We start from the raw sequence: 144179 nt of genomic DNA on the forward strand, positions 1-144179 counted from the left end.
TAACTGTGTGCAGATCTGAGATACCAGCACCCAATCACACACACGAATGCGGTGGAGCCTTGTAGGCCCAAGTAAAGAATTTGGATTTTATTCTAAGCGTGATTAGAGAATTTTAGGCAGAGGAATGATAAGCTTTGCCACGCCTTTTAAAAACGTAACTCTTGGGGCGCCTGGGTGGTGCAGTCGGTTAAGCGTCCGACTTCAGCCAGGTCACGATCTCGCGGTCCGTGAGTTTCAGCCCCGCGTCGGGCTCTGGGCTGATGGCTCAGAGCCTGGAGCCTGTTTCCGATTCTGTGTCTCCCTCTCTCTCGGCCCCTCCCCCGTTCATGCTCTGTCTCTCTCTGTCCCCAAAATAAATAAAAACGTTGAAAAAAAAAAAAACAAAAAAAAAAACGTAACTCTGGCGGGGCGCTTGGGTGGCTCCCTCGGCTGAGCGTCCGGCTCTTGCTCTCATTCAGCTCAGGTCACGATCTCACAGTTCACGGGTTCGAGTCCCGCATCAGGCTCTGCGCTGACGGTGCGGAGACCGATTGGAATTCTCCCTCTCTCCCTGTTCCTCCCCCTTCTCTCTCTCTCTCTCTCTCTCAGAATAAATAAATACACTTAAAAAAAAAAGTAACTCTGGCTCCCATGTGAAGAATGGATCTTGAAGCGGTAAGAGAAGATGCGAGATAATAAGTGAGAGGTCCAGCTAGCCCTCTAGTACTTAACTAGTATTCACACGGTGGCCCAGGTGGGAAAGAGTGGTGAGTGGGAGTGTGGTAGTAGTGGAAACAGAAACGAAAAGGTTAGAGATGTGTTTTCAAGGCAGCTGATTAACATTCTTAAAATTTTTTTTAACGTACTTATTTTTGAGAGAGAGACAGAGAGCGAGCGCAAGAAGGGCCAGGGCAGAGAGAAGAGACACAGAATCCGAAGCAGGCTCCAGGCTCTGAGTTGTCAGCACAGAGCCCGACGCGGGGCTCGAACTCACGAGCCGTGAGATCTTGACCTGAGCTGACGTCGGGCACTTAACCTACTGAGCCACCCAGGCACCCTGATTCACATTCTTTTTTTTTTTTTAATTTAATTTTTTATTTTTTAAAATTTACATCCAAATTAGTTAGCATATAGTGAAACGATTTCAGGAGTAGATTCCTTAATGCCCCTGACCCATTTAGCCCATCCCCCCTCCCACACCCCCTCCAGCAACCCTCAGTTTGTTCTCCATATTTATGAGTCTCTTCTGTTCTGTCGCCCTCCCTGGTTTTATATGATTTTTGTTTCCCTTCCCTTATGTTCATCTGTTTTGTCTCTTAAAGTCCTCGTATGAGTGAAGTCATATGATTTTTGTCTTTCTCTGACTGACTAATTTCACTTGGCATAATACCCTCCAGTTCCATCCACGTAGTTGCAAATGGCAAGATTTCATTCTTTTGGATTGCTGAGTAATACTCCATTGTATATATGTATACCACACTTTCCTTATCCATTCATCCATCGATGATTCACACTTTTATACAGATAAAAATGATGGCTGCTACCTTTGTCCATGTCAGGGGCACATGGGTTTAAACTGTAACACAACGAGGAACTCAGTAAGACGTAAGTAAACCTCATGTTCATTCAGGACTAATTAGCACCAACATATTTATCCATACGTAGACGTTGGAATTTTCTAGGGCGACTCCTCCGGAATAAAACAATTATCTAAAGTAACCTCACAGATGCAAACTTTAACAATCCTTTCTTCCTGGGACCTAATGATGTTCTGCTCTAGAAAGTACTCCTTCCCTAAAGAAAACTTTCCCAGCGTTAAGTGCAACAATAGAAAACTAACACACAGGGGCGCCTGGGTGGCGCAGTCGGGTAAGCGTCCGGCTTCAGCCAGGTCACGATCTCGCAGTCTGTGAGTTCCAGCCCCGCGTCAGGCTCTGGGCTGATGGCTCGGAGCCTGGAGCCTGTTTCCGATTCTGTGTCTCCCTCTCTCTCTGCCCCTCCCCCGTTCATGCTCTGTCTCTCTCTGTCCCAAAAATAAATAAAAACGTTGAAAAAAAAAACAACTAACACACAAACCAATGCCGTGCAATGGAAGTAAAAGCATCGCAAAACATTTTGAGAGAGTCTGCCGGAGTGTGTTTCAAAAATGTATCTTGAGCGCCTACCATGAGCATATTCAAGAAGTTCCACAAAACAATATGCGTCACTGACAAAGATTCCTCCATCCATTCCCATGAAGAAACAACCTTTGGGATAATAGGCCATATAGCCCGGAATATGTTACACTCATCGACAATATTTCCAACGTCATCATCAATTATACGTCAACACACAAGGCAACTATTAATGCTCTCATTTGAATTCATTCAACTGCATGCAAATGGCTCAGCCAATGGAAGGATGGTTTGCCTTCTAAAATAACAGTGCAGTTTCTACACCGCGGGCAGAAAAATCATTCTCCTTGCTGAGGAGTTCTTCACAGAATTGTTCATTTGCCTACCCCCTTTTTCAGGGTCAATCAATCTGATATCCTTTAAAATATGGAAATATGTCATACAATTTTATCAACTGGAAGAGGTGAGTCAGGAATGGTCTAGTGGTGGCAAGCCTCATCATAGGCCCAAAGTATGTAGTTTATGGATTACATACACGAAACGCACCAAAACCTAGAGCGGCACCCAAGACTCAGGGCCCTGGTCTTAGAGTGCTCCCAGATGTGTAGGGAAGTGTGTGGCCACATGTACCAATTAAAGTCTTCAAATGCAAAGTTGATTTTATACATGCGATGAAAACCCATCGTTGAATGAAACTCCCAAAGAAGACTGTAAAGCAATACAAATGTGTAGCCATTGCTGTCACAGCATACGTGGAATTTCTTCAGTCCTATAATAATAGCAAAGATCCCTTCTCGATTTGGATTGTGATTCTGTATTTATAGAGGCATTTATACAAAGTATTCTTCAGGAGGAAACAGTCAGGACCCCGGCGCTATCTGCTATCTCGTGGTCCTGTCCCATTCCAACATTTTATCATTCTATCACCTTATACCATGTGTTTTGAAGATTTCGCCAAGAAATGCCACCCTTTCCCCACAACAAAATCTAAAAGAAATTCCCAAATTTGCAGTTTGAGACAGATGGCTTAGTTATGCAGTATAAGCAGCAACATCCTAACGAGATTGTTGATTTCACTTATGAAATTTGCCTCCGAACAAAGACTGATGGTTCTTGGAATTAAAAAAACAACACAACAGTGCTTCAGTAATCCCACCCGTGTATCAAATTATCAAAGGTCTTAGAAGAACAATGACAGGTACAATTGTTACATGTGTTCTTATCCCAGAGACCATCAGAAGCGAAGCCACCCTTGTGGCCTCGGATCTTTTATTTTATTTGCTTCAAGATAAAATGAAAGTAGTCTATCACCACATGGATTCCAGAAATGGGGCTTTAAAAAAAAATGTCGGGGCGCCTGGGTGGTGCAGTCGGTTAGGCGTCCGACTTCAGCCAGGTCACGATCTCGCGGTCCATGAGTTCGAGCCCCGCGTCAGGCTCTGGGCTGATGGCTCAGAGCCTGGAGCCTGTTTCCGATTCTGTGTCTACCTCTCTCTCTGCCCCTCCCCCGTTCATGCTCTGTCTCTCTCTGTCCCGAAAATAAATAAACATTGAAAAAAAAATTTTTTTTAATAAATAAATAAATAAATATAATGTCCAGCAGGCTCCCGGGGTAGTTTCCAACACAGGAGCTACTCAGATTCCAGGTTGGAAGCAGCATTTGTTTACTCTTGTGGTACCTGAGAGAGGATTTATACTACCAGACACTGCCAGCTGTCTCCTAAAAAGGTTTTCTTCTGGTCGCCGGATGATCCCCTGCTAAAAAGTAGGGAAGGGCAACGAGGTGTTCTGCCAGCATCACTTACTGGAGCCAGATACTCCAAACTAAAACTCTAATAGGTAACAGCATCAACTCCACGATCTCAAAATAAACAGAATCTCTACAGCGACCCAGAATATACGTGACGTGTATAATGCCTGCAGTCTATGGAGAGGCAGCAAGCACCTGGTCCCTTTAGGTTCTCTCTACCTGGTCCAATAGATGTTTGGTACTTTTGAGGCTGATATCTAGCAAACTGATTTCTTTCTATACGTTTTTCGTTCAATAGTCCTTTCAGAGATAATGTATGCAAAATCACTGTTCTTGAAATGCCTTTATACATGCTTACTTTAGCAAGTTTTAAAATTATGCGATATGAAATTTATTTTTTTTAACTTTTTAATGTTTATCTATTCTTGAGACAGAGAGCGAGAGACAAAGTGTGAGCGGGGAAGGGGCACAGAGAGAGGGAAACAGAATCTGAAACAGGCTCCAGGCTCTGAGCTGTCAGCACAGAGCCCGACGCGGGGCTCGAACTCACGACCGTGAGATCGTGACCTGAGCCAAAGTGGAATGCTTAACTGACTGAGCCACGCAGGCACCCATGATGGGATATAAAATTTAAAAGGATATGGCAAACATCAGGGAGGAAGACTTTGGTTTCATCAAAGCCAGTCACCCATCTGGGATGGGAAGAGAGGAGTTCTGGTGTCACAAGTCCTAAGTGTATTAACGGTATCTCCACCCACTAACTGCAAAACCCTGGAAAATTCCTCCAACATTTCCATGCCTCAGTCGCCTCAGCTAGAAAATGGGAATAACCCTATTTCCTCAGCCTACTTCACAAGATTAGTGAAATACTATATTCCTTTTGCAAATTTTAATTTCAATTCCTGTAGCTGAATGTATGATCAATCAATTATAAAATTGGGATAATTTAAACAAGCAGAATAGAAAAAAAAAATCTCTCCCTTGTGAACCTGGAAGTCAAATATATCTCCTCAATCTCCAGAGTCAAGAAATTTCTTTTTTTAATTCTGAGAGATATGTTTGGTAACAAAGCCAATAATAGCTGAGCCCTTACTATGTGAACATTTAATTCATTCTTGCCTCATCTCATTTAATTCTCACAGGAAGCTTACAAGGGAGATACTCTCTCTTTTTTAACAAAAGTTGTATGTGTTTTATATGAAGCAAAGGAAGACTTATTTTTTCCTGAGCCTTTTCCATATTTTTAACCAACTGTGTTTTTTAAACAGTCTGATAGGGGATAAGTCAAGCCCTTTCTCAGTTTTTTATATGACTTTTTTGTGTGTGTGTGGTTGTTATTTTGGGGCTTTAGGCTTATCTTTTTTTTTTTTTTTAATAAATCTGATGGACACACTGTAGTCCTGGTTCTAGCCTTTTTTTCTTTTAACTGAAGTATAGTTGATGTACAATGTGATGTTACTTTCAGAGGTACAACATATGGGTGAAATACTCTTACTCCTGATTTAGGAAATATGAGTGAAGCTTAGCACATTAAGTGTTTCTGCCCCCTGTCACCTCCCTAGTAGGTAGTTGATCCAGCATTTGAGCCTTGGATAATCTGACTATAAAACCCATACTTGAAATAAATGAAACAGAGAACAGAAAAAAACAATAGAAAAAAATACTAACCAAACTAAGAGTTAAACAAAAGATAAACAAAATTGGCAAACCCTTAGCTAAGGAAAAAAAGAGAAAAAACTCAAAGCAACAAAATGACAAATGAAAAAGGAGGCATTACAATAGATACCACAGTAATTCAAAGGATCATAAGAAGTATAAACAATTATACTTTGTTTCAACAAACTGGACAACCCAGAAGAAATGAAAAAATTCTTAGAAACATCTAACTTATCAAGACAGAATAAAAAATAAATAGAAACTCTGAAGAGACCAATTACTAGTGATAAGGTTGAATCAGTAACTTAAAATCTCCCAATGCAGAAAATTCCAGGATTAGATGGATTCACTGGTGAATTTTCCTAGACATATGGAGAAGAATTAGCACCATTCCTTTTCAAACTCTTCCCAAAAAAATTAAAGAAGAGGGGACATTCCCAAACTCATTTAGAAGGCCAGCATTATCTGGATACTAAAATCAGAAAAGGACACTACTAGAAAAGAAAAATAAAGGCCAATATCCCTGATGAATACAGATGCAAAAATTTTAAATAAAATACCAGCAAACTGAACTCAGCAGCACATCAAAAGGATCATTCACCACGATCAAGTGGGATTTGTCCCTGGGATGCAAGCATGGTTCAACATACATAAATCACTCGATATGCTATATTGCGTTAATATAATGAATTAAAAAAAACATACAGTCCTCTCAATATATGCAGAAAAGCATTCAACACAATTTGACATCCATTCATGATTTTAAAAAAGACTCGACAAATTAGGCATAGAAGAAACATATCTCAACATAATAAAGGTCATATATGACAAGCTTACAGCTAACATCATACTCAATGGTGAAAGGTTAAAAGCTTTTCCTTTCATTTCAGAAACAAGACAAGAGTGCCCATTCTCGCCACTCTTTTTTTTAACGTTTATTTATTTTTGAGAGATAGAGAGACAGAGTACAAGCAGGGGAGGGGCAGAGAGAGAGAGAGAGAGAGGGAGACACAGAATCTGAAGCAGGCTCCAGGTTCTGAGCTGTCAGCACAGAGCCCAACATGGGGCTTGAACCCATGAACTGTGAGATCATGACCTGAGCTGAAGTCAGATGTTTAACCGACTGAGCCACCCAGGCACCCCTCATTCTTACCACTCTTATTCAGGATAGTACTAGCTAAAGCAATCAGGCAAGAAAAATAAAAAGTACCAGAATTACAAAGGAAGAAGTAAAATTATCTCTATTTGCAGATGACATAATTTTATATATAGAAAATTCTAAAGACTTACCCAAAATCTGTTAGAGCTAACCAATGAATTCAGTAAAGTTTCAGCATACAAAATTAACTCAACAAAAATTAGTAGCATTCCTCTGCAATAACAATGAAATTTCTGAAAAAGAAATGGGTTCCATTTACAGTAGCATAAAAAACAATAAAATATTGATGGCTTCCTGTCTTACATTGAGGTCTTTCACCCATTTTGAGTTTATTTTTGTGTATGGTGGAGAACAAACTGAGGGTTGCTGGAGGGGTTGCGGGAGGGGGGATGGGCTAAATGGGTAAGAGGCATTAAGGAATCTACTCCTGAAAGCATTGTTTCAGTATAGGCTAGCTAATTTGGATGTAAATTTTTAAAAAATAAAATTTAAAAAAACAATAAAATATTTAGTAATAAACTTAACTAAGGAGGTAAAAGATCTCTATGCTAAAAACTATAAGACATTTATGAAAGAAGTTGAAGAAGACTCATATAAATGGAAAAACAACCCGTGTTCATGGATTGAAAGAATTAATATTATTAAGATGTCAATAAAACCAAAAGTCATCTATAGATTCAATGCAAACCCCATCAAGATCCCAATGGCATTTTTTTCATAAGTAGAAAAAACACTTGTAAAATCTATATGGATATACAATGGCCCGAAATAGCCAAAGAAATCCTGAAAAAGAAGGGCAAAGCAGGAGGTATCGCACCTCCTGATTTCAAGCTATGCTATAACGCTATAGTCATCAAAACAGTATGGTACCGGCATAAAAACAAACACATAGACCAACAGAACAAAATCGAGAGCCCAGAAATAAACCCAAGCATATGTGGTCAACTAATATTTGACAAAGGATCCAAGAATACTCAGTGGAGAAAAGATAATCTCCTCGATAAATGGTACTTGGATAATTGGATGTAAAAGAATGAAACTGGACCCATATCTTACATCACTCACAAAAATTAACTTGTAATGCATTAAAGACTTAAGTGTTATGTCCTGAAACCATGAAACTCCTAGAAGAAAACAGGAATAAAATTCCTTGTCATTGGTCTAGGTAGTGACTTTTTAAATAGTGACACCCAAAGCACAAGCAACAAAATAAAAAATAAACAGGCGGGGCTACATCCAACTGAAAAGCTTCTACGCAGCAAAAGAAGCCATCAACAAAGTGAAAAGACAACCGATAGAATGAGAAATGCTATTTGCAAACCACATACCTGGTAACAGGTTAATATCCAAAACATATAAAGAACCCATACAACTCAACAGCATAGTAACTCAATTACAAATTGGGCAAAGGACCTAAATGGACGTTTCTCCAAAGAATATACATGAAAGGCCAACAGGTACATGAAAAGCCGCTCAACATCACTAGCCCTTAGGGAAACGCAAAACCACAATGAGAATTCACCTCACACGCGTTGGAATGGCCATCGTCAAAAAGACAAGAGATAAGACATTACGGCAAAGATGTGGAAAAAAGGAAACCCTTGTACCCCACTGGTGGGAATGTAGATTGGTACAGGTACTATGGAAAACAGTATGGAGAATCTTCATCAGATTAATATCATCCAGCAACTCCACTTCGGGGAATATATCCAAAGGAAATGAGAACACTAATTTGAAAAGATATCTACCCCCTCACGTTTACATAACATTATTTACAAAGCCAGGATGTGGAAACAACCTAAGTGTCCATCAATGGTTGAACAGATACAGAAGCTGTGGTATACATATACAATGGGATATTATTCAGCTATAAAAAAAAAAGGAAAGTAATCCTACCATTTGCAACCACATGGATGGACCTTGAAGGCGTTATGCTAAGTGAAACAAGTCAGACAAAGACGAATCCTCTATGATCTCATACGTGGACTTTTCAAAACAAAACCAAACTCATAGAAAGAGAGATCAGGTTTATAGTGACCGGAGGGGGAGGGGGGGTGGGAAGAGAGAGGAATGGAGGAAGGGGGTCAGAAGATGCAAGCTTCTAGTTTTCAGATGAGTAAGTCCTGGGGATGTGATGTATGATGCCTATAGCTACTGCTGCTGTATTGTAACAGGGAAGTTGATAAACAGTAAAGAGGTCACCTGACAAGGAGGGTTTTCCCCCCTTTTTCTTTTTCTTTTCTTTTTATCGTATCTATACAGAAAGGTGAATGTTAGCTGAACCTACTGTAGTAATCGTTCCATAATATATGGACATCAAACCATCACGCTGTATGCCTTCAACTGATACAGTGACGTGTGCCAATTGTTTCTTGGTAAAACTCGGGGGAGAATCCATGCTTGTGACGACTGTTTAGATGATCTCCTACAGAGCTGTGAATTCTTAACCCAGCACCTTCCAGGGCAGCCTCCGCACCCTCCTCCCCATTCCACATCCGCTCACCGGTTGTCTGCAGCTCTGGGCTGTTACTCCTGTTCTCTCTTCCTGAATTCGTCTCCTCTCACTTGCTGAATCCTCTGCAGCCTGTCAGACTCACCAAGAGCCTTGGCCTGAGCATATGTGTCTCTAACAAAATCCCATTTCATACTGATCACTGTCTATTGTTGCGTTAATTTGTCAGTCACGTCTTAGATGTGTCCTCCAGCTTGGCTCTTCTGTGAAGGCATCAGATGTGTCTCCCGTCTCCCCCCACCAGTGCCTAAGCCTATACTTGGTTGATAGAACATTCCTTTCTTTTTTTTTTTTTTTAAGTTTATTTATTTAGTTTGAGAGAGACAGAAAAAACGAGAGCACAGGTGGGGTAGGGCCAGAGAGAGGGGAAGACGGAATCCCAAGCAAGCGCCGCACCAGAGCCCGATGTGGGGCTTGAACTCATGACCCGCGAGATCATGACCCGAGCCAAGAGCGAGAGTCCGCCCCTTGACCGACCGCACCACCCAGGCGCCCCTAACAGACCACTTCTTAAACAACTGCTTGCAGACGTGAACAAAGCTTTTATTGGCCTTACTCAAGTCCAGCCTGGCTTTCCCATTCCTGACGCCACTCCAGGCAAATACGCCCAAACGACACGCTGTGCACGAGTGAACAAGACCAGCCTCTTCACGTGATTGGGAACACAGACAAACGGGCAAAACGTGTGAGGCGAAAGACGTGGTAGGCACCCAGGGGCACGGCCACCCCAACCTCTGGGGCCACAAGAAGGTTATTTGGCAAGTCTGATGCCGACACTGAACTTTTAAGGATTGTGTGGTGGTAACGACAACAAATGCTTACGGAATGTGTCCCCCCCCCTTCCTGGCACTTCAAACGTGCCACCTCGCGTAACCCTCTCGATAATTCCGTGAGGGAGAGGCTATGGTTATCCCATTTTGCTGACATGAAAACTGGGGGCTGAGGTAGAATAATTAAGCCCAGGGTTATCGGTAAGCGGGACGAGGAAGACTGAAGCCCAGGCAGGCTGGCTCCCAGAGCCCACCGCTTTAACCAGTATTCCCGCCCTCCTCTCAGGGAGGTTAGTCACTGAGGAGGGAGAGAAAGGACGGTCCGGGCCGAAGGCCCTGCACACGTAAAGGACACGTGAGAAGCTCAAGCAGCCTGCATAGCGAAGCTGAAGGAGCTTTCTACAAGCCTCTGACAGTTCCAGGGGAGGCTCTGGTTCCTCTGAGATGGACATTTCGTCATTTTCCAGTGAAGGAACAGTGTAGCCACTCAGCCCTGGGCCGTGCCGTACAGAGGCCTTTTGTGAGCTGTGTCCGCCCTGCCCGCCTGTCCTTGCGGCCCAGTGTGGTCCCTGCTGTGCATCAGGAAGCAGATCTCTGACCTTGCCTCAGCCCCGTGGAATGAAGGGATCCGGAAAGATCCCAAGAGCTACCCTAGCTCATCTCTCCGCTTCCAGAAAGGACTTTTCTGTACTGTCAGACTCCTAGGGAAGATACCACAACTCCCTTGACCTCCCACTGCCGTGTCAAATCACCCTTTCTATGAAGACACACTTCCTTGGGTCTAATATAATTCCTTCCTTCTCAAAAAGCCTGGCTTCTCAACTCTGTCTTCTTGTGTGGCAGAACAGTAGGTGACCTCTGAAAAGACTGCCTCCAACACCTGTGACACAGCCACCGGTGGACCCTGGGATCTGGATTTTCCTCCTGGCCCGGCCCCTTGCGAGCCGTGTGACATCTGACAAATCACTCAACCTTTCAGTGATTCAGGTTCTCATCTGTAAAATGGGCACAGGCATACTTGTCTCTGAGGACGAAACATAGACAAAAGGCTTCACACAGTGCCTAACTCATCAGAAACGCTCATCAAATTGGAGCCTAAAAAGTGAAAAAGCTAATCTCTTGGGCACCTGCAAGTCCGTACACAATTTGGGGACTAACAAAGCTCTGGTCAGCTTTTCCAGAAAGAACAACAACAACAAACAACAACAAATCAAATGCCTGAAAATAGTGAGTACACCTGTAGCCTTCTTTTCTACCAGTATGCAGAAATATTTGTAAGGAGCAGTTACCTATCAGTTACGCGTCAGTTATAAAAGTGTTAAATAAATCCAGGAAGGCAAAGAAAAAAAGAGAAAGACACAAACACCATCCTGCCGTTGCCATGGCAACGAGGCAGGTTACCTGGACAAAGATTTTGGAAGTCTCTTAAAAGAATAGCCAGAGATGTTTCCATCTCTTTGGGGAGGGACAGAGTCTTTCTTTATCTTCCACTAAAATGCACTTGTATGCTGAATGTGTCCCAATTAACACAGGGCAACATCTGAGAGGAGCGAGGACAGGACGTTGTGAGCAAGCAGGTGGTGGGATGGAAAGAGAGTTGGCAGGGGGCTGCGAGGTAGAGGCAATGTCAGTGGAAAACGCCAAGATCAAACTGCCAGGATCTGCATTGTTTCATTTAAAATGCCCCAAGAGCATTCACTCAAAAGCATCATCCTCACCCACAAAGACCCCCAACCGCCGCAGATTAACTTTATAAGAAATTGAATCTTCACCGAGAACACTCTCGTTTCTATTAACAGTAGCGAGGCGAAGAAAGTGATTAAAAACTGTGGTGGGCAAGATTTTTCCCTGAAAGTCATTTTTTTCATACATAAAGGAATAAAGAGCTTGGGACTCATGACGCGCGTTCCCCCCCCCCCCCATCTCCTCGGGTGTTGCATACAGGTCGTGTGTCTGTGTATGTATGTGTTTCCCTCCTACGATCCGCAGTTTACACGTAACATAATAATCTTGCACACCTCTCTCTCATTTTTGAGTTAATCGATAGCATTTTTAAAGCAGCAAATAGGGGCTATTTGTAATAGTATTTCCTTTAATTGCATATTTTTCAAACACAAGACTATTAAAGTAGCTGTCCATGAAAGCACCCATTCAACTCTCCTCTGAGGTGCCCCTTCATTCTGAAAGGGCTCACTCGTCAAGCTCAATAGCATCTCTTGGCTGCCTGAGAAAAAGCACTGGAGGGAAAAAAAAAAAAAAAAAAGCAACCTATTTTCCAGATCAAAGTAATCCCTACTCCATTGCCATGGCTGCAGACGTCTCTTTCTTCTTTTCATTGACCAGACAAGGTCCTTCTCAGCGCCCTGCTTCTGCTTCTTTTTTTTTTTTTTTCTTTCTTTTTTTTTTTTTTTTTTTTTTTGCCTGAATTTGTTTTCTCGTTGGGAAAAGTGGTCATTAAGGTATTAGTTTAGGTTGATTGGTTCTTCAGCAACAGAAGAGGCTTCTGATGCTTTGTTATCTCTGACACGATCTCAAAACAGTGGCCTGATTATTATACAATATAGAAATCATAACTCAAGGCAGCAGGCCTCCCGTTGAAACCCATGCAGTGAATGTGGGTTTGTGATTACACGCCTAACCTACTGGACTTTTCGCGGCTGCCTTTTGGGCCTGAGTGTCTGGCCACATCCCCGGACATCGCGTGGGACTTCACCTCCCTGCCCGGGCCGTTGAGCCCCCCTCCCGTGGACCCGAATCCCACCCCCCCTCCAGTCGTTGAGGCCACCGAGCACTTGCCTCCATTTACTCCAACCAGTGGCGCATTCAGTAGAAAGAATGGGGAGACGGAGAGGGATGGCTTTGATGTGTCCCGGGGCAGGAAATCACTTGGATGATTCTTCCAGGGCCACTTGGCAGCAGGTAGAGGGTGGGACAGCTGGTGGGAAGGTCGGCGGCTGGGATGTGACTGCTCAACCGTAGCGGGTTGACTGTGCTGCCCCTGCAAACTTAGAAGTTTATTCCTATCGTCTGGTAGGCGGTAGGGATAAGGGAGAAAGATCAGAGGGCTTGGCACATACACCTGGGAAAAGGAGAATTCCAAACTATCAAATAACCTGCCGGAAGCTTTCATTGACTTTTCAAGACCAACTGACCCAAGTCTTCAAGCCCAATCTGATAAGGACGTATGACTGCCAACACCCAAGAGGTGGGACGCATGGTAGTTAGCCCCATGGAGCCTGAATCCAGACTTCAAGCCTCTCTTTCTCATCTGCCAAAATACAGTTGGTAACAGGTTCGCTGTGGGGATTAATAATAATAATAATAATAATAATAATAATAATAATATGTGCCATACTCACTATGTGCCAAACACTGGGCTTGGCACTTGATACACGGTGTCTCATCTCCTGCTTACCACAAGCCTATGGAATATCTCCCATCCAACGCCCCCTCTTTCTTACAGGGAAACAGGCGTAGGAACCTGAAGTAAGTTATCCAGAGTCCTGCAGCTAGAAAGTGAAGCGGGATTCAAACCCAGCCGACCCAAACTCCAGGGAACTATCAGCCAGTGAAATCCTGTACAAAGTATTGATTCCGGTACAAGACACTCAGCAATATTACTGAGCGTTCATTTTGCATCGCCAACATTAATTGTCAACCTCCCTCTGTGGCTTCGTCCAAATGAAGAAAAGTACGCGACGGGGCTTCGGTCAGTGAAGGCTTTATGAAAGCAAACGCGGCAAAGTTAATTACGGTGACTGGAACTGGCACACGGGATAACGGACAACATTTCTTGACTCGAAAGTTCCGTGGAGATACATAGCGCTTGAGGCCTCCCTGGGGGAGGTGGGGGGGAGCAGGGGGGGTGGGTCGGGAATGGGAGCTCATTTCTAAAGGCGGCGCGGCCAAGAGGTATGGCCAAAAGGTCTACGGACACTGGCTCACGGCCGCCTCAGCTGGGTGCAGGTGGTGATGTGGACGGTGCTTCTGCATTAGCCGCAGGGAGAGGGCGAGCAGAGCCGAGGGACACAACCCAGTTAGCCATACCAGAGAACGCCTGACCACACACTCCCTGCCACCCATACTCAGAAAATACGTTCACAGAGGCTCTAAATCTTTCCCTGTTCCTATGTGAAGACGCCCCCAAGGAATCCGGTGCTCCTGCAATCTACAAACTCTTAGGGAAACCCAGAAAGCTTATTGAGAAGCCTCCTTCGTTTCCTTATTGGATTAGTATTTACTGAGACCCCTCTAAGTGCCAGGCACAAAGAATATAAAAAGGATCGACTAGGTCCCTGACCTGTGGCAGGAGGAGGAGTTAAGTGGTCAACACTGAAGCGGACCGTATTATGTCATTTGAGGGACCGGTGTCCGGAGAGCCCTGGGAAAGACGGCGAAGGCCAGGGGTGGCTAATTCCGATGTGAAGGTAGAAGAAAGTGGGGTGGTGGCAGGGGGTGGGATCCTGGAAGGCTTCTCAGAGGAGGTGCCGGGTGGAGACGAGGGTGAGGCCGTATGTGACTGAGGTCCTGACAACTAAATCCGGCTCCGTCCAACGTTCTTGCCTGGTGTGCGTATCAGTAAGAATCATGGGAACCCAGAGCTCCCTCAGAGGCTGTGGAGGACACACAAAATAAGTAAGAGATAGGTCCCCCCTCCCCCCGGACACTTAAGATGTGATAGCGATACAGTCCCAACTTTGGCTTTACCACTCTGCAAAGCCTTCTAACGTTTCACACGCTACAGAGTAAGAGGAAGCTAAGCGTTAGCGGGAGGCCGGGAACACTCCTGAACGTGACCGCCAGCTGGCACCATGGGAACGCCTACAAAGAGCCCAGTCGCGAACATGGTTCTTAACCATCGCCTTGGAGTCAGGTCAGCTCCCCCACACGCTGTTTGAACTTGGGCAAGCCACCTAACCTCTCAGAGACTGTGTCACCTCATCTTCAAAATGGAGATCCTAACGGTTCCCATTTCTAAGACAGTTGAGAGGGAAGTTGAGATAAAGCAAGAAAAGTGCCTGGGTCAAGGTCTACCAAGAGTAAGCTCTCAATAATAACAATAAAGTTACGGATGCTTATGATTTATAGTTATTTACTTTTTAAATACATGCGTTTAAGTAATATTATTCTTGAGCTGGGTGACACAGTGGCTACAATACAGCTAATGGCCACGTTTAGACTCTTAGCACGTGCCAGCCACTGTTCCGGACACTTCACGTGTTTTATTTCAATTCACTGGATTCTCACGACACTAGGAAAGGTGTTATCATCCCCAGTTTACAGGTAAGAAACCTTGGCCATGGAGAAGTTAGGTCACTTGCCCAAGGCCACACAGCAAAGCCAGGATTCCAACAGACGGGAGGGTGGCTCAAGCAAGCTGTACTCCCAACCACTCTGGGGTGCTGCTTCTCGGCACAACGAATCAGACACAACCCTCGAAAAGAATGCTGGAAGGCAACCTGACGTAGGATAAGTCTCCGGCGAAAGGAAAATCATAAAAGTACCCGAAGAAGAGCTGGTGAGATTGACCCAACCCAAATGGGGACGTCAAGGAAAGGGACCCGTGAAGAAAAGCAGGGGCGGGCTGCGTCGTGGACGCAGGAAAGAAGTGGGTAGGCGGTGGCCGGCCACGCCAGGTACTACAGTGATGGAAAGGTGGAGGAACCTTCAGAACAACTAGGATATAGCACAGCGAGGAGCGCAGTTAAGGGAGAGAGCAGATACCACGGAGGGCGGAGGGTAAAGCCAAACGACAAGGGATGGTAGGGAAGCGACACCAGTCGCTGTAGACTTCCCTTTTGAAAAGGTTAGTAACAAAAGGGAGGCGAGAGAGGAATGCCAGTTCAAAGGATTTTTTCCCCTCCCAGACGAAGAGTCCTTTGTTTGTTATCAGAATGGAACTTACGCGTAGAGAAAGAGCGAAGGTGCGGGAGACAGTTGTGGACAATTTATGAATGAGCGGAGAACGTGCACAGCTTCTGCGGGGTGGCTCCAGCGGGGGCTGTGGCCTCGGCCAAGAGGGACGCGCTCCTGCCTCTGATTCAAGAGGGAAGACGGGACGGAAGGAGACAGAGAGACATTTTGATATGGAGGGGCGGTGAGACAGCTCCCAGGAGCTGGTTCTAACCTTCTCGGCACGGACGGTTCTGGGAAAAGAAGCAAGGATGTTGCTGGACGCTGTCTGGGCAGCTCACGATGGAGATGCCATTTCCCCTTTTGGGCCGGCTGGCAAACTCTTACTAACCCTTCAGAACCCTGACCACCTCCTCTGACCCCCTAGGTGCCAAGGCAGAGCCGGGGCTCGGTCACCTGCACTCGTTCACTTAGCCCTCCCTTACTACATTAGTCGCGCCGTCTTGTAATCAGTTTCGTTTACGTCTCTCTCTTCTTTCAGTCTTTAGTCCTGGATGGTGGAGACCACATTACACTTACCTTAATTTCTCTCCCACCTAACCAGTATTAAAAGATATGCAGTAAATGGCACGTCGAACGAATAAAGACATCAGTCCGTAAGCCATACATAAAAGGACTCCAGTTCGGACCCAGAAAGGGAGTAACGTTTTTGAACTAGCATCCTAAACGTCTAGGTTCGTTTCAGATAGAAAACGGTCTGCTCTTGGGCAATTACCCTAACCTCTCTGCATCTAATAACCCAAGCTCTGAAAAATGGGAGCACGATCCATGGAACTGTGGGCTTCATTAGTGAATGCCAGGAAAGGGCTTTTTAAGTGGCAAAGCAGATAATTACAGAAAATGCCTCTGAGGGAGAAAGATGACAAAAATGCGTCTGAGGGACAATGGAGGAGCTTTCTTCCAGGATTTCCCCCACATTTCGCTCTGACATAAGCAGCTACAGAGGACTCAGGGCCCTCTCAAAGGCCCTGCGCCCCTAGGTCCCAAGGTTATGTGTTCACCAAGTTCACGAACGGCTGTGAAAGACTATCTGTTACAAAGCACAAGGGTCCTGCTACTCAGCACCTCCCGGCTCAGGGCCGATCTGCTCCCTACTTAACTTCCAGCTTTTTCTATTGTTCTGTCTTGTGGCTCCCGATTTCTGCCTTTCTAGAGCAGCAACAGAAGCCACTCAATGTGCTTGACCCTTGGAAACACACTCGTGCTCCCAGGAAGTACACGATCATTTATCACTGCCGTTTTCCAAGTGTTAGCTAGATAAAGAGATACCTAGGTAAGCCCTCAAAACAGCCACCAGCTTATTTGCCCAAGATGTGATACAGCCTACTCCAGGGAAGCTGCAAAAACAAGGCGACGCTGAGTAGGAAGACACGTTTGCATTCTGGGCTTTTTAAAAACAGCAAATTTATGATGGACATATTTTACACTTATTTCTAAGGCCAGAGAAATAGAAGGCATAATGTATTCTGGATGGCTGGTCCTAAATGTAGAGGAACATTGCAATGGAAAAGTTTAGAGATGATAATTCTAAAACGTCTGTGTTTGAGTAATATTATAATTCCTCTCTACACACACAAAGAGGCACGTGGGCACACGCACACTCCTCTAAGATTGATTTTGCCGAAGATAAATTCATAATTAGTTTGCCCCCCAGATACCCACATTCCATATTCGTAATATGTGTGATAATAATGGGTAAAGATAGTCTAGAATTTTTAATTGTCACAGTTAATCAAAAGGTGACTATAGATAGAACAGATCGGAGCTGGAAAGAATAGTAGAAGAAAAAAAAAAGAATGGGGGTTAGAAGTGAAGAAAAGGATGTGACACAAAAAAGAAAGATAAGAATAAGAATTTATTACGAGATTTCTGTGTCAGTCAGGGGTCCCGATTCTTTTCCACACTGATTCTCAATCCACGTTCAGACATCTTCAGAATGGGGGCACTTCAGGTTTGAGAAAGGCCTCAAATTGGCTATGTATGTGACACCGAAGAAGGTTTTATTTCCTAACGCTGCAGGTTGCTTGCTTAGTACCAAAGCAGTGCACTGTCTGTAGTTCTGCAAAAACAAATGTAGAAAATTTGCTACGGCTCTAATGAAAAGTCTGCTTGGTATCAACATTAGCTAGTTGATCTTAACGTTAGCCACTCAGAGCTCCTTTGGAAACTTATAATTAGCTGGGAGAGAGAAAATGATGGGCGTGTTCTTACTACCGACAGGACTTCAAGGTCCACACAGAAGCGGAAAGGCCCTTAGTCAAGGATACCGTATGAGGAAGCCTTTCAGTTGTTGGGAAGTCAGGCTAAATGACTTCTAATATCACTTCACAGCTGTGAACTTGCATGATTCAATGACCTCACAGGCAAATCGCGAGATTATTCTGTGATGTGGACATCACCGGGACATCGCATCCCTCCCGGAGAGACCTCCTGTGGAATACATGGAGAAACTCCTGAAACAAGAGTCGACTGTACTCTGCGTGACCCACACACCTTGCAGTGATCCTCTGTGCTGCCTGAGCCGTGAGGGCCTGCTCCGTGCACCCTGATGACTTGATGATAAATTCGCTCGGCCCCCATTCATCCAATGAAATATCTGTCCTTAGCAGAACCTCAGCTGGTGTCCTTCTCTGGGCAAAGTCGAGGTAAGTAATTTTAGAGCGCGCCATACCTTAGAAATTTGGGCTCACCTGTTCCATCAACCGTCAAAACAGAAACTAAAGCCTCACTCAGTAAAAAGGTTATATTGTCCAACCAGTACGTCATTAGTGTTGAACGGACATAAATTAAAAGAGTGGAGGAGATCTTTGGTCTTCTTTTTGAGGTCTAGGACCTCAAATCTCCCTCCTTGATGTCTCCACACAGGTTTTACTCCAAGTACTGAATGTGGAAAGATTAAAGTCTAGGGAGGAAAAAGTAGGGTGGAAGGAAGTCGGGAGGGGGAGGGGCCAGAGGGACCACATCATGATTCAAATTCTACCGTGCAAGTCATCAACTGTGAGGTATATCAAAAGCAATCATAATAAAAAGCATAAATCCTCAGTGCATACCCTTAGAATCCAAGACTTCCAGAAAACTGTGGGATACAGGACATCATTTCAGCTATGCACTTATAGGTTTATACAAAGGCTTCGGCTTTCAAGTGACTGTTTTGGAGTAAAGAAGAAGCGAAGCCACAGCCAGAATCTAAGGGCCAAGATCTGAAAACCAAGCAAATATATAAAAATGTACAGTAATTCATAGGTAAGGGGCTTTGATCCAGTTGTCTGAATATCTGCCTCAATTTCTATTGTCTGTTTATTTGCATTCATATCTCTTGCCATACTCACTATGGTCGACTAGCATCCCATAGAATCATTAAAAATGCTTTACACGAATCCAAATTCTGCTTGTCCTTAGGTAAGAGAGATTGGTTGAAGCACTTCATATAAATGTCACTAACGGGGCGCCTGGGTGGCGCAGTCGGTTAAGCGTCCGACTTCAGCCAGGTCACGATCTCGCGGTCCGTGAGTTCGAGCCCCGCGTCAGGCTCTGGGCTGATGGCTCAGAGCCTGGAGCCTGTTTCCGATTCTGTGTCTCCCTCTCTCTCTCTGCCCCTCCCCCGTTCATGCTCTGTCCCTCTCTGTCCCAAAAATAAATAAACGTTGAAAAAAAAAAAAATGTCACTAAGGAAAGTCTCCATTTAAAGTGTGGGTAACAGGGGCGCTTGGGTAAGTCAGTCGGTTACGCGTCCTACTCTTGATCTCAGCTCAGGTCAGGATCTCACGGTTCGTGGGTCCACGTCCCACATCGGGCTCCGCGCTGATGGTACGGAGCCTGCTCGGGATTCTGTCTCTCCCGCTCTCTCTGCCCCTCCCCCACGCGTGCTCATGCTCTCTCTCTCTCTCTCTCTCAAAATAAATAAATAAACTTAATAAAAAATAAAGTGTGAGTAATAATTACTCCGTATCTTCTTTCCTGTGTATCGAAGTCCCTGCAACTTTTCAAAGCGTTTTCACGGAGAGCATTTCATTTTGGTGTCTGCTCCATGAACAGACTTCAAAGAACATTACAACCACAAACCTGCCAACCGCCCCGCTGAAAGTTATGCCTGGAGCCTGGTGCCTTTTGGCAAACTGTTGACTGTAGGTCATTCCTACTCCAGGCAAGTAAACATCCAGTGCAATTCACCTGGCTAGAGTACAACAGAAATCAGCGTTAGAGAAAGACAGTGCTCAAGTGACAAGTCGTATCAACTCAGGCTGTAGAAAGATCCAGGAGGTCAAAATACAGGTCTTCTTAGTCCTTGCAATGTCGAAGGAAGAGATCTGTGTCCTTCAATCACCCCCATAAGTAATGTGTCCACGGTGTTTATAGCTTCCTCCCATCCTGACATTTCCTCATAATTTAGCATTCCTGGTAAGGCTGCAATGAAAGCTGAATTTTTCACTGGAGCTAGGTCATGCTGACAGTGATAGCAACTGACAGGAGATTAAAAGGAACCAAAGATACTGTGCTGAAAATGTCTCATCAAGGTCACCCACTCGTGATAAGGCAAGTGGAGAGTGAGGGAGAAATACAGGCTTATCGCTTAAGAACCAACGGGGACAACGACATTATCTAATTATTCTTCTTCAGTCCCATCTCCTCCAGCCTCCCATTGGTACACACATGCTTTTAAGCAAGTCTATTATTTAAAAATTACCATAAGACGGTTCTCTTTATCCGTCCAAGGTGCAGCTACTATAAAGGCGGTGATGCCAACTTTCCCAATCCTGCTGAGCAGAAGTCACCCCCGTGTCACTCAGCTCATGCCTTTACCACAGCACATCCATGTTATGTGACATTCTCCCCCCAAACTGTGACCCCTTCATGTGTTTGAAGCACGTCTCCCTTCTTTCTTTCTTTTTTTTTTTTTTAGTGTTTATTAATTTTTGAGAGAGAGAGAGAGAGAGTGAACAGGGGAGGAGCAGAGAGAGAGGGAGACACAGAATCTGAAGCAGGCTCCAGGCTCTGAGCTATCAGCACAGAGCCCCACGCGGGGCTCGAACTCACAAGCTTCGAGATCACGACCTGAGCCGAAGTCGGACACTGAACCAGCTGAGCCACCCAGGCGCCCCCCCCCCCGGTTCTTTCTATTTAACTACACGAGGTCAGAGCTACCTAGCTATCTATTAAACCTCGTGATTCTCCCTCTCTAACACAGAGTTGCTGCTGAGAAGTTCCTGCCAAGCTAGGGACTACTTTTTCCGGCTTCATTTACATCCAGATTGGCCACAGGACGAGTTTCACTCAGTAGAATGTGCGCGGAAGGGACGTACTTGACCTTGAGGTGTTTGTAACACACCAGGCAGCCACACTCTCTTTTGCCCGCTACCAGCGAGGTGTAAAAGTTGATGAGGCGAGATGCTGCCCGCCTGATGAGGGCTCAGGAATCACTGCATGGAAGAAAGCTACTACGGACTAGAAGCAATGTATTGGACCAGGACAAGAGGAAGAAATGGACTTCTATTAAAAAAAAAAAAAAATCTTTACATACTGTAGGGTCTATTTGTTATCTGAGCACACCCTAATACATTGAGCCTAATACAGTGGCATATATATCCATTCAAGAGCTAACGAAGAACTAAATGGGGCAGTCCGCCATTTTCCTATGAAAGAGCCCGATTATTTTGTACTTTGCAGGGGAAAGGTTAAGCAGGGATGGCGTCTCACGAAATTACACCCAGTTCACCGTTATTACGGAAATCATCTCCGAACGCTATATGGAACGGACTGACGCTAGCAGGGTTTTTATGTTCCTTCAGATTCATAGAGACATGTTTAAATTTTGCTACTGTGGGAGAATGTTGAGGTTGTCATGGCGACAAGTTAAAGCAACAGAGTGCATGTGATGTACTGGGATGCTTGGTGCTAGCCATGCCAGCAAAAACATAAAATGATTCTCTCGTACGGAGAAAACTCTACTAAGGGTTACGGTGTGACAGCCAACTCTTTGTCTTTCGCCTTCTAGGAACGATAATGTAACGCACCGATTTGCTAACAATCTTGACGATACTGCTAGTTCCACAACGAAATGGATTTTAGAGTAGCGATGAGACAATTGGTAGAGGATCATCACTGTATCTCCACCCTTCTGGAAAAATACATACATGCATACACACACACACACACACACACATGCGTTGGGCCTACACAAGTAAAATCCGACTGAGTTGATGAATTGAATGGACAATAAATTGGAAGTAAGCAATCAAATTAAGCTCCTCGTGAGCAGAGGTTTTAGAGCAAATTTCTTAAGTAATTACCCCAACTCTTTGATTTACTTCACCATGCTCAGAGAGTCTTTATTGATCCCTTCTCTGTGGACCAGGAGCCTAATTCTCTGCAATATACTTGCTCCTTATTCAAGTTATCATCACTCTCTTATGAAAATTAAATGTTTCAAGCAGGGCTGGTCTACCTTCCCCCGGGATATTACTCTCCTCTCTGAGTGACCTTAGGGCTTCAAAATGTCTGGAAGCAATAACCGTGAGACAGCACAAAGGGCAGGTGGCTCGGATCCAAATTAAAAGAGAAAAGAAACAGGTTTGGGCTCATGAAATGTGGCAAGCTGGAGTAGAGATGTTTGATGGGCAAGCACACTTTGGGGAGACCAATATTGCTAGCTGTTCTTTGAATGGTAAAGGTAAAGAAAAAACTCTCCTGACATCTTTTCTCATTAATGCCCTAGAAAGTAATTCAGGAAAACTTTCAACTCTAAGAAGAAACACGGAAGGGGCGCCTGGGTGGCTCAGTCGGTTGAGCGTCTGACTTCAGCTCAGGTCACGATCTCGCGGTCCGTGAGTTCGAGCCCCGCATCGGGCTCTGGGCTGATGGCTCAGAGCCTGGAGCCTGCTTCAGATTCTGTGTCTCCCCCTCTCTCTGCCCCTCCCCCGTTCATGCTCTGTCTCTCTCTGTCTCAAAAATAAATAAATGTTAAAAAAAATTTTTTTTAAATAAAAAAGAAGAAACACGGAAAACAATATGGCATCCCTACTTTTGGTCTAGACTCCCGTTTTCCTCTTTCTCTCACCCTATCATTTCGTTTTCTATGTGCTGATTAACGAATGTCTTCTCCAGCCCCTCCTAGTTTCATTCCGAAAGCATACTGGCAACTTCCTGGAGAAGAAATGCAAGCTTTGAGAGCCCTTCCCTCCCTGGGACAGTAGAAGCCATGCAGGAAAGCGATTCCAACCCAGAGAAGCCATTACTATAGTGAAAAGCATGACACAAAGTCATGTGCACTTTGGACCCCACCTGCAATGGCATAAACCATTTCAAGGCAGAACAAAACGGCATAGGCAAACATAAAGAGGAACTGAATTCAATCACAATGCCAGATGGTCTCAGGCGGCCCTTTGACTGCTCCTGGTGCAAACCAGGGTCAAAGACATCTGACGTGGCTCAGTAGACACAGGAGATCAATAATGCTAAATAGCAGTGTCTGCAGTGAGAAACAAATCATTGCAAATTTAGATAAAACGCTCTCCGTGCTCAGGGCTCCTGATGGAAGCCCTACATCTACCATACTGGCATTGCCCCTATGACACCCTCTCCCTGGGAGGGGAGAATGAGGAAGAGAGGCAGAGAGAGAAAGAGCAGGAGCCAGGGGTGGTACTCTAGTTGTTGTGTTGTCTCCCACTGAGAAGCCCCAAATAGTTTAGCGCCCATCTGGCCAATTCAAGGAGAAAACACGGAGAGTGTGAGCTATTTTGAGAACGATGAGGACAAACCATACCTCCGTCTCAGAAGAGACTGGGAGGTAGCTAAATGAAGTCAGGAACAGTAGGATCAACAGAAAGCAAATTCTATTTAATGACTTAAACTTACTGAGGACTTATCACACGAGCCAGGTCCATTTTACTACCAAGGAAACTAAGACTTGATGAAGTTAAGCCACGTTCCCTACATCCCAGGATTGTAAGCAGTAAACCCAGGACTCACGCCAGCGCTGACTCACTACGAAGTCAGAGAGTGGTCTTAACTCAATGCCACACAGCTCTACATATGGCTCGCCTGTAAATGCCACTAAATGGGTTTCTCAAAGCCTCTCTCTTCCTCACGGTCTTCATCATATCGGGGTCAGTGGTTGTGCCCTTGACCTATCTTGATGCACAGAAACAAGGACAAAATGTCTCCAAAGGCCACCGAGCTGTCTGGGCAGAGGGTGGAGGCAGAGAACAATGGCTTACGGGGAAATGCACGGGGCATGGAGGTTGAAGCGTGGCACTACGCCATTTGCTTCCCTCGGCCAAGTCTCCTCAGAGAAGCTTGGGTGGTTGAACTAAGGGGATAAACTGGCAAATTCTATTGTGGCTTGCTCAAACCGCCACATTTTCATTGTTATCGTATGACACATCGTTGTAAGAACCCACGCTAACAGAAATACAAAGGATGCAGGAGGCAGTGTGGATTTCCAAGACTTCAACTCCACGTTGGGAGCACACTTCTCAGGACCCTTCTGCTGAGGCCAGTGGTCTGTGTCTCCCCAACCCTCCTGACCCATTTCACAGATGCTGCACTCAGAAAAAAAAAAAGAAACCAAGGAAAAAAAAATCAAATGGCCAATATCGACTTTGTTTTACTTGTGATTAAAAAATTACTCTTCGGCCTTCGGAAGGAAACTAGGATTTACTCAGCAGGTCCGATGCATAAGCCTCTATGCAAGGTGATTTAGCCACATGCTAGCTTATCAATTTCTCACAACCACCTTTTGAGGTACCCCACACCCACCTTCCATGGAGGCTGATGGAACTGAAGTTTTCAGTGATCAGTCTGCCCGGAGCCAGGACCTACGTGGCTGCTCGGGGACTCAAGCCTATATTCTTAAGACATTCAAAATCAGTACTCTTCCTTCTTTTAAAAAAAAATTTTTTTTACATTTATTCATTTCTGAGACAGAGAGAGAGGCCAATCGTGAGTGAGGGAGAGGCAGAGAGAGGGGGAGACAGAACCTGAAGAAGGCTCCAGGCTCTGAGCTGTCAGCACAGAGCCTGACGCAGGGCTTGAACTCATGAACCGGGAGATCATGACCTGAGCGCAAGTCGGACGCTTAACTAACTGACTGAGCCACCCAGGCGCCCCAGTACTCTTCCTTCTATGCGCTTCTCTGGTCCTCTTTAATGATTTAGGTCCTTGCCACCCCTCTGGGTCATCATTCTCAACTTTAGCCATCGTAAGTCACTTAAGCAGAAGGTAGAGCATATTGAACTGAAAAACTGTACTGAGATAAATGTAAAGTCAAGAAGTTAAGGCTCTGTCTACAATCCTACATTCAGTGGTTTGCCTCTCCTCTGTCTCTCTCCCCTAAAACCGAAATACAGAAGGATCATTCCAATTACTTGAAAGTTGATTAGTTGGTTGGTTGGTTGACTCCAGATTCCCAGAGACTTAAAGAGACGCATTTCCCGTCCACAGAAACTTTCATGGATAATGTCTATTCGGAAAAGGATCTCCGATGAGCAGACGTAACTCACTTACGGACTGTTCCACCTCTGAGAAACAGGGATGGTAGCAGAAAGAGTGGGGACCTGAGAGTCATCCAGACCCAAATGAGCATCCTGGCTCCCCCCACCCAGGTCAAGACGAACAAGTCATTTTCCTTCTCTGAGGCTCAGTGTCTTCCTGTCTCATCTCGGAACGATGCCACCAACCTCAAAGTGGTGCTCTGCGGACCAAATGGGATCATCTACACAAAATGCCAGCCATCACGCCTGGCACATACACGCGTTCATTCAGTACAGTGGAGTTTCCTTCTCCATCCCTCTGAACTACCTGTTTATTGTCCCTGAAGGAGATGGCCTGAGAGCATGTGCTGTGCCCACTGCTGGTCGAGCCCAGAGTCCATCTGGCGAAGGGAGGAGGCATCGATTTTTTTGGCTTCTCGCTTTCTGCAATTTTAATTGGCCGAAGGAGGCGGCAATTTACAACCTCGCCATTTATCCGCGGCTGCCCCGGTGTTGGTGGCCAGGAAGGTGGCGTTTCAAAGAGTGCCCGACAATTGTTAAGGCCAGATGATTACTTTACTACTATTTTGTGTGTTGTGTAACAGATCTCCATATTGTGTCATTCAGAGTCTCTCACAACTGCTTGGATCCCACAGATGGCGTCTCCGCTTTTATACCGCCCTACTTTCCCGGAATTTCTACATCTCCAGGGCCATTACCGCCTCCTGACTCTCTCACACTTATCCTATTATGCTATTATCCTGCACCCAGCACTGGCTGTTTTATTTTCTACTTTCTGCCACAATATTATGGGCCCTGAGTTGCAGCCTAATCTTAGATAGTGTCTGTCTGCTTGTTGTTTGTGCACTCCACTGGGGAAAAGGGAGGTGTGGAACATTCATTTGTGTACATATCAGGCGAGAGACAATGCCAAAGCATCTCAGTGAGCAGGAAGCAGCATCCTAACGGAATGCTGCAGGCACAGGAAAAGGTAGCGTGCTCCAGCTAAAATCACTAAAACCCACAGTTGAAAGTCACCACACACCCTGATATGCATACAATCCAAACTGAAAGGGAAGATTAGCAATTAGCTGGTAAATTATCTTTACATGCGTTCCCCTTTAAAAGTCATTTTGGAGCCTTAACTCTTTAAAGGGACTCCCTACGCAGCATTCTCTGTCTCCATCGCAGCTGGCTTTCTGTGTAGATGGAAGAGGCTAGAACCCGAGGGTCGTTCAGATCTAGGGCCGGGTTCAAATCACACCTGGATTTCCGAGTACTGGTTGCATCAGCCAGGCTATAGTCTTAGCTCTGTAACCAACTTAGCAAGTTACTCAATGCCTTTGGGCTTCTATGTCCTCATCAATAATATGGGGTTGACACTGTTTATCTGGCATGGTTTGGGGAAGGTAACTGAAATATGTGTAAGCTTGTGATATTGTGCCCATGACCAGAAGAACTGCTATTTATTTATCCCGCCCCCTTCTTTAATACTCAAATAAGCCACCAACCCACACATGGCTCTAGCATGTTAATTCCAATGGCCTAGCTTCCTAGGTAAACTGGTTTCCATGGGGCTGGGTTCATCCCCCTCTTACTCAGCCCAGGGACTTAGAATAAGGGCTTAACAAATATTAGTGGAATTAGGGACAAGTGGAATTACAAACCTGCAGAACAATTGGTGAGTTCAAAGGAAGAGAGGATCACAGCTTTTTAAATTAGATTCTTTTCAGCCATACCCTTACAGATTACCATTCATAGCACCCTCGTCGAAAATGGTCTATGCCTCCATTTTATAAACAAAAAATAGAGAGGGGGGAAGAGGGAGGGAGGGATGGGGATAAGGAAGGGAGGGGGAAGGGAGGAGAGAGGGAAGGAAAGAAGGAAGGAAGGAAGGAAGGAAGGAAGGAAGGAAGGAAGGAAGGAAGGAAGGAAGGAAGGGAGGAAAGAAGGAAGGAAGGAAGGAAGGAAAGAAGGAAGGAAGGGAGGGAGGAAGGAAGGAAGGAAGGAAGGAAGGAAGGAAGGAAGGAAGGGAGGGAGGGAGGGAGGGAGGAAGGAAGGAAGGAAGGAAGGAAGGAAGGAAGGAAGGAAGGAAGGAGGAAGGAAAGAAAGCAAGAAGGCAAACACCTGAGAGCTTCCTATGTCAAACAACAGTCCCTGACTGCCCATCTTAAGCAGAATGCTCATAGAATACAAATCAACTTCACTACTAGCTACTTCTAAAGGGTAATTAAGAAGGACAATGTGATTTGGGAAAGGGGGGAGGAAAGAATCCCTAACTCCCAAGGCTGACCAGAAATGACTCGAATTCTCTGACGTGTTATATTATCAGCGTTACCATCGCATCCGGGCGATGTAGCAGATGCAAAGCTCACAGCGTTTCGTGGAGTCCCAGGCAGATCATAACCAGACGTCATCTTTATTTACTGAGCACCTACTATGCGTTCACAGCTCAGCAGCCCAGAAACTAATTCAGATCAGCTTAGCCCCGGTGGGATAAAGTTTGAGCCATGCATGATAAAGCTTGAATTAAATGCTTATTTAGAAGGAAGGAACAAGCAAGCTGCCTCTAAAAGAAGGGAAAAGGGCACTGGCCCCCATTCTGGGAGGGGCAACGTCTAGACCTCCCCTCAAAGAAAGTCTTATGTGTGGACCCAGGTGCTGCTGAGGGGGGCCTGGTGGGGCGGTGGGGGATAAAAGGCTTTCTGGAGGCCCTCTGACCCCAGCCGTCCCACGGGAAATGAGCGAGGAGGCTGCTGGCTCGCAGACAAGCAGGTGTGCCCTTAAGAAGCCACGGAGATTAGCTGAGGCTTATCCAAACCTCTGCAGGAGGCAAATCTCTCCTGGCTCTCTCAGGGGACCTCAGCACTCTTCTGGAATCAAATAAGCCAGATGCAGAATGGACGTCAACTTGGCCTTTGTGAATCCAGGGCCCCAGAGCAGGAATCTGGACCCCATAACCCTCACCAGGGCCCCCGGTGAAAACGCATTTGCGAAGACTATGTTCAGAAAAAGGAAGACAGAGCAAAAGAAATGACTGTGAGTTGGAGTCACAGATAAATGAAGCCTTGCTTACACTTGGATCTTTGTCTTTGGGGCAATTTCGACACAGCCCCCCTCAACACTCCGCATTTGGCAATTTGACCAAAAGTTTCTTCTTCCTCTGGAAAATGTGGCTTTGGGGGAACGTAGGCGGCATCTGCTCTTCAGCAAAGGTAAAAGCCAGAAGGCTCAGGAGGTTGCGATCCTCCTTCTGAGGGGCCCTAAGAGGAGAAAATGTGCACTAGGTGTGCACAAGAATCCTGATTCTGCTGCATACAAGCTGTGTGACTCTGAACAAGTCCCCTAACCTCTCTGAGCATCAATTCTCCCATCCTAAGACGGGTCTAACAAGGGCTCCTTCATGGAACTGTTTTGAGTATTGAACAGAATAACAGCTTGTACATGCAGTTGGCAGAGGACCTTGTATACAGAAGGCGCTCGATAAAGGTAGTTCCTTCTACTCTTCCCTCTTTCGACAACCCAATTCCCTGCTTAAAACAGTAGATAAAATCCCTTCTATTTGACACTTGTCAACACCCATTCCCAGTGAGGGGTAATTCACTTGCCCAGAGCTCACGCAGAGGGAAGAGTGGAGATCAGAATCCAGATTTCCCCAATGCCCTCGGTAGTCCTTGCTGTTTGATTGGCACCATCAAGAAGCCCGAGTGCCCAGTCTCAGAAAGGTCCAGGAATGGCTATGGCAGAAGGGAGACCTCAGAATCAGATGCTAGTATACACAGGGTACCTCACAGAGGAGCCCACGAGGGGGCCAGCGTCGAAACCGTCTCTGAAACGTGGCTGAAACTCACCGGAAGACACGTGGGATGTGTGGGGTTAGAGGTGGGGTGACCTTCACAGCTGTAACTAACATTGTGACCCAGAGGCCCCTTATCTTTTAAATTGGTCGCGCCGCACGCGTGCCCACGTACAAGACCAATTGGCTCCGGAGTCTCTGAGACGTGGAGACGTCCCCGGTGCAAGGACAACAATGGTAGGACTGTTTTCACAAACCGTCCTCTTCCCTGGAGCACATGTGGCGTGAGCAGGAACGTAACGCCAGTGATAGGGTCCAGCCTTCTCTCTACCTGGCTCTCAGGTCCTCTCTGCCAGCCAGACGGTGGTGAAGCTTATCTTTGTTTCTTCCCAGAGGAGGCTGAGTTTCTACTTCGGTTTGAAATACTGGATGATTTTCGAAGTAGAAGGACTCTCCTATGTGTTTCTTGCTCATTTCAGAAATGAAGGAACTGAAGGAGGCTCTGAGATGGGGAAATAACTTGCCCAAGGTCATGAAGCTAACTTATCACCTCCTCCACCGACCCACCCGGGGTGTTGGGGACCCACGTGGACGGGAGAAACAATCTCTTTGCACGGTTTCATCATAGTAGAGCTAACTACTCACAGAGCGCATGAAAAAGGCGGTCAAGGTCAAGTGTGATAAGAACACAACCAGCATGACAAATGTGCGGATATTCCGTTATACATCTTCAGGAGAAAGTAAATACGTAAAATGCCAAAAAGCCCTCGCAAGTAGTATTACTTTCTTAATTCAGAGATTCCTTTACGGGTCCCCAGGGCAGTCTGCCATAATTACTATGGAGATGGAAAGTCACTATAAATACATTCTTTGGTTTAGTCTCATCATGTCTGATAGAGTTGTTTCATTCAGCTGTGATTTACTGATCACCTACCATGAGTCTAGGTATGTCCTATGTGCCAAGAATATGTAGATGGACAGCCGCGGCCTCTATGCTCAAGAAACTCGCTGTCTAAGGAAGGGCAAAAACAGGTGCTACATAAAATAAATCAAAGACCCACATGTAAGGCCTCCAACTATAAAACATTTTAGAGAAAATATAGGGGGAACGTTTTATGACATGGGGTTTGGCGATGATTTCTTGAATATAACATCAAAAGCCAAGCAGGAAAAGAAAAAAAAAATAGATAAATCACCCTACATATAAATTTAAAACTTCTGGGCATTACATGACATGATCGGCAGCGTGGAAAAACAACCTACTGAATGGAAGGAAATATTTGCAAATCATCTATCCGACAAGGGATCCCAAATATACAAAAAATTCCTATAACTCAGCAATGAAAACAAGCAACTCGATTCCAAAACAGGCAGAGGACTTGAACAGACATTTTTGGCAAAGGAGGCCTACGAATGGCCAAAAAGTACACGAAAACATCACCACTCCTCAGGGAAATGCAAACTACAAGTACAGTGAAATACTACCTCGTGCTCCTTAAGATGGTTTGCTACCCCCCAAAAACAGAAAATAAGCATTGGAGAAGGTATGGAGAAATCAGAAGCCTCGTGCGCTGTTGGTCGAACGGAAAACGGTGCAGCCAGTGTGGAAAACAGCGTGGTGGTATCTCCAACACTTAAAAATAGAACTACCCATGATTCCGCAATCTCACTTCTGGGTACACATCCAAAAGAACTGAAAGCAGGGTACCGAAGAGATATTTGTACATCCATGTTTATAGCAGAATTAGTCAAGGGCCAAAAGGTAGAAGTGACCCACGTGTCCATCAACGGATGAATGGATGAATGAAATGGAATATTACTCAGCCTTAAAAAAGAAGGAATTCCTAACACATGTTACACTGTGGATGAACCTTGAGGACCTTATGTTAAGTGACAGCAGCCAGCCACAGACAACAAGCTGTGAGGACAAATGGTATGTGAATCTAAAAAACAAAATAAACAAACAAGCAAGACAGAAACAGATCCAGAAGCACGGAGAACAAACTGGTAGTTTTCAAAGGGAAGGAAAGTCACGAGGGGGAGGGGGTGATATCAGGGAAGGTGGATTAGGAGATACAAACTTCCAATTCTAAGTCACAGGGATTAAAAGGACAGCCCAGGAAACAGAGTCAGTGATATTGTAATAGCGTCATTAAAAATGGTTAAGGTAGTAATTTTTATGTTGTGTATATTTTACCAAAAATTAAATAGGGGGCCCCTGGGTGGCTCAGTTGGTTAAGCATCTGACGACGGCTCGGGTCATGATCTCACGGTTCGTGAGTTCAAGCCCCGCGTCGGGCTCTGGGCTGACAGCTCAGAGCCTGGAACCTGCTTCGGATTCTGTGTCTCCCTCTCTCTCTGCCCCTGCCCAGCTTGCTGTCTGTCTCTCTCTCTCAAAAATAAATAAACATTACAAATTTTTTTTTTAATTTTTTTTAACGTTTTATTTACTTTTGAGACAGAGAGAGACAGAGCATGAACAGGGGAGGGGCAGAGAGAGAGGGAGACACAGAATCGGAAACAGGCTCCAGGCTCTGAGCCATCAGCCCAAAGCCCGACGCGGGGCTCGAACTCACGGACCGCGAGATCGTGACCTGAGCCGAAGTCGGACGCTTAACCGACCGAGCCACCCAGGCGCCCCACAAATTTTTTTTAAAAATTTAAAAAAATAGAAATACAGGCACTGCCATTAGTGAACTTACCAGGGGCCAACGTGAGTCTCTAGGGCCCCAGCAAAGCCCATGCTAGAGGTGAAGCCCCTATAAAACCACTCACAGGGAAACATCAAGATTCTCTGTGAAAGCATGTTATCCTGAGAGAAGAGGGAAAGCCTTGCTGAAGAAAGCTGGTACACGGCAGAGCCCTCCCTACTCTCTCGCAAACCATAAGCCTCACCTGATGATCATACAACCGATAACGTTAAACTTCTGCTTCAACAGTGAGAAACCCCTTGAAGGCGCCATCTTGCTAGAAGAGACCGCCCAGGACGGCCTAAAAGTTCTAAACCGTTAACTTCTGCTTTTGACCGTTACAAGGTTTTGCTTCTTGTCTTTGGGCCGGGGCGCTGGGGATGAGGAAATCTTTGTAGGTATCTGGCACGGCTTTTGAAACGAAACATTCAACTTGCAGAGAAGGACTTACCAGTTTCTTTCATCTGACGGTATTCCAGATCTTGTAGGGCAGATCTCCTGGAGCACCACAGTCGTGGAAAGACGGGAATGGCCGAATGCAGAACGCCAGCATCTTTATGGAGAGGGAATTCAAGAAAGACAAATTAACTGAGGGAAAAGGTAAATAATTTCCCCATGGTCCCAACATTCCTATATCTCACCCAGCTTATGGATGCCTTGAAAACATCACGCCTCTCTCTTCAGCATTTAAGTTTGTTTTTTTTTTTTAATGTTTACTTTTGAGAGAGAGAGAGAGAGAGAGCGCGCTCGAGCAGGGGAGGGGCAGAGAGAGAGGGAGACAGGATCCGAAGCAGGCTCCAGGCTCTGAGCTGTCAGCACAGGGCCCAACACAGGGCTTGAACTCACAAACTGCGAGATCACGACCTGAGCCGAAGTCAGCCGCTCACCCTCCTGGGCCACCCAGGCACCCCTTAAATTTTTTTAACGTTTATTTATTTTTGAGGGGGGGGGGCGCAAGCCCATGGGGGAGGGGCAGAGAGAAGGGGACAGAGGATCCAAAGTGGGCTCCACACTGACAGCAGCAAGCCTGATGCGGGCCTTGAACTCAAGAACCATGAGATCATGACCTGAGCCGAAGTCAGCCGCTCAACCTACTGGGCCACCCAGGTGCCCCTCTCCTCAGCATTTAGTAAGGTCCCTTTTCATGTGTTGGGTGGGCTCAATGCTGTGCTAAGGCTGGGGGTACGCGGAGAAGAGACGCAGCCCCTTGCACTCAAGTTTACATCCGAGGGAGCGAAAAAGCATGAATTACCCTGTCATCTTGGACGACATATTGTGGCTCTATCTACGGAAACTAAAGGAAGCCAACGTGCCCCCCACCCCTTCTGCCGCCGTCAGACAAGAAAACGAAAGCCCAGAGGAACAAGAGGTTAGACAGGGAGCGTCTCTTCACGAGCTTGGCCAGATGAGGTGGCGGTCTCAAAGTCATGCTCCCCGGTGCACAGCGTCCCTCTCCCTACATGCCCAGTCTCTGCCGGGACTTGGTCAGAACCCGTGGCTGAGGCTGAGAGTGCAGGACTCCATCCCTATCCAAGCCCGGTAGCCTCCCAGCAAGGAGACGCTCCCCGTCCCTTGGCCACAGAACATGCAGTCATAATACCTCGGGTCAAAAGGCGAGCAGCCAGCCAGTGCGCAAGGCGAGCCCATCAGCACCACTGTCCCAAATGCAAGGCTGTCTTCGCGAATTAAATATGACACATCCCCATGATCCCACGGCTCTGATAGACCTCGCCGCCTGACATGCTGGGTCAGCCTAATTCCCACCCGTTTCAGACACCCAAACAAATTAACACATGCTCCCCGATGACGCAAAACTCTGTGTGTGTGTGTGTGCGTGTGTGCGTGCGTGTGTGTGTGTGTGTGTGTGTGGAAGCCTCTGTGCAACTACATGATCATCAGTGAAATATTCATTAGACTGGCACTGACCTATAAGAGGGAGGCGACATCAGCTGGCCCTCGAGCCTCAGCTATTTCGAAAGTCAGCTTCTCGCCTCGGTCAGGGGAACGTATTTAAACCTCAGTGCGGGGCCCTCACTCTCTTTTGCACGGGCTCCATCCACCAGGCTGAATGAAGCTTTTAGAACCAGCAAGGACCAGATGGCCCTCCAAGATCATTTCTGAATGTTTGCATCTGAGTCATTTGTATGCGGAAGTCTTCACAAAATCGCAATCTGGGTAGCAGGCTCCAGGCTGAGTCCAGCTTTCCAGACAGCCCATCTTTGCCTACAATGGAGAAGACAAGCACAATATTGTAGAGCTCCACAAAAATATTACAGCGTTTATCTATATGTGTAGCATCAAATACATGAAGTGTCCCTGTCAGGCTGTCACTACAACGGTAGCGTGCCACAGCCTCCCTCCCCACCCCCGCACCCCACCCCCACTCCCACCCCCGGTGATCTTCCTTTTTTTTCCACTGCACCTACCATTTCTCCCCCCCGGCACAGGCTGAAAGCCAGCTTTGTGGATCCGCCAGCAGAGGGAACTAAGGTACCGGTGCAATAAGACGAATCCCAGCAAAGAAGTCAGAGCCCAGAGAGATTTAGACTAATGGCAATGGGCTCCAGTCTCAGCACATGCTGGGAGCTCTCTCGCCAGAAAGTGGCGTGGGATGTTGCCAGAAGCGCTTTGGCGGACGGGGCTGCTCAACGGAGGGAGAGGGAAGGCAGCGAGGCGAGCAGGGCGTCAGAAGCCCCGGGGAGGGCAAACAGGCTCGTTAGTGGGAGGCAATCAATATAAAGGGGATCCACCCAGCACTCCCCATCCTGGGTATTCATCCTGGAGAAGAGAAAGCTTACGCTCATGCAAACGCTCGTGCATAGATGTTTATGGCAGCTCTATTCATCATCACCCCAAACTGGGAACGAGCCAAATGTCCTGCGAGCAGTGAACGAATAAACCAAATGTGGTATATCCATACAACGGAAAACCACCCGGCGTTCAAAAAAAAAAAAAAAGAAAAAGAAAAAAAAGAAACAGGGGCGCCTGGGTGGCTCAGTCGGTTGAACATCCGACTTCAGCTCAGGTCATGATCTCACGGTTCGTGAGTTCGAGCCCCGCGTCGGGCTCTGTGCTGACAGCTCAGAGCCTGGAGCCTGCTTGGGATTCTGTGTCTCCCTCTCTCTCTCTCTGCCCCTCCCCCACTCACGCTCTGTCTCTCTCTCTCTCAAAAATGAACAAACGTTAGAAAAATTGTTTCAAAAATCAAAGGTGTAGCACATGAGGGGAAGGACGGGACAAGCAGACAGCGAGATCAATGAATCACGGGCATCACGGATGTAGAGCTGAGGTAAAGCACAGAAGACCAGAAGCAGAGTCAAGCCAGGAGGACGGGCTGATGGGGACAGGCCCAGAAGATCAGGCTGAAGGGACCAGATCGGCCGTCTGGACCCTCGCGGGGTGGGTTGAGCAAGGAGCACGCCAATCAGTGTTCACGTGGCCCCAAGGGACTCTGTTCACCCTTAGGAGCCATTCATGGTAGCGGAGAGCAGTCAAGCTCTTTCTTCCCCTCACTGGCTGGGAAGGAGGAGCTCATCCGCTTTGGGCAGGGGTTTAGCTGAGAAGGCAAGTGACAAACAAAAGCTAGACAAATCTAATCTAATCCTCTGATTTCCAGATGAGGACCCTAAGAGAGCCCCCACATCTCACAACCTGCTGGTGCCCCCAGAGGTCCTAAATCCCAGCTCTGGACCTTTTCCACCATGGCTCACGTTACTCTCTCATCAGTTCTCTACCCTGGGATGGTATTTCTTCTCATCTGACTTGAGCAGGTGGGACTATGCTTTTCCATTTAAAAAACAGCAACACAAAGGTGACTCCTCCTACGTCCTATCCATGTTTCTCCTTTCCAACTAACTCCGTAGAGCTCAGAGGACGGAGGACGGCCTCACACTTTGCACCCATGACTCTCTTGGACTGGATGGTATGCAAGACAAGCCCTAGCTGAAGGAACAACGGAGATCAAGGTACTGATTCACTCTGATGATAGGAGATGTGAGATTTCGCAATAGGAGCTGCGATACGCAGGTGAAATCCCAGTCAGGTTACTTCCTCTCCTGAGACGTAACTTGCTGCCCTGTGAGGTGAGCTGATTGGGTTTGAAAAGCATCACGGTACTTTCCAGTCCTACAATGTTATGTTCCATGTTTGGTCTCAAGTATAGACGGCAAACGATTAGACCACTGCACACACAAAAATGAGAAGTTTAATTCAACGGTTATTGACAGCTGCCTCTATTTTCAGGCAATACTAGTGAAGAGGTATTTAAGGATATGTAAGAGATGAATCCTACCTTTAAGCACACACAACCTAATGGATCAGAATAAGACTCTAGATTAAAGGCTCTAGAGTGAAGGCACACCGTTTCCCTTGGAACTTTTCGGGTCATTTGTTTAACCTCTCTGAACCTACTTCGTAATGTGTAAATTGCGAATGGTAATGGCTCCAGCTAGGAGTGAGACATAAATGAGGGTATATGAAGTTTTGTTACTAAGCCATTTATATTACCATTCTGCCCTCCTGAAACAGCATTTTTCTTTCCCGGCCCGGACCGTTTTGCAAACCGTCTCCATTTTTAATCGCCTCATTTCTTGAAGTTGAATTTTCTATTAATGCTTTGAGATGCATCTCAAGTTCCACTTCTCCATGCCGACTTATCTGTTTCAGCCAATACAACTCTCCCTTGTCTCTGGGTTTTTGGTGCCTTGTAAAAACCTTTATATGGTCTTTCCTATTGCTTCATAATTGACTCAGGTGTGTATGGTTGTAAGTATTCTTGAACCCCAGCTTCTTATGCTACTAACTGCCTACAGGGACCTTGAAGTCTACAGGTGTCAAGTCGAATCCATCATCTTGCCCAAAGATGCTGTTCCTCTTCTAGGGCTCATTTCAGTTAATAGTTTCTCACTTGCTTCCACTAGCTACCTAAGTACTTATCATGTTTCCTCTCCGTCACACCCCCCTCCAGTCCATACTATTAATCCCAATTTACATGCATCACTCAAATCATCCTTTCTCAACTCCATTGTCTCAGGCTTACAGGAGCATTTCTCGACTGGGTTAATGGAATGGCAGAGGGCAGGATGTCTCAGTATCACCGAGCCAAGCTTTTCAAAATATCCTTATTTACCTTCCAGTCACCCCATATCAGATCAGAAACTTGGTTGAGGGAAAAGACAGAAGACCAGGGAGGGGAAAAAACAGCCTGTGTCCTCTGCACAAAGCTTCCCTGGTCATTCTGATGTATTGCTCATCACTGCTGAGAACCAGCGTTTCAACCTTCCTCCTCCCCAATCCTTTCTCCCTCTATTGCCCAACTTACTTCTCAAAACTTCCAATAACAACGGCGCCTCATTGCCTTTCAGGAACAAACAAACAGACAACAGATTCCTGAACCTGGCTTTCACATGGCCCCAGGCCGCTTCCCTGACCTGGTGTCCTCCAATTTCTTCCATGCCCAGGAAGTTCCAGACAAACCAACCAGACCTCATTCTCCTAGACACAGCATACCCTCGATTCACGCCACTTCCCCTTGGAATCGCCTTCTGTTCTCAGCTCACTCACCTCGCTGAAAAAAATCCCGCTTAACTTTCGATGTCCAAGCCAACGCCGGCTCCTCCGATGCCGACCCTCTTTCAGGCAGAATTAGCTGTTCCCTCTTCTACACCTTCCCAGCATTCTATTCACGGGGCTAATCTACTGACCAACAGTTTGGGTAAGCTACCTTTCTTGCCTCCCTCCAAAAAGATATAGGCCCTTCTTTTTGGTCTCCTACGTAATCAAGTAACTCTGTTACACTTACACCCTACGCCACTGTGTGTGCTTGAGTGGGTGCGTGTGAGTGGGCACTGAGTTTCATAACCTGTCTGTCTACTACACTAAAACCACGATCTCCTCAAAGATCAATACTGTCTTATCTTTCTTTGAATCCCTCGCGCCAAGAGAGAGCACAGAGTTTTAGTAGCCACTAAATAATTCTTCAGTCAAAATTAAAATTAGACATCATCCCCTAGTCAGCCTCTCCCAGCCCTAAGAAGTGGGCTTCTGTCACCACAGCACACTGTGCATACCAACTTTAACTGAGACTATCTGCCGATGAGTCCATGTCCTTGACTGAGACTGGAGACCAATGTTCGAGAACAACGGAACAGAGTTTCCCGTTGTTTCTTTTCAGGCATACGCACCGCATCTTTCACCACTCTTACATTTTGACATCTCCTCCAGCCCTGGACTGAGAGCAAGCATTTAGCAAGTATCTGTCAAGTGGCAGACCCTTCTTGAATGTTCCAGAATAAGTTGAGGGGACGCCATGTCCCTCTCAGCTGTGTTTCCAGGAAAGGACGGATTGAGCCTTTCAGGGCTACACCCCCACAACCTTAACTGATGTCCTGTATCTATCCTGGTATTTCAGTGTGATTAGTCAAGTCACCACAAACGAGAATCTGTCACTGTCCTCATTTCCGGCTCATTTACATGGTCCGACACCAGCCCTTTGCTCCTCTCCAGTTGTCCCAATATGTTCACCAGATTGGTATGTATCATACTAACCTTGCCCAGGAGTAAAAATAAAATAAAATAAAATTAGATGAGACACAGAAATAAAATTCTCAGATAAATTAAAAGTAATGCCTACTTGGGGCGCCTGGGTGGCGCAGTCAGTTAAGCGTCCGACTTCAGCCAGGTCACGATCTCGCGGTCCGTGAGTTCGAGCCCCGCATCGGGTTCTGGGCTGATGGCTCGGAGTCTGGAGCCTGTTTCCAATTCTGTGTCTCCCTCTCTCTCTGCCCCTCCCCCGTTCATGCTGTCTCTCTGTCCCAAAAATAAATAAACGTTGAAAAAAAAAATTAAAAAAAAAAAAAAAAGTAATGCCTACTTATGTGACAAGCTCTATTCGAAACTGAGGGTTGGGTCACTGTTCAATGCAATCAGAGTACACAGGCCTACTGAGTAATGGAAACTTTTAACATTACTTTCCCCACAACTGAAGAATTTTTGAAATTTTGTTTTTAAAAAATACACCACAAATACCAGGCCGTTTATAAGCATAAACTCAATCTCACCTTATTATTAAAAGTTATGAAGACACTGCATGGTATGTTTTATTTTACGCAATAATAATAACTACCTTGTTTCTTAAAAGCATAAACATGATAAAACCTCCCTTTTTCTCCATATTTAAATAGAATAATACACATAACCTTATACAAGTTTATAAATGGCTCCACCATTTTGAATGCTGAGGCACAACTTAGCGGCCACCATCATTCAAAACATCGTCAGCTCCCGAGCAACCAAGAAGATCATTTTTCTAGAAGCTGGGAAATCGCATTAACTTGTGTTAAGTAAAAAGGGAAAGCTCACCATGAGTCACAGCACACAGACAGGGAGGAGGGCAGAAAGCACGGTGGCCATCGTAATACATCACAATAGCAGAGATGTCAAAAAATTTTAGAGTTTCCTTCCAGATAGGTCTAGGTGTGAAATTACTTGGAGGCAGAAAATAATGACCCTGAACTTCTTATTTAAGATAAAGGACATGGGATATTGGTGAACTTTAATTCACATTTTATGACTGTATTTAAAAGTCCCCAGAGTCATGATTACTCTCAATTTCTAGGATCTAGGACAGATGATTGTCTTTCTGCAGTGAAGTCATTTGTGTGATTAGCTGCAGTGCTGTATTTTAAGGCCCCATTGAGAAGAACAAAATGAAGTCAAGAATTGAGGCACTAGTCCAGATGAGTCTTATAAAACCTGATACTAGAAAGAAAGATTAGTCTTGGCTTATGCGATCGTAACTGACCATCTCTACCGCCAACATTCGCTGGTATAAAATAAAGTGACATGGAATATCCAACCAACCAGTCCTAATCAGGGAAGGACAGGCCCCAGTTCAGGTCGCCATGCTGAGTTGCCATTTTAGGTCATTTCTCAGATTAGCAACGAGTGGCCAAGAAGAACCATTTTTAGAAGTTTTCTTTAGTCCATCCTAATGTTCCTAGACGTTCCACTTTGTCCGGGCTTTACAGGAAAAGAAAGTTCAAAATTATCTTAAATGTCTCTCCAATGTGCAAAAAGATTGATCCTCTTTACCAGGGAATAGGTCTCTGAAACCAATAAAGTGCATCTTTACTGAAACAACCTTCCTCTTCGACTGTGAATTTTTAAAAAATGGTTTCATGTTTATTTATTCTGAGAGAGAGCGGGCGAGCAGGGGAGGGGCAGAGAGAGAGAGAGAGAGAGAGGGAGACAGAGAATCCCAAGTAGGCTCCACGCTGTCAGCACAGAGCCCAATGCAGAGCTCCATCCCACAAACCATGAGATCATGACCTGAGCTGAGATCAAGAGTTGGACACGTAACTGACTGAGCCACCTAGGCATCCTTCGATCGTGAGTTTTTAAGGGCAGGCCAGGTCTTGGGTCCTACTTTTGTATGTGAGGTGGGGGGAAGTCACTCCTGTCAAGAGTATAAAGACACATTAGACTGTGGTCATCAAATGACTTCACTTTTTGAGACATAAGCTTTGCAACAGTGACAATAATCGGTTTCCTTTGAAAGGCTAAACAAAGTGAATAAATTACATTCACTCTAGGAGTTCTTGGATGCTTGGATGACCTGGTTTCACTGGGCAAATGGCACCGGTATTTCCTGGCAGGCTTTATTTTAGTCCTACCCTGCCAGTCATTGGAGCGAGGAGGGAAGGACAAGAGGGCCCAAGGGGATGGGGACTTGTAAAAGGGATCGGGGAATACCGGAGAGGCATTACAAAATTGCTAACTTTTGGAAGGATGGCTAGCTTGAGACATCCCTTTTGTTTTTTTAATTTATTTTTTAAATTTACATCCAAGTTAGTTGGCACCTAGTGCAACACTGATTTCAGGAGTAACTTCCTTAATGGCCCTTACCCATCTAGCCCCCCACCCTCCCACAACCCTCCAGGAACCCTCTGTTTGTTCTCCATATTTAAGAGTGAGATATCCCTTTTTAATGGCCTCCCACAAACTTTCTAGACGGCACTGCCGGAGTAAGCATTTTCTGGATTACATACTCATGCATATGCATAGGTAATATTACATTTCCTGTTCTCATCCTTCCAGATCTACTCTCAGAGAAGTTGGTGGAGGAGGGATTTTCTCCAAATCATCAGTGTTTCTTTTACATAGAATTCCACAGTAAATGAATAAAAAATAAAAAAAATAGAGCCTTGGAGTGCCACATTAACTTCTCCTAGAATACTGTTGGGAGCCTTATGCTGTGCTTAAAACGTCAACTGTCAAAAGAATATAGTTATTTTTCCAGGAAATCCCAAACATCTGCAGTGAGCCTACCAAGTCTATATAAATGAAATAGTACCTACATCCCTCCGACCCTAGAAAAATAAATCTGGGGAGAAAAGAGAGCTTAGTCAAAGCATCCTTTGTCCATGGAAACCTCGTTTTCCATATTCGCTTATTTTTAAACCCAACTCCTGAACATAAACCATCCTATCCAAGTACCACCTCTTTGCTAATTCAACAAGCCACGAGAAGCTTTCTGTTTGCCTCCCAAAAGATGACAAGAACAGTTTGCTGTCCTGGTTGATGATCCCGGTAGAAAGTCCTCATTTTATACTTCTTGTGAGTACAAGGAACCCTATGTCACAAAGGAAGTTAAATGAGGGACTTTATCTCCGAAGGCTTCATACAGTTGAGTAGAAGGTGTACTATTCATTCGGAAGGGGATAACACAGCTCACCTACAAATTTAGAAAAGAAAAAAGAAATCCAAAAGGGTTTAAAAGGTGGTAACCCTGAAAGGTGTGTCTGCTACTCAAGTGCAGAGTCTCAAAAACTATATGCTTTTGGGGGGAAAAAATGTTTTCAGTTGAATGAACACGATTGGAATTAATGAGGGGACTGAGCATGAGTTCACTTAGCATTTTGGGCCAAACCCTGCCATTTTGGTGGCTATAGTAAATCAGCCTGAGGGCATGTGGACAAACAGAAATAGAACAGCTACGTCCTTCTCTTATCTTCCACACACACTCATACGTGTGATCTTTTGCTTGATTCTTGGCAAGGTATTCTTCTAAAATGCCAACAGATAACTATTCTTCCCTTTGATTTTTAAAGAGGTTTGTATTTTCAGAGCCCAGAAGATGCAACGCACAAATAATATTCCAACCACATTGTGTTCAATATGTACGATAATAGAGGTGGGCGGTCCATTTTTCAGAAATGCCCAGGTTAAGTCTTCTGTTTGATTTGTAAGTTCTACGTCTACTGACACAACTAGAGCCAGCTGTGTAAAGTATTTGGATTACTGCTTGAACTTGTGCCTTTAAAATGTCTGGGGACTGACCGTGGCCACAAGAGCAGTTGTTCCTTTTAAGTAGATCCAGCAGAAATTAAATATCTGCGGGGGGGGGGGGGCACAGGCTAAGAGATGGGGCTCCCTCCAAGTCTGTTCCCCCATGGCTCTGAACATCCCTTCCAGCTCCTTGGAGAACCACGCTGTTTGGAGCGCAGCAGGAACCTGTTTACAGCACTTCAACCAGAGGGAGACCCTGAGCCTGTCATTAACCTCTTTGCCGTCAGCATTTTAAAGTGGAAATACTAGCCAGCCTTGTAATATTTCAGCCATTTTCCCCTCACTTCACAATGTTGCCAAAGTAGACGGGTCAGAAGATGGGACTCTCCATTTCTCTCGGTTCAAAACGCTCAGAAGAAGTTAGCAATACCAACGTCCCCATACACAAAAGGCCTTGGGAACATTTGTTTAAATTTGACTTTTGAATCAACCCCAAGCAACTGTTCCTTGGCAAGAGATATGTAACTTTATCACAGATAAATTTTCCTCGCTCACAATTCCTGGCCTGGAGTTGATGTGGGGATCATGCAGATGTGTGTTGGAAATTAAACAGGGTACTACCAGGGTGGCCGCAATTAAATTCAGACTTGCATTCAAACCATGCCCTGTGCTGCATTTCTTCGAGAACTTTGCTTTCTATAGGCATTTCGAAATGTTCCTTCACAAAAGGAGGAGGCAGGGTGGCTGGGCCCAAGTCCCCTAAATCAAGGCAGTGAGAAGAGAAAGGGGGGAGTGTAGTTGTGGGGTGTCAAAGTAGCTGTTAAAATACATGAATACTCAGACTTCTAATTTAGGGTGTTTTCTCAGGGAGCCCAAAAGTTATTCTCTCCCACATTCGCAGACAGGCTACAATCATTATTTGGAAAAGAAAGAAATTATGAGCTCATATGGAACATCAACCCACCAGCATGTGTTACAAAGTGGAATGGTTCCTTGAAAGAAAAAAATGTCTTCCTCTGCTTAACATACATTTTAGGACGGAAAGGCTGAATGTTAGCAAATCCTGATAATAGTAGAGTCCTGGGCTCCTGTGACAAGTTGTTACATGGCTTGAGAAAAAAAAAAAAAAATGACCAATTTGGAACAATTTTCTACAGAATTACAGAGAGTACAACATTTAGAAGGAAGAAAACTATGGAGAATCAATGTTAGACGTGATTTTTCCAGGCTACCACTAAGTTGATAAGAATCTGGAAGTTTGTTTGCTTTTTGGCAAAATCGCTTGAACGTGGAGTTCAAATTTAAGCTGCTTTCTGATTCTAGGCAGAATCGGTTTAATCGCTTTTATGCATTTGAAGAAATATGGATTACATTAAGTTAAAGTGGCTGAAAAAAAATCCTAGCATTTTCATGCCTATGCCAAATGGCCATTTGAAATACTATGCTAAAAATCTACTGGAGAGTATGCTTCTATAACCTTTGAAAAGTTTGGGAGTTATCAGAGGAGTTGGCCTACTCAAAGCAGATAATCACTTTTGCATAAATGTCGCCCAAAAGAACAGCTCTCTGATTAAGGTGCAAAATAACATAATCCCCAGATTCGTAACCACACCCGGGATGGTCAAAAGCATTTTTTTTTTTTTTGTAATATACATTGGCAAGTTATCACACACATTTCACATACAAGCGTAAATGATCTGAAAAAGACAATCACTGGCTCAGGCTGAACTGATTTCAACATTTGAGCAAATCACAAACAGCAGATCTGGCCTTACTTAAAATTTCCATCTAGTTGTTGAACGGAACAAAAATAAACAAATGGAAACCTTGACAGATGAATAAGACTCTTCTCATGATTTTTTAAACCCAAAAATGCAGCAGGAAACAAATCCCACCACAGAAGTCCTTGCAGACAAACTGCCTTTGGCACCTAGTCTGGAGCACACAATCTCCAAAGACCACCCCCCTCGCTCTCCCACCAGAACCCTCCACTCTTGCTTTATTTCCTAATTCCGTGGACTGGATTGCTGAGCTGTTTATCAAACAGTGTGCAATAAAATCGGCTTCACTCTACCACTCTATGAACTCTTGCAATTTTCTCCCTCCTCCTGGACAGAGGCCACTAGTCAGGGAAAGCCTCAGGAAAAAAAAAAAAAAAAAAAAAAAAAAGGCAGATCAGGGAAAGCGAAGAAACAATAGACAACCATGGCTTTGACAATGCCTTCCCTCAACCCTCTTTCTGCTCCTGCTGTGACACTTGCATTCAAGAGCAAGGGTGGCTGCCATCGGATGCGTGGACAATGGACTGAGGAATACAAGGCAGGGGGGAAAAAAGGAGATCAGATGAATTCTGAGCTTAAGATGGCAGGGCTCTCACCTTTTCCGTGTGTTTGCGAATAGTCTGGATGGAGGCGTCCCGCAGAGAAGAAATAAAAAGGGTGTCTGAATTGTTGGATGGTTCTGAAGGCTTCTGCATGTTGCAAACGCATTTTAGAACTATTTGCAGGGGTATACTTGCTGCCAGCCATCTCCCTCTCCCTCTCCCTCTCTCTCTCTCTCTCTCTCTCTCTCTGTCTCTCTCTCTCTCTCTCTCTCTCTGTCTCTCTCTCTCTCTCTCTCTCTCTCTCTCCTCTGTTTTATGTCCTGCTATCTCCATCACACCTCTATTAGTATGAAGACTTTCTGCCTGTGTAAGTAAGTGAGAGTGTGCGTTCCTTGGTGTTTGAATCAAGACCCACGTCCGCATGCATTTCTAATCTAAGGAGCCTATAGCGGTTACTAGAACTATCAATTAGTCAGCAATAGCAGAGACCCTCAACGCCTCTGAAGGAACAAAGGTGGAAAGACATGCAAATACTCTGGCACCTGGATCACGCAACTTGCTGGCTACAAATAGGGGCATCTTTTCCTGGTTTTTTTTTTTTTTCTGTTTAACTCTCAAATCTATGTGATATTACAGGTTACTAATGTATCCAGCTGCATAATTAGGTATGGGAGCGCCTCTAGGTATATATGCTTCTTTGGCATCATTGAAATGCATTAAGCTGAACTGAAAGGAAATACCCAGTGACAAATCAGAGTTTATGACATATTTGATCCATGCTCCATTTTAACAACTGGAAGTAGAGCTTCAATTAAGTATACGGTAGAGTTCTTTGTCCATTTCAGTGGCTTTTATGAAAGAAGCTAATAAAATAGTGACAAAAAAGAGGAGGGGGAGGGATTCAGCTATAGAAAAGCGTACGTGAAAGATCAATTCTCCCCCGTAACAGATAAAATTACTCTGATTAAAATTCAGGTCTGGGTGTTAACACTGAGTGCTCTGCTCTGGGGTGTGTGTGCATGTGTATTTTTTTTTTTTAATTGTACGTGTTGGGAGTCCCAGCGTACAGTGGAAAGTTCGCTGGTAACTTTCTCCGGGTATATTCTGTGCTAACAATCTGAAGCCACATCAAGAATTCTTTTATCTCATTTTGCAGAAGCCTCAAAAAAAAAAAAAAAAGAAAAGAAAAGAAAGAAAAGAAAAGCCAACCCTTTTGAAAAACAATGCTTTGCCTTACAGTTTTCAAGGACATCAAAATAATGCTATCTTGAATACACAGGCAGAAGAAGAGAGGTCTAAGTAACAGTTGATTTTACTCACTTTTGAATATGGATAATTTCAAAGGGAAGGGTGTGCTCTGTGTGCTCTGTGATTTTTCCCTCTTGTCTGGGCCATGAAGAGCTGCATTTTTCCCCCAGCACTTCTTGCCAGAATCGAAACTATTTGCAGACAAGGTATGGTAAACATCCTGGAAGTTACGCATCTTCTCTAACTCCATAAACAAGACAGAAAAGTCTCGCCTGAAGGCATGCATTTACAGCCAAGCGGTGGCAGGGGTTGCAAAAACAGTGTCACCTTATTTCCATCTGCTATTTACCCCTCTTCTGGGGTCTGCCACCCTAAAGAGCAATTTCTGTTTTCTTTCTTCCTATTGACAAAATGGCTCAAGCAGTCATTTTTTTCCCCCTTTTAATCTGGCAGGTAACTACGCAAGCCGTGCAATTTGGAAATAACCCTGGAAGAGAACACCGCAGCGACGGAGCCTAAAAGCGGAGTCGCAGGGAAGGGCAGTGAGCCCAGCAAGCTTCCTTCCACAAGGAGGAGACGTGTTAGAAAGGAGGGTGCACCGGGTCCCCAGCAAGATAAAGCCGGGGTAGAGAGGGAGGCTCAGGACCCCCCCCTCCCCTCCCCCAGCACACCCCGTCACTTAAGAAAGAAAGAAACCCTAGCGAGGTTGAGAGGGAGAAGGGAAATAGTGCTAAATAGCTGGCGAGGTAACCCACCGTCCTGTTTGCTCCTGGGCGCTTGCCGAGGGGGATAACAGCCACAGCAGTGACAAACGGAGCTGCCATGTGCCAAGTGCAACCTCTGCCCAGTGCTCTCTGCCTCCCAAAAAGGAAAGAAAAGCATGCCTCGGACAGAACACACAACGGGAACGAGCAGGCGCCATCGGCAAGTCACGGACCCCAGCAGCACCGGCTGGTCTCTGAAAGCCCTGTATCAAGGGTCCCATTCAAAGGCAACGAAGAAGCAGAGACAATGGCAAATCAAAACCTGGCAGGGCTTCCGGAATAATTTAACTCCTCACTCCAGAATTTAGATGGGTATAGCAAGCAACACAGGCGAGAGAGAGAGAGAGAGAGAGAGAGAGAGAGAGAGAGAGAGAGAGAGCTCCTTCACACCAAGGCGCGAGCATATGCCTGCCTCTCTGTGGATGTATTTTTAGACATAATATCAGGGGTAAGGCAGCCAGTGCACTCATCAATAGCATCCACTTCTCTTTTTCACTCTCAGAGTAGCTAGCTAGCTGATGATCATTGGAAGCAGCCCGCATTTCTTCCCAAGCCAAAGGTCAGTGAGGAGCACCCCAAGCCCTGACCCATTGTCTCTGAGCTCAGAGAGCGTTAAATCCATTTTCAAGATGCGTTCCCAAATGAGGTCATTCCATGTGGCAACTGGTTCACTTCCTATCTTTCCACAAATGACTTATGCTACCATCCAAAAGCACAACCAGGATCAGAGATAGCACCTTGAGAAAGGCGATTCAAACAGCATAGACTAAGGATAAGAAAATAAATACATGAAAAATAAATGTGTAGTAGGACATGTATTATTAGGAACATGCACAAAACTTCTAAACTTCTCCAAACAAAAATGCTTATTAAAAGCAAGGAATGGATATGACTTAGATGTGCTTTTACATCCGAGTATTCTACGCATTCACTTGAAGCTTCAAATACTTAAAAATAATAAACACAACAGAAAAATAGAATGAGTGGAAAGTAAAGGAGACATGCTCAGCCTTCGTGAACAAATCAGATATAATGTAGTATATGCTCTGGTCCAAGCCCAAGAATTTTCCCTTCACGTGGAGGATTACAATATTTAAAAACATTCCTTTGGGGCGCCTGGGTGGCGCAGTCGGTTAAGCGTCCGACTTCAGCCAGGTCACGATCTCGCGGTCCGGGAGTTCGAGCCCCGCGTCGGGCTCTGGGCTGATGGCTCAGAGCCTGGAGCCTGTTTCTGATTCTGTGTCTCCCTCTCTCTCTGCCCCTCCCCCGTTCATGCTCTGTCTCTCTCTCTCCCAAAAATAAATAAAAACGTTGGGAAAAAAAAATTAAAAAAAAAAAAACATTCCTTTGAATTTTCCATATTAGAGTACACGTGTGAAATATGCATGTGCGCATATCTACACGTATACAAAATTCTCAAGTTAATTTAAATTTATGGGAGAAATTCAAGGGATACTAGGTCAAACAATCCAAAAGGAATATAGCCATAAAAAACAATCCCTAACCACATAGCCTCTCTCTCAAGTTTCACACAGCACTTGAATGAGATGGACGCAATGGTGATGAATGAAAATAATGGTTCACAACCACAATCTTCCAAATGAAATTACTGCAGATAAAGAGCAAAATGCCCACTTCCTTATTTTTGAATCAGATTTTGTTTCTGCCAGAATTGGTTTGTTTTTTTTTTTTTCTCAATGTCATATACATGCAAGATGGATGATTTCCAACTCCACAAATAAGCGTCCTGAGTTTTGATTTGCCTTTTAAGAGTAGAAACAGTTTATAATTTCACATTGCAAATCTCACTAGGACTGAATGCTCTTACAAGGATTTACAGAGAAAGAATAATTCATGCCGGACCAAAAGGCTTCTTTCAGTCAGTTTCATGCAGCTTTCTTTCCAACAGCTCTGGGCCAAAACGAATGTAGAATCTTGAGCTGAACTATCCATCACATTTCCCTGGTCTTTCAATTAATGACACTGCAATCAGATCGATAGAATGTAATAAGAAAAGAGCTTTGCATTTCTATACCTATTAATTCGTTGAGTAACTCCAGCCGTAAAACGTGACTTGAAAGGAAAAACACTCAAGGAAAATGAATTCTCTTAGCATATTGAGCAATGACACCCTGACCCAAAAGCGAACGCTGGAGTTTCTACCTTCCAGCCAGGGTTATTAGGATCTAAAGATCAGACTGTTTGGAAGGAGCAAACTTAACTTTGTTTTTTGTTTTTTACAAAATTTTTACAAAATTGGTCAATTTCTGGAATTTTGGAACAAACATCTTTGAAAGGCAAGTCAGAGTATAGGCTGAGGTAGCCATTGCTCTCTACTTCCCAGGGCAGCCCAACTGCCCAATTTGTGATCTTAGTTTTCTAGGGCATTGTGCATAGAGGAATTAGATTTAGAAAGAGTGGGACGGGGAAAGACCGGTGAGAAGGCTAATGGAGCTCGGCCACCTCCCCAATCGCTAGCCTTGGTCCCAGACCATGCGGACAGAGACAGACAAGGATACAACAGTGTCTGCACTCTCCATGTTTACCACGAGTGACAGAGGATGGGGCAAGTAGGAATTCTCTTTGGGAAGGATGAGGCAAAAAAAAAAAAAGCTGTTCTCCGATGTCCTCTAGAATCATGGGCACGTCCAGACCCTGATGTCACTAGCGATGAGCACACAGTGACTTCATGAACTCAGAAGCAGAGAGAAGAGAGGCAGTTGCCAGGGGCAGGGGGATGGGGGAAACGGGGAGATGTCAGTCAGGATACGATCTTCCAGTTACAGGATGAGCAAGTTCTGAGAACCTAGTATACAGTATAGTGACTGTAATTAATGAGACTATATTGTGCACTTGAAATCTGCTAACACACGCACGCACGCATAAACAGTATGTGAGGTGATGGACGTATTAATTAGCTTGATTACAGTGAGCATTTCACAATGTATACATATATCAAACCATGATGTTTTATACCTTAAATACACACAGTTGTTACTTGTCGATTACACCTCATAAAGTTGGGGAAAACCCCAGTAACTTCAGTGGTAAGAAGCAGACTCAAGTAAATGAAGGTTCTGATATGGTCCAATCAACCACTGGTATAGTAGAAAGACCTCAGGTTTTGCTGCCAAACTAGGGTTTGAATCTCAATTGTATCATACACTCTGAACCTTAGATTTATGTTAGTGAAATAGAGATATTATGGCTTCATTCAAGGGCTATTATGAGCTTGAACGACATCGTGTGTGTCAAGCACGTGCACGTACTAGCTAAATTTTTTTTAACTTCTTTAAAATTTACTTATTTTGAGGGGCACCTGGGTGGCTCTGTCAATTAAGCGTCCGACTTCGGCTCAGGTCACGGTCTCACGGTTCGGGAGTTCAAGCCCCGCATCAGGCTCTGTGTTGACAGCATGGAGCCTGGAGCCTGCTTTGGAGCCTGTGTCTCCCTCTCTCTCTGCCCCTCCTCTGCATGCTCTCTCTCTCTCTCAAAAACAAACATTAAAAAAAATTTTCAGTTTACTTATTTTGAGAGAGAGAGAAACAGAGCACACGAGTGGGGGAGGGGCAGGGAGAGAGGGGGAGAGAGAGAGAATCCCAAGCAACATGAGGCTTGAATTCACCAACTGTGAGATCATGACCTGAGCCAAAGTCAAGGGCTGGATGCTTAGCTGACTGAGACACCTCAACTCCTCTCTTGCCAATATTCAAATTTCCACATGTAAAACAGCAATAAAAATCCAAGCTTATTGCACAGATTAAATGAGATAATGTCTAGGATGCTCTATAAAGTGCCCAGCACTACATAACAAAGGGGTATTATTATTATGATTATTATTATAAAATAACAATCATGCTTTTTTAAAACTGCACACCTTATTCAGTGCAAGACGTATACGATGAACAATGTAGTCCAGTATCTCACCGTGGGTGCAATTATATACTTCAGAAATCTCAGTTATCATTTCTACCGATGGAGGCGTGCCAAGGACTTGGTCACCGTCAACCAGCCTTCGGTGGATTCTCCCTTAGTTGAGGATGACACTGTTTAAAGGTAAGAAATAAGGATTGGAAGTTCCCCCATGAAATTACAAGACGAAATCTAGCAATGTGTCAGAGACACCTGTGCTAAGAGGTAAGCCTATCACTACTCAGTGTTCCCTGTGTCTGTAATAGAAGGAGAAAGGACCAGGGCACCTGGGTGGCTCAGTAGGTTAAGCGTCCGACTTTGGCTTCGGTCACGGCCTCACGGTCTGTGAGTTCAAACCCCGTGTCAGGCTCTGTGCTGACACCTCAGAGCCCGGAGCCTGCTTCAGATTCTCTCTCTCTCTCTCTCTCTCTCTCTGCCCCTCTCCTACTTGCTCTCGGTCTCTCTCTCAAAAATATTAAATTTTTTTTAGAGAAAGGATCTAATTATTCATTTGTTAATATTGGCATGACAATAAAATATTCACAGAGAGCAGTCTGTGTGGGAGGTATAGGAAGAAAGATTTGGCCCACGAAGAGCTTCAAGTCCAGGGAAAAAAACTTTAAATCTTAAAACGAAAATAATTTACAATGTGTTAAGTAAGAAAAATACTACACGTCTTGGCATAAAGTTTTGTGGCAATTGATATTTGGCACCAGCAGTATTGGAAATATTTTTAAAGGACACTTTCTATCACTTTGTCATGACAATTATTAACTAATGAAATGAGACAATAGATGAGGGAGCTTAAAATAGTTGCTACAAAATATCCAGCTTTATAAAGACATCAAGTTCATTATCTATGCATGGTTGGATGGAAAACATCGGGAGGTTTAGAGAAACTAGAAACCATAGCGATGGTTAACTGAAGAGAACGCCTGCTGCTTGTTAGGAAAAAATTAAGAAGAAGAAGAAAAGCTTCTACTTATGTAGCACTTAAGCAGTGCCAGGCAATGTGCTAAGCGTTTGAGGCCTAAAAGCCCACCGAATGCCCACAACATCCCTGGGAGGTACATCCTATTGCTATCATCATTGTTATATGGATGAGGAAACTAAAGCACAGAGAAGTCAAGTGACCTGCCCCCCGTCACACAGCTAGCACACGGCGGTGCCACATTTCACACCCAGGCAACGGAATGCCTGAGCCCACGCTCTTGACCGCAGCACTCAGTCATCCCTCAGATTTCTTTTCTTCTCTCCTTAGACTCCCACCAGTTCTAATGTGCAGCACAAGGTGGGACTGAATGGCCAGCAAGCCAAGCCTACTGTGGGTGAGCTCTGAGAGAAAAAGAGAAATAGTACACACGGTCAAATAAAATGTAGGGCCAGAAGCAAAATATAACACTGTGAAGCTGCTAGAAAGCCCGTCTTCTTTCCTCTAGTTTAGTTTCCAAGCACATGCATTTGTGCATTTATTCAGCAAATGCCAGGGAGCATGACTACCTACCAGACCAAGTAGGTTCCTACCCCATCAAATCCTACAGGCTAGTGGAAGAGACCGCCACTAAAACAAGTATAATATAAGTGCTTGGTTAGAAAAACTAGAATTGAAAACTCAGAATATTTGCTTTCCATCCAGGATAACTTTCAGGAGATCAGAAATGTGTGGATCCAGAAACTTCTCAGAGAGGAACACATCTCAATAGAACTTTCATCTGGTGTTGTTCAAACCACAGTCCCTTCTTTTAATTTGTCTTTATTTTCTCTGTACCCGTGTGCTATGGGTTCCTCAGCTGGAGTCCCTGCTGACTATCTTGAAGATACGGGTCCTCCGCTTCTTAACCTACCCCAGCCCAGATACTACAAGTGAAGGAAGGAAGACTCCTTCCTCTCTGCCTCTCTCCCTTGATGTTTAACAGACGCTCAAAAAAAAAAAAAAAAAAAAAAAAACCCAAAATTCAAGTAATGCAGGTATACGCTTTTTAATATTTATTACTTTTCCTGATTATAACAGCAACACACGCTTGCTACCAAACTTTGAAAAGAAAAATAACAAAAATCTAAAGATTATAATTAAAATTCTCCATAATAATAGCAATTAAAAAGGTAGCCACGTCTGCTATTTCAATACATTTCCCTCTACTCTCTTATATAGGTGGATGTTCATGTTTTCATATGTTTATGTATGTTTTACAGCATTTGGGTCATCATGTGAATAACTCTGCCTCCTACCCTTTTAGTGCGACATCATTTTAAGAGCGTTTTTTGGCGTTTAGTATCTTTCAAAACATTGTAACACATTATCTAATATTCTATTCTATGGATATAAGTTATTTAGCTATTTTCCCAATACTGGAAATTTAGGATGTATCTAGGATCTGTATTATGTATAAGGTTGTAACAGACATCTTTTTACATAGCTATCTGACCACTTTCCTTAGGACAGATCGGGAGTGGATCAGATTGGACCGAAGTGGTTTTTTTTTTTTTTATGTCTTGCAAAACTGCTTTCCAAAACCTTTTTGCCAATTCACATACTTAGTTACTGGAGGAAATTCTCATTTCTCTGCAGTATCATAAGCCTTGAGTTTTATTTACTTTAATAGCTACTATTTAGCAGAGCTGTTTAATTTTTATTTCTTTGACTCTAGTAAGTTTGGACTGATATTTTAAGAACTCATTAATCATCTTGAAAATTTTATTAATTACCTGTTTGTGTCATACATATACATACATATATATGTATACCTTATACACACATATATATGTATATTTATATATGTATACCTTATACGCATCTTATATATACACACCTTATACCTTATATACACAAATATATATGTATTTATATGTATACTTACACACACAGACACATATATATATATGTATACCTTATACATACCTTATATATACACATCTTATATATATATACACACACACACATATACATATATATATACACCTTACACACACACATATTGTCAACTATTGAGAATACATTTTCCAAGTTGCTTCTGACTTTTTTAGTTTACCAAAGTTCTGGATTCTATATATGCAAATGTATTGATATTTTCCTTTGTGGGATCATCAGATGCTTTTACATTTTGAAGTACTTTTCACTCAAAATTAAATATTCACCTACGCTGTCTTCAAGTTATTTTATATGAAGACGTTTTACACATAATCTGCTCCAAATATATTTTGGTGCATTTTGTAAGATAAGGATATAACGTGAGGGTTTGTTTCCCTTCAACTGGCAATTTTCCAATATCCGTCCCCATCTCCATGATATTTCAAGTGTCCTATAGTGTATATGTTTGAACCTGTTTCAGGGCTACCTATTCCATTCAGATGTTTATATTTAAATTCTTTCCAATAAATGAACTGTCAAAGCAGTTTTCTGTGTCATCATCTCTCAGACTGGAAGACTTCTATCAGGGTGAGAGACAAAAATAACCTACTATTAAGGACTGGGCTGAGTTGTATTGCTGATTTTCGGTGTGATAAGACAGCTGCTAAAACTAGCTGGGTCTCAGGATTGGCCTTGATGGCTAAAGGGCTGAAATTGAATTCATAGGAGCTGAGATTAGGGCAGAAGATTCCACCTTAAGGCAACAGGGAGAGGCAACAGTCAAAGGGGTTAATCAAATAAACATCTGCAGGAGAGAGTCAAGACTCGGGTACTGACAAGACCACTTACAAATTCAAGTTTGAAGGGACCAGACCGGACTTGAGCTCATCCTCACAGAACTTGATGAAGACAGGAGCCAAAGCAGCTCTGAGAGAGGAAGACAGAATAGGAAAGTTGTGTTGGAACGGTTTGGGGGTGGGGGGGTGAGGGGTATCCAAGCTCACCTCCTGAGCTGGCATAGGGACTCTGCATGGATAGACAGAATGAGTCAAGGCCCAGAAGCACAAATTCATTTGGGTGCCCTTGCTAAGTTTATACTTCTCCCAGACAAATACATGACGAATGTATTATAGAGAACCGACGTGGGTCATTTAGAGTCCCCTCTTTTTCTCTGGTACAAAGATTGAGTTTTGACTGCGATGAACGGAGGGGAGACCTGCCTCAGTTCACCTTCTCCCAGGCAGCGGCAGAATCAATTCAAGTGGAAAGCATGAACAGCGAAGCAGCTCACTGAAGTGTGCTTAGTCCTGCGAAAGAGAAGAGGTGCCAAGGGAGGGAACGGGTCAATCTGACGATGCATAGTTGTCAAAAGAAAGAACACTTCCCCTCTCGAAGGTGCAGGGAGCGAAAGGCTGTGGCGTAATTGTGGAAAAACCTGTCAGCTTTCTCCTGCAGTTTTGATGGACCATCTGCACGGCACACAACTGACTAGTCCCCCGCTGCCACCACTCTGAATGGTCACACAAGCGCATTTCTGGGAGCGCGTAGGAAGCAACGCGCTGTGGCTGGAAACGGGGCCTTTCGAGTAAGCTGATCAGAGCGTGAGTCTTGCTACACCAACAGCTTGCTGTGTGATCTGGAGTAAGTTCCCTGACCTCTCTGAGCCTCAGTGCCATCCCCGGCAATGTGGGCACAGTAATTGTATTGACCTCACAGCGTCGTTCTAACGCTATGTAAGAAAGCCCCTGTGGTCTATACACACGATACGTGAGTCTGACGACGTCACAGCATTCAAATAAATATCAGGCTGTGTTAGGAGGCGATATAAGGAATGCCAGCCAGAGAACTAACCCTGAGTTCAAATGGTAGCTCTCTTACTTGTTTGTTCGGATATATCCCTCTACGTCTCGTCTACCAAATGGGCATACGCGTACCGCGACCCACACTCCATAGTGCCGCAGCGAAGGTTTAATGAGATGATACATCCACAGAGGCACTTAGAACAGCGCCAGTCTCTGTAAAAGTTAGCTGTTGTTCTTGCTCTTGTTTTAGTAGCCAGGACGTGCGGCTGAAATCCCCAGGTCAAAAGTCAGTAAGAAACTGAAAACGTGAAATCAGGGGAAACTGCTTCTCCTCCGGAAATACACTATAACCGAATCTGATGTTCCGAGTTGATTTTCCCACCCCTAATGGGAAATCCACATTGCAATAAAATGGATTCCTGTGGCAATGCTAGAGGCCTCCAGCATGTAATCACAGACAAGGCAGCACCCTCTACAACAGCTGGGATGACAGTTCCGAGGGTCTAGTGAGTTCATTCGGAGGGCACAGGGATGTCTTTTCTCTAGACTGTGACAGCAGGCCTTCTCTCTCAACTGCTTTCTTGGAGGTCCTATGGGTGGTTTCCCAGCCAGGAGCCGGGAAACCTCCCTGCCTATTATAGTCATCCCGAGGAGACCCTGAGTGTCCTGATTCCCAAGACCATGCATCTCTACTCACACTTTTCTGTTTATTGTTAAAACATTTTTTAGTGTTTATTCATTTTTGAGAGACACAGAGAGACAGAGCATGAGTGGGGGAGGGGCAGAGAGAGAGGGAGATACAGAATCCGAAGCAGGCTCCAGGCTCCGAGCTGTCGGCACAGAGCCCGATGTGGGGCTCCAACTCAGGAGCTGAGGTCGTGTGAGATTATGACCTGAGCCGAAGTCGGACGCTTAGCCGGCTGAGTCACCCAGGCGTCCCACGCTTTTATTTTTAAATTCATTCACCCAACTATCAAGCATTTATTTCTGTGCCTAGGCCAGGGGCTAAGCAAATCAGATTCCTGACTCATGGAGCTTACATTCTAGAGGGAGAGCCAATCGCTAATCTGGTAACCACACAGGTAAACATATAATTACAAATTGTGATCAAAATACAAGATCATGTGGATCTGCAGGGGAAGACGGCCCCAGGCAAGTGGCGTCTAAGCTGATGTGAAGCGTGAAGCAACACCAGCTTTGAGAATAAAATTTTTATAAACATTGGCTTGAAGGGGGGAGCCTGGGTGGCTCAGTCGGTTGAGCGTCCGACTTCGGCTCAGGTCATGATCTCGCAGTGTGAGTTCAAGCCCTGCGTCGGGCTCTGTGCCGACAGCTCAGAGCCTGGAGCCTGCTTCGGGTTCTGTGTCTCCCTCTCTCTCTGCCCCTCCCCCGCTCATGCTCTGTCTCTGTCTCTCTCTCTCTCTCTCTGTCAAAAATAAAAATAGACATTAAAAAGAAATCCATTGGCTTGAAGGAAGCAATCCACAAGGTTGAGGAAATTACTGATCGTGCCCTCCAGAAGTTATGCTGTTCTTAGTGAGCACGTGTCTAGCAATGCAAGAAGCCTGACTACCTACGCTTGCCAGCCCTCGGTTAAAAGATACAAAGGTAAAAGCACATGCCAGTCCAGGACTGCCTAGGACGAGGAAGGGAAAACAAGATGGCCGGTCACAGAGGAAACAAGATGGCCAGTCACAGAGACTTTTCCATGGAGCCAGTTCCCCCTACAGCCCCTATTCTGCATCTCATAGACAGGGTCCTCTCTGGAGACCGGGCAGCCCAAAGCTCCGTCAACATGAATAACAGAGGCCTTGGTGGTTGGGGAAGGGTGGAGACTATTGACCATAACATAGATGGGATGGTCCCTGCAGCTTGGATAGGAGGAGCCTCTGAGGAAGAAAGGAATGGAATCTTAAACTCCCAGATAGTCTACACAGAAGTTAAGATGTTCCTTCCAAACCCTTTTTCATCCTACCGAGAGCCAATTCAAGACTGGCCTGGTTCCATGCGACTTCCCTACCTCCCAGAGCACGTATCGTCTCCCCTGCGGTCTCCTACTTCCACGGCGCTGTGCTGCATTGTTCTCCAGTCACTTAATGAATTATTTTCTTACCCGCTCAGTATGATAGACTCCTCAAGGACAAGTACTATCCCTTTCCTTCCTTTGTATTCCACGAGGTGCTCAGTTTAGCATCGTGCCCAATCTAGGCATTTAACATATCAATGCCTGTTGGAGAACTGAATGGTTTAATTAACCCATATAGCTGTAAGGTTTCAATAGGTTAAAAAAAGAAGAAGGTGCTCTGAGTATAACAAAACCGAGCCACCCCTGGCTAGGGCTAGAGAGTCACTTTAGGAGAGTGTGTAACATTGCGGATTGGTTATTTAAATGGAGGGCATAACGTCCTAGATGTGGAGATTGACATCTCTCTAGGGCAGTTAGAGGGCTTCTTCACCTAGCAACATGTGATGGACAAGAAAGACCTTTGTAAGCCCTTCCATTTCTAATTCTGAGTCTGTAGGTTCGGACTTGTTGCCCTCTCAATCCCAACAGTCCATGGTGTGAATGTTAGCCAAACCCTGGAACAGGGCCCCGAACCGTCTCACTCAAAAGATGCTCTGAACACATCAGATCCCTCTAGGCTCTGGAAGAGCCTCCACCACCGCCACCAGCACCCCCAAGCACCAAACCAAAGCATATTCTCAGAAACCATCAGGGTGCGGCCAGGGGTTTAATTTCACCAGCGCCGGGGTTAATTTCACCAGCGCCGGGCTTACATGGATGGGGGGGGGGGGGAGAGTGAGGAGAAAGAAAAACTAGTTGCCCCAAACAATTTGTTTGAAAGCAAAACAAGGAAGATTCAGGCCGAGGTACACGTGCTGTTTTACCCTCTTCCTGTCTTAATAGAAGTACTGTAGCAGGTGACCGTTTTTTTTTAATTCTATTTTTTTTTAATGTTTGTTCATTTTTAAGAGACGGAGCGGGGGGCGGGGGGCGGAGATAGAGGGAGACGCAGAATCCGAAGCAGGCTCCAGGCTCTGAGCTGTCAGCACAGAGCCCCATGTGGGGCCTGAACCCACGAACTGGGAGATCATGACCTGAGCCGAAGTGGGACGCCCAACCAGAGTGAGCCACCCAGACGCCCCCATCAGGTAACCTCTTGAGACAGTTTGGGGGAGCTGATTATTCTCATTTAAAAGTCCTAGCTCTTTCATTCCCAGGTAGGATCAAAGGACTCCTTTCTACCTAGTTCCAACAAGCTTTAGGAAGACACACAGGAACATAAAACTTGCCTCTCTGAAGGCGCCGATAGCCATCAAATACGATGTCACTGCCTCGGAAGCCGCTGAAACAAAGGGCCAGTCCTGTCCCAGGGTCCGGCAGCGGCCAGGCTGCGGGACAGAAAGGTCTGAGCCTCCGTGCAGAAAGCATCCATCACTCCCTGGACTCGTGCCCCAGCACAAAGGGCTTGGTTTTCTCTCGTTAGGCAGCGCAGTATGCCTCTTACACACCCCTGGTCACACTCCGTGACCTCCTCAGTTGGTGTGTTCTTTGTTTCCTCCCCTCCCTTCAGAGTAACTCAGCCAGGACAGAACTGAAGTCCAGCTAAGTTTTCATTTTAAATGGTGGCCCCTCTCTTGGGAGTCTCAGATGAGTTTTCTGCCAGGCAGGTCACAGGCTTTCAAGTCAGAGAAAGTCACGGCTTTCCTATTGTCTACCTGCAGGCAGGGAAAAAAAAAATACACGCAGCCTCCCCACAAAGAAATGGGAATGTGCTTTCCTGGGATGACTCCTACTGGTCCACCAGTTTGGAATTATTTTGCTCCCTTTGGACTGTTCTAGTCCTGCTTAGTACCTACCCCTGTGCTCACGGTGCCCCCTCCCCCTTTCACCCCACCCCCCCCCACCCCAGCCTAAACTCCATCCAGTCGGAGTTCAATGAAATCAATTCACAGATGAAGGAAGAAAAGTATTCAGAGAGACAGATTTCCCCTACGCAGCAAAAACTGGCAGCATAAATCACAGGAAATGATACGAAGGGGCAGGAAGAAGCCCAGTGGACTTCTTAGTCCATTTCGCATTCAGCCTGGAAAAATGACCCCCTAATTCATTTTAGCCACATTACTCTTTGGTCGGGATGCCCTTAACCTCACTCTGAAGATTTCCGAGTACTTCTCGGTTGTGCTTCTCGTCTTTAAACCGGGGAATCTGGCCCATTCTCTAGCTGTTGAGTAGTCAATATACTCAGACGTTTCCCCCTACATAACCATCTGTTCTAGCTTGCTTTTTTTTTTTTTTTTTTTTTTCCTCTTCCTCGCACTAGCTCTGCCTCGGCCTGCTCTTCTGGCTCATTCACTGATCTTTAACTTCTCCTCTGCCTTTCTGTCTGGTTGCTTCTGTTTCGAGGCAGACAATAGAGGTGATATAGGCCATTATTCATGAGCACTTTCAAGGGTAACTGTGAGAAGTGCCTCCTCTCCTGACCCCTCTTAGCATAAGAATTACTGGTAAAATTCTGAACTGGGAAGAGAAGTGCGGAGAAACGTATCAGAGCACTACTCCCTCTTGGAGCAGCTTTCTAGAGAAAGAACCTTGGGGAGAAGCGGTCCTTAAAAAAAACCTTTTTGAAGCGAAATTTTAAAAAGCACGCCCCACACAAAGTTGAATGTTGGCCGTAATCGAGACCGTCAATTCTCCACCATCCCCCACGGCGTGGGTATGGCAACACAAATTCAAAAATAACCCTACAACATCATGATAGCCAATGGCTCAAATGGGGTCATCTCCAGTCCTAATCAACTATGGGTCTTTCACCTGTAGCCAAGGGGCCTCTTCTGTTTTCTCCCCTCCTCACCTTTACTTGATTCAGCCTCAGAGGAATAGTGACGAGGCAGAAGGTGAGTAGTGGGGAGGAGAAAGCCTAAATCACCCGCTGGCTACCTAATCACTTCCTAATTACTCAGGAGTTGCCAGTCAGAGAAGTGTGGGGACCCTGTGAAAGGCCTGGAACTGTGGTTCTCAGAGAGGTTTCATTCAACAATTATCATTCATGTGGCAAACCCCTGGTCTCTGTAAACACAGGCAAAACAAAGCAGCTCCTCACCACCCACTCTCCCTGGGCCATCTTTTCCAGAGCAGAAGCTTCAACTCCCGTCTCTCTCACTGATACGGCTCATTCGCATTCCCTTTGCCATCGAGATCTCTCTCCAGAACACCAGACAGATACTGTGGCAGTCCCACTGGACTTCTCCCGGTGCTAATAATGGCCAGCAATCCACCCTGCGACCCAATCCAGAAACCTGGGAGTCACCCCGGCTTCCTCCTTTAAATTACTCACTCCCAACAAGTCCTCCCAAATATCTCCAAACACATCACTGACCTAGGTCACTTTTCCTGTCCCCTGCTGTAGTCTTAATCCATCTCTGCAGTTTCTCTTGCTTAGACAATAGCAACTCTGCTTCTGATAATCATATTCTCTAATCCTTCTCCACATAAACACCAGAGAGTTCTCTTTCAAAAAATGAGCCTGCCATTTTGTTGTTGTTTCAAATCATGCACTATGCCTTGGGCATGTTTAAGATAAATGTCCATCCCCTTAGCATGGCATAAAATCCCTTTGCAATCTGACTCCTACTCACTTCCTCAGACTCAGTTTCTGTCAGCCCCTCAGACCCTCACGGAGGTCCAACCAGACGGAAGCACTTGCATTGTCTGAGTGCGCCGTGTTCTCCCACGAGTCTTTCCTGTCTATACACCATTCCCTCTATTCATAATGTCCTCTCTTCCTTCGGCCTTTTGTCTAGCTAACACCCGCTCATTAGTCAGGACTCAGCTCACCCATAACTGCCAAACTCCCCTGCCACTTAGGTGCTTTCTTCCTTGTATGTTCTTTCATTATTCAACCAACATTTTTTATGAAATGCCTGACACATGCTTTCCTACACATCTGTCTCACCCACTAGATGGGAGCTCTCTGAGCACAAAGGTTGTACCACTCTTGTATTTTAGCATCCTCAACGCCTGGCACAGTGCCTAACCCAGAGCAGGTGGCTCCAAGAGCGTATGGAGTGAATATACTGGGCATGTAGAGACCAGGAGTAAAGCCAATGGTCCACCCTTTCCCCAGAAGAAATGCTCCTGCTGGTTTTCTCACAGACCTTGATGAACAGTACAGTTATTAGCAAGAGCACTCCTCTTTGAGTTAGAACACCCAGGTTCTAGGCCAGCTCCATTATCAGGAAGGTATGAGATCTGGAGCAAGCCACCAAAAAACAGCCGACACTCATTCAACACTGTCGATGCGGCGGACTCCCAGCTAAGCATGTTTTGTGCATGATTTTATTGTTTCCTCACAGCCAGCTCGGGAGACAGATATTAACATCATGCACATTTTATAGATGAAGCATTTAAGTAACTCAAACCCACGTTTGATATCGCCCCCCTTCATCTAGACTACTGAGACAAAATTGAGACATATACAGGAGCTTTATAAATTGCTGAGAGTTATACAAACGTTACGTCGCCATAGTCACAGAGAGCGATGAAGTTTGTCTAAGTGTCATGGATGTTGTGTGATTATAATGAAAAGTAAGAAATAAAGATTTTTTTTTTTTTACAAGATGAAGATCCAGCTTACACGCCCAAATTAAGAAGATTCAGCTGAGGGTTGCCTGGGTGGCTCAGTCGGTTAAGCATCCGACTTCGGCTCAGGTCATGATCTCACGGCTCGGGAGTTTGAGCCCCGTGTCGGGCTCTGTGCTGACAGCTCAGAGCCTGGAGCCTGCTTTGGACTCTGTGTTTGTGTCTCTCCCTCTCTGCCCCTCCCCCACTTGTGCTCTATCTCTCTCAAAAATAAATAAATGCTTTTTAAAAATTATATATATATATATATATATATATATATATATATATATATATATATATAAAAGACTCAGCTGAAGCACACTCCCAAATCAGAAGTGCATTATAAAATCGGAAGCCAAGGAACACAATGTGTCCAACCCCTTTTCATTTTGTAATGGTAGAAAACCAACGTCCAAAGCTGCAGAAAGCCACACAGCTCAACTGTACATAGGCTAGGACTCCTGAGTCAATACTACATCTATAGCCCACCTTGTGTAGACGGAAGTTTATGGATATGAATATGAAGCTTAGAAAATAGAACTGTTGGATCTGAGTGTTCCCTTTAGAGAGCACCTGAGTATTTCAGAGCCAACATTCAGCTCACAACATGCTCCTGACATCTCTCCTCAGAGGCATTTTTAATGACCATGTCTCGGGGCGCCTGGGTGGCTCAGTTGGTTAAGCGGCCGACTTCGGCTCAGGTCATGATCTCACAGTCTGTGAGTTCGAGCCCCGCGTCGGGCTCTGTGCTGACAGCTCAGAGCCTGGAGCCTGCTTCAGATTCTGTGTCTCCCTCTCTCTCTGACCCTCCCTCGTTCATGCTCTGTCTCTCTCTGTCTCAAAAATAAATAAACATTAAAAATTTTTAATAAAAAAATGACCATGTCTCGCTGTCCTAGGCATCCAACTAGTATCACATTCAACAGGGCCAACATATAAAAGGCAAAAATAACATTTATCTGGGAAACTGAGCTTAATAAGAAGCATCAAGACGTAGTAGAATGAGTAAAGGCTTTTGCACCAAACAGATGTGAGTGGAAATCCTAACTCAACCACTTCCCGGCTCCTCGGTGATCGAGCAAACCACTTTTCTGAGCTTTGGTTTTTCTCACCTCTGAAAATGAACAAATGATGCGTCATTCCTGCAGGAATAAAATCTTTGCCACAATGTGCCATCAACGTTGGCTTCTCTTCGATTCATTCGAGGTGCTCGTGCACAAGATGAGCCTTGGCCGACTTGCCTACTCATAACTCTACTTCTCTACTTTTAAGAAGTGACAGCGTGCGTCTGCTATAACCTCATGTAAATACAGGTGCATCAGAGGCATCAAACATATTTCTCCTTTCCTTATCGCAACCACCAAGTCTACATCCGGGCAACTTGAGGGTACTTAGACCATCCTTAGTGAAGAACGGATGTGGGGTGTGTGCGGTGATACTGAGTTCTCCTGCATGACACATTTCAGAAGTCTAAAGAGGATGATCCAATGTGGTGAAGAAAATTCACATCAGTTGAATACAGACTCTACTGACTGCAGTGAAGAGTCTGGGCTCTGAAATCAGACCATCGTGGGTTCAAATTTCACTCCAGCATTTACTGGCCGCCTAGTGTTGGGCAAGTTACTTCTCGTTAGACATGGAACTTCCCTGTCTGTAGAACGGGCAGAACAATGGAGCCTATTTTATAGACACATGGTGACAAATCATTGCAGATGACATAGTTAGCACCAAGCCTTACACAGAGTTAAGGACTTAATAAATGCAACCTGGGGTCATACCTACTTCACATGCGTTGTTAAGTGGGAGAGAAAAATAGCAAGAGAAACATACACTTGATTCTGCTGAAAGAGCTGTGTTTTAGTTGTATTGTTTGGCAGCTGGTATCTAAGGCTATACTACTTTGTGTGGGGAGTTTTTCAAGAAGTCCACTTGTCCACAGGTCCTTCCATGTTTCTCAAATTACATCATCTGTCTGGGAAATTCCCAGGCCCAGTCCACCCTTTCGTCCATTGAGAAGCCTTTAAAATGCCTCTTGAGGACTCCTCACCCCACGAAACGTGCCAGGAATCACCAAAGGAAAATGGCGGCTGGTCCCACTTGTGTCTTACCTAAAAATGAAGTTCTAAAGACTGCTCCCTTCCCTCAAGACCCCATCAATGCACTTTCCTTCCTTTGGTATCCATTTATACGTGAACTGCCCATTACTTTCTTACCTGAAGGAACTGAGATTCACAGAAATAGCATTTGAAATGGCATCAAAAGATGTGGGGCTCAAACCCTGGCTGTGTGTTCACGTGGGCTTTTGTGTAGGTGCTTTATCTCACTGACCCTTGTTGTCCTCATACGAAAACGGACATAACAACATCAGACAATGGAATATTACTCAAGACAAAAAAGAAAGATGCTATCAAGTCATGAAAAGACAGAGAGGAAACTTAAATACATATAACTAAGACAGAGAAGCCAATCTGAAAAGGCTACACACTATATGGGTCCAACTATGAGACATGCCAGAAAAGGCAATACTGTCGGGGCACGTGGGTGACTCAGTCGACTGTCCGACTTCGACTCAGGTCATGAGCTCACAGTTCAGGAGTTCGAGCCCCGCGTCAGGCTCTGTGCTGACAGCTCAGAGCCTGGAGCCTGCTTCGGATTCTCTCGCTCTCTCTCTCTCTCTCCCCCTCCCTCCCCCACTCAAGCTCTGTCTCTCTCTCTCTCAAAACTAAACATAGGGGTGCCTGGGTGGCGCAGTTGGTTAAGCGTCCGACTTCAACCAGGTCATGATCTCGCGGTCCGTGAGTTCGAGCCCCGCGTCAGGCTCTGGGCTGATGGCTCAGAGCCTGGAGCCTGTTTCCGATTCTGTGTCTCCCTCTCTCTCTGCCCCTCCCCCGTTCATGCTCTGTCTCTCTCTGTCCCAAAAATAAATAAACGTTGGAAAAAAAAAATTAAAAAAAAAAAAAACTAAACATAAAAAAAAATTTTTTTTTAAAAAGAAAGAAAAGGCAATACTATGGAGACAGTAAGAAGATCAGTAGTTGCATAGCTTGAGGACAGAGGAAGGAAGAGGCAGAGCACAGATTTTAAGGGCAGTGAAACCACTCTGTATGATACTATCCATAATGGTGGAGACATGTCATTATACATTTGTCCAGACCCTTAGAATGTACAACACCAAGAGTGATCCCGGATGTAAACCACACACTCTGGGTAGTGTCAGTGGGGGTTCACCGATTGTAACAAATGTCCCACTCTGGTGGGGGATGTTGACGGTGGGGGCAGCCAAGCTTGGGGGTAGGGAGGTCCATGGGAACTCTCTGTACTTTCTGCTCAATTTTGCTGTGAACCAGAAAGTACTCTAAAAAACAAAGTTAATTTTTTAAAAACGGCTATAATATTATCACATGCGGTTGCTGTGAAAAAGATCAAAGGAATAAAGCATGTACACCTGCTTCCCAAAGCATCCAGAACGTTGTGCGTGCTCACTAAATGTCAGCTGCATCTAAATGTTCCCTTATATATCCTGCTCGATTGTCAATTCCAAGAAGGAAGGCACAAGCGACCACAGCATTCTAGAAAATATCTAGCAGAAATCTAAAAACAACTAGTCACGAAATGTTGATAGAAATGAGGATAATAATTATTCTATGACTCTGCAGGCTATGTCGTATACATTCATTAACTCCTTCGTCTGTGCTTCCTTAAGGAAGCATGCGCTTTTTCAACGACTGAGACAATTTTTTTTTAATTTCACTCATTAGCAGTGCACACACAGATCCACACATTAAAATCAAATGAATGAGGGCTGAGACTAGGATCAGATGGGTGAGGCCGGGGCACCGATTGAAGGTAGATACAAAAATCCCAATAATCAAGATATATAATATATTTAATTTTTTAATGTTTATTTATTTTTGAGAGAAAGAGAGAGACAGAGCGTGAGCAGGGGAGGGTCAGGGAGAGAGGGAGACACAGAATCAGAAGCAGGCTCCAGGCTCTGAGCCATCAGCCCAGAGCCTGACGCGGGGCTCAAACTCATGGACCGCGAGATCGTGACCTGGCTGAAGTCGGACGCTTAACCGACTGCGCCACCCAGGCGCCCCCAAAATATCCTTTTAAAATAGACAGGATCAGTATTAGTGATTTGTCTTTTTGACTTAGGTCCTAATCTATCTTGGCACAGATCTGAGGCGATCCTTGGACACCTGCCACAGGTATGCCACAAAGTTAAACCTTAACAAGTTCTTATTCAGACACCTCTCTGCACTGATTGTACCAGAAGTATCACTGGTCCTTTATTTTGAGGAGCAATTCACTTTCATAATCATGCCCAGAACTACTCTTTAATTTTTGCACCGGTGTTCATCAGAGGGTATGTTTTAGATGGTGATTTCAACACCATCTTACTAAACATCTTACTTTAACATCTTACTAAAAAGTAAGAGCCACAGAGGGGCACCTTGGTGGCTCAATCAGCTGAGCGTCCGACTTCGGCTCAGGCCATGATCTCACGGTTCGTGGGTTCGGGCCCCGCGTCGGGCTCCGTGCTGACAGCCCAGAGCCTGGAGCCTGCTTCGGATTCTGTGTCTCCCTCCCTCTCCGCCCTTCCCCTGCTCATGCTGTCTCACTCTTTCAAAAATAAGTACATTTTAAAAATTAGAAAAAAATAGGGGCGCCTGGGTGGCGCAGTCGGTTAAGCGTCCGACTTCAGCCAGGTCACGATCTCGCGGTCCGTGAGTTCGAGCCCCGCGTCAGGCTCTGGGCTGATGGCTCGGAGCCTGGAGCCTGTTTCCGATTCTGTGTCTCCCTCTCTCTCTGCCCCTCCCCCGTTCATGCTCTGTCTCTCTCTGTCCCGAAAATAAATAAACGTTGAAAAAAAAATTAAAAAAAAAAAAAAAAAAAGGTAAGAGCCACGGAGCTATCTGTTTCCAATATCTAACTCCAGCTCTCTTATTCTCTCTCCATAACACCGTGGAACAGTTCACTGGTCTTTGTCACTTGGTTATGGTAAACCAAGAAAACATGCTCAGTCCCACAGCACATCCCAGGTCTTTGCCTTGAGCAAAGGGCCCGGCAATTCATCCATACACAAGAACTGAAGCACAATGAATGGCAGATGTTCATGGTCCTGCTCTCCACTTGCGAAACCACAGTGAAAGCCAGGAAGAAGAGGGAAGAGGGAAGAAGAGGGAAAAGGGAAGTGTGAGTATATTACGGAGGCTGAGGCACGAGAAGCTTGGGAGGAGAGTGTCAGCAAATCTCCACGATCTCACGTTTCCAGATGATACCTGGTCTCATTTGTCAACAGACAAACCCTACAAAGACATTGAGCTGGCTCACTCTCTTCCTCCTGGAGATGATTCATCATTCATTCCATAGATATTTCCTGAGCACCTGTTAGAAGCAAGGCATCATGCTTTAAACTGTTTGGGATACCAAAGGAAAGTGTCAGCCTACAAGCTGCAGGTTTGGCTTTCATGAGACTGGCCAACCGGTATAAAAGATCAAGTTTGGGGCACCTGGGTGGCGCAGTCGGTTAAGCGTCCGACTTCAGCCAGGTCACGATCTTGCGGTCCATGAGTTCGAGCCCCGCGTCGGGCTCTGGGCTGATGGCTCAGAGCCTGGAGCCTGTTTCCGATTCTGTGTCTCCCTCTCTCTCTGCCCCTCGCCTGTTCATGCTCTGTCTCTCTCTGTCCCAAAAATAAATAAACGTTGAAAAAAAAATTTTTTTGAAAGATTAAGTTCAACAAGAGCCTTGTTACGATCTATGCTACTCTAACATAAATGCCATTTTCATATTTGATCTTTATCACACTATAACAAAAGACAGGTAGGCATCGATCACCATTCCCAGTTCACGGATGAATACGCCACTTTCGCTTATAAATGGCGGAGCCAGAACGAGAACCCAAATGTTCTGGCTTCTGCAAGATAATGCAGTGTGAGAGAAGGTCCAAGGAGGGAGGATAAATCACCTAAGGGTTATAGGAGAAGACTAGAAATGGCAGAATTACTTCTGAGTGGTGGGGTACAAAAAGTGTGAAAAAGAAGAGTAAAAATGGGTGAAAGGATATGGGGAAACATCTGTAGCTCTGAGGGTGCAAACGAAAGACATTCCAGGCAAAAGAGGATGGTGTGGGCAAAGAATACAGGTAGGCAATCAGGGTGTCCATTGGCCGTAGCAAGCAGCACAGAGGGCTGCAGCAGGAAGTTTTTGCTTGGGAAGAAGTATCAGCCAGGGGCACCTGGGTGGCTCCGTTGTTGGTAAGTGTCTGACGTCGAGTCAGGTCATGATCTCACAGTTCGTGAGTTCAAGCCCCACACTGGGCTCTCTGCTGTTGGTGCGGAGCCTGCCTCCCTCGGATCCTCTGCCCACCCCCACCCCCGCCCTTGCCCCTCCCCTGCTTGCCCTCTCTCTCTCCCTCTCTCTCTTAACAATAAATAAACATTTTTTTTTAATCTTAAAAAAAAAAAAAGAAATATCAGCCAACGTGGGAAAATCAGGTCATGGGTAGATTGTGAAGCCTTAAATATATGGCTCAGGAGTTTGTGCTTTATTAGGTAGAAGGCAGAGAGATTAGAGCTCTACACAGAAAAGTGGTATAAATATTAATTTTAGGAAGGTTAATCTGTTTTTGGATTGGATGCAGGGTGGTCTGGTGGAGAGAAACTCTGGACCAAGGAAACCCATAAGGAGGCCATTTCAGGGGTCTACGTAATAAGATCCTCAGCTAGTGATGGAAAGGGAGAAAAATCAAAGGGAGTTGTTGTCAGAAAATCTGGTTTCAATTCTTTTACTGTATTCATTTCCAAATGGACTGGGGAAAACTAATACGGCCATGTCATTTGATGTATATTTTTATTAATCAAATTTCATAATGGAATACATGCCAGACATTGTATTAAGCATCAGGACACCGGGGTGAAAAAGACAAGTCCTTGCCTCTGAAAGGCCGGGGGAAAGTTCCAGAAAAAGCAACCAGCTGTCCTGGGGAAGTCAGGGAAGGCTTTATAGGATTGATGCTTGAACTAAGCCTTGAAGCATGCGTAGAAAGTTTGACAGAAAAAAAGGAGTGAGTATGTTTTGTAAAGAAGGAGAGAGTATATGGGAAGATATTAAAGCAGAAACAGCATAGGGAGTTTTAAGAATTCCAAGTAATTTGGTAGGGCTAGAAGAAGAATGGTAAATTTGGTTGGGGGTTTTTTTTTTCAGCTTTATTGAGATATAATGATTTAAACATTGTGCAAGTGTAAGGTGTACAACGTGATGATTTGATGTATGTATATCGTAAAATGATCACCACCATAAGGTTAATTAACATATCCATCACCCCTTACAGTTACCTTTTCTGTGTGTGGTGAAAACATTTAAAATCTGCTCTCTTAGCACCTTTCAAGTATACAATAAAGTATTGCTAATTATAGTCACCATGCTGTCTGAACGTTATATCCCCGAACTTAATCATCTCACACTGGCATTTCATACCGTCTGACTAGTATCCCCCCATTTCCTGCCCTTCACCCCCACTCCTTCAACCACCACACTACTCTGTTTCTACGAGTCCGGCTTTTTTAGATTCTCCGTAGAAGTAAGATGACACGGTTCCAATGGTGAATTTGGGCAGATGAGAGCAAGCAGGAGGAATATGAGAAGTGGCCTTAGCGTCCACACAAACTTATTGAGACCTGCTCCTGAAAAGGAAGTGGGGCCATCACAGCATTCTAGCCGGGTGATGGCATGATCAGGGTGGTGGCATAGAAGGGTAATTCGGACGAGGCCGTGAAGAAAGGACGAGAGAGGATCAAGGTTGGAGACGGGAAGGCTGTTAGGGGAAATTTACCAGTTTTCCGGGGATAAACAAATGAGAAGGCAGGGCAATAGAACCAACAGCGGTGGGTTGATATTTAGGAGGAAGAACCTTAAGAATGTTCCTTAAGGGACATTCCAAAAGCCACTCATCCATTCATAGAGGACAAACAGCCTCGAACTTGTATGCTGCCTTCAGTTGTTTGCAGTTTCCTGGAATTTCCTGCCATACTGTCTTAAATATCTGGGACCAGACCAGGGTGATCAGTCAGCGCTGCCTGCCGCAGGTAGGGCATGGGGGACAGGTGACAGGCATACTGTGTATTTGTCATTTCTGATGGCCAGCACACTCTCTTGGAACAAGATTAACCTAAAGCAAGACAGATAACACACTATGTATGAGCTTGTTTAAAGGATCCCCCAGACAAGGAAACCACGGCATCTCATAAAAACTCATTCTACAGTCTCACAATTTTGATTATTAAAAAAAAAATTAATCTCTGAAAATTGTTTTCTCCCCTCGGTCCTCTTCTCCAAAATGAATAATTCTCATTAATTTCATCTTTCCTCTGGGGCCTTATTCTTCTCACATCTGCCCTGGATGTTTACATCTACAACCTGAATCCTTCCTCGCTTCCTAAATCTATCACAATAACCTATGACCAAGATTTATGCTCTGTCACTATCTGTCCTACTCAATATTGACAATAAGCCTATCAAGACCCTCTATCTCCTTGCTGCCAGCAGCCTCCTTACTCTGTGCTCACCACACATTATTGTGTCCTCTTGTAGTGCTGGCGAATCCCTGTCGAGAATTGGCCCTCTTGCCTTCCCCCTGTAAAATATATCCTTCCCCAATTTCCAAGCTGTATCCAAGATGGCGGGAAGACTTTCTGTTGTGATACCTTGCTCAAAAACAGGAGTGCACATGCACACATAACACACACACACGCACACGCACACACGCACACCTTTCGGGTGTAGAAAGTAATGGCACTACATTATTAAAGCCACACCCCTTCTGCATTTATGCATACAATAAAGGACAGGATAGCTTAATGGTTGAGAGCTTGACATCTAGAGCCAGACCGCCTGGATTATAATCCCAGATCTGCCATTTATGGGGCCAATGATTTACAATTGCCATGATTCCGTTTCTTCAGGTGTATAAGGGAGATCATAAAAGTATAGTAGCTACCCCATTGGCTTATTGTGAAAATTGAAGGCGTTAATATATGCAAAATGCTTGGAATAGTGCCGGGCACATGACGAGCTCTATATAAATGTTAGCTACTATTTATTATTGTTGTTGTTACAGTGCAGTGTTGTTAAGAGCAGAGTGCTGGAGCTTTCTGAATCTCAGTTTCTTTATTTAAAAAAAATGGGTGAGATGGGGCATCTGGGTGGCTAAAGTCGGTTGAGCGTTTGACATCGGCTCAGGTCATGATCTCACAGTTCGTGGGTTCGAGCCTTGCATTGGGCTCTGGACTGACAGCTCAAAGCCTGGAGCCTGCTTTGGATTCTACGTCTTCCTCTCTCTCTGCCCCTCCCCTGCTCATGTCCTGTCTCTCTCAAAAATAAATAAACATCAGAAAATTTTTTAACTTAAAAAAAAGGGTGGGAAAATACCTATTTTATAAGATTTCATGAGGAGGCACTGAAAATGCATAAAGACTTAGCACATAATAAACTAATAGGCTATAACAACAATCATGTTGTTATTATAACTCAATGCTCTCTAGGAACTAAATGAACTTGTATTTATTTTGTAAAGAGTCTGGAACCTCAGAGACCCTCTACTCCAGTGTCTTCACTTTACAGAGGGTCTGCCGGAGAGAAGGTTGACGTGACCCCAGAAGGCAGATCCTCTTTCCACCCAGATCCTCTTTCCATCAGATCCCACAGCATTTGCTGTTTGCTTTTCTTCTCCTCTGCATACCACATAATCCCTTCCAAACCATACAGTGCACCGAAACCAAGAACTAGTTCTCCATACCTTTGAAGTTCTTGGGGTCCCTGTCTATATCCCAAACTCTCTGGCCACCCCCAAAAGACCCAGAACCGCACTGAGTGGACAGCATAAGCTCAAGCCGTGCGATCGCCTGTCTAAAGTTTTCAAGTTCTTCACCTTTGAAGTCTTGCCATACAGGGGTGGCTATCTGTAATGAAAATGTCTGCTTTATCTATGATGAAAACAATTGACTCAGCTCTTAGCGCAGCGTTTGGCATTCTCTACGTTCCGGCTAGTATTTTTCCATGAGCCTCATACCCTATCACGTCTGAAGCCATGAAAAGACACGGACAATGATGTTAAGGGCAAGTGAGGGCTGGTTTCATGTCTTACTTACCCCAAAGAGTTTCCCTCGACGGCTATAAATTGAGTGGAAGCAGCAAAGATCCATTTCAGTCATTGAATAGTGAGTCCAAACAAACTTTGCAGGTCACAGCCTTTGAGCCTAATGAGATCCTTCTTGAGCAGACTTTCCATTTCTTCCAGTGCCCCCTCCATACCTTGGCATTATGCAGAGACCGCATTTTATTCTTCTCTTCCGTTCCCTTCCCCTCTCAGTCTCTCTCCATTCTATCCTTTGCTTTTTTCCTTCCCTCCTTCCCTTCCTTCTCCCGTGCCTGCCTTCACGATGTCATGTTTTTCCCAAATGACAGTGAATAATGGCATCTCCTTACGTGTGTGAAGTTTTTTCAAGTACTTGACATATTTCGACATGTTTCCTTGGTTTTCTCGCTGGATCTTTCACATCAGCCCCCATGAAATAAGGCCGAGTGGCCATTTTTACAACTACTAAAAGGAAACCCAAGGAGGTCACACAGTAAGTTAGTAACAAAGCTAGGAAAAGGACCCATGTCATTGATTCATTGGTTCGCCCATTCATTCACAACATGGATAAATGTTGAGATATCTGTGATGTAAAATTATGGATCTTCATAGGAAGCCAGACTCTGTCCAGGTCGGATTTCTACACCAGCGGTGCTCACCAGCAGTAGATGCTTCTAGACCCCCAGCACCAGGAAGTCAGCTAGGTGGGATGGGGCCTTTTCGTCCCAGTTACTAGAAAACACTAAGAGAATGTCTAGGAAAGCGAAAGTGCTTCCGAGAGAACACCAGACTTTCCATTTCTATCTTCATCCCTTGGTGTGACCAGCCATAAGAAATGCTAAGTGCACCTTTCATCAAGCCCGTCCTCCATTTCTCCCCATCGTTCCTACATATGTTCAACTATAGTATGTATGACATCTCAGTCCATTTTCTTGTGTACATGTTTATCCGGAACAGCTAAACTCTTAGCTCTTGAATATGAAGACTTAGCTCAGTACCCCACACACTATGAGCACCGAGACGGTGTATTCGATGAGTAAGTGGGTTAACTGATGAATTAATGCACTGCGGTACTGTACCATACTTCCTCCAGGACACAATGGGAACCTGGAAGCCAAAATGTTAGCTCACTGACTGCAGTATCCTCTTTCCTTCTGGCCCTGAAGTCTAGACTGAATGACAATGGGGCTGATTTTCATCATCAGACTTAGTAAGGGACTCGATGTGGCAATAGCAGAGGAGGGTTTGATGTTTGGCTCTTTGCTGATGCGGAGACAAAGAGGCAAAGGGAAATAGTTCTTATCAGGGTATTTAATTATCTAGACTTTGTCAGGACATGCATTATTCTTCCACCTATCTCTGCATGCTTCCAAAATGTTCAGAGTAACAGATTTCCACTTTGGAAATTTGAGAATGCTTAATGACTTTCTTTGGTCTGAAAGAATTAGCATTGCTTCTAAAGGAAATTAACTTCCTCTAAAAAGAACATCTTTTACACCGGGGGAATCTGTCCCCACACTTAGGCCAATGTTTATGAAAAATCATCAAGCTAGAAATAACTTCTGGACCAGAGAGAAGGGAGGATGGTACATGGGACTTGGGACTGAGGCTTTGCCAATGAACCCTTCAGCCTCCTTCCATTTCTTCTGGCTCTCAATTCAATAATTTGAAATGTTGGCAAAGAGGCTGGTGGGTGTACAGAGAGACACCTTACATGTCAGCCGGTGCAGCTTTCTTCCACTCTGAACACAATGAAATATGTGACTTACCACAGACACAGGCTGCAGGGCTGAAGAGAAAGGATGTTATAACTCCCTAAGACAGTCCCGAGACGAGCAGGAAGCAGGGAGATAAATGCTAGAGAATGCAAATAAGATCGCCTGTGTGTTGAAGCCCTGGGAGAACAGGAAGGGATATGAATTATAATTTTTTTTGGCTTAATGCACAAATCTCTCCAGATGAGGCAGCCCTGAGACATTTCCACAAGCTAGTGAAGGGGAAAATAAAAAAAGCAACTTTTGCGGAAACCCACAAGTGAATACTTGATCTTGCTCAATTTCAATCTGTTTCTTTAGGAACTTTTTCCCATAAACACAGGCCTGGGAGCTGAGCAGTACGTGCACAGGGCCCATCTTCCAAGGGCTCAGAGACAGACCTCCATGTTCCATACTCAAGCCAAGGAAAACAGACTGAGAAAATGATCACCTCCAAGGAGCTGCTTTCCATCATCTGCACTTTATATAAGGGGGAAACATGCATTCACAAAACCCCAGGGACCCAGATTGTATATTGACATCTTCCTTTGCTGAGTCCAGGAAGAGTTAATCAGGTTTTGTTGAGCCACAAGTGGACTTCAAGCCCAGGTAGAGACGCATGAAAGTTCTAGGCACTCCCTATATTCAAAAAGATTGTCTTGTTGTATGCTTAACGTTGGCACAGAGTTCCCATCAGCCCAAGGCCCGAAGATGACATCCCTACAACAGATTATTCAAAGTGCAAACAACTTTGCCAGCTGAAATGCCAGAATCCTTGAAATTGAGGAGTAATGGATCGTAGAGACAATTCCAGAGCTGGAAAGGGCTTTAGGAAGCGATCTAATGACACCTAAAGCACAAGCAACAAAATAACAAAACGAGTGGGGCTACATCAACTGCAAAGCTTCTGAACAGCAAAGGAAACCATCCACAAAGCAAAAAGACAACCTACAAAGTGGGAAAGAATATTTGCAAGCCATATATCTGATAAGGGGCTAATACCCAAAATATATAAAGAACTCCTACACCCACAATAGCCAAACAAACAACGAATTACAAAATGGACAAAGGACCTTTGTGTGACTTCTCCAAAGAAGACACACAAAAGGCCAACAGGTACATAGATACTCAAGATGACTAGTCTTTAGGGAAATGCAAATCACCATGAGATCTCACCTCACACATGCTACAATGGCCATCATCAAAAAGACAGATAAAAAAAATGCTGGTGTGAACGTGGAGAAAAGAAAACCCTGTGTGCTATTGGTGGGAATGCCAATTGTTACAGCCCCTGTGGAAAGCAGTATGGAGGTTCCTCAAAAAATTAAAAATAGAACTACTGTATAATCTAGCCATTCTACTTTTGGAAATATATCCAAAGGAAACAAAAACACTCACTCAAAAAGATATGTGCACCGCCATAGCAGCATTTACCCACAACATGGAAACCTAAATGTCCATCGATGGATGAATAAAGAAGTTGTGATGTGTGTGTGTGTGTGTGTGTATATATATACACACACATATATATATATGTACATATATACATGTACATATATATACATATATACATACATATATATACATATATACACATATATACGTGTATATGTACATATATACATGTATATGTACATATGAACATATATGTGCGTATATACATGTACATGTGCATATATATGCATATGTACACATATACATATACATGTACATATATACGTATATATGTATATGCATGTACATATATGCATATATGTATACGTGTATATGTGTATATATGTACATATGTGTACATATACACATGTACACATATACATATACATGTACATATATACGTGTATATGTATATACATGTACATATATGCATATGTGTATATGTGTATATATGTACATATATGTACATATATACATATATATGTATATACACACACTATTATATATGAAATATATATATGGAGTGGCTTTATATAATATATATGGAATATATATGGAATGGGTATATATATTACTATATATAATATATACTATAAAATATATATGGAATGTAATTATATATACAATGGAATGGATAAAGTTGTTATACACACACACACACACATATATGGTACTTGAAGGCATTACACTAAGTGAAATAAGTCAGGCAAAGACAATACTGTATGATCTCACTTATATGTGGAATAAAAAAAAAAGCTCATAGAAAAATAAATCAGACTTGTGTTTCCCAGAGGTGGCAGTGGGGGAAGGGGGAATTGGAGGAAGGTGGCCAAAAGGTACAAAGTTCCAGTTATAAAGATAAATAAATAAGTACTGGGGATGTCATGTACGACAAACAAGACAAGTTCAGGTAACATTGCTATATGACATACAGAACAGTTGGTAAGAGAGTAAAACCTGAGCGTTGTCATCACAAGGAGAATCTTTTTCCTTTAGTATTTGTTTCTTACTTTTTGTTTCTGTTGCACCTATATAAGAAGATGGAAGTTAACTGAACCTACTGTGGTAATCATTTCAAAATATATATAAATCAAATTATCATGCTGCACACCTTAAACTTATACAGTGATGTATGTCAATTATTTCTCAGCAAAACTGGGGCATGGTGGGGGGGGCAGGAAAAACAAATGAAATGTTCCAGGTCAGCACACGGCATTTTGCTGACATCGTATGTTAGCAATGCCCACCCAAGAACTGGCAGTGGTCTAATTTTAATTGTCCTTCACAGCGTGAAATTAAGACTTAGAAAGTCACTTTCTTTACTGCGATCTTAGGCACAATGTGCATCTTTCCTTAGATAAGCATAGCTTTAAAAAGTTCACACAATTGAGGGGCACCTGGGTAGCTCAGTCAGTTAAGCATCAGACTTTGGCTCAGGTCATGATCTCACAGTTCATAGGTTTGAGCCCCGCGTCGGGCTCTGTGCTGACAGCTCAGAGTCTGGAGCCTGCTTCGGATTCTGTGTCTCCCCCCTTCTCTGCCCCTCCCCTGCTCATGCTCTGTCTCTCTCTGCCTCTCAGTAATAAATAAATGGTAAAAAAAAAAAAAAAAAATTAAGACAGTTCACACAATTCAGGTCGTTCAACTCAACTGAATAGGTTTTGATACAAAGTTACATTTATAGCTATTAACCCTTTTTTTCTTGATTTCATACAGAATAGTTCAAATAAGACCCAATAGAAAAGTTTTAAAAATAAATAAATAAAATGATGTTTGCTGTAAATGAATACTCCATTCTGTAAGAGAACACTAAGTAAATGTTCTTTAGAAGGTCATAGTATACACAAGTAATAAAAGAGAAGGGAACAATTTTATAAGAGACATGGAAAATTGATTGTCGAAGTATATTTGAAACCTTCCTTAACTTTAGGATAATATCAAACAGAACATCTCCTCCGTGATGATACTAATCTCTTTTTAAAAGAATCAAAGTAAAATCCCATTAATTTGGGTCACACTAATTCAAATTGAGGATGATTCAAACCAGACAGCTAAACTTAACTTTTATATTGCCAAATCTCTTGAAAAGTCAATTAGAAGCTTCTGCACAGCAAAGGAAACCATCAAAAAGAGCAAACAGAACCTAAGGAGTGGGAAAAAATATTCGCAAACCATACCCAGAAAGGGGTTAACATCCAAAATACACACGGAAATCATACAACTCAATAGTAAAAACCCAAGTAAGCCAATTAAAAAATGGTCAAAGGAACTGAATAGTAGTTCTTCCAAAGAAGACAAACAAACAGGCAACAGATATATGAAAAGGTACTCGACGTCCTTAGTCTGGAGGGAAATGCAAGCCAAAAGCTAATGAAATGTCATCTTTCACCTGTTGGAATGACTACCATCAAAAAGACAGAAGATAACAAACGCTATGAGCGTGTGGAGAAAAAGGAACCTTGTGCACTGTTGGTGGGAGTAAATGGGTACGGCCATTATGGAAAACAATATGGAGTTTCCCTAGGAAATTAAAACTCGGGGGGGCCTGGATGGCTCATTCGGTTAAGCATCCAACTCTTGGTTTTAGTTCAGGTCATGATCTCTTTCATAGTTGGTGGGTTCGAGCCCTGCGTCGGGCTCTATGTTGACAGCTCAGAGCCTGGAGCCTGCTTCGGATTCTGTGTCTCCTCCTCCCTGCCCCTCCCCTGCTAATGCTCTGTCTCTATCTCTCAAAAATAAATATATGTTAAAAAGATTTTTAAATAAAAAGGAGGAGGCCCTGCTGTTTGCAACAACCATGATGAACCTGGAGGGTAGTGGAGTCTAAAAACAAAAAACAAGCAAAAAAAAAAACCCAAAAAACAAAACACTCAAAGAAACAGAGTAGAATGGTGTCGTGAAGGACTGGGGGAGGTGAGGGAAATAGGGAAATACTGTATTATAGAACTGAGATTTGCAAAGAGATTACAACCTAAGTGTTCTCAATACTCACACAAATAAGGTAAATATGTGAGGTAACGTGTTACTCAGCTCGATGGTGGGAACCTTTTCACGATGTATGTTTATAAAATCATCAGGTTACATACTTTGAGGATGTTACCATTTTTATTGGTCAAAAGTCAATTAGTACAAAGAAGAAAAAAACAAAACCCTAATCGGGTTAAAGCACTTTAGCAGCACCAATTACATACAAATAAATGTCGTGTCATACATTTCCTTATCCATTCACGAAAAGTGACATGAAACTTGCAAATGGCGGTACTTTGCTAATTCTAAATAACAGCACAGAGGGGAGCAGACAGCTTTGTTCTTGGAAGACCAGATTCCGCCATTTCTTGGGCCACGTACCAGCTGCACACTCTTGGAGAAAATTCCTTGATGTCCCTGGGTCTCCATTTCTCTGGGAAAAGACACTTTAGTCTTATGTTACCCAGGGACCTGAGACCTTCTTGGGCCTTTCAGCTTTTAGGTCTCTGGTACAAATTTCCTGCAAATACCAAAAATGTATTTCTTTTACATCCCTTCTTTGGGTCAAATTTCATATTCGTTTCAATTGACCTTCCCACCAATTAATTCAACCTAACAAGATTTTGTTGTAATAACATACACATCTTTCAGGCTGCAAATTGAGGCATACATCGACGAAAAGAATGTATTTATCTTTGGTGCTGCTCTGAGCACAAACAGACCGGCAAAGCAAACACAGTTTGATGAGGATGACGTTCTTTCTTCCCCCCCGCCCTTCTTCATTTCTGTGGCAATCTCTGCCATTTGGAATCGAGCGGGTCCTCATAGTCGCGGGATGACATTTCTTCCTGGTTAGTACTTGCCTCTTTGCTATTTCATAACCAACTTACAGTTTACATTTGAGAAACTTCTTCATAACTCAGTGCCCATATGAATAATTCAAGCGCAACTTTATGCTCCAAAAGCTCATATACCAGAGTAAGATTTACTATAGGTTAAAGCAGGTTTCCTGTGTATATAAATGGTATATGGTGATAGTCTCACTTGAACCAGGAAAATTGATGCCATAATATCACTTACTTCTCAGAGAGGAGAGCCTCTACATCCAGTGAATTATAGTGTAAATAAGGGAAAAAATGGGATGTGAACCATAAAAATATTTTTGAGATCTAGTTGCCAACTACTACCTGAATTTGGTAACTCTATGGCTTTGGGCTAATTACTTAAACTCTCTGAGCTTCGGCTTCTTTATGAAGCGGGCATAATTATACCCAACTCACAATGAAATTAGGGACTAAATGAGATAATAGGTCAGACAGTGCTTAGCACATGCTCTATCCCAGAGGAACCCAGAAACCCAAAGAATACACAGATATTCATCTTTACCTATGATGGGCAGGACATGAACCTCAAGTAAGCGTTTCTATGAAGAGAGATATTTTTAGAAAGTTTTTCTTTAATGGAATCAGAAGAATTGAAAACACACAAAGCATAGAGACGAGAAAACAAGTTTTCCGCTTTTCGCCCTGGCTGTTGGTATTTGTTTCATTCCCTCTACTTGATTGTTGGCTTTAAAAGGGCAGTCACAGAGCGTTATCTTTGTCCCCTGGTGCACCTTGCAAAATCCTTACATATAATATGTGCTATGTGAATATTTGTTGAGCGGAATTTATCTTAGAAATCTTCTGTCCATCGAGACTTAGATTGCTTTTAACCGATAACGGTATTTAGATACAAAATAGTCAACTTCCATGACCCTAGATGGGTCAGCAGACCAGACACTGCACAAGGAAAGTACTGGACGTCTGTGAATCCCAACTAGAATAATCCTATACCTTGGCCCTGTAAAAATACCTGTCCCTACACAGAAAGAAAGGCTAGAGTTCTGAGGGCATGTGGAGGTTTGCTGTTTGGTCTCCCCCCAGCTCACAGTGGGCACTCCATTCGCTGGTGACAAAAGACTGAAACTAATTTATTACAGAATTCTGAGCTACCAACCACTTTAAAGAGTCGCGAAACCCATATCTTCCCTTGGCCTATCAAGCACCCACTTCCCGGGGGAAGAGCTTCCACCCTTAGCCAACCAAGTACCCTTTCTTCTTCAAGTGTCATCAGAACTGATATTAACGAAATTTTGATGATGTTTGAAGATCACGCGTTGATTCATTATAGATTGCAGTGACTACTGCATGCCAGGCAATGTTCTAGATGCTGGGGATTGTTGTAGTATGAACACACACACACACACACACACACACACATCCATCAGGCCCTCTTGTATTGTACATTCTAGCAGAGCAGGGACAAACAGTGAATAAATAAGTTGAATATGTAGTAAGTCTGATGGTGAGAAGTATTTGGAGAAAAATAAAGAAGGGAAGAGGGACCAGAAAAGCCAATGGGAAATGAACTTTTGCAAATGGCAAAATTACAGCAAGAAATAACAAAAGCACTGGACCTCTAAGCATATGTGTTACATATATATATATGTATATATTCATATATATATGTATATTCATATATATTCATATATATGTATATATGTATATGTGTATATATGTGTGTGTATATATGTATGTATACATATATGTATACATGTATGTGTATATGTATATATATGTATATGTGTATATATGTATATGTGTGTATATGTATGTATACATGTGTGTATACATGTATACATATATGTGCATATATGTATGTATACATATATGTGTATACATATGTGTATATATGTTTATATGTATATATGCATGTGTATATGTGTATATATGCGTATAAACATGTACATGTATGTGTACATACATGTACATATATGTATAAATTCATATATACATGTGTGTGCATATATGTATACATGTGTGTATACATACATATGTATACATATATGTGTATGTGTGTATACATATATGTGTATGTATGTGTGTAGATGTGTGTATATGTGTATATGTGTATGTATGTATATGTATATACATGTATATACATATATGTATATACATGTATATACATATACATGTATATATTCATATATTCATATATATACATGTGTCTGGTGTATGGACTGGACACACACACATACACACACACACACATATATACACACACACATATATATACACAGTGTTATATATGTATAAAGGTCCAGTCTATACACCATACACATGTATATATATGAATTTATATGGACTATTCTTTGTATACATATATATTTATAAAATAAGCCCATGGTGATTATTGTAATAATAATGACTATTTCTATTCAAATCTTTCCCGAAGGTGTAACAACTAAGCGTAGATACAACGACAAGCAGAAGCCAGGCTAATGACAACACCTAACACTTGCCGAGTATCAGGCATTCTACCAAGCAATTCCGTGCTTCCATGTTAATCTTCACAAGACTAAGAAAGAATTCGTGTTCCCTTTTAACCAGTAAGGATAAGAGAACAGCACCATGAAGCCATCGGCCTGAAGTCACAGAATTAGTGGCCCGGTTAGATGTGACTCTAGGCCCCAGGCTCTTGATACCAAACTGCCCTTTGCCCCAAAATCATCCTTATTTGAGAGATTTAAATACCCATCTCCAAGAAATATGAGAAACCCCCCATTTTCCACGAGATAGAGTATACCTTTGATGTTCCACTTACGGAGAAAATCCCATCACTTCACTCTAAATTACAGTAAATTACAAGTGTATCTTTCTGGGGTGAGATCGTACAGCATGGCACTGTTTTGAATTCTTCCTTAAGCTTCTCTGTGCAGAAAAACCAAAAATCTGTTGTCATTTATGAAGAGGAGACAAGACAGACCTGAAGAGTAAATGAACAGTGGGCTCAAGAGGAAAGAAACACAAGGTGGATTAGATGAAGGTCACTGGCAAAGATTTGGGGAAGACCGTAAGCCAAGACTGTCTGCTCCCTGCAGAGGACACCCTAAATTCTGGACCAGCCACTTGGAAATGAGAGTTGGGGTCCTAGGGAAGACGGAGTGAAAGTATGTGGGCTGGTACAAATTCACCCCTATTTGTAGCGGCAAATAGAAAAGTGAAACGCTTAAATTCCATGCTACGGCCAGGTACTTTAATTACATTTTTTTTTTAATTTTTTTTTCAACGTTTATTTATTTTTGGGACAGAGAGAGACAGAGCATGAACGGGGGAGGGGCAGAGAGAGAGAGGGAGACACAGAATCGGAAACAGGCTCCAGGCTCTGAGCCATCATCAGCCCAGAGCCCGACGCGGGGCTCCAACTCCCGGACCGCGAGATCGTGACCTGAGCTGAAGTCGGACGCTTAACCGACTGCGCCACCCAGGCGCCCCTAATTACATTTTAATTATTTAGATCCTGCTTTGTTCCAGAAATGATAAGACAAGCTAGATGTAGAAGAGAAAAAAGGAGAAAAATAAGGATACTACCATAAAACGGAGACAGGAATGAAGCCAATGCAAAAAGACATACGTGAAAGATCTCTACATCTACAGGGGACACGGTGGGGGAGGCGGGGTTCAAGTTTTGCTCTAAACTGGCTGGCTGTCAATCAAAGAGGAAAACCTGATCAGCTATACAACTCACAGTATCCAGAAGACAGAATATCTTGGAGGTCTCCCTATACAAGGAATTGGTATTAAAGATGCCTCTTCTCCCCCCAGAGCGAACCTCTCCAGCTGCAACAGAAGGCGGAAGAGGGTGAGCCCTGTTCTTCACGAAAAGGAAGATAGGATGGGGTGAAAAGAACGTGTGTTCCTTCCCTTCCAGATGATTCTGTTTGTTACAAGGACTAAATGGCGCCATGTTTGTGGGTGGTATCTGACCCATGGGAGAGGCTCAACAAAATGGTGTCCTTGATCACGAGGATGAAGCTAGAGAATATGAGATAGGTCAGGGGGGACTACTCGGGAGGCTCCTAGCTCACTCGTCGTTAAGTAATCTTGGCAAAGCCGCCCTATCCCTGAGCCTCATCTATAATAGTGGGACAACGTGATCGACTTCACGGGCTTAACGTAAAAATTAAATGCGTCCAAAAACGTTTTCAATGAAGGTATGTTCCACAAGGAGGGAACCATTGGCCGGCAGTCACGCTAAGGCAGCGAGGACAGAGCCACACACAACTGGTCCCTAGGGAATGCTTTCTTCCCGTGGTGATGAAGAGCGGGGTTGAGGTAAGACCTCTCTTCCTTTGCACTCTCTGCCCTGTCACCTGAAGACCTTCATCCATACGTCTCCCCCTGCTTTGAATAATCTTCCTCCACCGCCACCCTTCACCTGAAACCACCTACTCACCGCTCAGGGCTCAGCCTCAGACTCCCTTTCCCCAGAAGTCTTCCCTGCCTTTCCCAACTGGGCTCCATGAATTCCGATCCAGCTGCCCTACTTGTGTCTGGTGAGAACACGGTCTTATACTATTCAGTTTTCTTGTGCAGACCCATCCACGGGGCTGCAAACTCCTCGAAGGGAGGGAACTCATCTCTTCCCTCTCAACTGGGGCTGGAGCCCTGTTCCAGCACATAGAAGGCACTCGGCAAACACTGAGTTGTGTTGTGAGATAAGGAATATGGATTCAACACCTAGAAGGCTGGTCACGTGGCACTCGTTTTTCTGGGGGGGCTACGATGCTTAGCTGATTGTCATCCTTTCTTGCACTAACACGGTAGCGTCCAGGGCCTCTACTGGAATTATCAAGTGCTGGAAATTAATGGCTAAACCTACACTCGTTCAAGATTCAAAGCCCTCTTCTAGAAAGCTTAGCAACATTAAAAAAAAAAAAAAAAAAGGAGTTTAGATTTGAATTTTTCATCCCAGAGCATTTAGAAGGGATCGATAAATCAGTTCAACAAACATTTACCTTGAATCAAGTCCTTTTGCTTCAAGTTTTTTACATCTTTGTACAGTTCAAAAGAAATGTAATCCCTTATAGTCTCCCTTCATTTGTTCATAAAGCATTCATATGCTGGTTTGAATGAGCTTTTTAAGATGAAAAAAATTGCCCTTTCATTGAAGAAGTTGAAAGCAGTTTTTCCTCTTAAATATGGAGGTCGTTTTTTACTGACTGGAAACGTTAACACACCAAGATATTGCTGCCTCCTAATGCCAATATTGTTGCCTATGAATTGGGAGTATCAGATTTGACTAAATTCATTTTCCTATTATCTATCTATATTTTTAGGATACATCTAAATTTGCAGTGGGCCATTCCAAACTACTCAGCAAGTCAGCTATGTAAGCTTTCGGACAACGGTGAAATTTTCAGCAAATAGTGGAAAGCGAGTCAAGTTTGGGTCATTTACAGCAACAAACAGCCGCTGAATGGAAAAATAAAATCATTTGGGCTACTCAGTGCAGCTAACACCCAACATATGACCTTTCTTCACAGCCTTATAAATATCTTCTGCATCACGAGGACTGCCAGAATTGACGAGACTTTAAAACAAAGCTCTTTATAGACAATGAGCTATTATCCTCTAGGACTTAGCAAACTGGCTGTCAGCCAACCTTCTATTTGGATACTCCTGGAAGGATAAAATATGACAGTTAATTGGTTTATGTGAGAAGAGTAAAATATCTTAAACAAAAATATAGCCCATGCCAGTCAAATGTTATAGAAAGAGTATTTTCTCAGGAAGTCATGTCCACAGTATCAGACAGATAGAAACAGAATATCTTACATAATAGCTAGTAACGTATTTCCTTTGGTATTATGTCTCTCTCTCTCTCTCTCTCTCTCTCTCTCTCCCTTTACTTACTAGCTATGAACATGTACAATTCCTTCAACTGAACCAATCTTTCAGGGATCCCCAAACCACAGCAGTTGACAGATAAGAGATCCAATCTCATATATTCCTAGAATAAATTCCCTAAGGACTCTGTCCACTACCCCCACTGAGACTTCCATGCCTATTTCTTATGAAGCAGGAGCTAAATTACTATTCTGCAGTTGGGTTTGAACACACACACACACGCGGACACGCACATGCACGCGCGCGCGCACACACACACACACCTCAAAAGAGTATCTACGGTTTACTTGATTAAGGAACAACTTGTATAGTTTCCTGAATCTGCCCTAAAGGAGTGGAGTAAAATATCACTTGAATGAGCAGCGTCATGGAAAAGGTTCTAGAAGCCAAAGAAGGATTGCCTGGAAGCTTAGTGATCAAACTGAACAAGAGAAAGAAAAGAAAAGCCAGAAGGAAACCCTACTTACAGAAGGTGAATAGTGTGCTCGCTCAGTAGAGGAAGAGCACAGATATGGGTAGCAAGGTCAATGGGGAAGATGAGGCAAGGGTTAGGAAGTGTTGAATTGTCAATCCTAGAACGGCCAGTTGTGGACATGTGGTGAGGTGTTCCTTGGAGGAAAGTCCCATACATCTCACTGGGCATTGGTGGATAACAGCATTCCTAAGGCAGGCCATCTAGTTAGAACGTACTCTTTGGTCCCTGACACAGGGAGGACTCCGTGTGTGGTCACCTGTTGTCACTGTGATTCTGTGCTGGATGGCATGGTCCCTGCATCCCGTTCCAACTGGAAAAGTCCTCTTCTACTTGTAAGTTCAGACTTGCTGCTCTTCTCATTCAGCCCTCGCTGCCTCATCTGGCAAACAGATCAATATCTAACCTCCCTAGAGACCAAGGCCAGATACCAGGTTGAGGAACCATAGGAAGCATGGAGTTCAAGGCTGCCATGCCCCCTTTGGCGAGGGACTGGGATCAAACCAGAGCAAAAACCAGCTGAAAGCAGCTAATAATGTGTTTCCGGTGGGTGTTAGGCCTGGATGAAGAGGCAGAGGCAAGGAAGGTCTATAGCGGGGGACACGGAGTGTTCAGTAGGGTAGGCATGGTAAGGATGTCAAAGAGAAAGACGTTTTTTACTTCCAATCATTCTACTGTACACTTTCAAAAAACCTGAACATCACAGAGTTACCGATTATGGATAGGTATCCTCTGATTTGCAATCGGCTACAGGATAATGTTTTCCTAATTTGAAGAATATTCTTATTGGCTCAGAGAAACAAGATAATGGGTTTAATTTTCTGTACTTCCAATGGCCCCAGTTATTTCCAGTAAGGAATCCTAAATTAACCCAGGAGACATTCCAGGGTTTCTTTCGTTGGTAGCTATTCCCTTCCGCAGGCATTTGTTTCCCCAATAAGTCATGAGCTCTCCAACACCCAGGCACTTTACTTCTCTAAGCCCTTCTGGACTCAAAGACTTCTCAGATCCCTCCCCTCCGGCAAGCCATACATCTGGGAATATACTCTGTGTTTGGCCCGAGTATGTCTTTACGTAGGTATTTTATCTATCTTACTACAATAACAAGCACACGCCCCAGATGGGAAAACTATGCTGTGGAAAAACAAGGCTCTGTCAGCACAATGTCTGGGTGTGGCGAAAACAGGCAACCAGATTGTGTGCAAGTCAAAAAAAAAAAAAAAATTAGAAAAAAAAAGCGTTTTCTGATAAATAGCTCAAGCTAATGGAACACAGTTAAGAAAGAGAGCGTATCAGATATTCCACCGATTCAAATCTGTTATCACGTGGCTCAGACAGGGTAGCAAATATAAAATAAAATGAGATGCTCCCAGAGTGACTCCGTAGTAAAGCCTCGCTAATGTTACGGAGCCCACGTTCTCGTGTAGGTGGTTTTTCAATTTTCTCAACCCCGTAACATGTGGTCAAAACACTTCACTGCTTAGTCCTCTCGCTCCAAAATGAAATTCTGCATTATTCTGGAATGTGTTGTTTGCATTTGAGGAAATTCTGAGCCATCAAACGATTAGATTTGGATAAAATAAGAAGGGAAAAGAAACATCCCTCCTAATTATTTCCACTCTAGATGTGTCAAAAAGATAGTTGCAAAGAACATGGAAAATTTCATAATCCCCACTGTTACATAAACATTTTCTCATAGCTTGTTTCAGAGTTTGGAAGTGAACAGAAACTACTTCTCAGCCCCATTACATGATGGAAGAATCGCAGGCCCAAAGAAGTCAAGTAACTTGACCATCGTCCCGCAGCTCAAAACAGGGGCTTGGTTCTCTGGCTCTAGGTTTCTCTAAGACTATTCTGTCTGGCTTGACTCTTGTTTGGAATAAAATGCTAGGCAACAGAGCCCCCACAGGCAGCCTGTTGGCAGAAACCTGCTCCTGTTGGGGGTGAAAGTGTTGAACCCCAATTGCTAAGAATAGCTCAAAGCACCTTGGAAGGAGTGCTGGTTTCTAAAGAAATCCCCGCTTGGAGAATGTTCCTCCTTCTCCCCGGCCCATCTGTCGTTATGTGTCTCGGGCTATGCATCAGAGATCGTGCAATATATGGAAACATATTGAAGGTATTATATATGTCAGAGTCGTCTTCTCTCATATTTCCATTAAAAGCTCTCAGCTATGCCAAAACTTTCTCATTCCCAAATGAGGTACATTTCAGTAAATGAGATGATGGATAGAACTTAAAGAATCCTCTAAGGAAGAGACAGAGCTACAAAAAAGACAGGGAGAACTTGCCAAAAAAGAAAAAAAAATTACAGGCAATCTTAGAAGAATGGCTTTATTTCTCTGGTGATATACGGTCTTTTAAGGCCTAAAAAAAAACCCGCGATGTACAATTTCAATTCATGTCACTTTCCTCGCTTCTTTTTCTAAACTAGACCACGAAGATCAGAGGACCAAAGGGTGGACGGAAGTGAGTCTATGTGGGCACGTGGGAGTGTGGCCATTACGTGCATGGACGCTTTCATGATGGTGGGATCCCGTCTATTGGAAGGAATGGAAAGATTCAACAAACGTTCACTTCCAAATCTTTTTCAGCCTTAACTAACGGCCTCAGAGTTTTACGATATACATTTAAGCTTCAAAGAAAGTTTTTGCTTCGGGGAAGACCATTCTCCAACAAACACAGAGTTTTTTATTCACTGAACTCCCACTCGGTTTGGGACGCCACGTGAGGGACCGGAAAATCAGTTGCGACCGAGAGAGACCCAGTCCTGCCCTCATGGGGATTATATTCTACTGAGAAAGCCTCCGGGAGATCATGTCTTCAGGCCAGTTTGTAACCTATCTGTCAACAAGAGCCTGTCCTAGAGACGGGATGTAGTAGCTGGCCTACTCACATCTCTCGGTCTCTAGATCACCTCAACACCCACCACGTGGAATCTTCCCGAGGCCTGAGTCTCTCTGTTGACAACCCAACCGCCAGAAAAGAGCAGCATAAACTATGTGGGTCATTCCTCTTCCCATTCACCTGAAATGGCTCTTGCCACAAATGCCTTAGTAATTACTAACCCCTGGTTACTGTGCAGTTTTTCCTCTGGCTTGATCTTACTCTGTCATCCTCTAATGACACCTTCCTTTGCATACACCCAGCACTGTGGTGGTACCTCCACCGAGTACACGCTCAGTAAATACAATTTAGGATCCAAAAATTAGATGACACAAAGAAACAGAAATGGCAGCTTTTATATTCGAGATGTGAGATGCGCTCCATTTTTTAAACCGTCCCTTCTTCTGGATGGCACAACTAACACTATTAAAACAAACACATGCGACACGCTGTTACACGAGCAATCGCTTTGTTACTCTGGAACTCGCCACTCTGCTCATCTGATGACTCTTTACCCCCCACCTTGATCCTCGAATTCAATGGCTTTCTACTGGAGATGTCACCAGTGCTCCTTTGAGCATATCAACGTGTGTGTGGTTTGTTTACCGACCCTCCAAGGATGCTTAGAACGCAGCCATAGACAGAGCACCCGAAATGCTAACAAAACCAAAATTGGTCCTCCCGGTTTAGTTTGAAGGCACCAGAAGATATTTGCTGGTTGTATTCATACTTTTCAAACCTTCCTCTGGTTCTAGAACCTGTCTTCCTCTCACACCTTCCTGAAGTGTTCTGACCTCTCCCCCGGGTGTGTGAAGGTCAGATACCTAATCTCCCCTTCTCTCTCTCACTAGCCTTTATGACATGACTTTTGTGCAAATAATCAACTGACCACATAACCCGAAGTTCAGCGCCCTCTGTACTTGATGGAAGGGCCAGTAGTCTATCCAATTCATACCTATCTTCAATAAACCAACTTCTCACGGTCATAACCCTATTTTATATTGAAGCAGAAGTTGTCCTAATTAACACTACCGCTGGATGAATTTAGCCTGACTCAGGGTCTGTGAGTTTAATTTAATTTTTTTCTTGCTACTACACTAATAGAGATAGAGACAAAATTACATCATTTTAAAAATGCCTCAGTATTCCTTTCATTTTTCATTCTGGAAATAAGTAAATGGTTTTAAACCATTCTTTTTTTTTTTTTAATTTTTTTTTTCAACGTTTATTTATTTTTGGGACAGAGAGAGACAGAGCATGAACAGGGGAGGGGCAGAGAGAGAGGGACACACAGAATCGGAAACAGGCTCCAGGCTCTGAGCCATCAGCCCAGAGCCCGACGCGGGGCTCGAACTCATGGACCGTGAGATCGTGACCTGGCTGAAGTCGGACGCTCAACCGACTGCGCCACCCAGGCGCCCCAAGACAAAGTTACATCATTTTAAAAATGCCTCAGTATTCCTTTCATTTTTCATTCTGGAAATAAGTAAATGGTTTTAAACCATTCTTCATTCTGAGTTCCAAAGACCTTGGCTGACCATCCTCAGATCGACACAGCACCCTCCTAGCTGTTCGTTCTTCCAAAGAATTCAGACAGGTTTCTTCCTCCTAAGACAGCAGTAACAACATTCCTTTCCTACCTGGGGGTGGGGAGAAGGAGGGGGCTGCAAATTCTAAAAAGTTTCAAAACCATCATCTTTCATATGGAAAAGTCATCATTACACCTGTTTTATACATAAGAAAGCTGATTTCAAGTTCAAAGACGTGCTCAAATTAAAGTCGCCGGAAAGTGACGTACAAGGAGGCAATCCCAGGTCTTTCCACATCTCAGTCCAGAGACCTTCCCACCCCACACAGTCCTCTCTCCACGCTCTCTTGGTCCGCCTCTGGTGTTCAGAACAGGCTTTCTCCCTAACACACAGGATCCTGAGGAAAAGAAAGCATCTTCCTTTCTTCCCTGTAGACTGACCACCTCTCGGAATTCCTTTCAAATTTGGAGGAAGAAGACATATCTAAAGCAAAGACCTAAGGGGATTTTTTTTTTCCTACACGTGCCTTCTTAAGAATTCTACTTCCTGGGAAATAGTAACCATTTCTCAAATGCCATCCAGTGCTTGGCATAGGTGTGAAGGTTCGACGTAATTTATACTCACTGAGGAATAAAACCTCGGACACTATGTTGCTAGGGGAGATGGTGTTAGGATGGAAGGCAGACCTCAGAATCTCCTGTCTCATCACTAGGCACCTGCCCAACTGGGCTACAAAAATTCCAGCATTCTCGGCTGTCTGATGTACTCCCACACTGTAAAGAAAAGCCCTGAGCCAGAGTCGGTAGCACCTGCACACTGATTGCTTCCCTGGAAGCAGCCACACTCCCCACTCGACCTCAAGATCTCTCCCTCTAACAGGTCACACCGCAGAAACGCTCCTGATCAAAGAGCGGAAACTCCGATTCGTGATTGCGTCTCATTCATTTCTGGGTCTTTAGGGCCTTGCTCAGTGCCTAAAATACATATAATTGAAATTAAACCTTGTGGGAAGAACATTACAATTTAACTTTCTTGGCCAAAAGTTTTCTGCCTCAGGCGAATTAGGCCACCACCTATTACCTGGCCAGTACAGGGCTTCCTTCGGTCTGAGACCCTGAGCCCATCACATAATAAAACCCACTCAAACCAACATAGGGACACAGACCATCCTAGATGATAAGAAACATAAGAGTTCTGATGACCAAATGCACCGGGTAGACCTTGTTTGTATCTTGATTCAAACAAATTAACTGAAAAAGCCACTTGGGGACAAATGGGAAAATTTGAATATGGATGGGATATGTCAAAGAAAGATTATTGTGGGTGGGATGGCTTTGTGTTATGTAAAAAAAATACACTTTCTAAATTTTTTTTAACATTTATTTATTTTTGAGAGAGAGAGAGAGCACAAGCAGGAGAGGGGCAGAGAGAGACACACACACAGAATCCGAAGCAGGCTCCAGGCTCTCAGCATAGAGCCTGACGTGGGGCTCGAACCCACAAACTGTGAGATCATGACCTGAGCCGAAGTCAGATGTTTAAGTGACTGGGCCAGCCAGACACCCCAAGAAAATACACTTTGTAAATGCTATGATATCTGGGATTTCCTTCAAAATACTTTAACCAAGAAAAAAAAAAGGTTAAAATCTAAATGATTGATAGATTATGGATATACGGTAGACTATTCTCTTTACTTTTAAGCCCGTTTGGGATTTTCTTTTTTTTTTTTTTTATTAATTTTTTTTTCAACATTTTTTTTTTTTTTTTTTTTGGGACAGAGAGAGACAGAGCATGAACGGGGGAGGGGCAGAGAGAGAGAGGGAGACACAGAATCGGAAACAGGCTCCAGGCTCTGAGCCATCAGCTCAGAGCCTGACGCGGGGCTCGAACTCCCGGACCGCGAGATCGTGACCTGGCTGAAGTCGGACGTTTAACCGACTGCGCCACCCAGGCACCCCTGGGATTTTTCTTAATAAGCAACTTTTACATGAATGCAAAGCAGTCACTCATTACAACGTGACAATATTCTGCCTTTACTGACAAAAGCACTATTTTCATATATGATCCAACAAATATGCACACATAATTCTCACATACTCTCTTGGAAATAACTGGTGTTTCTAGATATTTCACATGCAAGTTCACTGAAGTGGAAATTTCGATAGCAAGAGCAATTAAATGTGTTTTTAGGGGCGCCTGGGTGACTCGGTCGGCTGAGCATCCGACTGGCTCAGGTCACGATCTCACGGTTTGTGAGTTCGAGCCCCACGTCGGGCTCTGTGCTGACAGCTCAGAGCCTGGAGCCTGCTTCGGATTCTGGGTCTCTCCATCTCTCGGCCCCTCCCCTGCTCATGCTCTGTGTCTCTCTGTCTCTCAATAATAAATAAACGTTAAAAAAAATTTTAATGTGTTTTTGGTATGTACGGAAATAAAATATAAAGTTTGTATCGTTCTACTGCAAGAATGTCTCCTCCAATCTGCTTTAATCAATCAGTGTATACCACTGACCGATTTCAGACCAGCTAGACTGCAAACAAATTCACTCCCTCAAAAAAAAAAAAAAAAAAAAAAACCCAAATCAACAATTCCCCGATCACATGCCAGTCACACAGACAGCTGGTCTGCCATTGCAGAACCACTGGAACTTTAAGTATTGCTTTCATTAGATTTAGGAAACATTTAGGGTTCTTCCCGTGAATCAGACACTATTCTATGCCCTTCCCAAATCATAACTCGTTGCATTACTAACAGTAACCCTTGAGGTAAATGCTATTTTGATCTCCCAGTTTACAGATGAGCAAACTGAAGTACCGAGAGGCTAAATATCAGAGATTTTAGCGGAAGAGTTGGGATTTGAAGCCAGGTAGCCTGGCTTCCAGAGTCAGCACTTAAGCACGGTGGCATGGTGCCTCTCATTAGAGTGATTAATAGTCACTGATGGGCTACTTTTTAAATAAAAGTGAAAGATCACCCAATCTTAGCAACCTACAATAATTTCTTAAACATCCACGAATTGTAGGGAACATAACAGAGGCAGAATCGGAATCGGGTATCCTAAGATAGGATCCACTGTCTTTTAGAGAACTGAACTTCCTCAAGTATACGACTTCTCTCCAGGGCTCCCCAGCCCTAGAACCACATTGACCTTCACTCTTGTCCCTTTCTCTCCAGGCTGTTTTCCTCTCCCTGTCTGGCCAGTGAACTCCTATTTGGAAAACCAGCCCTATCAGCATTGCCCCTCATGATCTGACCCCAACTTTGGACTGGAGACATTGGTCTCACCTTCCTCTGCATTTCTGTAGTCCTAGCTCCCCATTATATCATAGCTCGCATGGCGTTTCAGGTGGCTGGTTTTCACCCCCATCTCACAGTAGTTTAGGGGATCCTCAGAAAGAGAACCCATCTTCACCTTCATTGTTACTGGCATCTGGTAAACCTCCTGGCTTGGAGTAGGGCCTTGGCAAATATTTATTTGTTCACTCTGTCTTGCAGTACATCAGGGTCATCTGACTACCCTGCGGATATTTCTGCCCTAACGCTTTAAGAACCTTGACCATGACTCTGTGTATCGAGCTTATTTTCACCATCAGGCTAAGCTCCTTGGGGACAAGGGAGGATGGCACTACTTTCTTGGGTCTCTCACAGCACCTACCACAGTGTCTTGCTCATGGTCACTGTTCAAAGTAACTAATTACCAACATTAATTACTGTTCCCCTATAGATATCAGAAGTGCGAATGGCTAAAGGTCCAGTTGGTGGGATGATAGACAAAATATTGGTGACATTTTTCTAAAGAAAAAATGAGGCCTTTAGCCCAAGAATGGGACGTCAAGCCTCTGGAAGGGGATTTGCAGCCATCTTGACACTTGTCTCCTTCGGTCATGGCTGCCGCCCTTTAGAATTTTTTCAGTTGAACTGAGATGAGAGGCCACAGGTATAAGCAGGAGCCTTTTTCTTCGTGAGAACACAACCACATAAAAATAAGCACAAAAGATTATCTTGGGAGATGATGATACCAAAAAACGAAGAGTATGTGGAAAAACCACTTACAGCGCAGCTGCTCTAGGATTGGGCTCAAATGAAACCCGGTCAAATCCTAACCACTATCTGAAATCAACAGTCTTGTCATTTCTTGGTGCTCAAGATACAGCAGAACAGAAAGCAAAATGGGGAGGGGGAGAGATCATAATTCATTCAGGCTGTGGTTCATTTCCGTACCGAACGTAACCACCAGAGTGAACTGTAGTTTTGAGAAAATATGTATTAGCCCTTCCCCTAGGGGACCCTCTAACTGCCTCTCACCCCTGAAAAACACAAAAGATACTTAATCTGACGAGAAGGACGCCTCGAACACTTAAGGTAAGTTACATCAGAATTTGACTTGGTGATAAATAATTCAGAACGCTTTTTTTTTTCATTTAAAAATACGTTAAAACATTGTCTCTCCAGAACTACAGTCCTGACCTATGCAACCCAGTGGCCCCCAGCCACATGAAACGCAGCTGATATCCGATGTGCGGCCAGTCCAAACAGATGTGTCGTTGAGTGTCAAACAAACACACATCGAAACTCACTGATTGGGTTAAAAAATGTAAAAATGCCCCATTCACTTTTTGCATCGATTACATATTGAAGTGATAACATTTTTGGATACACTGGGTTAAATGAAATGTATTACTAAAATCCATTTCGCTTACTTAGCCTTACTTTTTTTAATGTGGTTACCATAAAATTTAACAAAACACACATGGCTCACATTAGTTGCTTGTGTTATATGCCTATTGGGCAAGGCTACTATAAACTACAAGCCAGCAGAAACCAAATCAGACATAGCTTATGCTATAAATTGTCTTCCCTGAACCCCTTCCCCCACCCACGTGCAGCTAGAACGGTCTAGGAGCTGCTTTAAGTGTGTGGAATGCAATTCACCGCCGCAGAAACTGGGAAAATCATAGCCAAGTCTAAATGGAACTAAGTTGCTACAGCGCAGAGAACGCAAAAAGAAATAGAAAATTCTGAAGCCATTCCCTTCTGACCCTGGAAATCAGAGACACGGAGGCCACTGAAGACCCGTGCTCAGACAAAGACCACCTCTTCCCAGCTCAACTGTACCATATTCAGCTCACTGACAAGGAACCCCCCGCCCCCTCCAAGGCATTCTTCTAGTTACCTGTCCTCAGGAGACACTAAAGCATTACAAAGCTTGGTAATGGGAGACAGACATTCCTTCTGTTACCACAGTTGGGTAGTTGCTAAAGGTCATTGATATCTGCAGTAAATTTCCACTGGCTCTGTATGGAAGGAATGGTAGTCTTTGGTCCTTTCAAACGAGGAGGTATCATTTATTTCTTATGTTTCCATTAAAAGCACAAGAGGGGAAGTCCCAGAGGGAATCATACTTACGAAACAGAAAGCGATTATCTTTCTTTTTACTCCCAACTTCCAAGACGAGGAGGAAAATTCATTGATGAGTATTTATTAACTAATGAGGAAAGAGCACTTCAAAAAGGAAAATGGCTCTGAAATGCACTACATTATCCTGATTGCAGAAAATGGAGACTGAAGAGAAAGGGCACTCTATAAAATGTCCTCTGCGATTGGATCCGTCTCTCATGGGCCTCTCAGATTCCTTTGTCCCTCCCACGATAATAACTTGTCTTCATGGCCATAGCCAAGAACACATTCTTTGTTTGGTTACATAAGCTTCTAAAAATAGCAATTTATCATGGAAATGCTAAATGACCCTTGAAGATAGTGTTTTGATGGGCTATTAAGTTATTGCAGTGCGTTATCTTTTGATACGTATTATAATTAAAGATAAAAATCATTTTTGAGGCTTTTCTAACCTTAAAAGTACGTCAATTTCACGCTTTGGGCATTTTTATCTTAAAAAACACGAAGAAAAGTTTCCCCGTGGTCAAAATAGATATGGAAATGAATGTTTTCCTCATTAATGAGATTTAATGGGGAAAAAAAAAGAAGGCTAATTCAAAGTATAATTTTTTTTTTCCTGTCTGTCTAGCAAGGTTTGATAAATGAATTCAAAGTAAAAGAACCAGAGGAATTAGCTGGCAGAATATTTAAAGGGAACCTAACAATGCACTGCCCGTTTCTTAAACCTAGCACTGTCAAACTCTGAGTCCCAAGAAATAATCTAATTGGTGTCTCGCTGAGACCAGAGAGGTTAAGCTGCCTGCCAAAGTTGCACAGCCAGGTTGCAGTCCTCCGTCCGGGATCACATATTCATTACCATTCTCCGGGACACCAAGTGAATAAATGAAAACAGCACCTAAAACAGAACTTGAGGACTCGTGGAGGTACAGAAAACCAAGACGACGCTACTGCCTTCAGAAAAAAATGTAGAGAAGTCGAGGAGACCTTTCTTCACAAAACTCACCCAATGATCAAGACCATGTAAAGAGCCAGAAAGCTTTCCTATATAGTAAACTTATTCAGGTGTGGGTTTTCTGCAGAATTCTTTTCACTGACGTTAAAGGCGCATAAAATGCACCTAAAATTAACCACTTTCTTTTTGGCTGTTTATCTTATTTGTGTGTGTGTGGTTTTTTTAAGTTCATTTTTTTTTTTTAAGTTCATTTTAAGTTCATTCTTGGGGCTGCCGAGAGAGAAGGAGAGAAAACCCCAAGCAGGCTCTGCAGTTTCAGCCCAGAGCCTGATGTGGGGCTTGATCTTATGAACCATGAGATCATGACCTGCGCCAAACTCGGATGCTTAACCGACTGAGCCACCCAGGCGCCCCTGAAATTAACCATATGCAAGTGAACGCTTCTGTGATATTTAGTACATTCTCCATGTGGTGCTGTATCAGATTCGAATACATTTTGATCATCCCCAAAGAAAGCCCCATGCCCACTATGCTGCTATGCCCTGTTTCCCACTCCCCCCAGCCCCTGGCAACCACCAATCCACTCTCTGTTTCTATGGATTTACCTATTCTGGATACTTTATATAAACAGAACCATACAATACATGATCTTTTGTGACTGGTTTCTTTTACTCAGCAGAATGCCCTTGACGTTCATCCACACCGTACCCTGTGTTAGTGCTTCACTCCTTTTTACGGCTGAATAATATTCCATTGTGTGTCTGTAGCAGTTTTGCCAACTCCTGATCCGTACGTAAAGTATCTGTGGGAATTTTTGATCTCCAGTGCTCTCTGAGCATGCCACCCTCAATTAACACTCTTTTTTTTTTTTCAACGTTTTTTTTTTTTTTTTTTTTTTTTATTTATTTTTGGGACAGAGAGAGACAGAGCATGAACGGGGGAGGGGCAGAGAGAGAGGGAGACACAGAATCGGAAACAGGCTCCAGGCTCTGAGCCATCAGCCCAGAGCCCGACGCGGGGCTCGAACTCACGGAGCGCGAGATCGTGACCTGAGCTGAAGTCGGATGCTTAACCGACTGCGCCACCCAGGCGCCCCTCAATTAACACTCTTAAGAGCCCTCACTTAGAATCCAGTCATTCCCTGTTCAACAAAAGAGGTCATAGCCTGGGGAGCCCGGGTGGCTCAGTCGGTTGAACATTCAACTTTGGCTCAGGTCATGATCTCACGGTTCATGAGTCTGAGCCCCACAACAGGCTCTCTGCGGTCAGTGAAGAGCCTGGTTAGGATCCTCTGTCCCCCCGTCCCGCTCTCTGTCCCTCCCCTATTCACTCTCTCTCTCTCTCCAAAATAAATAAGCATTAAAAAAAAAATGGGAAGCTGTGTTTATACTGCACTAAGTCAGTGTCACAACTTTCTTTGTATGACCTGTTCTATTCCACAAACCACTTCTAACAATGACCCTGTGCATGGAGTATTATCATCACCGTCTTTATTTTGTAAGTGAGGAATGCACTGTCACAGCCGGTAAGTGGCAGAAGCAGGACGGGACCCCCTCCGTCTCCAGCCACCCAGCACTGGAGGTCCTCCAGCGACCCACACTAACCAAGTCGTAACTCACTCCATTGATGATACAATGTTTCTATAAAACTAAAATTGGAAGAAGGGTCTGCACATTCAGAGCCAAGAAAAGCCTCTGGGTACCTGGGTGGCTCGGTCGGTTAGGCATCTGACTTCGGTTCAGGTCATGATCTTACGGTTCGTGAGTTCGAGCCCCGCGTCGGGCTCTGTGCTGACAGCTCAGAGCCTGGAGCCTGTTTCAGATTCTGTGTCTCCCTCTCTCTGCCCTTCCCCCGTTCATGCTCTGTCTCTCTCTGTCTCAAAAATAAATAAACATTAAAAAAAAAAAATATCTGTGAGTCCCGAGTTCTCTCTGGAACAACATGCTACTTCAGGCCAAGTTCAAGGGAGGTGTCGGTATCCTAAACCTGCTTACAGAGAGGAAAGGAACAGAGAAATAAAATTTGCCCCTGGCGAGGGAAACAGCGAAACGCAGCCTCGCACACTGTTGATGCGGAAGCGACTGTGACTTTCTCTGGAGCGTTTATTTTGTAGCGCATCCCTCCCCTCTCAAAAATCCTAAGTCCCGAGACAAAGGTTACCTCACAGATGGCGGGAATGCAGTCTGCCACATATAAAGGAAGAGAAGAAGATTCTTTTCAAAGGCCAGATCCTCTCAAACCAAACCAACTTCAGCTATCCCAGGGATATTTACAGTTACTCTTAGTCCTATGCACTGGACTTTTTTAATTTGGCTCCAAGATTATCCCTTCTTTTTTTTTTTTAAGTTTATTTATTTTTTTTTTTTTTGAGAGAGAGAGAGAGAAAGGGAGAGAGAACAAGCGGGAGATGGGCAAAGAGGGAGAGAGAGAGGGAGAATCCCAAGCAGGCTCCACACGTGCAGAGCCCAACATGGGGCTCAATCTCCCAAACCATGAGATCACAAACCTGAGCCAAAACCAAGAGTCGGACACTTAACCGACTGAGCCACCCAGGCACCCCTATCCCTTCTTCTTTAACTGTAAGTACTTACCCAGGACCGAAGCCTTTCCATGGTAGTGTCATGCCATACGTTTCTAAAAATGGAGTGACTCAAGTCGGCACCTCTACACTGAGGCGCTGAGGTTCCTTCAGGCTCGGAGGCGGGTGCTGAGATTACCTGTCTGGCCAGCAGGCGAGATGAAGTGGGCTCCTCTTCCCCAGAGTTGGACGGTTACGGGTAGACTGGGTTCCAATTGTGAAAACCCACCAGCCTCCCATCCCCGCCATCTTGTTTTCCTACTGACATCACAGAAGCCCCTTCTACACCACACACTGTGGAAAAAAGAGAGGTTCCTGGACTGTCTGGAGTTTATTGACATGAACTCCATTAGCCAGCCTCACAGCAAACTGCTATTCTAACGCCCAGCCCAGGGTATATTATAATTGATGATAACACATGTGGAGATAGTTGATTTTATTCCCTCCAAAGAGTGACAGAGAAGCTGCATGCACGTTGGGGTGGGGTTGGAGGCTAGTATAGGAGATGAATGGTTTACCCTTCTTCCCAAGGCTTTATCATACCTCAGACGGACTGACGGTAGGCGTGAATCATACGAGTGGATGTTTCGAGGCCTGCATGTTTGGTTCAGCTCTGATTCGTCCCCTTAGTGGCTTTCTAAGTGTTTGGGCAAATTTTGGCCCCCATGCCACTTACTGCCCAGCTTCCACTCCTCAGTGGGTGATCCTGGTAACATATCGTGGCCCCGGCACTCCTGAGGTATCATGGAATCCCAGCGGAACCTAGAAGCAGACACCCTGGACTTGGATCCTGTATTTGCTATTGATTAGCCACGTGACCTCAGCGAGGCAACAGGCTGGCCCATGAGCCAGCACTTCTTCAAGCATGCACGGAAAAGAACCATACCTCCTTCTTAGCTTTGTTCCGGAAATGAAATAAAATAACGTATACGAAAAAGATCTTGAAAACTTTTCTTTCTTAATTTTTTTTAATCTTTGTTTGGAGACAGAGAGAGACAGAGTGTGAGCAGGGAAGAAAAGACACAGAATCCAAAGCAGGCTCCAGGCCCTGAGCTGTCAGCACAGAGCCCGACGCGGGGTTCGAACTCACCAACCGTGAGATCGTGACCTGAGCCGAAGTCGGACGCTTAACCGACGGAGCCACCCAGGCGCCCCGATCTTGAAAACGTTAAAGTGCTCTTCAGATATGACCTCTCGACTCACTCAACAAATGTGAGTCCCCATCCAGGCCAACATGAGAAATAATCTACATCCTTCCTTGCGGAAGGTTATCACCAGTTTTTCTTAAGAAGACAGAAGTTGTCTCCACGGGGGGCAACAACGAAGTGGACATTCGAATAGTGATCTGATAAAATCAGACCACGGAAAGGGTCACCGGGTGCATCGTGGGCATGGAGGGCAAGGGGGGGGCTTATGTTCAAGTGGTTCGATTTAATATCTCACATGTCGGTCTGTGCGATCCCAGTTCCAGGGACTGAGACACGGATGCCCTGTGGTTGAAAAATCCCCTGAAGAAGAGAATATGACTTCGCTGGTCGCCTCCCTGACCCCAGTAGCAGTTTTCCATCATTTCATTAAAAAAGAAAAAAAAAAAAAAAAAAAAAAAACCCCGACCACATACTGCTCAATATGGTGACTGGCTCCTGGACAGGCAAGACGTTATTTTCAAACACATTCTTTCGTTGCGTTTCCATCCCCACGGGGCCCTGCTCTAATTCCTGGCCTCCTGAAACCCCGTGGTTGGGCTTCCATCCTGCCGGGCAGATTTTCAAACAAAGTCCCCTTGCTGGGTGCACAGAACTGCCCTCCAGAGCCGCGGGCAGGCCTGTCGGGGGCTCCAATGCTGAATTCACTTCCCACATCTTGGACACATCACTCTCTCCCCGCTCCCCCCCCCTCCCCTCCCCCCCTTCATTCCTAAATCCTACAGCCATGACAGAAATAAATTAGCCAGAGGTACAGGTCACACCTTGGAGAGCAGTAAACGTTCTGTGGGAAATCAATAGAGAAGATGGGATTCTCAAACAGCTGAAGCAGAAGGAATGATGCATTGATGGCGATACATAAACCAAACAAAGGAGGCTGAGAAGAGCCTCCCAGGGAGGGGCCGGTGCGCTCCGGGTTCATTTATTCCAACACCTGAACCCGAGAGAGCGCCGCAGAAAACGTGTTCCCCAGACACCTCTGCTCCTGGAGCTTCCCCCCCCCCCCAACCCCCCACCCCGGAAAGGTTAAATGTTGCTATGCGAATATTTGTGAAAATTAAAAATGATGTTCAGACTGTGGATGCTAATGCTGCCCCCCAGCACGCCCCCGCCCCCGCCCCCCGGAAGCCCCCGGGGAGGGTCCGAAGCTGTGTGTGTGAGACATATATCTGGTTCCAGAAAAACTTCCCTCTATGGCTGCTGACAGCAAAGGCGGGGAAGGATGGTTTCACACAGTTAACTGAGGCAACGTAATGCCTACAGCCTGAAGGGTGATGAAACAGAATAAGCTTCAGGCTCTCACTTAGACCCGGGGTTCTAGTCCCGGCCTCGCCACTCTGCAGCCAAAGGACCTTGGGAAGGCTCGCTTTAGAAAACGGACGGAGAGGCAAATGGGAGGGTTGAAAGGACGGTATCCATAAACACGCGGTAGAAAATAGGGGCTCACTGCATGCTCCTTGCTTTCTTTCCCCTCCTCTACCTGATTACGAGTAGCTGTTTAATTTCTGTTGAGCTGCACAGTTTTACTCACCACAGACCTTTCACAGAGGTAGCCTCTGGTAAAAATGTAATCCAATAGGAAATTCAAGGTCTAGCAAAAGGAGGTGCCCCATGAGCTTTCGGTACCCCCACATCTGTATCAGCGCCTAAATGGCACCCCAAATGAATGATCTAAAGTAGCATCCTTGCTGTGTGAACAGTGCCCAAGAAACCCCGCCCCTAAGAACCTCACACATAGAAATTCTGGAAATTGGGGGCGCCAGGGTGGCTCAGTCGGTTAAGCGTCCGACTTCAGCCAGGTCACGATCTCGCGGTCCGTGAGTTCGAGTCCTGCATCAGGCTCTGTGCTGACAGCTCAGAGCCTGGAGCTTGTTTCCAATTCTGTGTCTCCCTCTCTCTCTGACCCTCCCCTGTTCATGCTCTGTCTCTCTCTGTCTCAAAAATAAATAAACGTTAAAAAAAATAATAATAATAAAAAAGAAATTCTGGAAATTGCATTTCTCTGTACCAAGAGCCCTCTTTTTTTCTCCCGTGTCCTTTTTTTTCCCCCCCACTTCCACGAAGTGCGTTTGTTGAGTGATTTAGTTCTCTTTTCCTCCTCAGTTTGAGCCTCATCTTCCTCTCCCACCAGCTGAATTTCAGTAATGAAACAAATACTTCCAGTAGGTAAGCCCCTACAAACTATCTGCTACACTGACTGTTTACATTCTCAGTGGTTTTTGGTTTTAATTGTGATAATACTATAAAATTTACCATCCTTGCTCATTTTAAAATATACAGTCCGGTGACATTAAGTACATTCACATTTTGTGCAACCATAGCCAGCACCCATACCCAGAACATTCTCATCCTCCCAAACTCAAACTCTGTACCCATTAAAAGAATAACTCCCCATTTCCCTGCCCCCAGCCCCTGGCATCCACCCTCCGACTTTCTGTCTCGGTGAATTCCACTACTTTGGTATGTCATATAAGTGGAATCTTACAGTAACTGTGTGCGTGTGCCTGGTTTGTTTCCCATAGCGTAATGTCCTCAAGGTTCATCCATGTTGTGGCACATGCGAGAATTCCTTTCCTTTTTAAGGCTGAATAATATTCCACAAACAAATACGCCACGTTTTGTTTATCCATTCAGCCACTGAAACACCCTTGGGTTGCCTCCATCATTTGGCTACGGTGAATGATGCAGCCATGAACACGGGTGTTCAAATCTCTCTTTGAGACCCCGCTTTCGATTATTGTGGGTCAGAAGTGGAATTGTCAGATCACAGGTAATGCCATGTTTACCTTTGTGAGGAACCGCCATATTGTTTTGCACAGCAGCCATACTATTTTACATTCTCACCGACAGGGTACGGGGTTCCAATTTTTCCACATCCTCACCAACTCTTGTTATTTTCTTTTAAGTAGCCATCCTAATGGGGCGGGGTGGTGGGGGGGGCGGTTCTCCCAACTTCTCAGGGAGTATGTGGAAATAGACGTGTGTCAACAATTCGTTTGGTACCCTTGGTTTGTTATCCATTTCTCATGGCATCTGGGAACTTCCTATGGTTGATCCCATTCTGCTCTGGCTACATTTTCTGTCTGGTTCCCCTGTCTTTTCAAAGACGTCCACCTTCCAATAATCTGGCAAATACAAAGTTAACTTGGGCAAAAAAAGAAAAAAGAGTTTCCGATATTCTGCTATAAACCAGTTTGCCCAGCACTGCCCGCAAGACCACCTCCCATCTAAGTAAGTGAAGGAGAAGCCTTTTTTTAGAACAGAAAAGCAGGAAGCACGAGAACTCTCAGGTAGCAGCTGAGGGGGGAGGAATAACCACAGGTAAAGGAGGCCACATGTTTAAAACTCACTTTAATGGTGATCCCACCTGAGGCAGCTCTCACTGGTCTCCCAGTCCTCAGGTGTGAAAACTGAGGTATAGGGGAGTGAAATTAATTTACTCGAAGTCACGCAGCTTGGAAACTCCAGAGCCGGAACCCAAATCCCAGGCATTTCATTCCAAATTCTGTTTTCAAGTTACAGGATACTGCCTGATAATTACAGGGATTTTCGACTGCTGAAGCTGCAAAATTTTTAAGGACTGATTTGCGGGGGAACAAAAAGAGAATTTCGACGTGTTGTTCGAGTGGAGTGGCTCCCCCAAAGGCAGGCAGTGTGCAAAGAGCTAATTAAGCACCGTGGGAACAGACTTGCCCAACTCTGGACAATACACGGTGATGGATCCCAGATTGAGGCAAGGCCGGCATCTCCCATCGAAGGAACTCGCGGAAATACTACTCAACAGCTGAGAGGCTATCGGACCACCACTGCCTTTTTCCACCTAAAAATGCTTCCCGGACGTCTTCCTAATTCTACATGGTGTTGTATGCTCAGTTGGCCGATCCGGTGAACTCTCTTTGCCTCCGCGGCCATATACCCTCTCCCCTCCCAGAAGATTTCCTCCTCTTTAAACTCCCCAGGGATACCGTGAACTTAAAGAAGCTAAGGTTGGGAAAGCATCAAACCTAGTGGAGGATACATAATAGATGCTCAAGAAACCAACACCCACCTACAGTCCCCAACCCCCCACGGTGACCTTCCCTTCCCAGCATGGACAAGCGACCGAAGGGGCACCGAAACTCTAAAGCATTTAAGAATGTTAAATAGACATTTAAAATCTTGATTCGTCAGCCACAGTCCCTGAAATCGGCTTCATACTCGGGTACCTTCACACCTGTTTTGACGGTTTGCCTTCAATTCCTATGTACCATTTGTTCCGGCGAGTGCTCTGCCCTCTGTTTGGTTTTGCGGGGCTGTGACGTGCACTGACAGCCCTCTATGGGGGGGGGACCTCAATTACAAAGCTCTGATTTGGTCAGAAGTGGACCCTGGAGCTGTCTCTGTCTAAGGGGATCTTTCTAACATCATGCCCCGTGTAAGCTCAGACACTCCATCAACCTCAAAGGCCCGTCGTTGCTGGTCAGAAGGGCCAAGAGATACAAAATCGTGGCAGTTCTACAGCCTGTGTGCCCCCATTTGCTTTTCCATGCCAACCGGATCTAGGAGCCCGGAATAACCCCTGGCTAGCCACTCTTCCCTTCAGAGAGACATCTCACACGCCAACAGTCTGCTCAGCAGCAAGCGAAGGCCACCAGAGAGGACTCAATTTGACTCAACGGTCCTGCTCACCCCAGACACGTCCGCCTGGATAACCTCCTGCCAGCCTCTCCCTGGGCAGAGACGAAGAGCACCGCTTTTGCCCTCGCTACCTCCCTGCCAGTCAGCACCGTTTTTGTATTTTCAATAACAACGCCTTAAGCGCTATTCACAGGTTGATGGTCACTCGCTTAGCACAACTGCCCTGGGAATCCGGGAGTTGAGCTGAAGAGCTGATTGGGGTTCACACTAAGAGTAACCTGCACTCACCTCGGGTGACACGGAACACAAAAAACGACAGGCGTCACTATTCGGAACACCATGGGGTTCGCCGCCCAAAGCACCATGCTGAATATTTTACAGACGTCACCTCACAGAATCCACCCAGCACCCCATGCTACCTACAAGGAAAACGAGACGCAGAGAAACCCAGCGAAGCCTGTGTGCTTGGTCACGATTCCATATGGCACGCACGTCGGGGTCCTACAGCTAGGATGCAGAGCCAGCTTCCCAGCTCCCTAAGTGTGACTGTGGGTGACATCCATAACTCTTCCAGCCCGGGTTTTCCCCTGCATCGTGGGACAAACAGTACGTAAAGCCCCTGACACACTTTCCCCCTTCATGAACCATGAGACTACTCATACCCTCCGTACGTCCGTAACCCCTACGCAGATTCAAATTCCAAACCCTCAGTTGGGCAGCCTGGAGCTCATCCAGCCTCTGACCGGGGGGCATCAAGTCAATCAGTCTCTCGGTTTTGTCTTTTGGCAGATGAAGATGTCAACACCGGTCCAGTCGATTTTAACAGGTGGCGTCAAAGATAAAAGGAAAGACGAGAAAGTTCCCTGAAAGGTCTGAAGGGCTTCTCAAATTTAAGAAACCATTATACTAACAGATTCAGTTGGAGAGGCTATGGCACAAAATAACTGTCATTGTCCAAACCCTCCAAGTGAATGGGGAAACTGAGTTCAAGATGCAGAAACGCATCTCAAATCATTCCCGTGAGGGCGCAGGTGAAGTCTTAAACGGGAGCTTGAAGGCTCTGCGTGCTGGGTCTGACTCTGCTTTGGACGACCCGCTGCGCTTCGCTACAAAATATGGATACGATACTTGCCTGCCCCAAGCCCCGTGGGTAGGGTGTGGGCAGGTCACAAAACCACTCCGAAAACTCTAGGCAAGAAAACCTCTGGGCAGTCCGTTCTGTGCATTTTTAAAACTGTGACGTCAGCCTTTTCTTCTCCCACCCACTTTCCCTTGTCACAATCCAAATTTTATCCAGATGCGAACAGAAAGAGGCCTTCGGGTTTCCTTTGTGCCTGGAAAAGGTTTCAGTGCCATTTTTCGAGACATGGGTCAGGAAGGCGGAACAGCATTGGAGAGGGGGTGCATTGATAGGAAAGGGGAATCAGAGAAAAGAATGCTCCAGAATGCGTGCCTCCTCTTTTTCTATACAGACAGAGCCAAGGCAGTGAAAGGGTCCCTGACTCCAGACAAATGCCCTTGGCCGTGGAGAGCCTTCCAAGCTGCGCCGTCCCAGAGCCCAGACGGCACGCATGCGCACGTGCACACACACACACACACACACACACACACACACACACACACTCACGGAGAACTGTGCTCTCCCATCCCCGAAAGGATTTGTTGTTTCAATTAAACTTATCAAGATCTATGCCACATGTTAGGGAAGAGAGGAAAAACCAAAACAAGCCTGAATGACTGTGGCTATCTCCTTGGGGATCCATCTATAACAGATAAACCACCACCTATGTGTGGGAGCCGCTATTACTTATGAAAACCAGAGGCAGGTGCAGAATTGCAGCAATTCGTACTAAATCAACGCTCTGGGAGCAGAAGGAAGTGGATTTAGATGCATCCACTTAGCTTCTCTTCTTAGGTCTAAATCACAGGACGGGGAGCAGATCACAGGCCTGGCGGGGTCTGGCCTCTTCTTCCTCGTCTCCCCTGAGGCCCCTTCCCACTTTGCTCATGGCTTCAGCTGCCCAGTAAGAACAGATGGACAGAAGTTAAAAAAGGGCAAGGTCAGCTCATCAGTGAAGTCCTATTTCACACCCTGCCCCACCTCTATCATCCTTTTCGCCCACATAAAAATGGAGAATGACGGGCAGGGGGATGCTCCCTCTGATTCCGTCTGGAGCTATGGTATTTTCATTTACAGCCCCTGAACAGCTAGCTGGTCAGTCTGATTTACCCATCGATAATATGTGATGCTTTGTAATCCAGCAAATATTTAATCCCTGGCTGGTCAATAATCCTCGCCTGGCTGTTCTTATTTTGAAAAGAAATAAATCCCCTTTTACTCTTAAAAGTCTTGAATAAAACTGAACTGCTTAGCCCAGGATGCACCGTTCCTTCAAGAGGCCATGTGGCTTCATAACCTCAGCCCCCAGATGCTTTAAAGGGGCCGCCCTTGCTAACCTGCTTCGTTCTGAGACCCTAACATCTCTCCAATCTGAGTTTTCTGTGCTATCACAATTGATAGAGAAGACAGCACACTTCAAAGTCTGATCTATTTTCTGTTAATCCGAAAGTAAAATTATTAATCTAAACTAAACCAGGGAGTATATAGCATGCAATACTTTTTGCATTCACTGCTTACTCTTCACCAAGAAGGTCTTGATTTAATTTCTGCATTACAAACCTTGTTTCTGCCTTTCTCCAGTACCGTTTCCCTCCAAAACTACATTCTTAAAAAGAAAACTCGACTCCTACACAGATTCTAAAAACACTGTAGCCCTTTCTCAGAGTTACAGCTGAACACCGTGAGAAATTCACATTACACACAGAGAGAGAGGACTCTCCTCTCCAGAAGGGGCTCACAACGCCGCCTCAGAGCCCACCAAAAGTTCCAAAAACAACAGCAGCAAAAAACAAACTCTCTTTCATCTTTGGCAGTCACAAAAGCAGTAACTTTCACCAAACTAACCCGCGCCAAGAATTAATGTAACACAGAACACATCCACAGTCAAACCATTATGGCTACATCAGCTTACCACAGTATTTGTTGGAAAAACACATAATTTGTGGCAGAGAGAGAGAACTTCTAATACGAAAAGAGGCCCTTTCAAATGCAAATTAACCCAAAGACATATTTTCCCTGGGTTTGGAAAATCACTCCAACATATGAAAAACATACTCTTTGTGTGAAAAAAAAAAAATTGGTGTATACCCACTCAGTTGAAAAGGCAATTAAATTTGCTGTAGATTACCTTCACAGTTGAGAAAAGTTAACTCCTGGTTCCATGAGTCCTTAAGGACTTTATTAGCATTCACTGACCTAAGCAGTCTTCAGTTCCCAGGTAGCAAAGTTTCTTTTCTTCGCCACTGAAATGCTCAAGTGGACATTGAAGGATATTGTATTACTGAACTGATCAGGAATGAATATTGTTTCCAATCTTCCGGCAGAAAGAAAGAAAGAAAGAAAGAAAGAAAGAAAGAAAGAAAGAAAGAAAGAAAGAAAGAAAGAAAAAGAAGGAAGGAAAGAAAGAAAAGGAAAGAAAGAAAAGGAAAGAAAGAAAGAAAGAAAGAAAGAAAGAAAGAAAGAAAGAAAGAAAGAAAGAAAGAAAAAGAAAGAAAAGAAAGAAAGAAAGAAAAAAAAGAAAGAAAGAAAGAAAAGGAAAGGAAAGGAAAGGAAGAAAGAAAAAGAAGGAAAGAAAGAAAGAAAAGGCAAAATGCAGTCTAATCGAGCATTCTTTCTGGTGGAAAAAAAAAAAGTAAATCCAGTATTCTGGAACGAGTTCAAACATAGCTTGACAAGCTACAGGAGAATTTACACTGAGCATGCTTAGCCCCGCACGGCTTGCATGAGACACTCTTAATGAATATTACTTCCTTCCCACTGGCTATTCCTGCTGGAAGTCCACACCCACTCCTCTTTCAGAAGTCAGGAATTTCGCTTCAGCCAAAGTCCAGAAAACATGCTTATGCAGAGGCAAGGCCCCACCGATCCATAAACTTGCAGGTTGTGACCTGCGGGGTCAGTGTGACAAATAGAACACGGGGGTGAATTTTTTTCTGCCCTTGGTTATATTCTCAGCTTTGTGCCTCTCCTGAACTGCAGTTTCCCCGGAGAGAAGAGAAATGGACAGCTTTCTTGCTAAAGAACACCACGTCCTAAATGCCAGTTAAAGGCCTCTCGGATCAAGCCTCCAAACCCAGATTGGAATAAGAGTCACTTGCACACTAAAACAACATGAGGGCTTAGCTTCTGGATAAGACTGTTGGAAGATTTCTCCCCACGATGCATTCTTTCTGGTAACTTGTGCATATCATGTCTCTCTAAAATGCTACACACCAGTGCACAACCTGAAAATATGTTCAAAATCCAGATTTGATCCGTCGTGCTGTGTCGGTGACACGAAAAAACAGTTTTATGTTTTAAGCAGTGCTGTCCCTTTGCCTGGTCTTAACTCTTTCTGTCATCTTTTTTGATAAGAGAACTGTAATTCTGGAAATTTAAAAATAGACGACACCTCGGACAGTCAGAAGGCAGGATTCTAACTCTGCAAATGAAAAAGATTAAGGAAGAGAAGGGAGAGGGGTAGGGACAGGGCCTAATATAGACAGCATAGGAATGGAAGAGCATTTTATATTTAAAGTAATGATAATAATAGTAATAATAATAATAATAATAATAAAATATTTTTGTTGTCCTCGTATTTTCTGGGTGACATTTGCATGTTTCTACTCCCTATCAAATTGCAAACCATAAACATTATTAAATAGTCTTTTGGAATTAAAGTGTGTATTTGCCTAGACACATACACGACACACACACACACACACACACACACACCAATTTGTGTTTGAAAAGAAGTGATGTCACAGAGAGTCAAAGGCAAGAGCAATGCTCTAAAGTGTACAAAGAAATATGGTGCACCCAGCCTTTGATGCAAAGCCTGCCTAGCCAGCATTGATTGCTTCGATCAATAAAAGGGACGTCGATGTTCCTTAGGAGTAAACCCCTTGCCTGTCCGTACCTACAACCTTCTCCGCAGCTAGCTGCTCTGACATGTTCCCCTTATCTGAGATCCTTGCCTGCTGTTGAATAAATAAAATTTCCTCAGACATATTTTTCTTCCTGTAATTATACGGTTTTTGGAGAGTTTAGGCGTGGGGGTTGTTTGTTTTTATGCTTTGCCAAGGGGAAGAATAAAATTTAGCCCCCTCGTCCAACTGTGTTTATTTGTACTGTTACAGAGCAAACTAAGTTTTTCAGAAGCTAAAGCCCGAGAAGCCCAAGAGAAACCGAGGTTTGAACGGCTAAATAACCCTCATGGCCTGGCATAAAGTACACGTAAAATAGGAAGGACGTTTTCTCACTTGACCTAAAATGATCGCCTGGAGAGCAGAGAGGTCCCACAGCACGGAGGGGAGAGACCCTTGTTCAAGGCCGGTGCTCTGACCCAGAGACAGCCTTGCCTCTGGACCATCAGGCTACGCTGCCTTTTGGTCTTCTCCCACGAGGACGGGCACACATCCCTGAATCCAAGCGTGCTTTTGATGGAAACAGTCATGCTTTTTCCAGCTTGAATTGTAAGACGATGCTATGCGAAGCTGTGATGGTCTCTACAATGACATCTCACTCATCTACTCGAATGACAGATATTTGCTGAGCCCCTACCTGGGCACCTCCCTGGCACCGGTAATTGGGTGGTGACCAAGATGGACATAGTTCCCATCCTCAGGGAGCTTACACTCTGGTAAAAATGTGAATGAATGAATAAATAAACAAATAATAACAAATGTATTCACAAACTGGAGTAAGTGAAGAGAGAGAAGTAAAAGGGACATGAGACGGTAAGTCATGGAAACCAAGGCATGTGGGTCAGGGGCAAGGAGCCACGGAATCAGGAAAACGGGAGGCATGTCTGGGGAAATCATCATTGGCCAACGCAATAGGTACTAAAGAGAAAAATATGTGACACGTTTTGGTGAAGGCCCTGAATGCAAGATTATGGCATTTGGATCGAATATGGGTGTGACGGGAAGCCACTGAAGGATTTTTAGAGGAAAAAGTCTAAGTACACCTATTCATTTAAAAACCTGAAATGTTAGGGGCGCCTGGGTGGCTCAGTCAGCTAAACATCCGACTTCGGCTCAGGTCATGATCTCACGGCTCATGGGTTCGAGTCCCTCATAGGGCTCCGTGCTCACAGCTCAGAGCCTGGAGCCCCCTGCGGATTCTGTGTCTCCCTTTCTCTCTGTAACTCCACCGCTTGCTCCCTCCCTCTCTCTCTCAAAAATAAAAACATTAAAAAAATTGAAATGTTAGTAGAATATAGCCATTTGTAGGAGAGATTGGGGATTAACAGGAAAAGACCAATTTGTTGTAATAGCCTGGATGAGAGAGATGGAACCTCATCCAGGACAGTGCAATAGCGACAGACGGTAATGTGAGAAGCAATACGGAAGCAGAATTGATAGGCTTTGACAATTTGACAGCTCACTGGGTCCGGAGGTGAGGATGAAGGGGCATTTACGGGGAAATCCAGGAGTTCCCACCTCAGTAGGTCTGAGAATGGTGACACCTTGAGCAGAGATCAAGAAAATCGGGGAGGTGGGAGGGTCACGTCTGGCACATGGCAGCTGAGACATTTACTGGATCGCGGTATATTGAGTTTAAGAGTTGCAAGGATATCCAGCCTACACTGGATAGTTGGGGGTTATGTTTTAGTTGGGAATTATGTTTCACTATTAATAGAATTAGTTGGGCTTTTAGTTGGGAATTATGTTTCGCTATTAATAGGAACCTGATTACAGTCTCTTCAACACCTACAGATTTATTTTTCTGCCATTTGAAAGAAATTCGGAGGCTGATCGTTGCGAAAGAATCTATGCTTCCTATGGGACCTACAGACAGCCACGGAGGTGATGAATAAAAGGTGCCTTTTATTAACCCTAAGGTAAAGGTGACGGGCAGCCAACAAGGAACTTGCTTAATACATAGGACAAAAAAAGTCAAGGATGGATGATCAGGAAACTGAAGGTAACCACTCTACTGAAAAAAAATCACAATCTTTTGAGCAGTTTCTGGAATAGATCCAGAACCCTTTGATTGAAGGAGAGGCTAAGTTCCCGTGAAGAAAACTTGTGGAACACAGCAAGTATATATGAAAGTAATTTTCCCAATTCTTCCCCAAAAGGCAAAGTGATAGGACGAAAGTCACTTATTGAGAAAAGGGGAGTGAGGAGGTATTTTGAGAACACATTGGAAGCTCAGCCTTCATGGCTACCCTGTTGGAGTGGGGGCTTTGGGGAACAGAGAATAAAGACACGGAGTCTTCTCCCAGGTCCAAGTTACAGTAACCCCATTTATTCACCGGCCCACCGAGAGAGTCAAATGTACAACCAGAACTTTAAAATTGGCAGGAGCCATACCTTAGCTCCTTGGACAGTGAAATAATAGTGAGGAATCCAAGAGGAATCACAACTTCCGGCTAAGACAGTAAATCCAAACAGTACTTTATCTCAGGGGGAATGGCAGAGAAAACACACCCTCAAGACCCAACACTGCAGGGGTGATGATCCCCATCATATCCCATTTCATCCACCATTCTGGGCCCTTCAAAACCCAGATGGATCGTGACGGATGACACGATGTACAGAAAAGTTGACCAGGTAGCAAAAAATACCCCAAGCGCAGCCACATTGCCCAATGTGGGATCTTTGCTAGACGCAGAGCCTTGAGCACATGGGATTCAGAAAGCCACTTATCTGGCAAATGTGTTCCGTTCCATCTCTATCAGAAGGTAGGATCAGAAGCAACTTGCATCCGTGTGCAATGGACAAAGTATACGTATACACATTTGCCCCAAAGCTACCCTTCCTCTTTAATATTGTCTGAAAGTACCGAACAGTTTGGACATTTCATAGAACACCACGTTGTTCCACTGTATTGATGACATCCTGTTAGTCTGGCTAGACGAACAAGAAAGGGCAAGTATTGGAAGCCTTAATGCAACGCATGTGCTCCTGACAGCTGGAAATAAATATTACAGAGAATTAGGGGACCACCGTATCAGTGAGGTTTTTAGGGGAACACTGTTTTGGATCATGCTGGGACTCCCTCTCTGAATTAAAGTACGCATTATTGGGGTGCCTGGGTGGCTCAGTTGGTTAAGCATCCAACTTCGGCTCAGGTCATGATCTCACAGTTCGTGAGTTCAAGCTCTGCATCGGGCTCTGTGCTACCAGCTCAGAGCCTGGAGCCTGCTTCAGATTCTGTGTCCCCCTCTCCCCCGCCCCTTCCCCTCCCGCATTCGTTTTCTCTCTCTCTCTCTCTCTCTCTCTCTCTCTCTCTCTCTCTCTCTCTCTCAAAAATAAACATGAAAAAATGTTTAATAAAGTACATATTATTGCACTGTATGCCTTCCACCACGAAAAAGAAGTATATGCCCAGTAAACCTTTCCATATTCCACAGGCAGCATATTCTACTTTTAGGATGCTGCTCTGACCCATTTGTCGGGTAACGTAAAAGTCTTCTAGCTTCAAGGAAGCCCTGGAACAGGAATCGAGACCACGCTGCAGGAAAAACCAACCACTTGGCCATATGTCCCAGAAGAGCCTATGATACTAGATGTTTTATCTACTATAAGAAAAGACATCATATGGACTTTATAGCAAACTTGGATGGGAGAATCACAACACAAACTCTCAGGGATCCACAGCAAGACTATGCTTTCCATAACAGACACCTCATTACTTTGACACAACACTCCTTGCATTGCTACTGGACCAAATGCAAACCAGCATGTTTTGGGCCAGCATGATCTGACACATTTGGGAGACAGACAATCTGACCACAGGATAGTAAGGGACCATATGGCCAGGACTACCCAGTCGGGACCGGATTCTATCAGCCAACTGTACGAACTGGGGGGAATCTATGTTTTGTAAGCTCGGGAGGGCCCGATGGCCCTTCGCTGGAAGCTGGAAGCAGAAGACCAGGACCAGGCATCGACGGTACTGCGGGCACACACAAGGTGCCTGAGCCGGTGGCCGAGACCCCCGTGTCATCCGCCAGCGCTGCTAAGTTTGGTTCAGGACTGGGCTGGTTCAGTATGTGGCTGCAAGAAAAGCAGGGGCAGCTGGGGTGCTATGGCCCCCCTCCAAGATGGCACCCAAAGACAGTGGCGGGTGGAAATTCTCCTAATAGACTTCAGGTGAAGAACCCGTACATCTGCTTTGTGTAGAAAGAGACGTGGTCTGAGGTGAAAATACACACGGACTCTGGGGCAGTAATGACTGACGTGGCTTACTGGTTAGAACATCGAAAGTCTGGAAGATTCCGCACAGGAGGTTGGGGGGAAAGGGCGTGCGAACGGGAGTACAGGGAAAACAATCACCGAGTATGAAACTCTCTATTGCTGGCTGTGCCCACAAGAGGGCACTCACATGGAATAAACACTAAACAACCAAGTGGACAGAATAATGAATCCTAATCCAGCGTAATAGGCTTATTAACAAAGTAGCGATGGTGCTCCTTGGATGGAGGCTCTTCACGGGCGCAGCAGCACGGAATACGACTCACTAGTGCTGATCTAACTACCGATGCTGCTAAACACTAAGTCTGCCAGCCGCAGAGACAAACAGAGAGCCCCGGATGTAACCCTATCACTAGAGAAGACCAGCAAGATGTTAGCGGCAAGTTTATTACACCAAATCTCTTTCATGCTGCAAGGAGAGGCAATTCCTCTTTACAGGACACCCCGAAACCCAGTTATGGGTCTGCCTATCCTGCCCACAAGGCCTTGGCCAGCACCGCCACCCAAGAGCATGCAAAACGTTTGATCCGCCAGCACAAAAGGCCACGTAGCGTTGGCCTGTACCAAGAAACGTGAGGTAAAAGGAGGTATGACAAAGAGCGCCTGACCATAGGAACCACTAGTCCTATCCGCTAATGTACCACTCCAGTCTATTAAGCTGATAGAGCAGTAGAATGACCTTTCGAAAGTACAGCTAAGGCGTCAGCTTGGAGACGTTATTCCGAAAGGATGGGGTGCCATCCCCCCAGGACACAGTATACACCATAATATAAAGACTACTCTATGATCCCATGCCCCCAGTATGTAGAATGCATGGGTCTGGACACCCAAGTGGCCCAGCGCTCCCAGGGACCCACGTGAGAATATGTGCTTCCTGTACCCACAGTTCTGCTCCACAATTTAAAGGTCCTCATTCGTGAACGGAAATCAACCAGGGGACACATTATAGCCCCATTAAACTTTAAGCTATGCCTGTCACCTGGACACTTCCAAGCTTTTTGTACCAAAATACCGGCAGTCGAGGAAGGGTGTCACCATACCGGCAGAAGAATTTGACCTTGAGCTTCCGAAGGAGGTAAGATGGCTCTTCCAAAAGGGAAAAGTGAAGACTGTGTTTGGCAACTGGGTGACCAGATATCGTACCTCTTGGTACTTGTCTGCCCAATTTTGATGGTAAATGGGCAAGCGCGGCAGCCAAATCCAGAGAATGGCTTGGTCGCCAGAAGCGCAGACATCTCATATATGAAAACCTGGGTCATCCCACCAAGCAAGCCATCTAGACAGGCAGAGGTGCTAGCCAGGGGAGAAGAGCTTCCAGAATGGGTATAGATTAGGGAGATGATAAGTATCAGTGGCAGTCTCTAGACCAGCTACAGAGGTGGGATTAGTCCCACTAGCCTTTTGATACGTTTGGCCAGGAAAAGAGATGAATCAGAACCCTGGAGAAGCTCTTTCCAGTAGTAAACTTAGTAACATAAACAGGGCAAAGGGTAAACTGTAGCGGATTCTGTGGTGTGCTATCTGTTACCTCCACTGAAATCTGAGGCACTCATTGCTGCCATTTCATAGCTAAGTCCCTCTTGGAGAATTCCCTTTACCTAAAGGAAGCCTCCTTGCCCAAGGCCGTGCCTCTTCCCCAGAGGAACTCCGGATCTAAGTATCCACAAAGGGGCACAGATGCCCAGACCCCTTGCCTCAATCTGGGAAAACTCTGAGAGCTCCTGGCTCCCCTTAGGACTGTCTGAGACCTCAGTTGCAACAGCATTTGCTGTTTAGGCTCTCCTCCTCCAACTCCTCCCACCTTCCCTCCTTCACAGATGTTTCTTCTGAAAGGAGTTGCCGCTCAACAAACTTCCCGCACACAGATCTCCATCTCAGAGTCTCCTTTCTTGGAACCCAATCTAATCTGGCAAAATCTAAAAACCCTGGCTAAATCCAATTCCTCACCCACTCCACGCCTGAACCCAGGCAACCAAAGATAGCTGGAGGAAAATACATAAGCATGCCAACTCATGTCCTCTTACATTCACGTTCATGCGACTGCATATGGGTCCTTCACGCTCCCCAGACATCATCCTTTTTCCTCCCTAATCCATGCTTCTTTTCACTCTCCAGGACAACCATCTCAGAGTGTCTCCTCTAATTTTCAACCTCTCCTTTCCCACCCTCACTCTCAGCTAGTCAATCTTGCCTTTCTACTACAGTGGGGGGCGGGGGAGGGGGGAGGTAGGAATGAAGCAATTGGAAGAGAATTTGCAAAACCTCCAACCCCAAATCTACCTACCTACCAGAATCAGTATGAATATATTCTACTTCCTCTGTTATCGTTGTGGAAAATTATCCATACTCCCAGCAAGGCAAATCCCTCCACCTATGCACTAAATTTCCATTTTCTCTTGTCTACTCCCAGACGGTGTTCCACACTGGGTCCCCCCTCTCCTGTATCACCTAATTTCCTCTTCCCCTTAGATCAACTGCCACATCATTAAATATACTGATCTTTCTCTGATCTTAAAAAAAATTCCTTCCTTAATCCAGTTTCCCCATCCATCCTTATTGTTCTCCCTCTTCATGCTACCGCTTTTTGAAAGAATTCTCTACTAGTTCTTCCTACTATCGCTCGCTTATTCTTTATCTTTACTGAGATACAATTTACTTACCATAAAACTCACCCATTCAAAGTATGAAATTCAATGTTTTTAGCATTCACAGGGTTGTGCAACCATTAGCACAATCAAATTTTAGAACTTTTCTCTCACCCCAGAAGAAACCTCCTTATCAATTAGCTCATATTCCCTATTCATCCCTGTCTCCTATTCTCCAGACCCTAGTGACCACCAATCTACTTTTTGCCTCTATAGATTTGACTATGTTGGCTCTACAGATCTGAGCCAAAATCAGTATGCGGTCTTTTATGACTAGATTCTTTCACTTACCATAATGTGTTCAAGGTCCACACATATCGTATCACGTATCAGAGGTGCATCCCTTTTCACTGTCCAAGCGATATCCCATGGTAAGGACATACCACATTTTGTTCATCCATCCATCAGATGATGGGCACTTAGGCTGTTTCTACTTTGGGGCTATTGTGAATAATACTGCTATGAATATTCATGTACACGGCTTCGTGCCCCTCCTTTCCCACCCTCACTCTCGGCTAGTCAATCTTGCCAATCTTCGTGCAGATGCATGGAATTATTAGGTCATGTGATAACTCCATGATGAACTTTTTGAGGAACTGACAGGCCATTTCCCACAGTAGCAGCACCAGCAGTGTATGAGGGTTCCAATTCTCCAGATCCCTTCCTTGCCAGTTCACGTTATTAGCCGCTATCTTTATTATATCCATCCTAGTGGGTGTAAGGTGGGAGCTCATTGGGATTTTGACACATTTCCCTGATGGCCAGTGATGGCGGGCGTCTATCTTTTTACGTGCTCCCATTCTTTCTGACGCACACTCCATCGAGTTTTTGTCCGCGTCGCTCCCCTGAAAGGGCCCTTCCCAAGGCTACCAGTGACCTCCACACTGCTGGCTTCAAAGGTCATTTCTCAGTCCTCATCATTGTTTACCTATCAGTAGCTTTTGACGTAAGTGAAAAGTCTCCTTGAGACACTTCAGATTCTTGGCTTCCAGGACAACATGTTATCTTTGTTTTCCTCCTCCGTTTCCAGCTGCATCTATTTATTTTCTTTTCCTTGTTTGCCCTCATCGCTCTGACTTCTAAATGTTAGATTCCCCCGAGGACCTGTCTAGAATGTCTTCTTTCTTACCATCTGCACTTCATTCTTTACATAATCTCATCTGTGATGTACATAACCTCCTCTCGATTCATGACTTTAAATGCCATCTATATGGTTATGGTGACTCTCAGTATTATGCTGTCTTCAGCCTCTCCCCATATATCCAAAACTACCGGCTTAACACCACCACTTGGCTGTTGACGAGGCATCAAAACCTAACGTGCCCCACACTGAGTTCCTGATGTTTTTCACAAAACCAGTTCCTTTCCTTTCTCAACTTACAGCGGCTGACTCAGGCTTAAAAACTGGGAGCTCTTCTTGATTCCTTCTGCTCTTGTCCCTCATGTCCAAAGCACCGTGAACTTCTGTGGCTCCCCTTCATGATCAGTCCCGAATTTGACCACTTGCCCCCACTGCCACGACTCTGGTCGCGTCAATATCATCTCTCACCTGGATTGTCGAAATAGCCTCCTAAATGGTCATCCTCTTCTGCCCTTGACTCCCTGCAGTCATTTATCAACACAATCGCCAGAGTGGTTCTGTTAACACCTAAGTCAGAATGTATTTCTCCTCTGCTCAGACTCCTCTAATGGCTTCCCATCCTGCTCAGAGTAAAAGCCAAAATCCTTACTGTGACCCACAAAGCCCCAAATTACCTGCCTCCTCCTTATGTCCCCAATCTCATCGTCTATGAGTCCCCACTCGATCTTTCCATTCTGGTCCTTCTGATCTCTTTTCTGTCCCTCAAAGACCCCACATCTGCCCCTAGCTCAGACCTTTGCTCTTTCTCTTTTATTCTGCTTAAAGCATTCTCATCCCTGACATCCATATGATTAGTTCCCTAACTTCCCTCAGAACTTTACTCAAAAGTTTACTGACCACCAGAGGTTTCCCGATGCCCCCCATCTAAAATATCAGCCCCCATTCCAGTGTTTTCTATCTCTCATGCTTGCTTCATTCTTTGTCTTTACTAAACACTCACCATGTGCAATTTACCATACATTTTAATTATTCACATGATTTATTTTCTGTCTCCCCAACTAGAACCGAACTCCAGGAGCAGGGAATCCCATCTGTTCATTCACTGATATATCCCAAGCCACTAGAAAAGCACTGGGCACATAGCAGGTGCCCAATAAATACTTGCTGAGGAAAGAATCCCTTTGCCACATCTTTCCTCCCTGGAGTGCTCCTCTTCCTGTTCTTCACCTGGAAAACATATTTACCCATCCAGCCCGAAATCAAGTATTACCTTCTCTCTGCAGCTTCCCTCTTTTCCCTGTCAGTGGTAGCTGCTCCTTCCTCTGTGCTCCAAGAGCATATTATATGTAACCTCTGCCACTGGACTTAAAATACTGCTTTGTGACTTTTGGTTTCTAATTTTCCCGCAAGATAATGAGTTCCTATAATGCAAAATCATCACCTTATTATTTATTTATTTTTTGATCAGCCCTGGTGCCTGGTCTCTAGTAAAATTCAACAAATGTAGCGAATGAATCACCAAATGAGCTCTCTCTTTTTCCATTTCCTTCCTCCCTTTTACAGGACCCCTTAACACTGCCCAAAATGCCAGCTAACTGCTCTGCTCCCAAAGCACCCAGGAACCCCACTCTGACCAGACTTCATAGACGGTGCCTGTTCCCTGTTCCTAGATCATTCCCCTGGACCCTCCTACCCCTGATCAGACAAGTATTTCTTCAGGGCTTTGCTAAGTATGATAATATGACAAACTAATAAATGTCAGGATTCCCAGTAGTATTTAATAGACTGGCTACTGAATATTATATTTTAAAGGTACTACAAGTTTTTTAATCCAGGCCATTAGAGCAACATGTCTCTGTAGGAAGAAATTTGAGGGTCAGAGACCCCAGTAGGCCATTTGAAGGTGCTGGCTGATGGATTCCTGACTGCTGCAATTTGGAAGGTTCTAAAGGAACAACTGCTTTGAGCATTGTTAATCATTCACCTCAGGGTGAATTAACTTATCACAGGGGCGCCTGGGTGGCTCAGTCAGTCAAGCGTCCGACTTCAGCTCAGGTCATGATCTCGCAGTTCGTGAGTTTGAGCCCCGCATCGGGCTCTGTGCTGACAGCTCAGAGCCTGGAGCCTGCTTTGGATTCTGTGTCTCCCTCTCTGCTCCTCCTCCACTCGTGCTCTAGCTCTGCCTCTCAAAAATAAATAAGCGTTAAAAAATTAAAAAAAAAAAACTTATCAGGTTATTTCCTGAGAACAGAAAGGTTACTCTTTGAGAAGAAAATAAAGAAGGGCAAGGACATACTGGACATCTAAGGAGAAGAAAGAGAAGCTCTACCAAAGAGCTAAAATGGAGAGCTGGGTGATACTGTCACCAAAGATATACCTGGGGGAATTTGGGGTTCCTTTCCAGCCACTCCGCTTTGTCCTTCAGTAGGATCAATTCTAGGGCAAACCACGGTCCAAAAAAATCCAAAACAGGAATGGCCCGCTGAAAAGAAGGGGCCACACACTATGAGTGACGTAAAAATGCCTTGGAAACCAGAAAGCATATTAATTCATCAACACACATCCACTAAGCCCACAAAGGTCAATGCGTCTCCAAATGTATATTGAGTATTGAGTGCTAGCGATGGGAAAGACTAAGGCACCAGGGCTACAAAGAGGAGTAAAACAAATCCTTGGTCTGAAAGGAACTCAAAGCCTAAGAAGGGGGAAATCATTTCAAACTGGTAGGGTAAGTACCAGATAAGAGATGTAGAAACACATTCCAATATAGCGTCAGCGTTCCACTCTGGTTATATGAGAAACTGTCAGGAAGTAGCAAAAAGTTGAGCTAGGTCTTTAAGGATGAGTAGGAGTTTCCTGAGCAAACAAGGGATGGTGGTACAAGGAACAGCATATAAAAGGCATAGAGTCATGAAAGCACCCGATGGGGGAAAATATTAGTAATAGGACACCGCTGGATTATAGGCTCTGGAAAGGTGTGTAGTCGATGAAATTCAGAGAAAGTAAGGGATTCGGTTATGAAGGATCTTGAAGGCCATACCAAAACATTTGGATTTTATCTTTTTGAGACAATGGTAAGCCATTTAAGGATCCTACACGAGGGATTAAAATATTCAGAATTTCACTTTTGAAAGGTAAGTCTGGCTGTAGTGTGGAGAATGGGTTGGAAAGCGAGGAAGACTGAGCTCCGAAAGACCAACCGACAACTGCATTAGTCAAGCGGAGAAGGGATGAGAGTCTGAGTTAGGCAATAACGTAGAGATGGACAAGAATGGACAGATACAAGATATATGTGGGCGACCGTCAAAAACACTTCACAACCAATTGGCTGAGATGGGGCGGAGTCACGAATGGCATGGTCGATTGTTTTGACTTCTCTCGTGAATTTACTGATAAGGGTAATACCGAATGCAGAGAAAGTTTCGCATTGGACAGTCATATTTCTGAGTTGGGACATACTGAGTTTGATGTTTCTGTGAGACATCAAAGGTGGAAGACAAACGGAATATGGACAATCAGGAGATCGGTCTGATTTGAAGACGTAAACTTCAGAATCACACCGACATACGGTGTAGGTGGAAACTGTGGTTATAGATAAATTGCTCTAAGGGATGTTTAGAGACAATCAAATATAGTATGCCCAAATGTGAACACTGATTGAAAAGAGGGAGCCATGCAAGAGACTAAGATTATCTGGAGACCCGGGGAAAACATGAAGAAAAGGGAAGAGAGTTTCAGTGAAGGAATGTCCAACACCCAAAGAGGCTGAGAAAGAGATCTTGAAAACCTGAAAATATTTGTTGGATACAACAATATACAGGTCATTGGTGACCTTCATGGGAACACATTTGGTGAAGGAATGGGGATGAGGTGAGGGAAGAGAGGCATCCAGGGTACAAGATTTAAGGTGAAACTGATTCTCAACGTTGTGCAAGGGCAGGATCAGCATCTGAGAGTGAGTGCAGCCTTAAATCTTGTACCTTAGGGGCACCTGGGTGGCTCAGTTGGTTAAGCATCCAACTTTGGCTTAGGTCATGATCTCACAGTTCGTGGGTTTGAGTTCCGCATCAGGCTCTGTGCTGATGGCTCAGAACCTGGAGCCTGCTTTGGATTCTGTGTCTCCCTCTCTCTCTGCCCTTCCCTTACTCACACACTGTCTCTCATTCTCTCTCTCTCTCTCTCTCTCTCTCTCTCTCTCTCTCTCTCTCAAAAATAAACATTAAAAAAATCTTGTACCTTAGGTGTCTCATTTGCTTCACCTAGTCCTGTCCATGCTGAAAAGTAAATGAGAAAGAAGGAAGTAGAATCAGCAAGTGTAGTTTCACTGCGCTAACTCAGGATCTCCACCTAGAGATCACCCTGAAAGGGTAGGCTCCAGCTACCATTTTGTCTATATGAACCCCAACACAGGCTGCATTCGACTGGCCCAGGCATGGACATCTAATCCAAGGGCAATTAATCCTAACCTCTCAGAATGCCAGGCTAGTCATATTTCCTCTCCTGACACTTTGAGCAAGGAACTATCATGAGCATTTATTAGTTATCAGTAGAAGAAAAGGTGAAGAAAGCTCATCTTTTAGAGGCCAGAAGAGCCATAAGGGGCCACATAGAGGTCAAAGTTATGAGAAGACTTGAGTTCTAAGAAGACTAAAGAACCCATTGGTGGAGAGAGAAATGAAATCCAGTAGTAGAAAAGAGTGGTTCCATCACAAGAGGCAGAAGGAATCACCCATCTCCACAACCCCCTCAGTCCCCACGGGGCTTTCTTTCCCTGTGCTTTTAAAAACACATTTACATTAAGCTCCCTTTCCCTCAAGTTATGTTGAGTTGAACATTTCTCTTCCTTGAAATCAGCCAAGCCTATCTAAAGTTGTTTTTAAGGGAGCATCATCTGTGAAACAAGCAAACAAAACAAAGGTAAGGCGAGGCGATATGGGAGCAGTGGTCATTTTTGTCATGCCCAGACTGTAGAAAATTGTATTCGGTAACCTGAAACTGAGCTTGACTCTTCCTTCTTCACATCTTACAAAGAAACCTGTATTGGTCCTATACGGGGGGAGATTTTGCTACCCCAAAATGTTTCTCTTTGGCAAAAGGATATTTTGAGCCAAAGGAAAATCAAAACCCGGCAGATTCAGGAAAAGCGCTTTACCTCCCCATCAACTGCCTCAATTTACATTGGAAAGGGGGCCTCTACCAAAAAGAAACTATTATCAGAGTTCTCTTTTTACCTAAAAACCGATCTGCATACTGGGGCAATTTGTTTTCCAAACATCTCTTCTCACCTTCCTATGGATGGTCTTCCCCCCACCTCTCCTTTGTCTGCTCACACTCCTGTCCCTTTCCTTACTCATGATGTCACATGAGTGTCAATTACCTGGCTGCCTTTGGGGTCTCATAATTTTACGGGGCTCTTGTATGTGTGAAATTAAATTTGGTGTTTTTTTTCCTATTAATCTGTCTTATATCAATTTGATTATTAGACCAGACAAAGAACCTAAAGGAACAGAAGGAAAACTTTTCTATCCCTTCAGTTGACCACCATGAAGGGACCTACACTGGCTGGACACTCTTTGCTCTGCTTCTGCAGCTGAGACCCTGGGACGTCCAATAACAACCGGCAGAGGGTAATGGGAGGTGCCTGGGTGGCTCAGTCGGTTAAGCATCTGACTCTTGGTATTGGTTCGGGTCATGATCTCACTGTTTCATGAGTTCGAGTCCTGCATTGGTCTCTGTGCTGACAGTGAGGGGCCTGCTTGAGATTCTTTCTCTCTCCCTCTCTCTCTCTGCCCCCCTCCCACTCACACTGTCTCTTTCTCTCTCAAAAGAAATAAATGAAATTTTAAAAAATCTGGCAGAAGGTAAGAATTCTCACTCTGTCGGTCTCCCTGAGCTCTACCTGTAGGGTCTGGTGGAAGTGAGGGTGGTAGGGGTTCTTTTTCCCTTTCCTAGATTTAGATTCTCAGAAGAGTATTTGTGTGAACTAGTTCCTTGGGTATACAGACTCTAATAACGATTTGTTACGAGTATTTTTGCTTTCTGTTGATGATTACTGTTTTCCTTTGTCTCTGCCTTTTTTTTTTATTTTTTTTTAACGTTTATTTATTTATGAGACAGAGAGAGACAGAGCATGAGCAGGGGAGGGGCAGAGAGAGAGGGAGACACAGAATCCGAAATAGGCTCCAGGCTCCGAGCTGTCTGCACAGAGCCCGACGCAGGGCTCGAACTCGCGGACCGCAAGATCATGACCTGAGCTGAAGTCAGACACTTAACCAACTGAGCCACCCAGGTGCCCCTGTCTCTGCCTTTTGTGTCATATGTCACGAGGAGGAAAACCATAGGGTATGATGCAGGCACTGGTCCCATAAGCCTATCATTCAAGCCAGCCTCACAGACCGGTGAGCTCATGGTTCTCACCAGACCCGTGTCTATTTAGACAAATTTTGCTGTGAGTTAATGTGCACATGAGGTAAAGGCTATTGCTAATGGGAGTATCAGAAGCAAAACCACAAAATTGGTGGGCAAATGTCAAGCACTTAGAAGCTGACAGAAGGCTCACCATCTAACTCAAAGGCTCAAAAGGTAAGTTGGTCACAGAACAGGTCAGATTGACACTAGGTCACCTGCCAACCTCAAGAAAATCTCTGTGCAATGAGGTACACTCTAAAACACCACACAATCCCCACCCCGGGGCACACCCCTCTGAGGTATAAATTTGGCTCTGAAAGACCCAAGGCTTAGCTAACGCTGAGGATGTGCACATGAAATACAAAATCAAAAGAGATTTTCCTCTCCTCTTCAGTCTATGTCTTGAGAGCTTGGCTTTGTGTCTCTGGCCTCTGCCATCTGAAAGGTGCCCGTAGCAGTGTGTGTTTGATGGCCAGTGGAACAGACTGGGATTCTTAGCAGCCTCAGCTGGTCGGTCAGAAGCACAGGTAGTAACCTGGACTTACGTCACAGGGGTTCTAGACCTTTGAGATGCCTCTTGTATTCCAGGGTTAAGACATAAAAAGGCTTATTAGTTTGAGTCACTATTAAGACAAGACTCCGCTTGTCAATGACCACATAATGAGTCCTTTGAATTGGCTATATTTAAAAGAAAAAAAAAATGTAGAGGGCTCTCATTCTTTGTTTTTAATGTTTGTATTTGAGAGAGAGAGAGAGAGAGACAGAGAGACAGAGCATGAGTTGGGGAGGGGAAGAGAGAGAGGGAGACACAGAATCCAAAGCAGGCTCCAAGCTCTGAGCGCTCAGCACAGAGCCCGACGCAGGGCTCGAACCCACAAACCGTGAGATCATGACTTGAGCATAAGGCAGATGCTTAACCGACTGAGCCACCCAGGCGCCCCTAGATGAGTCTCATTCTTAACAATTGTCGTCTTAGTACCTTGGAAAGACCAAGTTGAAAAATGGATACAAAGGAGTGAAATGACTGGCCTTAGGAACTCCCTTAATAAAATGGAAGAACAGGGGCGCCTGGGTGGCGCAGTCGGTTAAGCGTCCGACTTCAGCCAGGTCACGATCTCGCGGTCCGAGAGTTCGAGCCCCGCGTCAGGCTCTGGGCTGATGGCTCAGAGCCTGGAGGCTGTTTCCGATTCTGTGTCTCCCTCTCTCTCTCTGCCCCTCCCCCGTTCATGCTCTGTCTCTCTCTGTCCCAAAAATAAATAAGCGTTGAAAAAAAAAATTAAAAAAAAAAATAAAATGGAAGAACAGAAGTTAGACTTAAAACAAAAATTACAGTCCATATCAAAAATAAATTCCCCTTTTGGGACACCTGGGTGGAAGATCTTTTGGATCTCTGGGTCCCATTTAACACCCCCTCGGAAGCCAGCCCCATCGACTCAGCAAATTCTCCTACTCCTCCAACTCTCCCCAAACTCCTCCAACTCTCCCCAGAAAATCCCTTAAATACCCAGCTGCCTGTTTTGACTTCTCTTTCTTTACGAGATTTACAGGAAGCGCTCCAGTCTGATCTTCAGGCCCGGGGTTCACAAAGTACTCATGTAAATACGAATAGCCAGGAAGTGAATTTAGCAGAACTTGAGATACTCTATAGGGTTCACTCTCCTGACCCTCATAACTCCTCCTAATTTCCAGGGCTGTGCAGTCGAGGTCTACCGGTTCAGAGCTTCCTAAATAATGTCATCTGCACACGTACTCTGGACCCTTACCACAAAGAAAGCATGTTTCTTGGAGAGCAACAAATCTTCTAAATTATAAAGCCACTTTCAGAAGATCCTACCTCATTTAGAGAGGAGTTGGAAAACTGGTGGCCATTCACCACCCCAGCGACAGGGACCTAGATTGGCTGTTAAGAAGTGTTCTTCAGTCATGATGCTACTGTGGTCATCAGGTAAGCCAGGTGGTCCCTGGGGAGACCCCACCCCCACCCCCCATATCACAGAGGAAACAGATGGCCATAATTTCTCCCAGATCTTCCGTTAAATGACCAGGAGGTGGCTCAGCTGGAGGCTGACATTTAGGGGCTGAAAGAAGCAACAGTTGAGGCTTTCTCCCCTAAGATGAACTAGTTTAAAGCTTAATCGTGCACTCTAAAGAAAGAGAACAGCCAGACACATTTGTTGAACATCTTAGGTTGTCTAGAGGCACAGTATACTAAACCCTGAAGCTTTAGAACATAGAAATACTTTAATTTGCACCTTAGTAAGAAATTCTCTCCCTGATATAAAAAGGCAAATACAAAATAGTGTAGTTGAGTGGGCTAGGAAATCTCTTAAGCATTATAATGGAAGCAACTACCCAATCTGTAGAAAATAGCTTAAAACAAAAGCATAATTCTGAAAGCAACCCAATATCCACTTAGACCCTTTCCTATTTGCCTTAAACATTTGCAAATATTGTAAAAATAAAATAATAATAATAATAATAATAATAACCAGGACATTGGAAGTACAATTGTCCTACACTTAAGAAAAAAAGGAAAAATTAAATAGTCATTACCCTAGACCTCTGATATAAGGCAAATATGCCCCCTCTTATAGGACCTAAGAGCCATTCTTTAAAATACAGACTTTAGGGTATGGAAAGAGCCCAAATGTCCATCGATGGATGAATGGGTAAAAAAGATGTGGTGTATATATATATATATATATATATATATATATATATATATATATACATGTACACAATGGAGTATTACTCGGCAATCAAAAAGAATGAAATCTTGCCATTTGCAACTACATGGATGGAACTGGAGGGTATGATGCTAAGCGAAATTAGTCAGAGAAGGACAAAAATCATACAGCTTCACTCATATGAGGACTTTAGGAGACAAAACAGATGAACATAAGGGAAGGGAAACAAAAATAATATAAAAACAGGGAGGGGGACAAAACAGAAGAGACTCATAAATATGGAGAACAAACTGAGGGTTACAGGAGGGGTTGTGGGAGGAGGGATGGGCTAAAGGGGTAAGAGGCATTAAGAAATCTACTCCTGAAATCATCGTTGCACTATATGCTAACTAACTTGGATGTAAATTATAAAAAAAAAAAAATTAAATTAAAAAAATAGAGACTTTAGGGAGATGTTTCTCATCACAAAAAAAAAAAAAAAAGACAGAGAGAGAGAGAGAGAGAGATTTGGAAGTTGCACAAATAAAAAGTCTTAAGTGTCATCTCCACAAATATTATTAAAAAGCTTTAGCAATCTGAGCAGAAAAATTTAACTTACCCCAACTGCCAAAACAAAACTGGAATACAACTGTTCTTTTATAAATTAGTGAGTTTTGTATTATTGTACCTGACTCATGGCTAAAATTTTATAACAAAGGATCTCAGTTTTCATCTGTCTGGATGTTTGTGTGTCTTTCTCCATATATATGTTGTAGATGTGATATTTTTTTACCTCCAGATGGTGTTGCCAAAATTAATCTGTAAAAGAGCTCTATTTGGTTCATTTAAAAGACAAACACTTGAGGGGCACCTGGGTGGCTCAGTTGGTTAAGCGTCGGACTTCAGCTCAGGTCATAATCTCACGGTTCATGAGTTTGAGCCCCACATTGGGCTCTGTGCTGACAGCTCGGAGCCTGGAGCCTGCTTCAGATTCTGTGTCTCCCTCTCTCTCTGCCCCTGCCCACCCAGGCCCTGGCTGTCTGTCTCTTTCTCAAAAATAAACATTAAAAGAAAAAAAAAAAAAAAAGACAAGCACTTGTAAGGACTGGGTTTTCCAAAATTCCAAAGAATAACTAACCCAAATGTTTTTCAATTTCATATGATCTAAGATAAACTTTGGCAAATAAAAGCTAGTAGAAGTTTGCTGGTTTATTTAAAAATAGGCATGTCTTGGGGCGACTGGGTGGCTCAGTCAGTTGAGCATCCGACTTCGGCTCAGGTCACGATCTCACCGTTGGTGGGTTCAGGCCCCATGTTGGGCTCTGAGCTTACAGCTCAGAGCCTGGAGCCTGCTTCAGATCATTTGTCTGCCTCTCTTCTCTGCCCCAACCCCGCTCTTGCTCTGTCTCTGTCTCTCAAAAGTGAATAAATGTTAAAGAAAAGAAAAGAAAAGAAAAGAAAAGAAAAGAAAAGAAAAGAAAAGAAAAGAGAAAAGAAAAGAAAAGAAAAGAAAAGAAAAGAAAAGAAAAGAAAAGAAAAGAAAAGAAAAGAAAAGAAAAGAAAAGAAAAGAAAAGAAAAGAAAAGAAAAGAAAAAAGAAAAGAAAAGAGGCATGTCTTTGGAGTTATCAAGATTAAATACAGACATGCAACGTTTATTCAACCTGGGTTTAACACGGATAAATTCATGTTATCTCTTAAAAATTTCCTGGGGCGCCTGGGTGGTTCAGTCAGTTGAGCGTCCGACTTCAGCTCAGGTCATGATCTCACAGCTCGTGGGTTCGAGCCCCGCGTCAGGCTCTGTGCTGACAGCTCGGAGCCCTGGGGCCTGCTTCAGATTCTGTGCCTCCCTCTCTCTCTCTCTGCCCCAACCCACTCGCATTCTGTCTCTGTCTCTCTCAAAAATAAATAAACATTAAAAAAATTAAAAAAAAATGTCCTTAGCAAGAAAAGTAGCTTGGGATGATGGCCAACTTTGCTTAACGTATCATGAAGTTTTCCTGGGTACTCTAAACACTACTTTAAGGAGCAAGTGATTTAGATTGATGTAAATGGGGTAAAAGTTTTTTAGGTGAACTTTTTTCTAGCAATAATAATGTTTTGTAGCATGCATATTTAAAAATAGTTTCCTGGAGCACCCGCATGGCTCAGTCAGTTGAGTGCCCAACTGTGGCTCAGGTCCTGATCTCGTGGGTTCGTAAGCTCAAGCCCTGCATTGGACTCACCGCTGTCAGCACAGAGCCCACTTTAGATCTTCTGTGCCCCCTCTCTCTACTCCTCCTCCACTTGTGCTCTTGCTCAAAAATAAATAAACGTTAGAAAAATAGTTTCCCAAATATTTCCGGTAGCCAGAAATCTTAACATTTCTTATGAAGTTAAGTTAAATGATGGAAATTCATTTAATATCTAGATCATTTTGACATAAATAAAATGTTGAAATAATAATTACTGAATATAGGTTTATCTACTTTTGGTTTCCTATTACAGAGGAACTAAAAGATGAATTTGGGTCTGTTGGTAAACATGTCTTGTGCTGTTGAAAGACTGTACTCTGAAGAGGCATATGTCTCTAGAAATTATGAAATGTATTCATAAATTTGTCAATCTAAATGCCGGTGCAACAGTTCACAATTTCTTACTTCTTAGCTTTCACTAGAAATTGATGTTTCTAAGAGTTAAGCGTTCTAATTAATATACATAATTGAAGCTACAAGAAATAAGAAAGGAGACAAATCTGCATGCAAGGAATATAGAATGTGTTTTTGACTAGGAAAAGATATGAGGTATGGAGATGAATTTTTGTTGAGGGAAATGAAAGTGATTTTGTCCTAAAGCAAAACTGGTTATTTCAGAATAGGAAAGAGAAAAATAAAGGGCAAAATGTTATACCGAGTTGGGAAGAAAGAAAGAGGAAAAAAAAGAATTTTACCTTGGATAATCAAGCTGGCTAAAATTGAATTGTTATTATAAAGATTTTAAAAATAAGTTTTAATATCAATAGTGAACTTATGTTGAATGGGAACTAATTTTCTTTCATGTGCTAAAACGACAAAGTTTTCTTAGACTGTTGTTCTGTTCCTGATAAAAGACTGTGAAAGTTTTTCTTTACCTTTTAAGTAATCTGCCTAAAAAGCAAAGATTTTTGTTTCATTAAAATAATTTCCTATGCCTAATGTTATCTTCATTATCAGATCTTCAATTCCTTAAGAAAACCAAATCTTGAGTAATTTTGAATCTTAATATTAAAAGAGTTAAGTTTTGGAGCACCCGGGCAGCTCACTCAGTGAAGTGTCCAACTCTTGATTTTGGCTCAGGTCACGATCTCACAGTTTTTGAGTTCGAGCCCCATGTCAGGCTCCAAGCTGATGGTGCGGAGCCTGCTTGAGATTCTCTCTCTTCCTCTCTCTCTGCCTCACTCTCTCTCTCTCTCTCAAAAATAAACTTTAAATAAATAAATAAAATAAATAAATAAATAAATAAATAAATAAATAAATAAATAAATAAAAGAGTTAAGTTTTACTCAAAGCTATGTAACTTTCTGTATTTGCGTTTGAAACCTTTTGTTGCCACTTTAGTAAAATAGATAATTAAGTACTGTTTCATAATGATCTAAGATCCTTTTTAGTCAAGTGTCTCCATCTTTTGATATTTTTGACAAACTTCCCAAAATCAAATTCTAAATGAAGTTGTTTTGATCTCGAACTAGCTTTGGGATTTTGTAGAGGGTCCTTGGAACTTCTCAAAAGATTTGTTCTCTCTCTATAAAAGCCGAGCTATTAAAGTAATTGAGCTTATTTGGCATGTTAAATTACATAGAAAGTAGTAGAAGCGTGGATTGTGAGTAACTTGTTCTGCAAGTGTTCTGTAAAACGAGCAAATATTTCTAATAAATTTTACCTTGATCAACGAGCGATGTCTTGCAATATGAGTAGTACACGATGCCGAATGTCACATGATCAGAACTGAGCCAATGGTTCTTGAAATTCGCTTTGATATACAAGTGCTTTGGATTACAAGCATGGGTTACAGAACAAACTGTGCTCACAAGCCAAGGTTTCACTGTATTGTCAAATAAGAAGTTAACACCAAGCCTTGCTTGTGTTGTATTTATATAGGTTTACTCATGTTCCAAAAACTCTATACAACTCTTAAATTCTGCTATGTCCTGGGATAATGTTAATCAGTCATAAATCTAGTCATTATCTTAAAATGTGTGTCAGAAATAACCAAATTTGCTTATCAACTGCATTACGATGAACTCTCATCAGATATTTGACTATGGCCATTTTAAGTCTCGTCATTTACAGCTACTGTTCTATTCCGATCCTTTTGCAAAAGCATTCCTGAAAAAGTGACTCATCTTCAAGGAGATTCATGTAAAGCACTCTGGCAGGCACAAGCTTCCGATAACTTTAAGATCAGGAAACTACACTGGGTAAAAATTTTCCAGAACTAATGGTAAAACAGGATTCAAGCAGAACAAGAATGAATTACATGAGACTGAATGAACTGATGAGGATGATTATAATTTTTATGATTTTTGTTTAAAACATTGTTAGTTCCTTAATGTTTTGTTTTTATAGACCTAACCTTTTTTCTTTTAAACTACTTGTTTTAGTGTTTATTGATTGTTGAGAGAGAGAGAGGAGAGAGAGAGCACAAGTGGGGGAGGGGCAGAGAGAGAGGGAGACACAGAATCTGAAGCAGGTTCCAGGCTCTGAGCTGTCAGCACAGAGCCTGACACAGGGCTCGAACTCAGGAACTCATGACCTGTGAGATCATGACCTCGGCCAAAGTCAGATGCTCAACCCACTGAGCCACCCAGGTGCCCCTAAACCACTTTTATCTTAGAGCAGTTGGGTAAGATATACCTTTGTGAATGGGAATAAAACAATTACTTTTTCCCCCTACCTAATCCCTCCAGAATTTAGACACTTGGTGAATATTTTTTATGACAATATGTTTATTTGTATAAGTTCAGTAAAAATCTGTTCTCCTTGTAACAGAACACAATTGAAAACACTGATTATATCATCAAGTCTCTGACTGGAATGCTAGGTTCGAGAATGTACATAGGATCAGATAGATATGCCAGTCAGCGTTCAGGAACCAAAGTTGACTTTATGGAGCCAATAAAGCCCTTTGGGAAAACAGCCTGGTACCTTGCTTACAGGGTTCCCAACAGCCTTCCAGATGAAGAAGGAAGAGCACCTCTTGAGCAGGCACAGGAAATTCGGGATATTTTGGGGAACGTCCAGAACAGACGAGTTCACCAAGCCTATATGTATTGCAGGCAAAGTCTGATGGGGAGTCCTTGGCTTGGCTTCTCAGCCTTGAGTGGTTTTTAAAGGTTCAATCTGAGGTTCCTTACGAAAAGTTCCACCAAAGCAGATTTAAAAGAGACTATACGGTCCATCACTAATCTTTCTACGCTTAGGTAAATAATCAGGCCAAATTTGCTAAGACTAGACACATTCTCCAAATCAATTAGTCTTAATTTGGCCATCTCTGGTAGAAATGAGGGTGACTTTAGGGAGAAAAAATTAGGTGCTGGTAGCATACCTTTGCGGATATTAGATCCTAGTGCTGTTTGTTATCTTTGAGATTTTGTTTTCTACCCGTAAATTGGACTGGATCCTAAATTCTTCTAGTTTCCTCATTTCTAGCTATGACCCTCCAAATTAACATTTCCAGTTTTTCTCCCATTTTGACTTGGAATCATGAAGAACAAAAGCTGCCCTCTTCCCCGAAGCCCTGCAAACTGAATGTGAGCAATTTGATAGAGACTTCAGAGAAACTGCCGCAATCGCTCGTGTTGAAACAATATGCCTGCCTGTCGCTGTGTGGGCCACTCAGAAAGATCACCAGAGACATTCAGGCTGCGAACCAAGAGGATCTGTCAGATTGCCACTGACTGCCCTCACTCTAACTGAAGATGCTTTGAGCCTGACATCTAGAAATTTTATTGACAGGCTACCTTCAGAACTCAGAAACTAAGATTATAGTCGCTCGGATCATTAACCACTGTTTTTCTTGTTGTTAAAAGAGATATGCTCTTATTAAATACCTGGTTACGAGGCACCTGGTTGGCTTAGTTGGTTAAGCGTCTGACTTCGGTGGGGTCATGATATCACGGTCCGTGGGTTCGTGCCCCAGTGAGAAAGGCCTGCTTACGATTCTCTTTTCCCCTCCCTCTCTCTCTCTCTCTCTGCCCCTCCCCTGCTCACGCACATGTACATGCTCTCTTTCACTCTCTCAAAAATAAATAAATATTTTTAATAAATAAATAAATGCCTGGTTGCTTGCTTACACAATATAGGCCTATCTCTGACTTACACCTACCTTACCGACCTCCCAAAACGAGACCCAACTGTTTAAGCGAACTAACCTAGTCTCATGACCGAGGCTGATCCCATGAAGCAGGGGACGAAGCAAACTACCAGCTCAGCTTCCAAATTATGAAACTTCTTATCCGAAGTTTCAAAGATGGGACTGAAGGGAAACAGATCTTACTCCTGCAAAATACGTCTGCTGGGCGTAAGGATTCTTTCTTCTGCGCTGAAATCCAAACGCAACAGATTTGGGAGAAGCTCTTTACCTTGCCTCAAATGACTCCCCCTAAGGTTGTATTGGAAAGGGGGTCTCTTCCAGGAAGACAGCTGCTACCAGGTATCTTTCTAATCTAAGAAACTGACCCGCCTACCTGGGCAAACTTTGTTTTCCAAACACTGTCTGCCTTCCTCTAAAAGGCCTGTCTCCCCTCTGTATTCCCTGACCCCAACCCCTTTCCTTAGGTCAGGATGATACAAAGTTTCAATTACCTGGCTGCCTTTTGGGGCCTCATAATTTCATGGAAAATTATATAGGCAATTAATTTTGGCGTTCTCCTTTTAGTCGCTCTTATCATCGATCTGATCCCGAGACCAGCCAAAGAGCCAAGTAGGGTAGAACGAAAATGCTTCCACCTCTTCAACCCTCTTGCATAATTTTTTTAAACCTGAGTTTTTTCATGCCGTGTCACCTTTCAGTAGAATTTGTTAGCATCATAAATCTGCTTCACTACCAGACAGATGAGAATAACCCTATTATAACACAGTCTCTCGTGTACAGCATGGCCCCCTCTTCCCGGCCCACTGAGGCGGAGAACTGATTCAGAAGGGGGCTCAGGGTACTGTGACTCCCTGTGCAGTGCTAGCAGGGTTTACAGATTCTGTTAGAACAGTGGATACATTTTGCCACTTCATACGGAAAGGCACCGCATGAGTCAAAGATGGGGAGCCTTTTTTGAACCCTCCTCTTGGTCAACACTGAGAGCCAATCTGCTGATTTAGATGACTGGGTGGCGCCGTCTGTGAAGCTCGTCCCAGGAAAGGCAGGGAACAGTCTTTTAGGTAATGGCTAAGAGGCCAGCCACCTTTGGCCTCCGATCGGCTGCCTATGGGGGTGCTCCACGCAATCCTAGGTCTTGTGACTGGCTGACAGCGGCACCACGAAAGCCCTGACGTTCAGCATCTAACGCGATGCTCTAAAAGAGCCTGGGAAGGGCCCAACACATTTTCCTCTGTGTCACTCTTGAAGAAATCTTTTATCCTCGCTTGTTGAGCCAGAGCCTCCCCGGCTAAGGCTGAGGTGGAGGGGAGCGGGGTATAAGGGACCCCCTTCTGCTCCATATTGATCTGCCAGGCGAGGCGAACAACTGTAGAGAGAAAGCAACTGGGGTGATGGTAACATGGGGGCTCATTATACTAGTCTCCCTACTTGTGTCAACGTTTGAACTCTTGTCTAATAAAAAGTTAAACCAGAAAGAAGAGGCAAGGCAGCTCCTTCAGTATGCAAGCGTAGGGTTTGAGGGAAAGGGATCTGTCCGCCCCCCCCCCCACCCCAAATATTTTCTACCACCTCCTGGTCAATGCTTTTCATCTCACAGTTGGCAGTCAAGACTGGAAACACAAATACAAACAGAAGTGACATTCTAGAATTCACTTTCAGACGAAGACTACCGCAAGCACGTCCTTTCCCAAGAGGGAGAGCCAGCCACGGAGACAGAGCCACGGGAGACAGAAACTTAGAAGCCTCAGAGACGTATTTTATTGGCCTCACAGTGTGGCCATCTCACCGCCACAAAGGGCTCTGTGGGGGGGGGGGCAATCTGGTGCTTCCTGAGCTCCCCTCTTCTCCCATGAGCGTGCAGTCCTGCCCCGTCCCTGACACAGTGATCCTGGGCTTCGGAGACAAAGTCCCTCAGTGGCTTTTGACCCCTGCCCTCTTAATAATATTAGACCATAAAGTTGCTTAGCACAGAGGAGTTGCCATGACAACGACATCCATATCTCTGTAGTGGTGCCAGCACTGAGACCCCGGGGCTCGGGCACATGGCAAAAGGACAGCTTGCGAGGAACAATGGAGGGAGCTGATTGCAGATTCTTTTCATGCCTAATTACCCATAAGCACATGGCACAATGGCTTATTTAACTCTGCCTTGGCTCAGAATGGAGACAGGGTCTCATTCCAGTTGGAAAGCATTCCCGCCTCCATTTCAGGGAAGGGCATGGGGAGAAGGAGAGTGAGTTAGTGAAATGCATAGACCTTGTCTTCTTCATTATTTTACATTTGGCCATCCACCTTCCTGGCTTCTTTCTCACGGTCCCAGGAACCCTCGAAGAGAATTCAGACCTCACTCCGTGGAATTTTGCAGACGGGGGAGCAGTCTTGCCAGGCCCAGGCTGTAAGTTGAGCCCGGGTAGAAGAGACAGAATGGAGATAGAGGCATAGGGGATTCTCCACTCTGCAGCTAGCAGGGTCGGGACTCTGACGCTTCCTCCACATACATGGCGAGCTCACAACGCGCCCCAAGCGCTGTTTAGTCATCAAAGATGGTGGGAGAGCAAATGAGGTTATTGTCTTACAGAAATTAGGAGGGTGAGTGGTTTTCAGAGATCCACGCCACTGGTTCTCTGCCAAGTTCTCCGTCATGGGGACCAAATAGACGCAGTAATTGATTACTATGACTTCCCCTCGGTTAATCCAGGTAACATTGCCTTGACCATCCATTTGGAGCCCCCACTCCAGCTCCGACCCTTATCACTTTCCCGCAATGTGACTCACCATTCATTATCTGATTCAAATAAAATCACAGGGAGAGGGTCAAAGGCTTTCCAACTCTCTTTCCTGGATCAAGAACACACAGTGGGCCCAGTTGCACTTCCTCTGCGTATGTCCACCTCAGCACGGAATGCACTAGAACACAAGCGTTTGGAATCCATCGTTCTGAGAGTACCCAGAGCACACTCCAGCATTCAACTACTGATAGATACTTGAATTGTTTCCAGCGTTTGACGATGTGAACATTCTTGTAACCGTCCATGGGTAGACATAAACACTCATTTCTCTTGGGTATATATTCACTAGTGAATCACAGAAGACGTGTGTTCAGCTTTATTAGACACCGCCAGTATTCTCAAAGCCATTGTATCGACTTACTTACCAACAGTGCCTCAGAGCTCCGTTTACTTGACATTCTCACTAAGTATTGTCATTTTGTTAATTTTAGCCATTTTGTGGAGGTAGAGTGGCATCTCCTTATGATTTTAACTTGTGCTTCTCAGTGAATAATAACGCAGAGCACTTTTTTCATACGCTTATCAATAGTCATTTGGAGATCTTTCTGGTGAAGCCCCTACTGGCGGCTTTTGCTTTGAAGGGAACAGTTCAGCCAAGCTGAAGAAGCAGAAATGTGTCAAATCTCGGAGGTAAGAAATGTGGTTTTCTCCATACTTATTTCACTCGGGGTTCACTGACCTTCTTGGAACTTCAGTTTGTATTTTTTTAATCACATCTGGACCATTTTTGGCCATTGTTATTTCAAATATTTTTTTCTAAACCAATCTCTCTCTACTTTCGGGTACACGTACAGGTGTTCACTAGAGGTATATACAGAAGAAACGTTCAAGAAATGGCAACTTGGCCATGGGGGCTAAAGGACAGGCTATACGACAGTCTGCGGTCAGAGACGAGGACAGATATATGTAAGTTTGGGCCGTATACCCAAAGATTCAATTACCTACATCTCTCACTGTTATTTCCCTGTTCTATTCAACTGATTTTTCCAATACTGTTTATTAAGCATTTCCTTTTTTTTTCTTTTTTAATTTTTATTTTTGAGAGAGAGAGAGAGAGACAGAGCAGGAGTGGGGGGGGTGGGTAACCAGAGAGAGAGGGCAACACAGAATCCGAAGCAGGCTCCAGGCTCTGAGCTGTCAGCACAGAGTCCAACGCGGGGCTCGAACTCGCCAACGGCAAGATCATGACCTGAGCCAAAGTCAGACACTTAACTGACTGAGCCACCCAGGAGTCCCAAGTACTTTCTATAAGTAAGGCAATGTACCAGGATATGTAGGGAGTGTAAAGAATAAGGCAAGGACTTCTCCAGAAGGTCATAACCCAGATAGATGGTTTAGGATGTGCCACAGAGCTAATATATGAACCCATAAATAAAGCTCCACTAGACTAGACTCTTCTGCAAAAGGAACCCAATTCCTCATCAGTCCCATGAGGACATATCAGGAACAAAGGCAGGTAAGTACACCCAAGGATGAGGGAATCAGAAGGGATGCTAGGATTTTTAAAAATCAGAGTCTCTGCACATCTAATGCTCTACTCATTCCTTTGCTTTCTCAGAATAAAATGCTAGTAGAAATTAGTGGAAATTTTTAATCTGCCCCAACATCCCGACCTAGCAAAGAACAGGGTGCCTTTGCCTCAATCTCCAATCAGATGGAGAAAACTGTTTACCTAAATCATAGAAACACATCTTCTGCTGGAACACAGTGAAAATGAAGTAGTAACAAAAAAATCTAAACTCCGGGCTCCATTCTCTCAAAAGTTTACACAGATCTTTCCCTTGTGACGTGATTGTGTTGAAGTCTGCGTAATTAGAGAGTCCCAAGGCATAAGCCATTCAAATGCGACATCTGTATTTTAGCAAAGAGAGAAGGAGAGGGACTTTCAACAAAATCTACTAATTACCGTACTGCTTCGGAAAAGTAAACTTGGCAAATCCAGCCCTTCTTGGCATTAAACAGATGTTGCCTTCACAATGGTAAATGGCCTCCATGACTCAGCCTTGAGTTGAAAGGCAGGCAAGGATTCACTAAAGCTGTCAGAGAGCTCACGAGGTCATTTGTGTCAACTCCCTGCCCCAGTCAGCACGTTACCTACTCTCCACCAAGAGATGGCCGGCTGGTTCCTCTTAAAACGTTTCTCAGATCAAGTCCAACCATCTCCCCCAGGAGGCTTCGCCAGTCCTTTGTTGTTCCAGGATTCTACTTCCTAAACGGGAAGGTATTCCTACTTGTTGTGTTCTCTGCCCATGGCAAATACTCACTCAACATCTTCTTCATTGTAACAGAGGCCATGGTATCTCCACAAAGCATATTTCTGGAAAGACTGGATCCCGCAAGAGCAGAATGTCTACACTCTCTCAGTACCCCAGCAAGCCTCCGAGCTGCCCATTCTGCTCTCATCCATTCAGGCAAGAAGATCTGCCCCAACAGATCAACAGAGCCCTTGATTCTATTCTTCCCCTTCTCTTTTCATCTTTGTTCTCCTAGTCTGGGCTTATTTTATACCTGGCGTCTAGGTGGATGCCACAGCCTCCTGGCTAGTCTTTCTGTTCCCAGCCTCTCCTCCCAAGCCACCCTGCACGCATAAGCCACCTCGATCTTCTTAAAATCCTGTCTTTCCCTCGGTATGCTTTTAAAACAGAAGAAAAGATATATAAGAAGTAGACCCGAAATAATATCTTGGGATAAGCAAAGGTTTTAAACACAGGGAGCAAAAAGGAAACGTATGGTAAGTTGAACAACCTTAACATCGAGAACTTATGCCCATCAAAAGAAGCATTAAGAGAGTTTCTGAAAAGGCAAGTCACAGAGTGGCTACATACATAACACACATACCAGACAAAGGAATCAGAATCGGAATATAGAAAGAATTCCTCAACATTATGCTCAGCGAAATGAGCCCGACGCAGGAAGAAAAAGAATACATGATCTCACTTATACCTGGTATCTAAAAAAGCCAAATACATAGAAGCAGAGAGTAGGAAAAAGGAAAAAAAAAAAAAGGAGTAGAGAATAGAATGGTAGTTACCAGAGACAAGGAGGTGGAGAAAATGGGGAGATGTTGATCAAAGGCTACAAATCCGCTGTTACACAGAATGAACTCTGTTACACAGAGATCTAGAGATCTCACATACAGCATGCTGACTATAGTTAGTAGAATAGCAGAAATTTGCTAAGAGGGTAGATTTCAGGTGCCCTCAACATACACACACATAAAACGGTAGCTATGGAAGAAGATATGTTCATTATATTTATGGTAGTAATCATTTAACTATGTACATGTATGTCAAATCATGGGGTACAACTCAAATATATACAATTTTAGTGAACAAATAAATGGCTCCTATTGATAACAATGGTAGCCAAAGCTGAGAATCATTTCATTAATGAATCACAAAGGGAAGACTGAAAACCCTGATTCCTAAAATTCTAATAAAGTCTGTAGGTTAGTTAATAGTATTGCACACATGTTAATTTTTTGGTTTGAATTATTATATCATGGTTAGGTGATCTTAATATTAGAGGAAGCTAGATGAATGTTATATGGGAACTCTGTACTATTTTTGCAAGTTTTTGGTAGATCCAAAATTATTTCAGCATAGAAATGTTTAACAGCAAAAAGGGATTCCTCAAATCAGTAAAAAAAAAAAAAAGAAAGAAAAAGAAAAAGATTTACGTGTCCAATAGAAAATGAACAAAAATTTAAATTTCTTGAAGGCAGATATCCAAATGACCAGTAAATCTATGAACACATACTTAACTTCACTCATTTTTGAGAAAATAAACACTAAAACTACAATGAAATGCTATTGCACACCCTACCAGAAAGGCCAAATAAAAAAGACAGAAAATACCAAGTGATGGTGCGGAAACGGAGCCACTGGAACTCTAAAACCTACCGACGGGGATGCAAATCAGTGCAACCATTTGGGGAAAACTGTTTGCCATATCAAGCTAAAGTTACCCATACATATCCCCTATGACCTGTAATTGCTATCCCTGCGTACAGACCTAACAAATGTGTATATATTCAGTAAGAGATATTCCAGAACATTCATTTGACATTATAGTTGACTCTGGAACAACACGGGTTTGAACTACACGGGTTCACTCAGACGTGGATTTTTTTTTTTTTTATAAATACAGTACAGCATTGTAAATATATCTTCTCTTCCTTATGATTTTCTTAATAACATTTTCTTTTCTCTAGATTACTTTATTGTAAGGATACAGTAGACAATACATTTAACACACAAAATATGTGCTAATCACCTGTTTATGTTATTGGTAAGGTTTCCGGTCAACAGTAGGCTATTAGTAATTAAGTTCGTGGGGCATCAAAAGTTATATACCAATTTTCACCTGCACGGAGGCAGTGCCTCTAACCCCTGTGTTGTTCAAGAGTCAACTGTATTTGTAATATACAAAGCCGGAAAGCAACCCAAAGACTCAGCAAGAAGCTAATCGAATAAATACATTCTTGTGTAATCATACTATGAAATACTAACCAGCAACAAGTATGAACAAAATACAACTACATGCAACCAAATGGATATATCTCAGAAAAATGATGTTGAATGAAGGCAGCCAACACAAAAAGGATGCATTCTACAAAATTCAATTTACATAGAATACAAAAACAGAACTAATCTATAATGTTTGGATTCAGGATAGTGCCTTCCCTTTGGGGGATATTGACTGGTTATGGCCCCAAGACGGACTTTGGACATACTAGCAATATTCTGTCTCTTGTTCTGAGTCCTGGCTTCATGTTTATATTCATTTGGTGAAAGTTCATTAGGCTCTACGCTTAAGATCTGTGTCTTTTTCTATATTGATTGTACTTTAGTAAAATGTTTAAACAAAGTACGTGTATTTCTCCTATAATGCAATAATTTGCAATGACTTTTTACCAACTATAACACCAATGCAAATTTATACACACACGCGTGCACGCGCACACACACATCCCTTTTGCATCTTTACTCCTTCAATCTCTACATGCCTGGTCTGATAAATCGATATGTCCCAATTTACACAGGACAGTCCTGGTTTAAAGTTTTTGCCTTGGAATAATTGTTAAAAGTACCTGAAATTGTTGTAGATATTTAGGACATTTCCCCTACTTTTTGTAGTTGTCTTTACCGCACTTAATTTTTTTAAGAGTTTATTTATTTTGAGAGAGAGAGCACGGGGGAGGGGCAGAGAGAGGAGGAGAGAGAGAATCCCAAGCCAGCTCTGCGCCATCAGCCCAGAGCTCCCAGTAGAGCTTGAACTCGTGAACCATGAGGTCATGACCTGAGCCAAAATAAAGAGTCAGACACTTGACCGACTGAGCCACCCATGCGCCCCTTTACCATACTTAATTTAAGAGCCAATTTCTAGTGACTCTCTTCCCAATTCTTTCCAAAGCATGCAACTCAGTCCTCACAGAAAAAACATCTCACGTCATGTGAAAATATGTCATATCTATTTGGGTAACAAGTAAGACAGGAAGAAACATGGGAACAGAGACCTCTGGCTCTTGGATACGCAACTGATGGAGATGTGAGCTGGCTGCGCTGTTAGATTTGCATCGCTACTATGCAGTGTGTGGTACAGGAGACATTCTCTAATCTGCCCAGTCAGTAACTGGAGAATGGACAGGAGAATTTCTGCTACAGATCTGTTTGTTAAGAAAACTGAGTTGGCCTTTAGGAAGCCTCTTGGCCTCCTTCGAACGGAGTACAGATTCAGTCAAAGGTTTGAAAAGATTTCAGGTTAAACTATGTTGCTCTCTCGTAGACGTAGAAGTTAGTATTTCTCTTCAAAGGCATTTCTCTTCCAGATATAGCCAGATTCTTCGTCCAAAACCAGCCAGGAAAGCGCATCATTGGGACATGGCTCATCCTGGTGGTACCCAGAGTTTTCCTCACGCCTGCTGCCCTCAGTGAGTTACATGCTGACACATCCACAGAAATCTACCACCTAGCCATTAGCCAGTCCCTTGATGGAAAGTAGGGGAAAAGGAAGGAAACACAATGCGATTAGAAAAGGGACAAAGTAGACTGTAGCCAAAGATGATTTCAGGTTTCTGGAGAGGCTAGGAGGTAAAGAAGCATATTGCAAGAAAGGAAATTCTTAATTCATATTGTCTTGAGAAGATCTGTCCAGCTTGATGCTAAATTCTTGGCATGGGCTACATGTGAAATTTAGAGAATCCCTATCCATTAAACTGCCTCTTCACATTATACATTTGGAGGGAAAAAGAAACCTCAGAGATGAAATTTTTACCATCTAACTATCCAATTACCCAACAGAGGAGACAGATGTATCGTTTTTGTTTGTTTGTTTGTTTGTTTTAATCTAGCAATACCCATTGTGTCCTAGTCAAGCCCATCAGGAACAAACTGACTAGAATGTCTGGAAAAGGGGAATTAGATCAAAGTGTTCTTCCATCCTGGATGCCCCTAAATAATGTATAGGATTCAAAGTCTTACAAGGAATGGAATTCAGTTAACAGGTTCCTCCTAAAGCAACACTGACTGAAGGGACACATAAGGCCCTAGGACAGAGGCACATCATTTAACTCTGGTCGGAATGAATTCTTTTTATATGATTAGTTGACTGCAGTAAAATCCTTCCTAATCACTTTTTAGCTGTTCCAGAAATTCTCAGAACCTGGTTAACATACTTACCCATCATGACTGGAGGCAGTACGGAAGCAACAGAGGCAGACACAGGGTCAGAAGAGACTGGAAGGGGCAAAAGTAATGTAATAGGCCGTAGATAACTTTCCTCGTATTCCGATAGAAACCGGTCATGAAGCTGTTGGGGAAGGGGACACATGGGACATTCCCATTCTGTGTCTCATAGCCTTGGGACAAGGGGCTGTGAATTCCAAACTTATTTCATATTCCAATCGTTTCTGAACTTAAAAAAAAAACAGCTAACCTCTTTTTTTCCAAATAAATATATAAATACATAAAGGAGGTCTTCTCTGATTGAAGCAGGAGAGAGGTACAAAGTTCCCACCAGCTCACGCTTCCTTGTGTCCCCCACCCCAGCAGCCTTTGGGGACACTGTAGAGGGTAGTCTGGCTGGCTTCTTAGAAGACACTATAAAAACAGCCAACAACAAACTGCCTGGCAGATGTGGTAATGGGAAAGCATTACAGACCCCCCCCTTCCTAATTCCCAGAGTACAAGCACTGCCTTAAATGGTCATCTGGAGACAATGAGGGTCAACAGCTCAGTAACTATTGGAAAATGTACAAAACTCCTATTATCTCTTTCCTCCAGGAATAATAAATACTCATGTTCAAGGCACTGCTCTGGGTACCAGAAGAAGGGAGAACCAACTGCTGGAAACTTCGGGATTATACATGAATGTGACATAAGGAAAGGATGTGTTGTCCCCAGAGGCAAAAACAAATACACCTATAATAATGTGGATGGGAGCTTCCTGTTGGATATTAGGTTTTTTTGAAAAGCAGAGACTGTAGCTCTCAAAGCACAGAGTAAAAGCTCCCCAGCCTTTTCAAAGATAGGTGAAAAAGAAAACACCTTCCGTGGGGGAAGGCAGGTGAAATTCCCAGCAAAATTCAACAGTCTAGAGATCATTCCTGCCCTAACCCTTCCTCTCTAACTCATTCCTGCTAAGGAATTAAGGGCCAGGAGGATCTCAAGGTCAAAGGAGGAACAAGAATAGCTCACGATTCACACAAGGAAATGAAGGGAGAATATCTGCCCAACCAAATTCAAATGTGCTGGAAAAGGATGTGCATTAAAATTGTGAATGAGGGGCGCCTGGGTGGCGCAGTCGGTTGAGCGTCCGACTTCAGCCAGGTCACGATCTCGCGGTCCGTGAGTTCGAGCCCCGCGTCAGGCTCTGGGCTGATGGCTCAGAGCCTGTTTCCGATTCTGTGTCTCCCTCTCTCTGCCCCTCCCTCGTTCATGCTCTGTCTCTCTCTGTCCCAAAAAAAATAAATAAACGTTGAAAAAAAAATTTTTTTTTTAAAAAATTGTGAATGAAACAGCAGAAAATCAAATTGTGCCCGCCTCCTCTACCTCCTGCCTCCAGGCGCATCAGAATACACCGTTTAGAAACAGAAGGAGAAACATAATGAAAATGTTGTCTTTGTAGAATTCTTCTAATGTTCAGCGAGAACAGTTATCTGATTTCATAGCATTGCTTGTTCGATAGTTTTCCAAGCCGGAATGTTGGCAGAGTGCATGCGTCTGTTGGGGGAGGGGCAAGGTAGGCCATGGAGGAAGGCAGAAGGCACCTCACCCTCAGAAAAAGAGCCGAAGAAACCGACATCCAAGTCAGGTTTGGCTGAGAATGGTGCCCTGCCTTGGGCCACGCAGTTCCCTACAACCTGAGATGGCCCCATCCATTTCTAGAACAGGAGACACCCACAAATCTGCAGTCCCCCAGAGATTTTAGTGTGTCCCAACTTTGTAACTGGACAGCGCATTAGGTTGGAGCTGAAGGAAAAGGTTAACTCAGTTTTCAAAAGGAAGACCTTCCGAAGAGTTTTCTAGAGAGTCTGAAGTCTTACAAGCGCTAATGATGTGCAGATCCTCCTTAAGAGTCAAGAAAATTATCTTGGCTACCAGAAGTCATATGAACCAAGGTGAATTTTCTCCATGTAGTCATCTCACACCTTACTCATTTATCTTCTTCTTCTGGACCCCTTTCC

At 44.1% G+C, this 144179-nt stretch overlaps 1 long non-coding RNA gene across 1 annotated transcript; it reads right to left on the reverse strand.

The window, feature by feature from the left end:
• Positions 1 to 32257: 32257 nt before the first annotated feature.
• Positions 32258 to 96122, reverse strand: LOC123380373. Its single transcript, XR_006586054.1, has 3 exons — positions 94928 to 96122; positions 33733 to 34029; positions 32258 to 32359 (listed from the first exon to the last, which is right to left on the reverse strand). It is a non-coding gene; the product is annotated as an uncharacterized LOC123380373 (long non-coding RNA).
• Between the last annotated feature and the right edge of the window lie 48057 nt (positions 96123 to 144179).

Source organism: Felis catus, chromosome D1, assembly GCF_018350175.1.
Source record: "Felis catus isolate Fca126 chromosome D1, F.catus_Fca126_mat1.0, whole genome shotgun sequence".
NCBI lineage: Eukaryota > Metazoa > Chordata > Mammalia > Carnivora > Felidae > Felis > Felis catus.